This window comes from Marmota monax, unplaced genomic scaffold (assembly GCF_021218885.2).
Source record: "Marmota monax isolate L192 unplaced genomic scaffold, Marmota_monax_Labrador192_F-V1.1 WCK01_AAM20220418_F8-fsc00407, whole genome shotgun sequence".
Lineage (NCBI taxonomy): Eukaryota > Metazoa > Chordata > Mammalia > Rodentia > Sciuridae > Marmota > Marmota monax.
This window is the reverse complement of record NW_026692328.1, coordinates 340,141-484,319: the sequence shown is the minus strand read 5'-3', so window position 1 is coordinate 484,319 and position 144,179 is coordinate 340,141. Positions and strand designations below refer to the sequence as shown.

At 32.4% G+C, this 144,179-nt stretch overlaps 1 protein-coding gene across 6 annotated transcripts; it reads right to left on the bottom strand.

Moving 5' to 3' along the window:
• Positions 1-59,143: 59,143 nt before the first annotated feature.
• Bche (butyrylcholinesterase) lies at positions 59,144-124,999 on the bottom strand. Of its 6 annotated transcripts, XM_046441721.2 has the most exons (5): positions 124,847-124,979; positions 120,687-120,852; positions 117,795-119,319; positions 68,491-68,657; positions 59,144-59,654 (listed from the first exon to the last, which is right to left on the bottom strand). In XM_046441721.2, the coding sequence occupies exons 3-5, from the start codon at positions 119,309-119,311 to the stop codon at positions 59,530-59,532; spliced, it is 1,809 nt and encodes a 602-aa protein (XP_046297677.1). In that variant the 5' UTR covers positions 119,312-119,319; positions 120,687-120,852; positions 124,847-124,979; the 3' UTR covers positions 59,144-59,529. The 6 variants fall into 6 exon arrangements, with proteins under 6 accessions (XP_046297677.1, XP_046297676.1, XP_058434462.1 ...); XM_046441720.2 differs by lacking the exon at positions 120,687-120,852 and having other exon boundaries at positions 124,847-124,999; XM_058578479.1 differs by lacking the exons at positions 59,144-59,654; positions 120,687-120,852 and adding an exon at positions 73,213-73,327 and having other exon boundaries at positions 68,497-68,657; positions 124,847-124,999.
• Between the last annotated feature and the right edge of the window lie 19,180 nt (positions 125,000-144,179).

Sequence of the window (144,179 nt, the reverse complement as noted above, 5' to 3'; positions counted from 1 at the left end):
GAAAGCTACAATTTTTATATTTATTTCTTTATTAAAATATTTTTTTAGTTGTAGATCAACACAATACCTTTATTTTATTTATTTATTTTATTAGGTGCTGAGGATAGAACCCAGTGCCTGAAACAGGTAAGACAAACACTCTATCACTCAGTCCCAGCCCCAGCCCCAGCCCCAGCCCCAGCCCGGGGAGCCATGATTTAATCAGCCTCTTTAGGTTGAAATTACTTTGTCTTATTTCAATTTTTCAATGTTCTCATTTTCATATATGGTGTGAAAAGTTTTCCATTCCTTGTGAATACCATTCAGTCCAGGTCCATGTGAGGTTTGACTAATGCATGTACTGAACAAAAAGGAAATAATTCTCCTAATGCTGTTATGTAGCCTTGATTTTATAAGTAAATGAAAACAGAGTTATTAAACTATTCCTTAAATGATTTCAAGTGTCTATATCTACTTCAATATGAGAATACTTTGGATTTTCCAAATTGTATTTCCAATATAAGGTAAAAATATGTTTTTGTTTCTGTTTCATTTTGGTCCCTTAGACATCTCTTAATCTTAAATCACCTGTGTACCACAAAATACGACTGCTTGACTGAGAGTTTCCAGATCCTGAGCAAGAGAGAAATGTGTGTCAAACATGGGCTTTCACTTAGAGAATTCCCTCTCTAGAATGGGAGATATGGAGCATATGGGTACTAATGATGAGCTTCATGAGGCATATAAATTCCACAAAGGAACAGAGGTGATCTATTTTCACACCACACTCTCCCTGAGGAATCCCTAACCTCCTTCAGATTCTCTTGGTCATCATGTTCACCAGGAAACCCCAGAGTTTCCATCTGGGATAGAGACAGGTTTTTGATGTTTCTGTTAGCCTCTGCATGTCTCTATCTTAATAATTAACTGTAATTTTTTTTTCTTTCATGACTCTTCTTTCCTGTTCTAGAAGGAAAATGAGAACAGGTAGACTGATACTCATTTTTACATCCTGGAGAAATAGTTGTTGGCACAAAAATCATTTAATGAAGTTTATTGGAATTTATGAGACTGAGAGATGGAAGGAGTTTCAGAAGGGATATGAAAATAATTTTTATTTAGTATTAATAGCTGCTTCCTCAAGAAGACAAGATTTAGGAAGTAATTACAAAGGTGAAGTGAAAGTGAGGAGAGGGTCAAGGGCTCTGAAAGGGGAGCAGAGGGCATCCCCCTCCCCTGCAAGTGGCCTGCCGCAGCAGACAATCATGCTTGGATGGTTAAGAGCTAATAGATTTACTTAATTTTTTAGAAGTTGTGACATAAAATTCAAAGAAAATTAATATTAAACAAATTACCCTTTATTTACATAAGAACAATGCTGTAGAAATATTTTCCCCTTAAAACAAAGTGATTTTCTAAATAATAATTTTCAACTGTCTTACCCAGCCTCTTTCTTGTCTCCCACATTACCTGCCTTCACTAGACGGGCTGAAGCCTTCAGGTTCATGCCATGTGAGCCTCTCTGCAGGTTTCTATAATGTGCACATATGAGGGTAGATGGATTTCTCCAGAGAAGGACATCCTAAAGAGGAAAACCCAAGCAGAAGCTGGAGTCTTTTAATAACTTAAACATAGAAGTGATATACTATCATTTATGTTGCTTCATATTGGTAATGATTTACTATGTATGGTGTTTAATTAATGCAAAAAGTGATAGGATGTAGTTTAATTAGGGAGAACACTATACAAGGGTGTGTATAACAAGAGACCACCATCATTGGATGTGGTCCTACTGACTAACACATCCCCAAGTCCAACTCTCCCTTTTCTAATAAATTACTATCTTCTCACAATCTGTATATACACTGGTTTGTTTCTTTATTGTTCTCCCTTCCTTAGTGACATGCAGGTAGGAGCTTTGTCTCTTTTGTCATTAATCCCTAAAAAAAATACTTGCCTTTCAGTAGATACTCAATAAGCATCTTTTGGATTATGGAAATAAATGAAGGGTAAGTTCCACTTACACAGAATATTTTTGAGAGTTGATTAGTAGGGGAAATTTGTAAATTTTTATGTAGTTGAGTTCTCATTTTATCATTTTATTCAACTACTTATTATTTAATTCAAAAGCTTACTTTTTGGTGAATATTTGTATCTCTGGCATAGGTCACTGAGTTCAGAAGCCTTTGTTCTCTTAAGAACAGAAGCACAGAAGAAAAAAATGGAAAAAAAATTATATAATACATGTCTGCAAATACAAAACTAGGACAGAGTGCATGTCATCCTGGGAAGATGTCAAAAGATAGGTACAAATACACAGCCACCCACACACATAATTTCATTACATATAAAATATTTTTAAAAAATCTATACTATATTTGTGAACTTCAGTTCAAAAGCTTTTTTCAAGAGGGCAAAAGAAAACCATCTTCATATTTATTGGACCATGCACTTTCAGCCACAGAGCAATTATACTTCTTAATATCACTAAGCACATTACAATGCTGAAAAGATATATTGGTGAAAATTGTAATTTAAATTACAGTTAAAACTCTGAAAAGTCAGCATTATTAAAAACTGCTGAAAATTCAAAATCTGAGTAAGTGACTAAACAGCTGACTTAGGGGAAGAATACAATAATGGGCTAAATAAAGGAGATACTGAGTGCTGAGAATTTAATTCTTCAAAGGACAGACTGAATTTATTCCAAATATTTATGTAGAAGTGAACATAACTTGGCATCTATTGGAAAGATTGTGGTCACACACAGGTCAGATAAAGAGTGCATATGCTTCAAATGGATAGATGGGCCTGTGTCTCATCTTTTTGTTCACTGTTCATTTTGCTTGACTTTTAAAATATTTTAAATATCATTGCTAATAGTTCCTATTAATTTATGTTTAATTGAAGGAAGTTAATTTGAGTGTTTTGTTTTTCTCTTACATGTTTGAACTTTTTCTTGTACATTTTATCAGACTTTGTCATTAAAATCTCAAGCAAAAATTTCAGTTCCTTTAGTTCCTTAATTAGGGCTCTCCTTATTTTTAAATAAAACAAGGCTTTATGTAAGACTTGTAAAAGTTGGCTCTTAATCAACACTTGCTAAATGCAGGAAAAATATGGCCTGTCTGGTTCCATCACTTCACTGATTTTTACTCTTACCTCCCATGACTCTGGACAGCTTTCAGGATGGCTTTTCTTGAACTGTTTCAACTCACGCCTGACAATGTGGTACAAATGACAGGGTGGTATAAGTGAAGTCTTTACATTGACTCTTGTTTTGGTTTAAAACATTTTTTAAAAATCCATCCCACTGCATAAAATTGTAATTCTTCCTACTAAAACACTATTGCAAGATTTTCATTTGTAGCTTGAAAGAAATATAGAGCTCATACTCTTGAGGGGAAAAATATTTATGTACCATCACTATTCACCTACACAATTACTTGTGTTTTTGGTTAAAATTCAACATAGGCTCTTCCCAGTAAATTAATTTGTTAAACTGATTTACATAGAGAATTTGAAAGAAAAAAAAATGAAACCAAAACAAAATTGGTAAAGAAATAATGCTATAGATTCTAGAGAGAAGACATTTAACTTTGTGTGGGATAAAGGACTTCTCTTGATAATGGTATCAACCAATCCATCATTCAACTAATATTTAGTAAGGGGTTTTTATTCTCAAGACTCAATATTTGACAGCATCTCTGTTTTTCTGGAACTTATGGTTCTTTGATAGATGAGGCAGATGTGACCATTTTGGTCACATACATGTAATAGTACAACTAAAAGTAATCTCTGTGAGGATAGAGAACACCATGTCGTAAGAGTAGAAAAAGACCTGTTATTGGTGATAAGGAAAGTTTCCTCTGAGAAAAGTAAATTGTGATATGAAGGAACAAAAAAATCTAAGGATTTAAGAGGAAGAAATGTGTAAACAGACCAGCAGTAAAGGCTGAGGTTTATGTGTGCTTTTGAAAGGAGGCCAGTGGGGTAGAACATGTAAAGTTATATGATGTAAGACAATATCAGCATTTTTAAGCATGTTGATCTAATTCAACTGGCTTTGTGATCTAATTCATTGCTTTGGTAGAGATAAACTGCATTGAATGCAGAGGGACAAGTTCACAGACTTGCATTTCAAGTGCCCAGAAAGGATATTATGGTAGCTAGTTCTAGTAAAACAGAATGTAAAAGGAAAATATATTTTTTTTAAATAAAAGCAGAAATATTCCAAAGATTCATGAGAGGTAAGATAACAAGATTTGATGATAGGTCTGAAAGATGAGAGATAAAAAGTATCAACAGTGATTTTTTTTTTTATTCTCTCTGAAGAGAGTGAATATATAACTACTCAGAGTTAAAATCAGATTTGCTAGGCAAGAATATGCGTCTCATTATGGATGTGTAAGTTAAAAATATAGATACATCTTTTTTTCTGAATTATGAAACATTTCTTTCTACTGTGGTGAACAGGGTGGTGACACTCAAGTAGGAAGCAACAGAAGATTGGTGATGCTTGAAGTAGTGTGTGAACTGCCCGTTCTTCACTACTAAATGGAGTCTTACTAGGGATGAGCCGAGAATTAATGGGAATCACTCGAATCACAATGGTAGCATCGAATCCTGGATTTATATATCAAGGAATAAAAATATTGGAGGTTTTTTGTATTCTGGTCCAACAACACTGATTTGGGAACGTAAAAGGAACGGAAATAGTTGAGGCAGCTAAAAAATTGGGAAAGTTTAATCTAAAAGTGGGATACCATATTTAAGTCTGAACAGTGGGGGATATTGCTAGAGCAACGTGAAGGTCTAGGATTTAACTATGGATATAAAGAGACTGCTACTATATTTTGACATTTACTCTGTTTTGTTCCAGCTGCATGGCTTCAGTTCAGTGACATAAATTCTTGGCACTTATGTTTTCTACCTGTAAAATGGGGATAATCACAGTCACTTTCTCACAGGTTTGGAGTATGTTTTAAATTAAGGTTCGGTGTGTATATTGAACTGCTAGAACACTGTGCATTGTTCATAAATGCTATTTTTATTAGGTCTAATACACTTTTTATTATATATAAAACACTTTACCACTAGCACTTAGCAGAATAAAATACTAAAACTGTTTTAATAGATATTTCCTTTGTAAATCTTTCTTTGAGGCATAAGAAAATAGTAATGCAATATTACTAACAATAGTAGTTTCTCAATTGGATATGAGTTCTAATGGATATAAACAGAAAAAATGATCTTCTACCTGTTAGAATAATTTACTTAGTGTATTTCCATATGTACACATAATAGTCTCATAACTCTAATATCTTCTCCTTGTTTTTATTATAATTATCATTACACGTTAGAGGTCACTTGACATTTTCAGTGCTAAAAGTGTATTTTGTAAGAGCTTAAGTAAGCTAACATTAAGTAGCCTCTCAAGAAATAAACAGGGCTCTTTGTAAATAGAATACAAACAATATATACCTAGTTGAGGAACTCATCAAATCTAAACTATCTGCCACATGCATTTTCTCATTTAGTCATTATAAGGAACCTGCAAGTTTGGCATTAAGTTGAGGAAATAAATGGCTACAGAAAAAAATCACCTGGCTAATGAGTAGAGGGCAAAATATTCAAATCCAGCTATCTAATCTGCTTTCAGAATTCAAATTGTCAATAGATTGATTTTCATTTCAAGAATAATTTAAGCTATCTTTAGTTAAGGTTAAGTGTAATTTAGACAAGAGGATATTTATCTTACACAAGATTTTCAAAAAACATTCAGGTATCATCTTGTTTCTCTGGGGATATAAATGCTCACTGTTGGAAACACATGGCACATGCATTCTTAGACCTCATAGTGAGTGCAATAAAAATTAGGGAAGTTGTAAATGATATTTGAGAAGTGCACATGTGACAGATCAGATTCCTGAAGACTAGAAAGAGGTTGTCATAATACACTTATTGGAAAGATATTAAGTGATAACAAGAATAGGAACAGAAAATTGGTGATGTTAACATAAATTATGGCGGAAAATCTATTAGAAACCCAAGTATAGAGCACAAATGCTTATATAGACATGCCACAACCAAAATGAAAAAATCAGATTGCTTCAACAACTTATTTTGGATACTACTTTCAGTCACCTGTGGGATATACACTGGCATTTATATTCATACTAGTTTCCCAACTAAAAAGTGCCTTTTTAGTTTCCTATACAGCACATGTAGTAATGACTCAAATTAAAGAGCATATTTAGATGTCAGCATTGATCTTTAAATTAGACTCATTAATGTGACTTTGTTCAGTTATCTCATAATATATTTGGCCATTCAGTTAAGACAAAATGTAAATGCTAGAGAGACTATGTTTGCAGGAACAAACACCCCCAATTCAAAAACTTAATGCAAAAATTGTTTATTTTCCTGTACTTGTACATTCTGTGTTTGGTAATATAGACTTATCTTGCATGCATAGCTCTAGGTCAAACTATGGAACTGGCTTAGCTGAATTGGTATGGTTTTAATTTAGTTCATTCAGGAACTAGGCTGTGGAGCAGGCTGTGAGACAGGTATGATGGTTAATTTTAGTTGTCAAATTGAATTGGCCTTAGGATCCCAGATATTTGGTTAAATATTATTTTTTGTTGGTCTGTTCAGGGTGATTTTGTATGTGATAAACATTCAAGTGGGTAGACAAATTAAATATTTCCTTCCTAATGTGAGTGGGTCTCATCCAATCAGTTGAACTTCCAATTAAATCAAAAAGTCTAACCCCATCTCAAGTTAAGAGGCAACTTTTCTAGACTGAATGCCTTGATGTAGGAAATGCTAATTTCCTGATTTTGAACTCAAACTGAAACACTGACTCTTCAGTTCTGGCTTTTGGCCTGGAATTTACACCATTAGATCTCTTGGATCTCCAGCTTGCCTCATGCAAATCTTGGAACATGTTAGTCTTGAAAATCATTGGTGTCAATTTCTTAAAATTACCACATTCCCCCAGCCCCCCTCCCGACTCTCTCTGTTTCTTTCTCTCTCTGTGTGTGTGTGTGTCTCTCTCTCTCCCACCATATGTATACATGCATATATGTATGTGTGTTTTCATGAATATATAAAGAGACATGACTATGGAGGCAGACACACATATACATATATTCAATATATTTGAATGTATAAATACGTGTATACACAAACACACTTTTTTGTTTCTATTTCCTGGCGAAAACAGGCAAATCTCTTCCATGGGTGATAACAAGAAGACAAGAAAAAAAAAAAACATAAAAAAAGAAAATCATGAGTTGTCTTAAGCCCTAAGTGCACTGACACTTTGATCTATATTCTATTAGCCAGAATGACTACTTGTTGAAGCTCAAAGTCAAGTACCTGGAGGACAAAATGCACATTTTTGTGAAAAGGCCAGGATAAATTCTTGAAGCCAGCCTCAAGAATCACAATTATATCATTAGATTACAATAGAACCAAAATTTTATTATGAAGATCCATAAGAGTTTTGGCTTAATGTTGCTTTCTTAGTTTCTTTGCTATCAAAATGATAAATTTAATTTTTCTAATGGAACATGCTTTCTTTACAAAAGACACACAATTTAGAAAATCACATTGTAAATCCTGTCATTCCAGGATTTAGATGTTGCTCTGAAAATTGAAAGTATAAACAGCTAAAATAAAGAGATATTAGTTGCTTAAAGTATTTAATTATAAGTAATATTATTTCATTATTTAGTAAATATGAATGATATTTTATTTGACTATGGCTATAGTAATATATTTTTAGATTCCAGTTAAACTTGAAAATGAAATTTTGTGTGGACCCTTACTTACTCCTAAAACTTCAAAATACACATAAAGGTAATACTCAAAAGAGAAAATGAGAAAGAAATAATAAAAGTTTTCAAAAGTTACAGTTTATCTTTTTAAAAAGAGAAAATGTATTCCGAAACAGAATGACAAAAAAAATTGGAATAGCACGAAAATTTAGAAAAAAAATCTTAAATGTTTAAGATATTATGGGCAAAAAAAAATTGATATGGAACTTGGAAGACAATTTTAGCAAAGTTTCTGAAAAAACAGGCAAAGAGTGGTTAGAAAACAGGAAGTTAGGAGATTTAATGCCTTGACCCAGGAAATACAATATTCAACTATTAAGATGTCCAAAAGGGTGTGACATAGAAAGCAGGAAGGAAGTCATTGTTACATAATAACACAGTGGTAATATTGCCTCCCTCCCCAAATACCCAGAGCTCAAGAATGAGATAAGAACATTATAATGCTATTTAAACTGTCTTGCAATGTAGGAAAATAAAGGAGAACAAAAATCTGAAAAAAATTTAATAAAAAGCAGATATATATCAAATCATGATATTTTTTAAAAAGGAAACATTATTTTCAAATGACATAATTAATGTGAATTAATTGAGCTAAAGTTTATGTGAAGGAATAGAATGTTAAAAGACCCCGAAATGAAAGGAGATATATCTTGTAGCATATATTTTTCAAAAGTGACATTTTTAATATAACATTTACAGCAAAGGTGGGTAGCTGATATGGAATAGGTGGGAGAAGGGAAAAGGGAATAGAAAATGCAAAGCATTTTGTCTGAGCTTCTGTGGAGGCCGTCATTAACTTAAATGCAGTAGGATGGCACTGTGGAGAGCTTTGAATAGTGGAGAGAGGTGAGCAGGTGTGTTCACTTGTAAAATATGTTTGATTATGATAATTTCACCAATTTTGCAATCTTAAAGAGTGTTCTTGGTGTCTAATCATGGGTCACAGAGAAAATGTGCACTTGCTCATGATGATGAATCTGCTAATGGATCATGAAATTTAATTTACACATAGAACAGGTGAGAGAGTCTGCAGTATATAATTTCAAAAATAATTATAGAAAGTGCATTACTTCATTTATTTGTTTATGCATAAAACATTTTATAGGGAAGACATATTAGTAATGTCTCTGATTCTTCCAGTCTGTCCTCCCCACCCCTAATATGGCTTAGAAGAAGCAATGTATTTATTAAAAGTTTGTATTCAAGTGCAAAAAAATGTAAAAATCCTTTAAATTATTCATATTAAAGTAATTTTTTCCAGTGAGTTTTCCAAACTCTCTTTTAATAATATAGTTCTTTCTTACTTTCCCTTTGCCAATTAGGTGCCGTGGACTAAATCTACAGGAAAACAAAACAAAACCTGCTTTTTCTCTTTAGCTGAATTTAAATGCCAATTAATTTTCATATATCATTAGTGGATTGGGGTTAAAAATTACAATGATTTTTATCCTGTAATTATGAAATGTGGGTCTAACATTTTTTTCAGATACTAAGCTATATACCAAGGACTAAAAGTTATTAATATGTATTCTTGTCTTGACTTGTTTTGATTCTAATAGTATTGATCTATAGCAATTGCTAAATATGAAAATATGACTGGCTACTATTGGGCACCAAATAAATACATTTTGAATGAATTTTAATCACAATTCACTTTTTACATAATGAGTCTGCTAGTGGATTTTTAAAAATTAATTTTGAGCAGGTCGAAGTTTATTTTCAAACAAATTTGAAATGACTTTGTTAACTCAAAATATTTTATTATTTCTCTATGGTAGGAATAATTTTTTCACATGGCCTTTTTCCCTAGTGTCACAACAGTGAATGCTGTATTATACAATAAAGAAAATTTGCAGGTAAGATGAAAATTACAAAATCAGTTGACTTTAAAGTTAAAAATTTGTCTTTGATTATAGATGTTTCTAGACTTATAATAGGGCCCTGTCCAGATAAAATTATATTAAGTCAAAGATGGTACCTAACCCTACTACACAATAGAAGTTAACAAATGTCATATAGAAGAGTATTAGCTGTTTCTCCTTTGTGATTACATGGATGACTGGAATATACTGCTTAGTGGTACTGCTCAGCATCAGGATATTAGTATATTGCAAGCCCAGGAAGATATCAACGTATGGCTATTACTGAATGCATATCAGTTTTGCACTGTCATACATTTTAAAGTAAGTCAAACCATCACAATTTAGAGATCATCTGTAGGCCCAGTGCAATCACATGAGGTTTTGAAAGCTGAAGAAGAAGAAGTCAGAGAGTTGTGTCAAAAAAAAAAAAAAAACGCAAATCAGAGATTTGAAGCCTCAGAAGGACTACACCTAATATTGCTGGCTTAGGAAAGTGTGTGGAAAGAAGAAGGAAATGAATTATTCTAATAACTAATGGTCTTAGAAAAAGATTTTCAACCCTAGATTGAGTTGCAGCTCCCTTGGCACTCTGATTTTGGCTTTGTGAAATAATGAACAATCTGCTCATGCCACACCAGACTTCTGACCTGCCAAATCTGTGAGATAAGTAATTGCCAGTATTTTAATCTACTAAGTTAGTGTTAATTTGTTCACAGAAATAGAAAACTAACAAACTGTCCAAATCACTGCTCACTATTATTATGATTTTAGTTCTGAGAAAACGCCTAAATGTTAAGAACTCTTAATCACATAGAAAATATTAATTAATTAAATTACATACTTAATTAAGGAGTTAAAATAATGACAATGCATTTATTGTTAAGTAAAAGTATAATCAATACAGGAACAAAGCAAATTTGCCTCAATTTCCAAAGAGATTTTGTGCTATAATAGAAACAGCACCGGGAAAGCAATCAAGACAGCTTTTTCTCTTTAGCTGAATTTAAATGCCAATTAAACAGGTGATGGCCCCACACCTGTAATCTCAGAGACTGGGGAGGCTGAGGCGGGAGGATCATAAGTTTGAAGTGATCCTGACCAACTTACAGAGATTCTATTTCAAAATAAAATTGAAAAGAGGCTGGGGATGTCGATCAGAGGTATAGCCCTTCTGGGTTCAATTCCCAGTGCTGAAAAGACAAAACGAAATAACAATAAAAAATAAAACTGACTTCAACTGAAGTGCTAGCTAAATGATACTGAACAAATCTCACTTTCTTTATATCTTCTTGTCTCTCTATTTAAAATGGGAGTCATTCTACCTGTTTATCAACTTTTCATTGCTGTGACAAATACTTGAGAAAATCAACTTGAAGGAGGAAAATTTTAATTTGGCTTATGGTTTCAGTCCACAGTCAACTGGCACTAAGGCAGAAATATCATGGAGGTAGAGCGTGGTGGAAGAAAACTGCTTGCCTCACCTGTGCAAGCCAGGAATCGAGGGTTGGGTGCGGTAGCAGGCCCTAAGTACAAGATAGAGTCTCCAAAGGGCACATTCTCAAGGACCCCCTTCTTCTTCCAAGGTCCCACCTCCTCCAGTTTTTACCACTTCATAATTGTGACTCCATCACAATTGGACTGATCTATATGATCCAATCATCACCTCGAAGGCCCCACCCGTGCATTGAGAAACAAGTCTTGGGGGGATAATTTGTATCCAAACCACAACATTAGCTTTCTTTCACTCTCATAGGATTGTGAAATTCTAATGTGATAAAATATAAATACACTTTGTAAACCATGAAAAAATAATGTTAATGGGATTTAATATAATTATTAGACTGCTGCTAAGATAAATATTAGTGGTTATATTTTTTTAGTTAACTAGAATAGTTTCCATAAATCCTTAGTAACTAGGTTTTATAATCATATAGAGCTTTCTGTAAAAAAACAAATGTTTTAATGGATAGGAAAATAAATAGATAGTTAAAGATATATGGATTTATAGTTTTATAAAAATAATCGTAAGGAAGTTTTAAAATATATCTAGAATTCCTCTTTCTGCATAAATGTTATTATAGAGTTAATATCAGCGAAAATGTCTCAACTCATTAAAAACCACTGGGTAATTTATATACTTTTTAAAGCAAAGTTGCTCAAGCAGCAAATTCAAACTGACAAGCCTCTTTATATCATATATGTGACATTATTAATTTTTTAGCATCTCTAGGATTTGCTAAAAATAGTATGTCATTAAGTCATAGTCATACACAGTTTGCTGAGGTATAAGTACTCACAAATCTAATCTCATAAGGAAAAGATGGAGGCATTAAAAAGCTTATTAATAAAAAGAATGGACTGAGAAAAACAGATATTGCCTTAGGCAATACAATTATTGGTCAGTAAATCCTTATTAGCTATATATTACCATAACTTTAGGTAATATTTAAAAATTTTACATTCTGAAATCTTTTGTTATATTCGGCAATAAAACTGCAATTCAGTAATGATTCAACCTATTCAATCTACATTTAAGGATATTCCCTAGGTATTTTGTATTAATAGCAACATCCCTTATTTTAATATTAATAGCAACAACAATGATGGCTAACACTCATGAAATGCTTAGTCCTTAAGGTACATATTATAAACTTTGAAATATGTTAATAGATTTAGTCATTTTATAATGATGTCAAAAGGTTCATGCAAGTTATCAGCCTCAAATTAAGATAAAATATAGGTGCAGAGAGTTAGATGATACGCAGTAGAATTAAAGAGGTAGTATGATTGGAAGGTCAGTTGAACCCAATTGGTCAATTAGACTCAAAATGCTTCTAACAATTCTCACACATTCTGTACTTGTGTGTGTGTGTGTGTGTGTGTGTGTGTGTGTGTGATAATGTTTTATTCAGAAAATGTTGAACATATGTTGCATGCAATACGCTATGCTGATGGTAAGTATGGAAAGAATCACAATCATGTCCTTGATGGCTCAACTCTGAAACAAAACATTGCAATAGAAAGAGCAGAAAATAGCCTAAGGAAGGGAAAGAATATTTGAAAGAGATGGTATTACTTAATCATATTTCAAAATCACTATCCTGAAATTAATAAATTAATTCACTATCCTGAATTAATAAATTATATGTTATAAAATGTTTTTCATGTTCTCGAAATAAGGAATATTGGTTTTTTTCCATGGGATGTCAAGTGGGCCATGTTAATTTAAAGTGCTATTCAAGTCTTCTACATCATTATTTTCTATTCAGTAAATTCTATCAATTACTAAGAGTTTTAAAATCTTCAATTTTAATCATGCATTCTTTAATCTAATTTTCTTAATGTTGAAGCTTGCTTTCTCTATATACTTAAAATTGTCATATCCTGTTGGAGTCAGTTTTTTATCATCATAAAATATCACTCTGCCTTTGTAGAATTCTTTCTTTATTCTAAAATCCCCCTTTTCTGATTATAATACCTACAATCCAACTTTCTTTTATTAATGCTCATGTGGTATTCCTTTTTTTAATTGGTGCCTGTGTGATAGAGAATAGTTGGTTTCCTTGTGGCACATTCATATAAGCATCTAACACATTTTATCAAGTTTACTCCCCAATACTTTCTGTTTTCAATAATTTTTTATGTCACTGTGACTCAAAGACAAAAGCAATATAGAGGAAGAAAAGTTTGATTTGGCTCACAATTTCATAGGTTCAGTCTCTGATTGGCTGACCCCATAGTGTTGGAGAATTAGGGCAGAGGACCAGAGTGACAGAGGGCCGTGACTGAGGACAGCAGATCAGGACATGGCAATGAGGAAGCAGAGAGAGCTCTGCTCACCAGGGACAAAACATAAACGTCAAAGGCCTGCTCCTGGTAACCTATTTCCTCCAACCATACCTTTTTAGAGTCACAGTTAATATTTATCAGTGAATTAATCCACCATTTTGGTTACATATCTGTAAACTAATCATCTCACCTCTGAGCATTCTTGTGCTATCTCACACATGAGTTTTGGGGGAAATCTCATATATAAAACATTATACTTTCACTTATACTTCTCTACCAACTTCTCTCTGATTGCCTTCCTCATACTAATGGACTCCTTTATGCGTTCATGATGTCCTTTTAAATATTTTTCTGTCTGGCTTCCACATAATACATAAAACATGATACTTGTCTTTGAATCCAGCTTATTTCACTTAACATGATGATCTCAATTTCCATCCATTTTCCTGCAAATTATATAATTTCATTCTTCTTTTTGGCTGAATAATATTCCTATATATATATATATATATATATATATATATATATATATATATATATATACATATACACACATATATAAAATTCTTCATTCATTTATCATTTGACAGACACCTAAGCTGATTCCATAGGTTGTCTATTGTGAATTGTGCTGTGGTATGCATCTCCATCTTGTATTCTTGCATCTCTAAAGTATGCTAACTTATTTATTTTGGATAAATACCCAGGAGAAGTAAGCTGAATCATACCTTATTTCTCTTTTTATTTTTGAGAGAAACGTCCATACTGAAAGCTATAATCCCTGTACTAATTGAGGTTCCCATCAACAGTGTATTAGTATTCTATTTTTCACCATATCCTCACTGGCATTTACTGTTGTTTGTATTAAAGATTTCTATTCTGACTGGAGTGATATGTAATATCATATAATTTTGATTTTCATTTTCCTGATGGCTGAATATGATAATTAAAAAAAATGGTGGTCATTTTTAGTTCTTCTTTGGATAAATTTCTATTCAATTTATTTGTGAAAAAAAAATCCATCCTGCAGGCAGTCTTTTAACACTGTTGTTTTCCTTGTGTGTAGAAGTTATTTAATTTGATACTATACCATTTGTTGATTATTGCTACTGTTTTTGTTTTTCGTATCCTTTTTTTAAATTTGTTCTAATTAGTTATACATGGCAGTAGAATGCATTTTGACACATCATACATAAATGGAGTATAACTTCTCATTCTTCTGATTTTATATGATGTAGAGTTAAACAGGTAATGTAATCACATATACACATGAGGTAATAATTTCTGATGCATTCTATTATGATTCCTTCCCTCATACCCCCTCACCTTCCTTCACTCTCCTTTGTTTAATCCGAAGTACTTCTATTCTTCCCTGGCCCTGCCCACCCCCATTGTGAGTTATTATCCACACATCAGAGAAAACATTTGGCCTTTGGTTCTTTGGGATTGGCTTATTTTGCTTATTGCTACTGTTTTCTTAGCTATAGAAATCTTATTCAGGAAATAGTTCCCTGTACCTATATTTTGAATTAATTATCTTAGTTTTCTTCTGGCAGTTGCAAAGTTTCTGGCCTTATATTTTAATTTATGTTGAATTGCCCTTCATACAGGATAAGAGGTATCTAATTTCATTCATCTGCATATGGATATCCAGTTTTCCAAGCACCCTTTGTTAAAGACTTGTCTTTTCTCCAACATATCTTTTTTGTGCCTTTGTCAAAAATCAGACGAATGTGACTGTATGGAAATATTTCTGTGTCTTATATTTTATTCATCTACATGTCTGCTTTTTTTCCTCATTACCATGTTTTTTTAGTTTCTATGGTGTTGAAGGTTCCTTAGAAACCTGGTATTGTGATCCTTCCAGTATGGCTCACTTTTGCAGTGAATTACTTTGACTACTATGTGTCATTTTTTCTCTTTCATTTGAACTTTAGGACTTTGAAGAATGTAATTGGTGTTTTAATGGGAACTACATTGAACTTAAAGATTGCTTTTGATAATAAGGCAATTGTATTAATTTTGCCTAAACATGAGCTTGGGATATCTATGCATCCTCTAATGCCTTCTTCAGCATCTTTATGCTATAACTAAAATTTTAACTACTATTTTGAATAGGAATGGAGAGTGTGGACACTCTTGTCTTGTGTCTGATTTTAGTGAAAATGTTTTAGATTTTCTCCATTCAGTATGATACTGGCTTTGGATTAGTCATACGCAGTATTCTTTATGTTGAAACAAATTATTTCCCTCCCTACATTCTTCAGATTTTTTTAGCATGAAGCAGTGCTGAATTTTATTGAATATTTTTTCTGTATCTACTGAGATGATCATGTTCGGTTTTGTTCTTGATTTTATTTATGAGGTATTATTCATATATTGATTTATACTGAACCATCCTTGAAACTATGAAATGAAAACAATATCATAATAGTGTATAGTCTTGTTAATGCGTTGTTGAATTTAATTTTCAAGTATTTTATTAAGAATTTTTTTGGGGATCCAACATGGCGGCGAGAGGGGAGGCAGCGCTTTCAGTACCTCCGCAACAACGGGGTCAGAGAGACCCATGGATACGCTTAGATTCGACCTGCTGAGAAACTCCTAGCAAAATTCCACTAAAGAGAGACCGGCGGGGAATCGGTAGGATTTTTGGAGGTGACAGTTTGCGCTAGACGAGTGAATCTCCGCCACGCAGCGCAGAGGTCCAGACCCGCCAGCCGCTGCCGGCTGTCGGCTGCCTGCGGCCCCCGTGTCAGGGCGGATAGCCTCCAAGGCGCAGCGCAGCAGGAGCGGTGCAGGGACTCAAGGAAGAGGTCTCTTGCCAAGCCTTCATGAAATAGTGAACCGGGAGCTGAAACCAACCAGAGACAGACCAGTCCCACCCCTCCCTTCGGACACTCCGGCAAGGAGCCTGGGGCCCGCCATAGCAGAGAGGTGACATCACCAGAGTTCCGCCGACAGAATCCCTTCCCAGCGGAATCCACGTTAGCAGGTTTGTGACTCCCAACCCCTCCAGATACAAGCAGCCAGGAAACCTCGGGAATCTCTCCGGGGGTGTGTCTGTAGGGAAGCAGAGGGGATTCCAGATCCCCACCTCCCCTTAACACCAGCCACAATACCCAAGATCTTAGCCGCCAGTTTCTGGGGGCGTGCCCACCAAAGGGGTCCGGAAAAATTAAACTGTTGGTTCCCAGATCACCCCACCACAGCACTGGGGCTGAGATGAATGACAGAGAGGGTGTTCATCGTTCAGGATATAGGACACGCGGTGGGGCTGCAAGTGTAATCAGATCCTTGGGGAACCGCCTCCGGTGAACAGGACCTGGCTGGCTGGCTGGGAGGAGGAACAGTGAAAGGGCTCTGGACTAACAGGATTCAGAGACTCCCAGGAGCCACCTTACAGGGATTTCTGTCAGCACATAGAGGGCAGAAGCTCGGCTCAGAGGGCACAGCTCCGCCTATTGGAAGAGAAGAAAATGGGATTCAGCCATAGAACAGGAGCCTGCTCTTACCAGAGCATACACCGAGAACCGAGCGGCTGAGCTCCGGCTCCTGGAACTGCACTTTCCCAGGGCTGAGGAGCCCGAGGAGTCTGCTTCTCAGTCCGGGTCCTGCTGAGTACTGTGGAGGTGGATGCCAACCGAGCCTTCGTGGGCAGTGGCAGCAGGACTGAGACGGGGCCTGCTGGGACCGGTCGGGACTCACCCGTTGCTTTGGTCGCCCGGCGGAGGGAACGAGATGCCGCTGTTCGCAGGGGATGCCAGCATGGCAGAGATCTGATGTCATCGGAGAGCGGCCGAGGAGAGAACTTCATTGGTGCCAGCGGCAACGGAAACAGTTGGTCTCCTGGTAGGGAGGGTAAGTCACAGATACCCGAGTTTCTCTCACTTTGTCATCGAGCCAGAGGGGAGGAGCGGGGCCGCCGCCCGTGCCCGCAAGGTAGTCAGACCTGTGACAAACCTGCAGATCAGGCCCAGTGGTCTGCAGGCGTGGTAGGAGGGGCAGGGCAGAGCCGCCGCCCACGCCGGCAAGGTAAGCAGACCTGCAGCAGACCGGCGGATCAGGCCCAGTGGCCTGACAGCGTGGTACACACTTCACCCCAACTGGAGTAGGGGCAGAGCAGAGCCTTCGCCCGCGCCCAGATCAGGCCCAGCGGTCTGCCTGTGTGGTGGTCAAGTGACCCCATTTGGAGTGGGGGCAGAGCGGAATTGACACCCGTGCCCGCAAGGTGGGCAGACCGGCGACCAACCTGCAGATCAGGCCTAGCGGTCCCCGGGCGTGGTAGGAGGGGCAGGGCAGAGCCTTCGCCCCCACCTGCAAGGTAGGCAGACCTGCGACAGAACGGTGGATCAGGCCAAGGGGTCCGCGGGCGTGGTAGACACCTCACACCAATTGGAGGAGGGGCAGAGCAGAGCCCCCGCCCACACCTGCAAGGGAGACTTTTCAACTATACAAGAAGAATATAAATATATGGGGGGGGGGGAATTTCAAAAACACAACAGTTTCATCAAGAATAAAGAAACGCAAGCAGTATGAAAAGACAAGGAAAGAAAGGACCACAAGCAATGCAGGTCAACGCAAATTTAGAAGAGGTAACAGCTGCAGCAGATGGAATGTCAGATAAAGAATTCAGGATATACATGCTTCAGATAATCTGGAGTATCAAGGAAGACATTAGACAGCAAAATCAGACAATGAAAGATCACTTCGACAAGGAATTACACAAACAAATCCAGGAAGCAAAGGATCAACTTTACAGGGAGATAGAGGTTATAAAAAACAAACAAACAGAAATCCTAGAAATGCAGGAAGCAATAAACCAACTTAAAAACTCAATTGAGAATACTACCAGCAGAGTAGAACACTTAGAAGATAGAACATCAGACAATGAAGACAAAGTATTTCAACTTGAAAAGAACATAGACAGCTCAGCAAGACTGTTAAGAAACCATGAGCAGAACATCCAAGAAATATGGGATAACATTAAGAGACCAAACTTAAGAGTCATTGGGATACAGGAAGGTATAGAACTCCATACCAAAGGAATGAGCAATTTATTCCATGAAATAATACGAGAAAACTTCCCAGACTTGAAGAATGAGACAGAATCCCCAATTCTAGAAGCTTACAGGACACCGAATGTGCAAAATCATAAGAGATCCACACCTAGACACATTATAATGAAGATGCCCAACATACAGAATAAGGAGAGAATTTTAAAAGCTACAAGAGAAAGGAAGCAGATTACATTTAGGGGCAAGCCAATCAGGATAACAGCTGATCTTTCAACACAGACTCTGAAAGCTAGAAGATCCTGGAATAACATATTTCAAACACTGAAAGAAAATGGGTTCCAACCAAGAATTGTGTATCCAGTGAAATTAAGCTTCAGGATGGAAGATGAAATTAAAATCTTCTATGACAAACAAAAGTTAAAAGAATATGCAGCTAGAAAACCGTCTCTTCAAAACATCCTCGGCAAAACATTACAGGAAGAGGAAATGGAAAATAACAATGAAAACCAACAGTGGGAGGTAGGACAGTAAAAGGGGGGGGATAATCAAAGAGGAAAACAAACCATGTTTAGTAACATAAATAAACAAATATGGCTGGAAGAACAACCCATATCTCAATAATAACCCTAAATGTTAATGGCTTAAACTCACCAATTAAGAGACACAGGCTAGTAGAATGGATCACAAAACAAGACCCAACAATATGCTGCCTACAGGAGATGCATTTGATAGGAAAAGAAATACATAGGCTGAAGGTGAAAGGTTGGGAAAAATCATATCACTCATATGGACTTCAGAAACAAGCAGGAGTGTCCATACTCATATCAAATAAAATAGATTTCAAGCCCAAGTTAATCAAAAGGGATAAAGAGGGACACTACATACTGCTTAAGGGAGCCATACACCAACAAGACATAACAATCATAAATATATATGCCCCAAACAATGGTGCAGCTATGTTCATCAAACAAACTCTTCTCAAGTTCAAGAGTCTAATAGACCACCATACAATAATCATGGGAGACTTCAACACACCTTTCTCACCACTGGACAGATCTTCCAAACAAAAGTTGAATAAGGAAACTATAGAACTCAATAACACAATTAATAACCTAGACTTAATTGAAATATATAGAATATACCACCCAACATCAAGCAGTTACACTTTTTTCTCAGCAGCACATGGATCCTTCTCAAAAACAGATCATATATTATGTCACAGGGCAACTCTTAGACAATATAAAGGAGTAGAGATAATACCATGCATCCTATCTGATCATAATGGAATGAAACTGAAAATCAACGATAAAAGAAGGAAGGAAAAAGCATACATCACTTGGAGAATGAACAATAGGTTACTGAATGATCAATGGGTTATAGAAGACATCAAGGAGGAAATTAAAAAATTCTTAGAGATAAATGAAAACACAGACACAACATATTGGAATCTATGGGACACATTGAAAGCAGTTCTAAGAGGAAAATTCATTGCTTGGGGTTCATTCCTTAAAAAAAGAAAAAAACAACAAATAAATGATCTCATACTTCATCTCAAAATCCTAGAAAAAGAAGAGCAAAACAAAAGCAAAAGAAGTAGAAGGCAAGAAATAATTAAAATCAGAGCTGAAATTAATGAAATCAAAACAAAAGAAACAATTGAAAAAATTGACAAAACTAAAAGTTGGTTCTTTGAAAAAATAAACAAAATCGACAGACCCTTAGCCATGCTAGTGAAGAGAAGAAGAGAGAGAACTCAAATTACTAGCATACGGGATGAAAAAGGCAATATCACAACAGACACTTCAGAAATACAGAAGATAATCAAAAACTATTTTGAATCCTTATACTCCAATAAATTAGAAGATAGTGAAGGCATAGATAAATTTCTTAAGTCATATGATCTGCCCAGATTGAGTCAGGAGGATATAGACAACATAAACAGACCAATATCAATTGAGGAAATAGAAGAAACCATCAAAAGAATACCAACTAAGAAAAGCCCAGGACCGGATGGGTATACAGCAGAGTTTTACAAAACCTTTAAAGAAGAACTAATACCAATACTTTTCAAGGTACTTCAGGAAATAGAAAAAGAGGGAGAACTTCCAAATTCATTCCATGAGGCCAACATCACCCTGATATCTAAACCAGACAAAGACACTTCAAAGAAAGAAAACTACAGACCAATATCTCTAATGAACCTAGATGCAAAAATCCTCAATAAAATTCTGGCGAAACGGATACAAAAACAAATCAAAAAAATTGTGCACCATGATCAAGTAGGATTCATCCCTGGGATGCAAGGCTGGTTCAATATAGGGAAATCAATAAATGTTATTCACCACATCAATAGACTTAAAAATAAGAACCATATGATCATCTCAATAGATGCGGAGAAAGCATTCGACAAAGTACAGAATCTCTTTATGTTCAAAACTCTAGAAAAACTAGGGATAACAGGAACATACCTCAATACTGTAAAAGCAATCTATGCTAAGCCTCAGGCTAGCATCATTCTGAATGGAGAAAAACTGAAGGCATTCCCTCTAAAATCTGGAACAAGACAGGGATGCCCTCTCTCTCCACTCCTGTTCAACATAGTTCTCGAAACACTGGCCAGAGCAATTAGACAGATGAAAGAAATTAAAGGCATAAAAATAGGAAAAGAAGAACTTAAATTATCACTATTTGCAGATGATATGATTCTATACATAGCAGATCCAAAAGGCTCTAAATAGAAACTATTAGAGCTAATAAATTAATTCAGCAAAGTGGCAGGATATAAAATCAACACGCATAAATCAAAGGCATTCCTGTATATCAGCAACAAATCCTCTGAAATGGAAATGAGGACAACCACTCCATTCACAATATCTTCAAAAAATAAAATAAAATACTTGGGAATCAACCTAACAAAAGAGGTGAAAGACTTATACAATGAAAACTACAGAACCCTAAAGAGAGAAATAGAAGAAGATCTTAGAAGATGGAAAATATACCCTGTTCATGGATAGGCAGAACTAACATCATCAAAATGGCGATATTACCAAAAGTTCTCTATAGGTTTAATGCAATGCCAATCAAAATCCCAACGGCATTTCTTGTAGAAATAGAGAAATCAATCATGAAATTCATATGGAAAAATAAAAGACCCAGAATAGCAAAAACAATGCTAAGCAGGAAGTGTGAATCAGGCGGTATAGCGATACCAGACTTCAAACTATACTACAGAGCAATAGTAACAAAAACAGCATGGTACTGGTACCAAAACAGGCGGGTGGACCAATGGTACAGAATAGAGGACACAGAAACCAATCCACAAAACTACAACTATTTTATATTTGATAAAGGCGCTAAAAGCATGCAATGGAGGAAGGATAGCATCTTCAACAAATGGTGCTGGGAAAACTGGAAATCCATATGAAACAAAATGAAACTGAATCCCTTTCTCTCGCCACGCACAAAAGTGAATTCAAAATGGATCAAGGAGCTTGATATCAAATCAGAGACACGCCGTCTGATAGAAGAAAAAGTTGGCTACGATCTACATACTGTGGGGTCGGGCTCCAAATTCCTCAATAGAACACCCATAGCACAAAAGTTAATAACTAGAATCAACGAATGGGACTTACTCAAACTAAAAAGTTTTTTCTCAGCTAAAGAAACAATAAGAGAGGTAAATAGAGAGCCTACATCCTGGGAACAAATCTTTACTCCTCACACTTCAGATAGAGCCCTAATATCCAGAGTATACAAAGAACTCAAAAAATTAGACAATAAGATAACAAACAACCCAATCAACAAATGGTCCAAGGACCTGAACAGACACTTCTCAGAGGAGGACATACAATCAATCAACAAGTACATGAAAAAATGCTCACCATCTCTAGCAGTCAGAGAAATGCAAATCAAAACCACCCTAAGATACCATCTCACTCCAGTAAGATTGGCAGCCATCATGAAGTCAAACAACAACAAGTGCTGGCGAGGATGTGGGGAAAAGGGTACACTTGTACATTGCTGGTGGGACTGCAAATTGGTGCAGCCAATTTGAAAGAAGTATGGAGATTTCTTGGAAAGCTGGGAATGGAGCCACCATTTGACTCAGCTATTCCCCTTCTTGGTCTATTCCCTAAAGACCTAAAAAGAGCATGCTACAGGGACACTGCTACATCGATGTTCATAGCAGCACAATTCACAATAGCAAGACTGTGGAACCAACCCAGATGCCCTTCAATAGACGAATGGATTAAAAAAATGTGGCATTTATACACAATGGAGTATTACTCTGCATTAAAAAATGACAAAATCATAGAATTTGCAGGGAAATGGATGGCACTAGAGCAGATTATGCTAAGTGAAGCTAGCCAATCCCTAAAAAACAAATGCCAAATGTCTTCTTTGATATAAGGAGAGTAACTAAGAACAGAGTAGGGATGAAGAGCAGGAGAAGAAGATTAACATTAAACAGAGATGAGAGGTGGGAGGGAAAGGGAGAGAAAAGGGAAATTGCATGAAAATGGAAGGAGACCCTCAGGGTTATACAAAAGAACATACAAGAGGAAATGAGGGGAAAGGGGAAAATAATACAATGGGGAGAAATGAAGGTCAATAGAGGGGGTAGAGAGAGAAGAGGGGAGGGGAGGGGAGGGGAGGGGGGATAGTAGAGGATAGGAAAGGTAGCAGAACACGACAGTCACTAGTATGGCAATATGTAAATCAATGGATGTGTAATTGATGTGATTCTGCAATATGTATATGGGCTAAAAATGGGAGTTCATAACCCACTTGAAGCAAAGTGTGAAAGATGATATATCAAGAACTATGTAATGTTTTGAACAACCAACAATAAACCAAAAAAAAAATTTAAAAAAAAAAAGAATTTTTGCATCTATGTTCACCAGAGAGGGAAACGATGGTTTGCATTTTCTTTCTTTGATAGTCCCTTATGAGGGTAATATTGACTGTGTAGAATTTGGAAGAAATTTTTTTCTTTATATTTCATGGGATAATTTGAGAAGCATTGGTGTTAGTTATTTAAAAGACTGGTAAATTTCAGCCATGATTCTATGCAGTCTAGGGTGTTTCTTTGTTGGAATACTACACCAATGCTTCAGTCTTGTTGCTTGTTATTGGTGTGTTTAGATTTTATTTACACCCTTGGTTCAGTTTTGGTAAGTAGTAACTGTCTAGAATGTGTTTCAACCTAGTCACTAATGATTTCAGTGACTAGTGAGATTTTATAGTTGGGAAATCTGCTGTTATTTTGGTGTGTTGGATAAAATTCCTCTGAAATTCAGTGATGTCTGTTATAATATCCTCGTTTTCATTTTTAATTTTATTAATTTGGGGTCTTTTATTTCTTTTGGTTAATTTGTTTAAGGGTTTATGAACCTTGTTTATATTTTCAAAGAACAAAATCTTTGTTTTATATCTTCTTTTTGGATTTTTCTCTTACCGATATAATAATGACCTTATATTTTTCTCCTACCTAATTTTGGCTTGAAGACTGCTTTGTCAGATATAAGAAAAGCTACTCCAGTTTGCTTTTGAGTTGCATTTGATGGAATGACATCTTTCATTCTTATAATTTTCAGTCCTTGAGTATCTTTGCTGGTGAGGTATGTTTCTTGAGAACAATACAGTTGGTTCCTTTCTGCCAGTCTATGTCTTTTAATTAGATAATTACAGCCATAAACTATAAAGAGGTATATATTACCTCTGTTATTCTGTTTTGTTTCTGATTCTCATTTGTGTATCTACTTTTCTAATGAGATTTGGTCCTTCCAATGCTCTCATGGTCATTTTTATTTTCTTCCTCTGTGTTGAATTTCTTTAAGTATCTTCTTCAGTGCTAGTTTAATGGTCACAAATATCTTTCATTTATAATTATTTTGAAAGATTTTTAATTATCTTTCAATTCTGAAGGATAACTTTGATAGATACAGTAATCTAGGCTGGCAGTTATTTTTCTCAGCATTTGAAATACAACATTGTATGCCTTGTTACCCTTTAGAGTTGCTGTTAAGAAATCTATCATTCTGATGGGTTTGCCTCTATAAGTGACTAGGCACTTATTTCTTACCACTTGTAAATCTTTTCTTTTTTTTTCTGAAATTTGAGCATTTAATTATGAATGTCACGGAGAAGTTCCTTTATAGTCATCTATATTTGGCGTTTTGAATACTCCAGTATCTATCTGCATTTCCTTCTCATTCTCATGATTAGGAAACTTTTTTGCTATTATTTCACTAAACAAATTTTCTGCGCTATTACCTTGTATCTCTTATCCTTCCTCAAAACCTATAAGTCTTAAATGTTCTTTGGATATTATCCCAGAGTTCTTGTATATTTTCTTCATAATTCCTCATGTTTCCTTTGTCGTTGACTGAAACTTCTTGTTCATTCAACTTGTCTTTGAGACCTGACATGCTTTTTTCTGCTTGTTATATTGAGAAGTTCCAATGAATAGTTTGACTTACTGAGTTTTTTATTTTCAAGATTTATTTCTCTATCACTATCTTTTTATTGAAAAGTCCTTTCTTATCCTAATGGTTTCCTTAATTCATTCCTTAGCTCTTTTAATTCATTAATATTCCAAAAATCAAACTTTTTAATGGATGAATATTTTTTTTTACTATTAAATTGAGCCTTTTAACTTAGCTGATTGTACTTTATTATGAACTCATGGCTGGTGAGCATATCCCAGCATCAAACAACCCACATGACATGTTCAAAGTGCTATATTCAGCTGGGCACAGTGGTGCACAACTGTAATCACAGATTCTTGGGAGGCTGAGGCAGGAGGATCATGAGTTCAAAGCCAGCCTCAGCAACTTAGTAAGTCCCTAAGCAACTCAGAGAGAACTTTTTTTCTAAATAAAATGCAAAAAAAGGGCTGTGGAGGTAGCTCAGTGGTGAAATGCCCCTAAATCCAATCTGCAGTACCAAATAGTATTATGTTTAATCCCTATTACCAATTGAAATGAGAAAAGAACCCCAGTTACAGAAAAGCTTGAAAGTAAACCATACATTAAAATGCAATAAAAACTTACTGAAAATATTGTCTACAACTGTACTCATCTAAGAGAAGAAAAGGGGTATAATAATATAAAAGAAGCTAAAAAGTTAGGCAATGTAGAACGTCAAATTAATATTAAATTTCTCCAGCTGTATTTAGTCTAAATTGTATAGGAGCTGGAATGTGTAGCCTACTTCAAATTTTATCATCTTGATCTTTCACCAGAACCTCATGTGATAGATCTTTTTCCAGCCTTCTTTTTTAAACAGTATATGTATTTTTACATTAAAAGAGTGATTTTATGGGTTATGTGTTTATTTATTTATCTTCTATTTGATGATATATAACTTTTACTTAAAGTTCATATATTACAATAATTATTGAAATGTTTGGATTCAAATGTTTTATTTTGCTTTATGTTTTTATGACAATTTCTTTGTTCCTTTTCCCTCTGTGCCTGCCTATTTTTTTAAGTAATCAATTTTTAATAATTCAAATCAACTTCTGTTAAGGTCTGTAAACAAGTCTGGATGGCGCCTGGCATTTTGCCAGAGGGAGTGGTTAATGTTAAAGTCTGTAAACAAGTCTGGATGGCGCCTGGCAAATGCCAGAGGGAGTGGTTTGTGAAGTAACGCCAGCGAGCCATTAAGTGTGGAGATTCCTTATTGGTTGACTGCTGTATCTAGTTTATGTTAATTAGATAAGCTGTGTGGAATGTATAAATACTGCTCCTGTTCTACAATAAACGGCTTCCACTCCTGCTGTATCAATCTACACAAGTTCCTCGTCACCCCCCGGCTAGTTTGCTGCAGCCAGACTGCGGCAAACTTCATTATTAATATTCTAACTATACATTCTTTCATGTATTCTAGTGGTTTCCTACAATATCTTAAATTATAAGACATCAACTATACAGTTAGAATGCTACAGAATGTATTTTTTTTTGTTCTGTTTATATATACATGACAGTAGTGTGTATTTTGACATATTATTCATACATGGAGTAAAATTTATTCTCATTAGGATCCCATTCTTGTGGTCAAACATGATGTGGAGTTATACTAGTCATTTATTTACATATGAGCATAGGAAAGTTATGTCCAATTCATTCTACTGTCTTTCCTATTCCTGTTCTCCCACCCTTCCCTTTATTTCCCTTTGTCTAATCCAATGAACTTTTATTCTGTTCCCATATTATGTTAGGATCTGCATATCAGAGAAACATTATGCCTTTGGTTTTTTGGGACTGGCTTATTTCTCTTAGCATGACAGTGTCTAGTTCCATCCATTTACTGGCAAATGTCATAATTTCGTTCTTGCTTATGGCTAAGTAATATTCCATTGTGCATATATACCACATTTTCTTTATCCGTTTATCTGTTGAAGGGTACCAGATTGGTTTCATAGCTTAACAATTGTAAATTAACCTATTACAAACATTGATGTGGCCACATCACTGTAGTGTGCTGATTTTAAGTCCCCTTGGGTATATGCCAGAGTGGGATAACTGGATTGAATGGTGGTTCCATTCCAACTCTTCTGAGGAATCTCCATACTGCTTTCCAGAGTGAGGGCAAAGGTACACTCATACGTTGCTGGTGGGACTGCAAATTGGTACAACCACTGTATTAGCTTTTGACTTTAATGTTTTTCTTACTGATTTGTGTGCCTACTAGAAATTCATTGAATTCTAGATATTTTAAATTTTATACTTTTTGGTGTTAGAGCTTTTTATTTGATTGAAGAGTTTTCAACTTTAATCTGGCATGTAAGTGAATCACTTGCATTAAATTTTATCCTTTTAGTATTATTATTAAGCTTTGTGAGGGTTGGTTCAAAGAAGGCTTTAGTCTATAGCTAATTTGACCAACTTCTAATGTATAATCATAAGAGGACTCTTTTTGTTGCCCTATCATTTTTTGAGCTTTAGGATTTGTTCATATTGATATGATTCTTGACACCTCATAGATTTCACCTGTTTTAATTTACTGTAATAAGGTCAAAAATACAAAGAAAACTGCATTTTTTCTGGAGCTCTCTCCATCTCTCTGTATTGTTGATTTCACTTCAGTACTCCTCCTAAAAAAATTTGAGGCTTCTTTACCATCTTCACCTCTGAACTCTGGTGGTTCAACTCATTGAAACTTCTTGGCTTTGTTTGATTACTTTTGCTGTTACTACAACTGGAAACAGCCTTCTGAAAATAACCTATGTCAATCAAAACTCACTGTCAGTCCCTCTTCTTTTGCTAATGTATAGTACCCTAAACTGGGTATTTTTTTTTTAAAGAAAAAGGTTTATCCCAGCATCCAAGGAGGCTGAGACAGGAAGATAGTGAGTTCAAAGCCAGCCTCAGCAAATTAGCACGGCCCTAAGCAACTCAATGAGACTCTTTCTCTAAATATATAAAAAAAAAAGGGTTGGGGATGTGGCTCAGTGTTAAGTGCTCCTGAGTTCAATCCTTGGTACTAAAAAAAGAAAGAAAGAAAAAGTTTTATTTTGGCTCACATTTCTGAAGGTCCACAGTTGAGTGTCCAAATCTCCCTTCTTGTGGCAGTGTCCTGAAGCAGTTCAGGACCCTTGGATGACACCAGATTCAGACCACAGCAAATACTTTGATTCCCTTCTATGCAGGCCTTGGTGAGCACCTTATGTGCTTTCATTCTCTCAGGGATCCTAGTCCTGCATTGGATATTGCCCAATATTTAAAACCTATTTTTCCATTTTAAATTTGTTTTCTAGTTGTTTCTAGCAGCAGGATCATTTTCATGTGCTATTTGCATATATATGAAATACTCTGATAATTATTTAAAAAGTAACAAATTATTTTCACTTACCACTGAACGGGTACACAATAGTAATACATCATAGACATAATGATATCTCATACCAGATCTTGGCATATAAATAAATACTATTAAACATTAAAATACCCCAAACTTCTTTAGAGTAAAGACTGCTTTCTGAAATAGGACACAGAAAGTAAAAGATGGTCCCTGAAATTCTTGTTACAGCAGAAAGTAAAAACATGCTAAAATATTGATGAAAGTACATCAAAGTGCTACAGGTGCCTACACAGCTCTCATACAAACAATATTTAAACAATTTGAATATGTATAAAAATTACAGTTAAATATTGTGTTTAAAATAATCTTTGATACCATAAAATTTATAAAGTTGTGGGTAAATGGCAAGGCTCTTTTCTATAGGAAAAAGTCTAGATAAATTATACACAGATTCAAATTATTAGAATCTTGCTAATTTGCAATAGCTTTTATACTAATTGTAACTCTCTAGGTAAAATTATCAGTGGATACTAAAAATCATTGATTGCAAATCTGGGGCAGAAGAACTGAATACACAGATAATTAATTAATTAGAAAGGAAAATAAAATATTTTTGGGGTAAGTTGTGATGAACAATGTATTGTAGTCAAACTTATACCTCCAAAACTTCATGGGATCAGTTGAAAAGCAGCATCAGGATGTAGAATAACTTCCTCATTTTAACTTAAATTTAAATTTAAGTTCTTTGCATACAGCACATTTTGGCAAGCACTTCAGGATTTCCAATGAAAAGGAAACAGGTCAGAAGCAATTGCTTATATCATGATATAGAATTGCAATGTAGAATTAATAAAACCACTATTGATTTACACTAAAAAAAGCCTAAAACAGAAGCCTTCACCACATAAAGAAAATCTGTTAATAACTTAATTTTCAGGTAGAAAAATTCCACACATTTAAGATAGAAAAAAATAAAGATTTCTTGTAACCCATCTGCTATCAATTTTGCATGTAATTAAATTGCACTACTCCTGAGAAAGCAGGAAAAATAATGTATATCACAGGAGAAAACAATGAACAGAAAAAGTATTTGAGTGGCACATTTGTTAAATTAGCAGACAAGGACTTCAAAATAACCATAATAAAAATGCTAAATGATTTACCAGAAATACTGAATACAATGGTGAAGAGAGAGGACAGTTCAGGAGACATGAAATCTCTTTAAAAAATAACAGAAATTTTTAGAAGAGAATGTGTGTAGTATTTGAAATGAAATTATTGGATGAGATTGAGAATGGATAGATCAATAGAGAAAAGAATCAGTATACTAAATATCAACTAATAGAAACTATCTAATTTGAAACTATCTAATTTGAAGCCTAACATGATGGTCAATTTTAGGAATAGATTGACCGGATTAGGGATACCTAAACAGCAGTCAGACATTATTTCTAGGTTTTCTGAGGATGTATCCAGGAGAGACTGACACACACCATAGTTAACCAAATGGGGAAGATCTACCTACCATGTGAGAGGACACCATCCTATCTGCTGAGAATCTGGACCTACAAAAAGTTAGAAGAAATGAAAATTAACTCATGCTCTCCCGGGACAGTCTTCTTTCCCCTATCCATGGATACCAGAACTTCAGATTCTTTGGCCTTAGGACACTTAGAGTTATACCAATGGCAATTTGGGTTCTCAGGCTTTGGGTTTTGGATTAAGAATTATCCTATCAGCATTTTTTTTTTGCTCTGAAGCCCCTAAATATAGACTGAGCCACTATCAGTCTCCAAGGTTCTCTAGCCTGCAAACGACCTGGTATGGGAATACTCAGCCTTCTTCATCACAAAAGTCAATTATTCTTATCTATTTATCTATCTATCTAGTCATCCATCCATCTTAGTGGATCCGTCACTAGAGAACCTGATTATTATATACAAATAGAAAAATATTGAAATAAATGAATAAAACCACTATGACTTAAAGAGATAATAACAAACCTAAAATTCATGGTGTCACAATCACAGGAAGAGGATAGAAAATGGAGACAAATAGTAATACAAGCTAAAAATTTCAAAATTAAAAAAAATCCTTAACCTTCACATTCAAGAAGAAAGTCCCAAATTTAAAAAATATATATATGTGTGTATATATATATATATATATATATATATATATATATATAATGGAAATCAACCAGATGATAGCATTGTCAAACTATTAAAAATCTGATATAAAGAGAACATCCTGAAAGAAGTCAATAAAAAATAAACAGGAGTGAAGAAACAAATAAAACAGCAACAACAGCAACAACAAAAAGCCACGTAATTTTTCAGCACAATAGATGGAAAGCAGAATGCAATGGAATGGCATCAGCAAAAACTTATCATAAAACCATTATTTTTCTAGAATTTTATAGAGAGTGAAAATATTCTTTATATGTGAAGAAAAATAAACTTTCAGTTAAACAAAAACCAAAAAAATGAGTCACTGGCTGACCAATGATGTAACAGCTCCTATACAAAGTGAATCATATTGAAGAAAAGAAGACTGAAAGAAATTATGATTGATAAAAAATTTGCATTTTATATGAAATAGTGTGATATTAATTTAAAATAGAAGAAAAGTTAAGAAAGCATTTTGTAATCCCTGAAATAAGTACAACAAAATTTGTTTAAAGTTAATAAAATTTCATATGGCAGATAAAGTGAAATGCAAAAAAATAGTCTATTATTTCTTTAAAAGAGAGGGGAGGAGGAAGATTGAAACAAAAAAATAGTATTGACAGCTTTTAATGATATGAACCAAACAATGGGATCTAAAAGATGAACTTGCATATACCTAAAAGCTTGTATATTCACTGAAATATGAACTAATAACTAGCAGAACTGAAGAAAGAAGTATAGAAATCCACAATTATTGTTGAAGGTGCCTACTATACAATTTTATTTGCATTAATTTTTAGAAAATCAAGTGCCAATTCCATCAGAGGGAAATCTATTTTTAATTTAAATGCATCTTTGACATATAAAAATATAGAAATTGTATATGCTTGTGAAGTACCATGTGATGTTAGGATGTAAGGGTACATTAGGTTCATATCAGGGTAAATTAATTACCTCCTCAAATATTTCTGAGTTTTTGTGATAAAAACATTCAAAATCTTTTGTTTTATCTTTTTGAAATATTCTGTATAATTATCTGTAACTACACTGCTTTGCAATAGTACCCTAGAACATCTTACTCCTTTATGATCAACATGATCAACATGAGGAAAGTCTTGGTACTTGCACTTTGTAGAGATGTGACTGCAAACAAAAAAAACCAACATATTCTCAGGGTGATGAAAATATTACTTTTATCTTGATTAGGACAGGGATTTCACAAGTGTATTGATTTGACAAACTCCTAAACTCCTTGTGCTATATACTAAAATCTGTGCATTTTATTGCATGTAAATTCTATCTTTTTAATATATATATATATATATATATATATATATATATATATATATATATATATTGCAGTTGGACACAATATCTCTCTTTAATTTTGTGTGTTGCTAAGGATCTAACCCAGTGTCTCATGCGTGAGAGACTGGCACTCTACCAATGAGCTACAGCCCCGGCCCACATGTAAATTCTATCTTGACAACACTTCAAGAGTGCCTTTTCATTACTCATCATATTAATATTGGATTATCTATATATTTGTATGTATTATTTTCCCTGCTGGAATTTTAGTGTTCTGCTAAACTTATTTGCCTTTGCAATTATGCAGTAACTTACCCAAATTTAACAAGCAATAAATATCACTTGAGCAACTAAATCATAATGTAAATATTGAATCCAACATCTGAAATCTGATTAATTTTATTTTATGTTCTAGAGCAAGGGTTGCCAGACTATAGCCCATGGGCTAAATTTGGCTGAAATATGTTTTCATATGGCTCACAAGCTAAGAATGTTTTGATTTTCTTTCATTTTAAATAATTATGCAAAAATCCAAAAATGAAAATAATGTATGGCATAAAGATACATAAAATTTCAACTTAAGATTTCATAAAAAATGTTTTATTAAAATTCAAGATAGTTTAAATAAAAAATGTGAATAAATATACAATGCCAGCAGTGAACATGATAAAGCAAAGATGGTTAAGTACATATAAGATAAATAAGGAGAACTGATAAAGGTTAAAGTTGAAAGTGCTTCTGTCAGTGGAAAGATAGAGCCCAGAAGAATGGATGGTAAAATGTGTTCAAGCCCTTTGTAACAAAATGTGTTATAAATTAATTAAAATAGCAAAAAATATTTGTAATCATAAGCCATGCAAATAATCAACTAATTTATATTATGCAAATTAGTAGATGGGAGTCACACTACAGTATAAGTGATTGTCTAGGTAACTAAAATGGATGTAATTTGGAAGTCTGCGAGATAAGGAGATAACTGGTTTCTGCCTACACAGTTTCAGCAGCTTTGCAAAGATGAGATTTATAAATACTTTATAGATTAAAGAAATTAACCAGAGCATCACTAAACTGAAAGTACCACCTACACTTCTTGCACAGTTTTCTATTAATAGTACTTGAAGCATTAGCTGCCAAGGCCCTGGAATAAATTATTACGGAATTAGAGTTTGCAGAGATGAATTATTGCCTCTCGTGTGCACATTACTTGTAGCAAGAAAATGCCATATTTGGAGTCAATTTCTTGTACAGTCCAAAAGCTATGAGCAGTTATGATGACATAAGAGCTTAGACTTACAGCCTTATTAATGTTTTATAGAAACAGGGTGGAGAAGATAAAATGGATAATAATTTAAATGAAGGCTAGATGGTCTTCAATAGCTCTTGATCCCTTTTTGGTCTCAACTGTACTTTTAAGAGTGCAAACTGACATTCATTCTTTGCTTTAAGAGAAACCTTTATTCTATGGTGCTATTTATTAAGGAGGAAGATTATCATTATAAAATGTTGAGATTCACAATAAGTTTTAATATATTGCTTCAAAGTAGGGTGAAAATACACTTAAGATCAAAATCTAATTGATATAATGATTTTAACTTTTACTGGTAGATGTACCCATTGGGAATTATTTAATCAAAAAGGAAAATTTATTACTGGAATAGTATATGAGGTAATTCACCATTCCCAAGGGCTTCTTGTGGCCTTTTCTCCGAAATAATAAGGACCAATAACTTGTGTCCTTCCAGGGCTTGCTCTTCAGTCATCACCTTAGCCTGCTTCCTTGTTCACTTGTAATTCTGACTTATTTGCTTTCACAGCTGAAAAAGGCTACCTTTGGCATTCAGGATTAGGCTACTCTGCTTTAGAGGGCACTATAATATGGACTAAACCTCCAGAATCTTTCTAAAGAAATATGTTGGGGTCATTTGTGTCAGTTGGGTACCTTTCCTAGTCTAACTAAAAGGGTCCAAGTAGTAACCTACCTAATGTATCCAGGGGGAAAGTATCATTATTCTACTCTGATAGGATCTTACTTTTCAAACCATAAAGTATGATGAAGGACAAGCTGACAAGTATTAGATGTCTAAAAAAAAAAGTTGTCATCTATTAAACAAGAATGCTTTATCAACCCTGAGTGAAGTAATAGGAAAAAAATCTGCTTTATCTCAGTTTTTTTGTGTGTAGCTATAACAAAATATTTGAGTCTGGGTTCTTTTATAAAAAAAGAGTTTTTTTTTTTTTTTTTTTTTTTGTTCACAGTTTTAAAGGTCTAAGAGCACAGTTCTAATATCAGCTTCTGGTGCAGGCCTCATGGTAGATAGCATCTCATGGTAGGAACATATATAAGAGAAGTTGAATGTTGAGAAAAGAAGCAGAGAGACAGAGACAGAGGTGGAGAAAGAGAGATAGACCCAGAACACATCACTTGTTTTATAATAGTCCATGCATTCAATAAAAAAACATTAATTCCTTCTAGTGACCCAATCATCTTTTCATTTAGTTTAGTTTTAACTGATAACAGAAAAACTTAAAAAATTTACGTATTAGTGGGGTACTATGTGATACTTTTGACACATGTGTATATTGCATGTTATTTAAATTGGATTAAAAATAAATATCTGCTCAAGTATTTTTGCTTATTTATGTTAAAAATTTTCAAAATCTTTCTTCTAGCTTTCTGAAGTATGCAGTAGTTTATTATCTGTATTTAGCCTACAAAATAGAAACATACCATTTCCTAGCTATACCTTGGTACCTGCTGATAAATCTACTCTCTTCAGCCTCTGGTCAATCTGCTTTTGGTAACTGTACTTTTATGAGATCAACATTTTTAGCCTCTCACCTCATATTAAAGGCACTACTTCCCAACACAACCATATGGGTATCAAACTTCAACATGAAATTTACTGGGTATACACCACTTCAACTCAGAGTATACTCTACCCCAGGACTTGGCACAGAGCTTAAAATACAAAATGAAACAAAACAAAAACCTAGTAATTTCCTGAGTGATGGGATGCTAATATTTGATCTTTCCTGCTCCTGAGGTATGTCTCATAATACCCTTGTAGATAGGCATGCTGAGAGAAACTTGTTTTCTAATATTTGGTCTTTGACCAGAGAGCTACAACATTGCTTGGAATTTTCTGGATGTTAAGAGTCTCTTTTGTTGTAAAGTGGCGACTCTTGTTGGGCTCTGGAATGGAGGCTGTTTACCAGAAAGTTTGACATGATTTAAAGGTTGGATTTCCCCTATTCTCCAGAGAGAGAAGAGGGGCTGGGAATGGATTTAATAATTGATTGTGCATACATGTGGAAGCCTCCATAAAAATACCTGAATTGTAGGTTTTGGAATGCTTCTGGGAGGCAAATACATTCACATTGCAGGAGGGTGGTGCATTTCAACTCTATGGGGACAGAAGCTCCTGCATTTGGGACCTTTGTCCTGTGTATTTCTGCTTGGCAGTTCATCTGCATTCTTTATTAGTCGACTATTAGCATAAACATTTCCTGACTTCTTTGAGCCATCTTATCAAAATAATAAAGCAGAGGTAGTGTTCTGATTACTTTCATGATAGTATTTCACATTGCTTTGAACTCATGTACTTTGGAGTGTCTAGTTCAATATGTACTTTGCTCACTGTTTATACAGTCATCATCCCTTCCTGCTTTCAGTTCAGAATGGATATACATTTTAAAAATACAGAAAAACAAAATTCTGAACTATAAATTATCTGTACACTCAGTAGAACAAGATATTTGATGTACTTTCTTCTACACATCTTTCTGATTTAATTAATGTTCTTTTAAAGGTTTAAGAGACAAAAGCAAATAAATAAAACATCTATTATCTTCATCATTTAATTGATCTGGCCAGAAACTCTGCCTCTTGAAATCCAAATTTGTCATTTCCCACCTGAGCTTTATCATGATAAATATTTGTTTTTAAATTCTTTAGGTTTTTCATTGACCTATTCCATGGGTACTTTGTGTTCTATTGATTTTCTCAGCTAGTTCAGTATTGTACATGTGCTTCATAATACAATATTATTGGATTGTACTATCTCAATAGCTTGGGGACTGAGATGTTTATCAGGTACTGCTTAATAGGAATCACCATGAATAGTGCCACAAAAAATAATACGAGGAAAATAAAACTTCTCTTAAGAAATTTTAAATAGGCTTTCTCCCCTTTCTACCTCATAGTCTGTACTTTTAAAAGCTCTGATGATTTCATCTCCAAAGCATATTCCATTTTCTAACCGGAACTTTTATTTTTTCCATCTGTTTGTTTTTGCAGTAGTAGGCATTGAACCTAAGGCCTGCACTGCTCTAGCACTAATCGATGTCCCCAGATCTTTTTTATTTTATTTTGAGACATGGTTTCACTAAGTTGATCAGACTGGCCTTGAACTTGTAATCCTTCCACCTCAACCTCTCAAGTTGCTGGAATTATAGGCCTTCACCACCACATCTGGCTTTTATCTGAATTTTTAATGTTATCTTTTAATATTTTAACTTTCAATATTTAACTTTAATATTTAATGATTATTTTTCAGGCCACAGTCATTCAAGTCAAAATCATAGGTCACTTACCTGAGCCTCAGCTTTCTTACCTTAACAACTTTAAAAGGATTAAAATAAAATGCTTCTAACACCTCATCAACACGTGGCACACACTCAATAAATCTAACTGATAATTTTTACGATATATTATTTTTGACTTGCACATTTTCAGAAGAGCAAAAGGACCATTATGTGCAGAAAATATTTTTAGTCAAAAATGTTCAACATTTTTCCATAAATATTTTTTATATTACAGATATTTTTTTAAGGTCTGTCTTGTTGATAATGTAGTTATATCTTCAGCTAACTTCTCATCATGGAGGAATTTTTCCGAGTTTCACTTAATGATATTTTGTTACTTAAGTATCTAAGACAACAAACCTCACCTAATGTTTTGTATTTTTTGGTAAAACAATACTCTCCTACCTCTTTACTAGATATTATGGTTTAGGTCTTAATTGTTCCCCGGAAGTTCACATGCTTAGTCCTCAGTGCAGCATCATTCAGCCTTCAGCAGCCTTGGGGAGGGGAGTGGATCATGCAGGCTTTGATTTAATGAATGGAGTAGTCCATTTATGGTTTCATAGCTTAATGTGCCAGGAGGAAGAGGCTTTGTTGTAGAAGCTCTCTCTTTCTCTTCAGTAGTTACTTTTCTGCCTGTCATGAGGTGAACTGCCTCTTCTACTACACTCCACCACAATGATGCTCTGCCTCATCATAAACCCTAAAGTAATAGAGTCAACCATGGACTGAAATCTATGAAATTGTTAGCCAAAATAAACCTTCCCTTCTTTTAAGCTGTTGATCTCAGGTATTTTGCCACAGCAACTGAAAGCTAATGTACTGTACTAGAGACTCTCGTACTCTACCTGAGTATAAAAGGTCATTAAAGAAAGTAAGGACTTTGTTCTTCAATTAGACAATATCATTTAGTTTTTTTTTTCTTTTTGAATTAAAGGTTTCTTTTTATCATATAGCAGTTATTAATCTGTTTTTATTCATTTGTGAACATCTTGCTTTCCACCAATGCTTGCTACACTATTATGCCATTAAAAAAATTATACATTAATTTTCTGTCCTCTTTTTCTAATGGAATTTTCCTTTCAATTTACTTTAGAGTCCATTGATGTGGGAAAGTATCAGCCTCACAGATGGATCAATAATGGCAATCACACAGTTGCTGTTTTGCAACATAGGTGCTTGGACTGGCTGTGCTTCCTGCCAACAATAAGCAGAATTTTGGCAGACCCCATGGTTGTGAAAAGAAGCAGAGAGAGCATGTACTCTTTCAGGAGTACATTGCAGATACTTATCTTTGTTTTGATGGCCTATAGAGTTGAGCCACACCCACTACCATTATTACTTTTTAGTCCCTGAATAACTATCAGACACTTGACCCATGCCTGCAATTTGAGAGGAAGCCATTTAGTTTAATTACAAATGTGTAAATTTAACATGAAAATAATGCATCCCTTTCTATAGTGTCTTCTACCAACAAAAGAAGGGAAACTGAGAAAACTTGAAGACAGTACTTTTTTCATAAAAAAATCAGCCACATTTAAAAAGATAAATAGCCACATCTTGTTATTAGTTAAATTGTACCTTTGGTCTTTCAACTACACATTTTTCCTTCCTTGAAGATACATCTAGAGAGAATGAATACTACTTTTAAACGGGAGTGAATCTTGTTATGACTGAAATATGAAGTGTCCCTCCAAAGTTCCTATATCAATGCAGAAATGTTCATAGATAAATTTGGATTGTGAGAAGTGTAACCTAATCAGTAGATCCAACTTTGAATGACTCAGTGGTGACTATACCTAGGTGGAGTGTGGCTGGAGTAGGTAATTCACTGGGATTGTGGCCCTTCTCTCCTCCTTTCTTTGCTCCTTTTTTTTGACCCTGCCATTGAGCTGAGCAAATTTCCTCCATTGGGTCCTTTCCCCTTGATGTACAGTCTCATCTTGAGTCCAAAACAGTGGAGTCTTCACGGACTGAATTCTGTAAAACCTGTGAGTTCCTAAATAAACTTCCTCCTCTAAGTTGTTCTTTTGGGTGTTTTGGTCACAGAAACACAAAAGCTGACTAAAACATTTCTGCAAATACTACTGTGGGCTGGGTTTCAGTATTAGTGTATATGAGCTTCTCTTTAGTGAGAAGACTTTCATAGAGCTAGTTTCCAGAAACTCTAATGTGAATTAATGTACACTCTTCCTTGAAGAACTGATGATAGAGACAGCAAGAATGTCAATATGATGACTTCTATTTAAAAATAAGAATTAGTAAAATAATACTGCAGAGGGAAAATAATTGCTTGATGGGGGTTAGGATAGCTATAAAAAGAAACTGACATAGTCTATAACTTCATAGGGTGAGTGATATTTCATTAAAGTATGCAGGTAGAAGTTGGGGATGTAGTTTAGTAATAGAGAGCTTGTCTCATGTGAAAGTCTCTGCATTTAATCACTAGCATGGAGTTGTGTTAGAGAAAAAAGAGAAAGGAAGAAAGGAAAAAAGAAAGGGAAGGAAAGAAAAATAAAGAAAGAAGGAAAAGGGGAAGGAAGAAAAGAAAACAAGGAAGAAAGAAAAGCATAGAGATTAAGTATTTGGACAGATAAAAATAGAATAGCAGCTTTTTTCCCCCTAGGAAGGGATTCAGATGTTTGGATTTTAATTCACATATTTTCATTTGGTTGATTATGTGGATTAACCAATGAGAGGTTCTTGGAGTCACAGTCTTAGGCCAGAATTAAACATGTAAAAAACTTTTTTAAGTAGTATGGAGTCTAGAGAGAATGAAGATGGTGGATCAGAGGGAGGCAGCATTGTGTGTCGATCCATGATCCAGATCTCACCTAGCCAGAATACTGCATCTCTGAGAGTGTTAGAGGACCCCTATACCGCTGCTTTCCGTAGAAATCACCAGCAATGTGACCCCACGCAGGGCTCTGAACCTCAGCATTTGAGCAGGACTCTGGACTCCTGACTCCCAACACCCAAAGCCCGAAGTTGTAACATACATAAGGCTTGCCTTAGCAGAATCAAACACAGATTCTTGCCTTAGCAGAATCACCTATCAGCACCTCTGCAGAAATCCCAGACTCTGCTCCCACCCACGTCACTCAGCTGCTACCTACCCTTGGCAAAACACCATCGCCCAGCTTCCCCTACCTCACCAGACACCCCAACTCTGGAAGCAGACTGCCTCCATCTTGGCTCAAATTTCTCACCATATTTGGTAGGGGCAGTTATCAGATTGGATCTCCAGCTGACAAGGTACCAGATTTCCAACTCCTCCCTCTCCCCAGTGGTGGTAACCCAACACAGTAACTGCCCAACACAAAACAGCATTCAGCTGGGCAGGTGTGCAGTGCAACCAGGGTGCCACCCATGGGAGTCCTGGTGTGAGAGGTCCCTCAATTGGAACTGCTAAGGGAGAGGGAGACGGGGCTAAAGTTTGGAGCCTAACAGTGAGACCAAGAACTGGGAAATCTCCAGGCAAGACAGGGAGATAGTACAAGGTGCTCAAGTCATACGAGGGGTCCCAAAAAGAGATCCATGAGGTACAATCTCCCTGCAGGGACTGGCAGGTGACACTCCCCACTTTCAGGCAACCTGCACCAGGACCAGCCTTCCCACCCTGGTTAGTTCCACCATCCTGAGGGCAGAGACACCAGCTTGCAACAGACAACCCCACCTATTGGATGAGAAGAGAAGCAGGAATGAACTAGCAAGAATCATGATTTCTTCCTTCTAGTATTTTTGTTTTCTTTTCCTTTTACCCCTCTATCCTCCAGCCCTCATATCCCCAACATATGTGAAACCAAGAACTTTGCACGAAATAGGTATTGAGGACTGAGTCATCTGAATAGTATAATATAGAGGTGTTGTATATGCCCTTTTTTTCTTTTTTCACTTTTCTTTTCCATTCCAAACTATTTTAACATCCAGTATTTTTCTAAACACACATGTGCATTTGTTTAATGTACTCTACTATCTTCCCATGTACTGCCTACCCTAAATGACTTCCTGTCTATTCTCTTGCTACTAACACTCTTCATTAGATTTCTCTTTCCTAAGATATATAAACTCTATATCCTCACATCCTACCTCCTCAACATATCATTCTACACTCCACCTCCAGTTCAATGTTTACCATCAGAAACTGTAAACCCTTTCACAAAAATACTGATTATATTATAGATAATAATTAAATCCAACATTTCTGTACATTGAGATTAAACTGTAAACATCTTAATAACAACAATTGTTCATAGGTGTTATATTGTTGATATTGGTATCTGTTAACATTGCCCTTCCCAACAAAAGAGAGGTCTTGGAATCCTACAAGAGCACTGCAAACCTGTACAGTAAAAACAATAACACCCCAGACCACAGAGCTGGAAAGGAAGACATACAAGCAACACGAAAGGACCAGGGAAGAAAATTCCCCAAACAAATCAAGACACCACATTATTAGAATCATTGGTAGCCACAGCAGAAGAAATGACACAGAAGATATTTAGGATGTGCATGGTTAAAAAGTTCTGTGAACTCAAGGATGATAAAAGAGAGCAAATTCAGGCAGTGAAATATCACTTCAACAAGGAGTTACATAAACAAATACAGGAAGAAAAGATCACCTCAACAAGGAGATAGAAGTTCTAAAAAAACAACCAACCAACAAAACAACAACAACAACAACAAAAACAAAAACAAAACAGAAATCCTTGAAATGAAAAAAAAAAACCAATAAACTAAATTAAAAGCTCAAATGAAGACATCACCAACAGAGTAGACCACTTGGAAGATAGGACATCAGACAATGAACACAGAATATATAATCTTGAAAAGAATGTAGACCACACAGTGATAATGGTAAGAAACCACAAGCAGAACATTCAAGAAATATAAAAAGACCAAATTTAAGAGTTATTGGGATGGAGGAAGGCATAGAGGTTCAAACCAAAGAAATGAACAATGTATTCAATGAAATAATATCAGAAAACTTTTGAAACATGAAGAATGAATTGGAAATCCAAATTCAAGAAGCCTACAGGATGCTGAATATACAAAAATCACAACAGATCCACACCTAGGAACATTATAATAAAAATGCCCAACATATAGAATAAGGAGAGAATTTCAAAAGCCACGAAAGGAAGGAATCAGATTACATATAGGGGAAAACCTATATGTAATAAAAGCAGATTTTTAGAATAAAAGCAGATTTTTCAATACAGGCCCTAAAAGATAGAAAACCCTGGAACAACATATATCAAGCTCTGAAAGAAAATGGAATATTGTATCCAGCAAAATTAAGCTTTAGGTTTGAAGATGAAGTAAAAAATTTCCATGAAAAACAAAAGTTAAAAGAATTTATAGCTAGAAAACCAGCACTACAAAATATCCTTGGAAAAATATTCCATGAAGCAGAGACAAAAGAAAAACAACAATGAAAATCAGCAGAGAGACGTAGTACACTAAAGGAAAAAAGAATCAAAGAAGAAAATAAGCCAAGTTAAATAACAAAAATAAACAAATATGGCTGGGATACAAATCACGTCTCAATAATATCCCTGAATGTCAGTAGCTTAAACTCACCAATCAAAGACATAGGTTAGCAGATTGGATTAAAAAAAGGACCCAACAATATGCTGCTTCCAGGAGACTTATCTGATAAGAAAAGACATCCACAGACTGAAGGTGAAAGGTTGGTAAAAATCATGCAATTCACATGGACTGTGGAAGCAAGCAGGGGTTTTCATCATCATATTAAATGAAATAGACTTCAAGCCAAAATTAACCAAAAGTGATAAAGATGGATATTACATACTGCTCAAGGGATGAATAAAACAAGAAGACATAACAATAAAAAATATTTATGCCTCAAACAATGGTGCATATGTTCATCAAGAAAATTCTTCTCAAGTTCAAGAGTCAAATTGACCACAATACAATAATCTTGGGTCAACTTAATACACCTCTCTCACTACTGGATAGATCTTCCAAACAAAAGTTGAATAAAGAGACTATAAATCTCAATAATACAATTAATAACTTTGACAACTGACATATGTAGAATATTTCACCTTGCATCAAGCAGATCATTTTCTTCTCAGCAGCACCTAGATCCTTCTCTAAAATAGACCATATAGTATGCCACAAAGCAACTCTTAGCAAATACAAAAAAGTAGAGATATTACCATGTATTTTATCAGATCATAATGGAATGAAATTGGAAATCAATGCCAAAATAAAAAACAAAAATTACTCCAAGACCTGGAGACTAAACAATATGCTACTGAATAAACTATAGGTTGCAGAAAACATCAAGGAAAAGAGTAAAAAATTCTTAGAGTTAAATGAGAACATATACACAATATATCAAAATCTCTGGGAAACTATGAAAACAATACTAAGAAGAAAGTTCATTACCTGGAGTTCATTCCTTAAAAGAAGAAAAAGTCAACAAAATGACCTAACATTACAATCTCAAAGCTCTAGAAAAAGAAGAACAAATCAACAGCAAAGTCAGGAGAAGGCAAGAAATAATTAAAATTAGAACTAAAATCAATGAAATTGAAACAAAAGAAACAATTGAAAAAATTGACAAAAAAGTTGACTCTTTGAAAAAAGTAAATAAAATTGACAGACCCTTACCTACACTAACAAAGAAAACTCAAATTACTAGCATATGTGATGAAAATAGTAATATCATAACAGACACAACAGAAATACATAGGATAATTAGAAATTATTTTGAAAACTTATAATCCAACAAAATAGAAGATATTAAAGGCATTGACAAATTTTTTAAGTCATACAATTTGCCCAGATTGAATCAAGGTGATAAACACAATTTAAACAGACCAATATCAAGTGATGAAATAGAAGGCACCATCAGAAGCCTACAAACCAAGAAAAGCCCAGGACTGGATGGATACACAGTTGAGTTCTACAAGCCCTTTAAAAAAGAACTAAAACTAATACTATTTGATTTATTTCAGGAAATAGAGGCCAATATCACCCTGATTCCAAAAGCAGGCAAAGACACACCAAAAAAAGAAAACTTCAGACTAATATCTCCAATTAACATAGATGCAAAAATTCTCAATAAAATTCTGGCAAATAAAATACAAAAACATATCAAAAAGATTGTGCACCCTGATCAAGTAGGATTCATCCCAGGGATGCAAGGTTGGTTTAACATATGGAAATCAAAAAATGTAATTCATCACATCAATAGACTTAAAGATAAGAATCATGTGTTCATCTCAGTAGACACATAAAAAGCATTTGACATAATATAGCACCACTTTATGTTCAAAACACTAGAAGAACTAGAGATAACAGGAACATATATCAACATAATAAAGGCTATTTTGCTAAGCCCCAGGCCAACATCATTCTAAATGGAGAAAAATTGAAGGCATTCCCTCTAAAAACAGGAAGAAGACAGGGATGCCCTCTTTCACCACTCTATTTAACATAGTTCTTGAAACACTGGCCAGAACAATTAGACAGACAAAGGAATTAAAGGGAAATATAGGAAAAGAAGAATTTAAATTAGCAATCTTTGCTGACAATATGATTCTATACCTAGAAGACCCCAAAACTCCACCAGAAAACTTATAGAACTAGTAAATGAATTCAGCAAAGTAGCAGGATATAAAATCAACACAACAACAGGATATAAAATCAACATAAATAAAAGGCATTTCTGTATATCAGTGACAAATCCCCTGAGAGGGAAATAAGAAAAACTACCCCATTTACAATAGCCTCAAAAAGAAATAAAATACTTGGAAATCAACTTAATGAAAGTGGTAAAAAAATCTATACAATAAAAACTACAACCCTAAAGAAAGAAATCAAAGAAGATCTTAAAATATGGAAAGATCTACCTTGCTCTTGGATAGGCAGAATTAATATTATCAAAATGACCATAGTACCCAAAGCACTACACAGATTTAATGAAATTCCAATCAAAATCCCAATGCCATTCCTCATAGAAATAGAAAAAGTGATCATGAAATTCATCTGAAAAAATGAAAGACCCAGAATAGCTAAAGCAATCCTTATCAGGAAGAGTGAAGCAGGTAACATCACTATACCAGACCTTAAACTATACTACAGAGCAATAGTAACAAAAACAGCATGGTATTGGCACCAAAATAGACTGGTATACCAATCGTACAGAATAGAGGACACAGAGAGTAACCCACAAAATTACAATTATCTTATATTAGACAAAGTTGCTAAAAATGAATTGGAGAAAAGAATAGCCTCTTCAACAAATGGTGCTGGGAAAACTGGAAATCCATATGCAACAAAAGGAAATTAAACCCCTATCTCTCACCATGCACACAACTCAACTCAAAGTGGATCAAGGACCTAGGAATTAAACTAGAGATTCTGCATCTAATAGTTGAAAAAGAAGGTCCTAATCTTCATCTTGTGGGATTAGGCCTTGACTTCCTTAATAAAACTCCTATAGTGCAAGAATTAAAACCAAGAATCAATAAACAGGATGAAATCAAACTAAAACCTTTCTTCTCAGCAAAATAAACCATCTGTGAAGTGAATAGAGAGCCTACATCTTGGGAGCAAATCTTTACCCCTCACACATCAAATAGAGCACTAATCTCTAGAGTATATAAAAAACTCAAAAAGCTAAGCACCAAAAAAACAAATAACCCAATCAATAAATGAGCCAAGGACTTGAACAGACACTTCTCAGAAGAGGATATACAATCAGTGAATAAATATATGAAAAAGTGTTCATCATCACTAGCAATTAGAGAAATGGAAATCAAAACTACTCTAAGATTTCATCTCACTCTAGTCAGAATGGCAGCTATTATCCAAACAAACAACAATAAGTGTTGTTGAGGCCACGGGGAAAAAGATTCACTCATACATTGCTGGAGGGACTTCAAATTGGTCCAGCCAATTTGGAAATCAGTATGGAGATTCCTTGGAAACCTGGGAATGGAACCACATTTTACTGAGCTATCCCTCTCCTTGGACTATACCCAAAGGACTTAAAACATCATATTACCCGGACACAGCCACATCAATGTTTATAGCAGCACAATTCACAATAGTTAAATTGTAGAAATAACCTAGATGCCCTTCAGTAGATGAATGAATAAAAAATGTAACATATTTACACAATGTAATTTTACTCAGCAATAAAAGATAACAAAATCATGGCATTTGCAGGTAAATGGATGGCATTGGAGAAGATAATGCTAAGAGAAGTTATCCAATCCCCATAAAACAAATGCCAAATGTTTTCTCTGATATAAAGTAACTGACTCATAGTGAGGTAGAGAGGGGGAGTATGGGAGGAATAGAAGAATTCTAGATAGGGCAGAGGGGTGGGAGGTGACAGGGATTCAGCAAGGATGGTGGCATGTGATAGACATCATTATCCAAAGTACATGTATGCAGACGTGAATTGGTGTGAACATATTTTATATATAACCAAAGATATGAAAAACTGTGCTCTATATGTATAATAAGGATTGTAGTGCATTCTTTTGTCATTTATTTTTTTTAAAATCAATAATAAAAAAGTATAGAGTCTGAATTAATATAACTAATGTAAACTATAAGCGTGTTGAGAATAGAATACTTGAATTATGACCTCAGGTATCAAATTTAGTTTATATCCTGAGCTACTGCATCTCACCTAGCTCATCTCAGTGTACCACAATATGTTGAGTTATCAAGCAAAAAATTTTAGTCATTTTCAGATACATATTTTATTCATAAATCATAGTCAAGATATTAAAAGTATCTGCTGATTTTAACTCCAAAGCATATTCCACATTCCTATCTGTACTTTTAATATTACTATTTTCTTTGAAGTCACAATCATTATAGCCAACATTATGTTCAGTCTTGACTATTTCAATGACCTCCTTATTGGTATCTCTGCTTCTGCTAGGACTAACTTTCCCAGGAATCTATTTGCCACATAGCAGTCACTGTGCTCTTTTACAATCTAATTATACCATTTCCCATTTGTGTTATTCTCTCAACAGTTCTCCATTGAGCTTAGAGCAAAATACAAAGAACTTACGTTCTTATGAAACCCTATATCATTCAACTTTATCCATCGTGACTCTTTCCATCTTTTCTAAACTATATTTATTTTCTCAAATATTATATGTTTATATTTGCCTTAGAGTTTTTACACTAGCCTAGAATATTCTTTAGATTTTTGCATGGCCATCTTATTATTGCATTTTCATCTCAGATTTAATTATCACTAACTTGAGAGGCAACTAAAATCACCCTAAACCCCTACCATCACTTGCTAGAAATATACTCTCATAAGTGTTTTCTAAGTTCTCTCTGAGTATTTGGAAATGGAAATAAGGAATGTTAGCCAGAACGTAAAATAAGGTACTGCTGTCTTTAACAAGAACATCTTGCTGTGTAACAAAAAACATCAGTTGTAATATCTTATATCTTAGAGTTTATTGGTTTATTCAGAAACTACAGAAGCCAGTTATGGTGAAAATTCTCCAGAGAGATAAGTCTATCATTTGGAAAGCAGATCTGATAACTTGATGAATAATCTATTTTGGCATGCTATTTAAATTTTCCCCCTATTTTGTTTCTTTTTCTTCCATCTTTTAGCAGGGAAAAGGGGGAGTATGAACAGGTTAAATGAAGTTTAAAGGCATTCTGTCTGAAAATGTCAATGATTCTAAAATTCTGGTTCTTCTCTTTATCTTATGAGAAGAAAAAAATATCATGAGTTTTAGGAAGGTCCTCACATCCATTAGGGTATAAAAACATTCAGTTACTGACTGAAGCAAACTATAAGTGGATATTTTAATAAATATTTATAAAAGTAAGATAAAATTAATTGAATTATCATTAAAGGAGTCCTATTGTCTATTTTTCTTTCCAATAACAGGCTATTTTTTTTGGTTGAAATCTCAGAGACCTGCCTCCAGGTTTAGTTAGCAGCAAAAGGCTTCTCTGAGTTCTTGGAGATGGTAACATACTGGATGGTATTATTTAGCATTATCTATTATAATGTTGAAAAATCTCTGCCCCAAACAACATTGGTATTAAATTGTTGATACATTTTTTTCTTATCCTGAGAAGAATGAAATAACAAGTTTGGCTGCTATTATATAATTTAATTTTATTATTTATTTGAATAGTTAATACATGCATATGCTACAAAGTATAAAAGGAACTGAAAACTAGAATAAAAGCTTTGATTTTCAGTTCTATATCTGTATCACAGTTATCCAGTTTTCTCCCCAGAGGTGTTCACTGTTATGATTTTAAATATGTCTCTACATAGATAATAAATGCATATTCAATCATATAAAACTTATCAGCACATAGAATTACTTCATCTAACTACTGCATGATATTCTATTTTAAATTACCCAGGTTAATCTCAAATTTTTTTCCTATTGTAGATATTTAGGTTATTATCTACTCTTTCTAATAAAGAAAAAATTTGTAAGGTTTGGTAACATCCTAGAATATACTTTAATAGTATTTTTTTTCCTCTGAGAAATATGGTTCTTTTACATTTTCAGACAAGAGAACAATATATTTTTCTTGAATTACATCTTTAATTCTTTCTTTTGTCCTCCTTTTTGTAATTTTCAGGTTTTAATAAAATGATTGGGTTTGATTTCCTTTTAAATATTTCTCTACTTATTATATCATTTTAAAATATTTCTTTGATTTCACTTTATTCATTTATTTTTAATCTTGTCATATTTTCATTGTTTTAATTCTTGATTGTTCTCATTCATGTTGATCCAAATGTGGAATTCATACCTGATTTAATTTTTTTGCCTTCTACTTTTTTGGGCTCTACTAACTCTTTTCTCTATAGCATCTTTTCTAAATTTTCATATTTATGCTATAAGCCTCTGACATGTAATTTCTTGCTTTATTATTAAGAATTCCATATTTAAAAAAATATTTTTTAATTGAGGTGGACACAATACCTTTATTTTGTTTTTAGGTAGTGCTGAGGATCAAACCCAGTGCCTCACGCATGCTAGGCAAGCGTTCTACCACTGAGCCACAACCCCAGCCCAAGAATTCCATATTTAATGGCAATATAATTGTTCACAATTTTTATCTGTTCGATGGAATCATTTTTTGTTTCTAGTAAGTATTTTGTCTTCCTCCTTTATTATCCAGTTTTCTTCCTTTATACACTCACAATTTCCTGTAAACCAGTGCTGGTTTCCTGACTTGAATTGAGTCTAGAATGAATAGCTGTCAGAAATACTGTGCTTGAGGGATTTTTCTAAGAACATTGTTAAATTAAAACATTCTACCCTTATTCTTGAAATACATTAAATTATTTGAATTTTTTAAAGATTTGCACTGCAATTACACATAATCCAAATCTACAACTTTTCATGATTTTAAGTTTTAAAATTCTGTACCACTGTAAGATAGTGCATGACTGCATGACTCTACCATTTGGACTAACCATATCCCTAATACTGAAAATTGATACAGGAAAAAGCAAACAGACCTCTGAAGGTGCATACAATGACCAGGATCCTGCAGGCTGATATAAAATGGAATGGAATAAACAGCCCAATGAAAACCATATTGAAATGGGCTGTTATTTAGGCAAATTTCTGTGATAGATTTCTATTACATCTATCTTGGAAAATAAATTTCTGCACCTCAGATAAACACCCCTTCTGTGGCAAAGCCATCCACTATAAGTTCCTCTCAATCCCTACAAAATGTTAGATTTCCACACTGATAATAAAATTTATATTTAAATAAATAAATAGATATACATATACATGTATATCTACATATATATCTTTATATGTATCTTTATATACGAATATATACATATATACATAGGTCAATGTCTGAGGGATTCATCCAGAAATTTTCACCAAGTTTTACTATAATTTACATATTCATATCACATAAGTTAGGATTATGAAATAAAAATTATAAAATTAAAAAAAATAATAATTGTAATAATCATGATGATAATGATAGTTCTGATATAAAAGACAAATCTGAGAGAAAGAGCAAACTATAGAGAGAAATGTTCCCAAAGTATATTTATAAGGAAAGGAATAAATGAAAAATAAAGTATGGCTAAGTTGGATCAGATTTGGGGAATATTATCATTTAAAATAGGATGGAGACGAGAAGACAGAGCAAAAGTAACAAAGACATATATCTGAAAATTTTCACCAGAGGGAGATATATTCAAACATACAGTTTGAAAACCCTTTGAAAATATAGGCAAAATTATGCTAGATAAATGACAAATAATATTTAGAAATCTTTATTTAGATATATCTTGATGAAATTATACACACACACACACACACACATATACACACACAATTGAAACAAAGGTACTAGCAAGGCTATTCTCTCTCCATAGAATCTCAAAAGAAAAATCAGTTCCTAGTCTTGTGCATCCTCTGGTGGCTACTAGAATTCCTTAGTTTGTGACAGTATCCCTTTAATCTCTGCCTATAGCACATTGCCTTCTCCTCCTCTTTTGGTCAAGCCTCCCTTTTCCTGTGATGACATTTGGTATCCAAGTGAGTAACTCAGAATAGGACTCTCACTATTATTTTTAACTTGTAATATTCTTTTTACAATAGACAATTCAAAAGTTCCACTGTTTAAGAAGTGGATCCCTTTTTGCAACCTATTCAACCTGCACATATCTATATATGTATGCATGAATAATGCAAGTATCTGAGCAGAAGTTAAAGAGTATATGAAAAAGAAAAAAAAATCTAGTTGCTCTTGCATTTCTAAAATTCTGTAGAGAATTCTATAGGATTTATGAAAGTGTATTTTAATAGTGATTATAAATTCAACCAAGTATATTCATGTATTTGTGATAGCAATCAAAATATTTTTTCAACTATAAAAAGACTTTGTTTACCATTAGTTTAAAAAACAGTTCTTAAATTGATAATGAATTGGAGATGTGTCAAGGTTAAAAACTTGCTTTATAAAGGTCTGACAATAAACACAAAAGGCTTAACAGAGACTTAAACAGCAAATTGAGTCTCAGTCCTGGAGTGCTGGCTTTGCATGATTCAGATTTACACTAAATCTCTAGCTAATCTCCTTCATTTCTACAGCTGTATATATCATCTTATGCTGGACACTCCTATCTCTGATTTAGAAGTCATTCCTTAACTCCACTCTCATCTAACATAATGTTTTTCTCTCTTCCTTAGTTAATATTCTCTAAACAAAATGCTTGTTTCTCTATTTACACCTGCTGAACCAAAACATTTCTGTTTCAGAAAATAACTCAGTTCAACTAGGATTTAGGCAGAAAGTCTTGCATGATTTTTTTTTACTCCTATCTTGGCAAAATCCTGTCAGCTGTTGCTTAGAAATATACCTTCCACAGTCACCACTTAGCTCAAGCCATCATCCTTTCTTGTCTGAAAGAGTTAAAGTGCTTCTTCAATATCTATAACTAGCTTCAAAAAGCCAACATGATTCTTCCAAAATAAATTATGGGCATGGTGATATTACTTGCCTGCTCAAACCATTACCAGGGCTTCCAGTCTACTCTTCCCTGACTTCCTGAGCACCTCAACTCCTACCGGTCTCCCTTTCTTCATTCAGCAGAATTCCCCACAGCCTGCTCTTTCCTTCCTTCTGCTGGACCTGACCTTCCTCTGAAAACTTGCATGACATGCTGCCTCACTTTCCTCAGGTATGACATGTCATCTGTCATCTCCTCAGATTTGCCCTACCCCATTGTAAATCTCCACTTGTTTGTTTTACAATGTTTTATTCATGACTTTGACATTATGCAATTTTATAGCTGTTTATTGTTTCTTTGTGCATACCATACCACTGGAATATGATACCTATAAAAGCAGTAAATTTTCTGTTTTGAACACTGCTATATGCCCAGAATCTAAAAGTATACATGAAAATTAATAATAGCTGCTAAATGGCAAAAAAATGTGTCTTGGTATGTCCTGTGTTACAATTTAATAATTTGAACTATATATTTTATAAAGTTCAATTTTATATGATTATATGTTTTTTATATATGTGTGTGTGAACTTCTCAGCTCATGGTGGGGTCAGGAAGCTGAAAGAGGGAGGAGCGAAAGGGCAACAGAGAAGATGCACCCTTCTATTGAATGCCCCAATGGCCCACCTCCAGTCGTGCCCCATCTTCCTACAGTTACTATCCAGTCCATTCAAAGTAGGATGGAATAGTTAGGTTACAGCTCTCAAAATGAAGTCATTTTACTTCTGAATATTCCTGTATTAATATGGGAGCTTTTGGAGAATGCCTTATATACAAATCATAATTTTATATACATACATACATATTCCATATATAAAATATAAAATATGACCCCAAAATAGGGGTCAGTATAATTACAGTTTTTTTTTCATATTTGTACTATTTTTATGTTTAATATTTAGTGTTTTTAATAATTAATGAAGACCTATATTATTGATACCAGTCTTGGAGAACAGGAATAGGACCTTGTTCCCAGGTGTTGAAGATTAAATACCTGAGAAATTCCACCAGGGAACAAGGACCTGTTACCAATCTCCAAGACCAGTACCACTATTAACACTTTTTCCCCCCAGATAAGCAGAAAAAGATATTAATTATTTGGGCTATAGTTAAACAGCTATCAAATTGTTTTGAAGATAGATGGTCTCATATCCTTGTTTTCTTATATAGTGTAAGACTTGTCCTCTGAGGCAGCTTTTAAAATCTGTTTAGTAAGAGTACATAAAGTGGGAAAAATATACCAAAAGACTCTACCACTGAATTTATTTAGAGGGCAGGTGTACCAAGTTCACTTCACTAGAATTAGAACCCTCTGCATTGGAATGATAATAGTAATGTGATAAATCAAATGCTGCTCCTTAGGACCTTAGCTGCTTCTCCTAAGGGATAGTGACAGTTAAAAATGGATTGGGAAAAAAATAGCTAAAAGAGGTTCTAGACAAAGTTTTCCAGACATTGAAAACTTCATGTGAATTCCATACACCTGTGTCATCAGTGATCAAGAACCTTAGGTACTTTGGAACTTGAGACTTTCCTTCTTAGCTTCCATTCAGTCCACAGTAAGATAAGTAAATGGACCCTCCCTAACTGGCTGTTATACCAGATAAACTGAGAGGGAGGGCATTGTATTCACTTACTATCTCTGAAAGTTCTTAAAACCTTTAAAAGGAAGGAGAGAAGGAATAGTGTTCTGTTGGAATTCTCACTTAATATTTTGCATATGACTTCAAAGAGACAACTCCAAGGGAGACTATTTAAATTTTATCTTTCAACGAAAGGTTTTAAGAACTTTCAGAGATAGTAAGTCAACAAATGGGACTTACTTAAACTGAAAAGTTTTCTCTCAGCAAGAGAAACAATAAAAGAGGTAAATAGGGAGCCTACACCATGGGAACAAATTTTTACTCCTCACACTTCAGATAGAGCCCTAATATCCAGAGTATACAAAGAACTCAAAAAATTAAACAATAAGTAAACAAATAACCCAATCAAAAAATGGGCCAAAGACCTGAACAGACACTTCAAAGAGGAGGACATACAATCAATCAACAAGTACATGAAAAAATGCTCACCATCTCTAGCAGTCAGAGAAATGCAAATCAAAACCACCCTAAGATACCATCTCACTCCAGTAAGATTGGCAGCCATTATGAAGTCAAACAACAACAAGTGCTGGAGAGGATGTGGGGAAAAGGGTACTCTTGTACATTGCTGGTGGGACTGCAAACTGGTGCGGCCAATCTGGAAAGCAGTATGGAGATTCCTGGGAAAGCTGGGAATGGAACCACCATTTGACCCAGCTATTGCCCTTCTTGGACTTTTCCCTGAAGACCTTAAAAGAGCGTACTACAGGGATACTGCTACATCGATGTTCATAGCAGCACAATTCACAATTGCTAGACTGTGGAACCAACCCAGATGCCCTTCAATAGATGAATGGATAAAAAAAAATGTGGCATTTATACACCATGGAGTATTACGCAGCACTAAAAATGACAAAATCATAGAATTTGCAGGGAAATGGATGGCACTAGAGCAGATTATGCTTAGTGAAGCTAGCCAATCCCTAAAAAACAAATACCAAATGTCTTCTTTGATATAATGAGAGCAACTAAGAACAGAGCAGGGAGGAAGAGCAGGAAGAAAAGATTAACATTAAACAGATACATGAGGTGGGATGGAAAGGGAGAAAAAAGGGAAATTGCATGGTAATGGAGGGAGACCCTCATTGTTATACAAAATTACATATAAGAGGTTGTGAGGGGAATGGGAAAATAAACAAGGAGAGATATGAATTACAGTGGATGGGGTAGAGAGAGAAGATGGGAGGGGAGGGAGGGGGGATGGTAGAGGATAGGAAAGGTAGCAGAGTACAACAGTTACTAATAGGGCATTATGTAAAAATGTGGATGTGTAACCGATGTGATTCTGCAATCTGTATTTGGGGTAAAATTGGGAGTTCATAACCAACTTGAATCTAATGTATGAAATATGATATGTCAAGAGCTTTATAATGTTTTGAACAACCAATAAAAAAATTTACAAAAAAATAAATAAATAAATTTTATCTTTCATGATTATGTGAAAAATGATAATTCTCTTAACCAAAGAGAATGTTATGCACAAATCTGATTTAAAATCAAAATGCCATTGTGGATATTAGCATGTGAGTTTTCATTCACTTGTTTTCTTATGCAAAGATACTAACTTCCAAATTATACTACAATGATGTAAACCAAAAAACATATTTCAAATAAAGAAAATTAGGAAATTGTCTTTAAGAAAAGAGGGAGAGGAATTATCCTTTTAAACAAAAAAAAATATTATTTTGTGCCTGGGGCTAAAGACTAATGGCAGATTCACACATATGTGGTGAAAAACAGCTAAATAAACTATGAATTGTACATCTTGAAACATATCCTTTGAGAAATCTCTTTAAGGTAAATAATGTAAAATTATAAAAACAAAATTATATGCAGTGTCTTTAAAATGGTCCTTGTAAATGAGTATGCTTCAGGTTAAGTTATCCTAGCTTCCTGTTATATCTTTCTTTGGGATGATCATATTTCCTAGGATCTGTTCCCAAATGCCTAACAGTATATTAAAAATTTGCCTTCATATGTAAATTTAAATCAACAGTGGTTTCTAGACTACCACCCAAAGATCTATAGCAATTCTGTCATTAAGGGGGAAAAAGAAGAGACAAAAGACATGACAGGAGAGAAAACAAAACAAAACAAAAACACAACTGTATGTACAAAATAAAACAATCAAATTGTTTGGAGACATTCTAATAGAAAAAAAATACTTATTCATGAAAATTTCATTTTGTGTAGAAAAGAAGAAGGAAAAAAATTCTGAAAATATAAAGAAATACTTAATTGAAAAATGGCAACAACATGAGATTAATAGAGGTATGCAAATTATCTATCTGAAGTCTAAAGATCATTAAAATATTAAATATTCAACACTTCTTACAATTCAAGTTCTGCTACATCTTCAGATTTTCAAGAGAATTTCTATTTCTTCTTTTATGCAGAATAGTTGAGCTCATTTTGATAATATCATACACACATGGAATTTGATTTATACCATTTCAGACCCTATTGGTCCCTTTGCCTTCCCTCCTCCCTCCCTTTATTCTTCTTCCTTTACTGATCTTCCTTTCTATCATTTATTTATTTATTTTAATTAGGGCTTTCTCCTTATACATAAAGGTGGAATTTCCTGAGGTATATTTATATGTTCACATAGGATGATTTTGTTAAGTTCAATTCCTTATTTTCTCCTTTAAATTTCTGTTCCAGATTGGGTTAGGTCAATCAGTATATTCCTCTATTTTTCACACCTTTGGCATAAATTGGGAGTGGCTATCCTGAATAGTTGATTAATTGGTCAATGGATAGAGAGATGGATAGATGATATATGGGTAGAGTTTCTTTGCATGTACTTTAAAAATTGTTTTAGAATGCTTGACATTCTTAAATGTATCTTTAGCCTTACTATATTTCTTTGATACCTTTTTTACCCCCTGGTATTCTTGATGTGTTGAAAGATACCAAAACAACTGAAGGAGAATGGAAGGTCTCTTTTCAAGAAAACAAGATAACACAATAATTGCCTCAGGAAAAAAAAAAAAAAAAACTTGGTCCAGTACTTCATAATGAAAAACAATTCTTAGCATTCACCTACTTATTTCAACAATCATTAGGTAATTAATATAAAGAACATCTTTTTATGATACTGGAAAGAAGGTTTACCTATAATTGTGAGCGTTCATAGGATAGTTAACACTTTTTACATTAGAAATACACTGGAACATAGTATAAAAATTATAATTATTTATCTTAAATCTGAATTAATGTCATTGATTATAATCAAGTGAGCAAATTCCAGATTAGCTCAAAGTAAATCATGATCTTTTACAATGATTGTTATTATATAAACCACCATAAAATATTGTATATGCACATAAAATTTAATATTTCTTAATTTTTAAATACACCTTTCTCCAAAGCATATAATTATTGGGAAAAAAATGATATCCTGAAAAGATAACTTACTAGTGTCTAGGTCTTAGGACAAGAGTGTGCACTTTCAGCAATTGCTGTTATAATTAATTACTTGTAATAAGTGCATTTCTTTCTCACCTAAAATTGCAGATTTTACAATCTTGTGAGTACTATAATATGAAAATTCCTCCAGAACTTTAAATTAACCATCTAGGATGGGCATGGGTTTCCAAACTTTGTCACACATTTAAACTATTCAGGGATCTCTAAAAAATTCAGATACTTGTCACCCCCTTTCCCATTGTAATTTAATTAGTATGGGGAGTGGCATGTCTCTTGGAATTTTTAATTTCCTCTCAGCTAATTCAAATATATAACAAAGTTTTGAAACTATTCATCTAGGACTTCTTTCTTAGAAAAAACACTGACCTCAAATATGTCAAGATAAATAGTGCTATCATAGAGAAATAAGTCAGAACCACCAGGGAAACTTTTGAAAGTACTAATTTCTAGGCTTCATTCTCAGAGATTCTAATTCAATTGGCCTAGTGTGTTTTAGACCAAAGTTATACAAAGGATTCTAATGCATGGTTAAGGTTGAAGTTTGGGAATCATTGAGCTAAATTCTCCACGTGTCTATGTGAAATTCTGATTCATTGAATATATCTACAATTCCCTAACTAATCTATTCTTTTACATTGAGATCCTCAAGTCTGAATGGCACATTTTGATAAATTCGGTTTGAGGTGGCTACAATGTTGTGTCTTCCCCTGTCCCCTCCTAGTCCTTTGTTTTTCATGTTTCCTTCTGGTTCCCCAAAGATTCACAGTGCTATTGACTTCTCATATAGTAGAATTCAACTCTGTTGCCTCTTATCCTGAATCATTTACTCAATCAATAAGCATGGAGCACACTGTGGAAGCATTGTACAAGCAATCATTAAGTGAGCATCCAGAAATGACTCTCATGATAGCAGAGCATTGACAGCTAATTGCCTTGAAAATTCAGTTTTGTTCACCAGTAGGGTAATCATAAGAAATTAAATTAACCTAAGAAAATGGGCAATGTTTAGAGGAAAAATCAGCCTTCTTTTGATTACGTATGAGTTTCTGTGTTGTCTATGCATAGCTATTTTTATTAGGGTCAGCTGGTAAAACTATTATACCAGTTCTCTTGCCTTTACATCTCACCTTTCATTCATGGTGAAATTTCAACTAAAGATAAGAAAGAACAAGGTAAGCTAATTTAGAGAAGCTGCGGCTTATTGTAACAGGAGATTTCTCTCTTTATTTCCAAAAAATATGATTTGTAGATGATCACATTTAGATGTTAGTGGTAGATTTGAGGCATGGCAGTATAGAGCTTTTATCATTCTTTGCCCTAAAAACTTCTAATGCCTCTCCATATTTGCTTAACAGTATTTTTCACTCAATTACTAACAATATGATTGATTTAATGTCTCCATCTTTCAATTTGTAAAAAAAGAAATTTCCAATTATAGCATTACTTGGAAATAGAAAAAAATTCTTGTGTTTTATCACAACCACCTCTAATATGTTATATATGTTAACTATTTTTATTATTACATATGCATAAATGATACATATTATATTTGTAAAATATATTTTACATTTTATTTGATGCTTAATTAGATAACTATCATATGACCATCATACACTCTGTCTCATATTCTGATTGTGTCCTGCATGAGATCACTTAGTGAATTTCTTTAATATCATCATGTGCTGAATACCAATAAACTCCTGTTTGTAGAAATGTGTGTGTGTGTGTGTGGTTAAATCTGACGTTTTTGCTTTACTTTTCCATAGTCAGAGGGTTGATAGTGCTTCCAGTTTGTTTTACATTAGGAAGATCCAACAAAAGCTGTTTATTTTTTTTTCCTGCACATCTTCATTTTAAACCAAACTCCCTATGAAAGAGAAATTTCACTCACTGTTGAGTTTATTACCCTATTCAGCAATATGCAGAAGGTTACATTTATTAGAATACTTGGCAAAACATGTCACAGCTGAAATTATGTTAAGATTTATTCATGAAATTTATTTTCAAATTGGCCAGAAATTAGTTTACTTTTACAATTATACTCTTTTTTCAGAAAATATTCCATAACCAATTTTTAGAAAATGAAAACTAGTTATAATTTTGTTTCTTTTAAGGTATAAGACTTGTTACCTTAGTCCTTATAAGTATTTTGAATACTAAAGCATAAAATATGTTTTCCATTATGTAAATAATTGATCAAGCTAATGTCCTGACACTAATTGGATTTACTATATTTGCTCTGTTACAGATTTATGTATAATTATCAGTTTTTAAGACATGTACCAAGATTAAGTGATAGTTCCCATGAGTCTGTGTATATGCTAGAAAAAGGACTTTACAAAATGTTGATATTTCAACTTACCAAAATTTTTCATCATGAGCCAGTTGAAATATAAACCTCCAAGGAGAAATCAGAGACAAGAATTTCTGTATCTTCATGCACCACTATATCTTTGGAGTTCCTGATTTAGAATCTGCATCTAAATTGCCCTTTTAATGGCCATCACCCAAAGAGTCACTCAGAGTTCATGTTACATTAAAGATAGTTGTGACAAAACCCAGGTTGGATTTGATATCATATATGTTATACAGTAAGTGGACATTTTTGTTTTATATTTCCTTCCTGATTCTCATAAGGAACAATCACACAAAAGGTAGTTGAATTATCAGGCTTTCTCTTATACACCAAAATCATGGTTTTGGAGGCCATTTTTCCAGGATTCTAGTATTTTTTTTAATCACTTAAGTCTTTTGATGTAAAATCCTCTGATTGATGAAACAGGATTATGTTTGATCATCACCATTAAAGGCACTTTAAGAGCACATCTGTGAGATGGGTAATTAGGGACCCATCATTAATATGTGCAGGACAAGTCCTAAACACATGGAATGATCCCATGAACCAATCCTCCTCCCATCTTGGACATAAGTTAGTTTGTTCTTGCTTTATAAAGAGACTCCTTGATTTTGTCTCTTGATGGCAACATTTTGATTTTATGATCGTTACTTCCAATATGCTCAGCCTCTCATTTTAGGATTCTCTCTTGCCTTTGTAAAACAAAAAAGAGGGGAATTATTGTCTGTGCTTGTTTTAATATCTCACATTGGCATTAATCTTGCCAACTGATTAGAAGAAATAACACTGTAAATTATAGCATCCAGTGTTTCAAGATTTTATTCATTTTAAAAAGATTGTTTTTTTAAGAATAATAATGAAAATATATATGCCACTAAAAACAAAATACATTTTGGGGAAAAACACTTAGTTATTCAGAAAATAAAGATTAAAGCAGCACATCATTTTAATATGCATATAATTAATTGTCAAACTTCATATTGTGAAATTTAATTAAACGTGGTCTAACCATTTGGGTTTTGAAATGCTAGGTAAAATACTAAGTGAAAGATGTGAGGGATCAATATTACCCTTCTGGCAGTTTTGTTTCAGCTATATAATAGCTTTCTTCGAAGATGTGTAGAGAGCTACTGATATTTTACCTTCATCTAGAGGAAAATGCACATTCTCTAAAGGGTAAATCTATTAATTAGAGACCCATACAGCTCTCTTTCTTGCTGGTGTAATCATTAAATTGATTTTTCCAGTCCATCATGTAATTGTTCCAGCGATGGAATCCTGCTTTCCACTCTTGTTCTGCTTCATCAATATTTCCTGTAGAACATGGAATAAGTTGCATTAATCTAAATTTTAATCTGCTTACATTAATTGAAAAATAATTTTGATTATAGATGCCATTTTCTCCAAGTACACCACATAGCAATTCTTTATTCATTATTTAATATCAGCTTCTATCTCTACCTGATAAATTTTTAATACAATTTTAATGCATATGTGAAAATATAAATAACACATGTGTAAAATTTCTATAAAATGTAAAAATAAATAAAATGAAGAAATGGGTTCATATATAATACTATGTCAAATTACCTAACATGTTTCTTTAGCCTCCGAGAAGATATGTAGATTCGCTTTCATTAATCCTTTTCAAAATAACAAAAATATCATGTGAAGCATTTTTAAAATATGTAATTATATAGCAGAACATTATTGTTGGTAAAATGCTTACACATGAGTGTTTATCAATGCATAAAGAGAACTCTGAGGTTATCATTACACATATTACATTTTATTTAAATTCCAAACAATGTTTAGCTGTTGTTCTAGCTGCCTACTGTGTGAAAGCAGTTTATTAATTTCTTTGTAAAATAGAAAGATAACACAAATCTCTTTTCAAGCAGTTCACAAAGTATTCATATGTGTCTGGAGAAAGGAGTGTTTGGCCAGAAATAAAATGAGGCAATAAACCAAAAAAAGTTTTATGAATATCAAGAAACTCAAAATCCTGATTTATTTGAAAGTATATTAATATACGTGAAAATTAAAAACTCAAAATGTTTCTGATATAAGTAGACAGAACTGTAATGTGGTTTAAGTTATATAAGCATTTTATACATTTGTGATTATCTTCATTCTTAAATGTTTAAGATGCTGCGTCATAGTCATTAAACTGAAAAGAAAATTTTAAGTAATTTCAAGAATGCTGAAAATAGGAACTGACAATTTATTTTAATATATACTTTTCAGTTTAAAAACTTTGAAATTAATGGTAATTTTGTAAGAAATTAATTTGGAGAAAACAATTCAATGATCCATTTTCAGTCTGCATGAAAATCAAAATGTATAAAACATTTGAATATCCATTAAATTTCCTTTGTATTTTAAGATATATTTAGGTTTGGAGTATTTATAATGCTTGGACATTGGACAAATATTTGAAAATTTATATAAAATGTCCCACTGTTATATAAAAATAGCCTTTCAAAGATCAAACACTATATATATATATATATATTTAATAATAGAACTTTCCTAAAGGGTCAAAAACACATTAAATATGAAAAAAAGGATTTTAAATATCATACCAAATAATCCCCTTTTATTCTCCTTTAATGATAATTACATGCTATTTTAAATGTTACTGACAAAATGAGGACTCTATAAAGTTAAAAACTAATAAAAATTTTATATAAAAAAAGTTATTGGTAATTTAGCATTAGGACATGAATTTTAATAATTACAGAAAAGATTCTGGATCTGACTTCCTTTTCTTATTTGTGGAATGGTCCCAAATCTAGTGATTCATGTAAATGTAAATGTAAAGTTGTTTCATAATCATTATGTTTCATAATTAAATATCTATACATTTTAGTGTTTTGAAAAACTTTTTAGTGCACAAATGCTGTGTAAACCTGAGGAATTTTTGTTTTGACTTTAAAAATAGTGTTGACTGAAACAATAAAATATGAAACATTTAATTATTTTCCAGCAAAATCCAAAAGAAGTTAATGATAAGAAAATGAAGGTTTTGAGGACTGTATCCCAAACCAAAATTAAAGTTTTTTCTCCTTTCCCATCTTCCCTTCCTTTTGTTCTTTTATCTTATTTCTTCTCAATTTATACTAGCTTGTTTATTCCTAAGAACATAAAAATCTAGTCATGGGACAATGTCTCCATTATTTTCAATATCAGTGATAACCAGTGACAAAACCACTTAACTGGAGTACGGAGAAATGTCACAGTTAAGGATTACAATTTTTTTCAAAATTATTCATTTATTTAAAATTTGAGAGAGGAAAGACCATTACAGTAAATCATATTTGATCTAAAGTTAATCTCAATACAATTATATCTTAGAACAGAGTGACACTGCTTAAAAAAATGGGTTTCCTATATTGATCAAAATACAGGGTTTAAACTAGAAGTATAACTGAAAGCCATCAAAATAAATTTTGTCTGAATATAGTAATCGTAGAAAATTAATCTTGTTTTATAATATTTCTCATCATAACCAGTCATAACTGAAAGTCCATAAGTATGCTAATTATAGTAATATGTTGTATGTGTACAAATATTCTTTGTAGAAAGAAAAAAGTTAATAAAATTTGAATGACTAAGAAATGAAAGGAAATATAGAACATGGAAAACAAGTGAATGGTTAGCAATCAAATTAAAAGTAAAATATTGATTAACACCATATTAATATTGATTAACATCCCTACACCTGTTTAATTGTTTAGAAATTATTTTCTATTTTTAATGTCAATTACAAAAGTAATATTGTCTACTCACCAGTCACCATGAAACCCCCAAAAAAACTTATGTTGTCTTAACAAAATGCTAATTTAGTAATATTTTGAGGGGGCTATATAAGCATTACTCATATCATTTAATATTGAAGTGAAATTGTCTTCAAATAAGTTAATTCTTGGAATCCTCTTTCAACTTCTTTAGAAAGAAAGAATTCTAACTTGAAGAGTATTATTATTATTATTATTATTATTATTATTTTGTCTCTCTAGTGGTAATACTTTATATTTTTGGGCACTAGAAACAATGGAATGATCACCAAAATATATTAAACTTAATTAACTTTTATGAAGAAGTACAGATCAGTTGATAGGACTTCCCCAGTTTTTATGCAGAATGTGATGTCCTCTTTATTCATTCCATACAATTTTGATATAATGTAAGTATGGACAAATATCTTCTCATTTGTAATATAAAAAATAGAGCAATACTATTTACTAATTATCTTCAACTTATGTCATTTAAATGACATGCAAAATAAAGTAACATAGAAAAGTAAAAAGTAAAAGATCAAGAACAAATATATGGCAGAAATATAAATAAAAGAAAAAATAAGGGCAATATGAATAACACAAGAAATTAATCAAGGTCAAAATCTTAAATAAGTAAATGATTATTCAGAAATAAGATTAAAAATCTTCACTACTAATGAAAGTAAAAATTCCAATGATTGTTAAACAAAGGAGTATCACAGTGAAACATAGGAACTAAAAGCACTATGGAAATATTAAATACATGTTAAGAACAATAAATTGTAGAATTAAATTGTAGAATTTAACTCATCTCCATTGTTCCTTGAATACAAATTTCCATTTAGAGGTAAATTTAATTTGTCATACTAAAACAGGAAAAAGCACTTTCATGGTAAGTTTTAAAGAATAAAACAAATATAAATAAAATATAAAGTATAAATGAATATAAGAGAAGCTAATATATTCTTGATGCAATCAAGCAAATAAAAGCAGCTATTTGGATATACAGTATTGCCTCAGAAGTGAAATTATTATGTCGATGCCATATAATACTTCCAGAAACTCTAAGTAGACTAGGTAGAAAAACTTGCATGCCATGAAATCTAACACTTTCAGGAATTAATAACCAGAACATGTCAGAATTCCATTTAAAATTACTAAATGGCTTTACTTAAGATAGAATTTAAATTCCTTTGCATGACACACGAGACACTTCATCTCTGGTCCCTGCTTATCTGGCTTCTCTCCACTTATCCTTGGGATTAAGATTCAGTGCAGGTATCTTCTCTTAAAAGCTTTCCATGATCATGCACCCTGACTCTACCACTTCACTGTGAGTGAGCAAACTCTATCATTTTTATTTGTGTAGCTCTAACTGATAGTGCAATTCCTAGGACACAGAAGCAGACAATAAGCTCTGTAAAAATTTATCAAATTAACTGATGAAAAAATAGAAAAAAAGAGAAATCATATTTCTACCAGATATTTTGTTATACATGTCATAACATGCTCTAGAAAATGCTCAGTAATTAGTGAAGTGTTAACTACCTAGGAAAGATAGTCCAATCAAACTCCGTACACCTGTTTAATTGTTTAGAAATTATTTTCTATTTTTTAATGTCAATTTCAAAAGTAATATTGTCCACTCACCAGTGCACCTACCACCCCCCAAAAAACATCTATCTTAACAAAAATGCCAATTTAGTAATATTTTGAGGAGGGGACTATATAAGCATTACTCATACCAATGTGTAATTTGACAACACATTGATCTCCTAATATAGATAGAAGTACATTTTATACTCTGAAGGCAAAGCTCCTCTTCAAAAATCCAGAGAAGAGTGAATGGGCTGGGCGCGGTGGCACATGCCTGTATTCCCAGCAGCTCAAGAGGCTGAGACAGGAGGATCCCAAGTTCAAAGCCAGCCTCAGTGATGCTGAGGCACTAAGCAACTCAGTGAGACCCTGTCTGTAAATAAAAATAAAAAAATAGGGCTGGGGATATGGCTCAGTGGTCAAGCGCTCCTGAGTTCAATCCCTAGTACCAAAAAAAAAAAAAAAAAGAGTCAATGACTAGGCTTACATTAATAAAACTAAATTCTGTGAGATTATGGATTGTTTTTATGTACTATAAAAATAATAGATAATGCAGTTTTTGTTTCCTGAAATATAACTGTTTAATGATAAAGTGAAAAATAAACACAGAGAATCTGAATATTTATGACAATAAGTGCATAAATAAATTTATGATTTTACCTGAAGATTTCTTAGAAAAAGAGTGATCCTTTATATTTATGATAGCAATTTTAGTATGAATATCTAAGGCATAATAATACATTACAAGTGTAATGAGTTCATATACATAAATATAAATGTATTTTAAAAGTTTTTTTTATATATTCATGTATATGTCTTGATAAATACGTTCTATTAATTTGTTATTATTTTTAACTTTCTTATTATGCCTAGAATTAAATGAGATTGTTTCATTTTTTTACAATTTCATTTAGATGAGTAATTTAACTAAAATTATTTAAAATGGCACAAAATATTTTCTAAAATATAAAACAGAGACAACCTGCTCTATGTGTGTGGGTTTTGGGGAGTATAAGAGGATCAATTTTTTTTGTTTGACAAAATAGAAGATAAAGAGAAAGGAATAGCAATGGGAGAATAATAATAAGAAAAAGTAATTTCATATACATATGAACATAATTTGTTTAATTCACATTTTTGTAACCTTTGTTTTGCCCATATTTTGTATTATTTGAGAAAAATGTTATTTTTCCCTTATGAGAAGAATAATAATGATAAGGGTTTTTGTTTTGTTTTGTTTTGTTAATAAAAGTGATTAAGCAACTTGTCAGCAGAACTTAGTCAATTTATTTAAATCAGAGACATTAGAAGTTGTTTTAGCTCATTTGTTCTTCTATTATGAAATGACACACATTGGGCGGCCTGTGCACAACAGAAAGATACTTTTCACAGTTCTAAGAACATGATTAAGGCACCCACAGATTTGAAGTCTGGTGTAGTCGTGTTTCGTCTTTCATAGATGGCTGTCTTATCATGTGTCCCTCCTGTGTAGCAACAGAGAAGTTCTCTCAGACCTTTCTTATAAGGGCATTAATCCCATGATGAAATCTGGACTCTCATAACCTCATCACCTACCAAAGGTTGAACCTTGTAATACCACCACATGGTGCGGTCAGATTTCAGCATATGATTTTTAGAAGGACACAGACATTCAGATCACAGAAGGAGAGAATTAAAATACAGTTTGATCAATTGATCTAAATTTTTACTGGAGGTAAGTTAGAAGAAGACACGAAATTGACATTGAATTGTGCCAAGTATGATAATTAAAACACCATAATTTATGTATTCGAGAGTTCATTAAAATTTATTTCATCCCCCATCTTATATTTATTTCCCTATCATGGACTAGTTATAAAAATTATCAGGGAATTCATATTTTTATGTAGTAGCTCAAAAATGTATTAGATTTCCTATTTTAGTTTTAATGTGGGATGAGATGATAGAATGAACTACTTTAAATTCAGGTTCGGCATTGTGAAAACTTCTTGAACAATTAAGTTGATTTCATTATAAGTTACTCAACACCTTTGTCTTTGTTTTGATTTACTGTTAATGATGAGTAGAGAATTCAGACATATTAATACAATAAAATCAGTTTGATTTTTTATCTCCAAATCACCTGTCTGCTCTCATTTTTGGTTGTCAGTCTTGCTTATTGATTTGCAAATAGAAGTAAATAACTACAAAGTAACCAATCCAAAATATATATGACCTCTTCAATTTTTTATTTGGTGTTCTTTAATTTTAGCAAGCAACAATACCACATGATTTATTCAAAGGCCAATGGAAAAACCATTATATCTAATATTTTTCTTTATTGGGATGATATAATGGTCAAATAACTTCTTACTTTAAATAAATTTACCCTTTCATTTTTAATGGAAAAGACAATATCATTGAGAACAAATAATGGGTAATTTCTCCACTTAACTTTCTTTATTCAGATAAGCATGAGATATAGTGAAAAGCAGAATTTGATAGAATTGGAAACAAATACTGTAACTTTATTTTTTACAGGTGCATGCAATAGCTCCAAGGCATGGACTGAAGTATAGCCTGGAAGTGAATTGCTAGAATTCATGTGTTTAAACAAGTTCTAAGAATCAGTCTATTTGAGAACATTTATTGCTCAAATGTAAACTATCACCGAAATAGTACTTATAAAGTTTAGTGAGCTTCTGGTATTACGTGAAGTAAACATTTCTGCTTTTAAGAAAACCAGTCAGTAGTTATCTTCTGAAATTTTCATTTATTTGTAGAGCTACCTTAAAAAATAGCTAAGTCCTTCAGTTATCTTATTGACACTAATTTTCAAAAAAATTAAATATGAAAATATTTGAAGTTTTGTGGCTGGAAAAAATAAGAGATGGCAAGAACATGTGTTCTTAAACTTTTTAATCTCCATACATTGTTTATTTATGAAACCTAAAGCATGTAACTTCAAATTGGTTTTGTTTGTTTAAATGTAATGATTTTTAATTAATGAGTCTATTGTTGATGTTACTATAATCATGACATATATTTAGTTTACAACTTACAAATTCATATATTTAATATGAAAAGTGTTTTGGGGGAGGAATTTTTAGAAGAAAAATGGTGCTTAAATACAAAATTATTTTTTAAGCCACCTTGGATCTAACCTTAGTGTGGTACTAGCCCAGAGCAAGTCAGGTATTTCTATAGAGCTCAGTGGGGCTCAAGCTCTGACATTGTCCAGCATTATTGCAAGCAGCAGCAGCTGGTCCAAAATATTGGAATGTGTTTATTCAACCTGTTTTGTAGCAGATTAGTATGTTGACAGAGAGATATTTGAAGCCTGTTTTCAATGTTTTCTAGTATTTAAGTTTTATTTCATCAACAAATAAATTACCATAGACAACTTGTGATGAAAAGGATTCAGTTTTTCATATAATAAATGAGTCATTTAAAATCACCATTGCCCTCTCCCCTCACTTATTTTCCTTCAAATTAGGATGCACTCAATCAAAATATTTTAAATAAAGATGAATATGTAGTCTGTGATATGTTAAATAGTATCTGTTTGGGCTCTTGGCAGATTAAATGGGTTACCTCATTGTTATTCACATGTGGAGGACACAAGGACTGCACTGTTGCTTTGCCAAGGGAGGCAGAGACCCATCTCTGGGTATATATTATGTCACACAACATTGGGCGATACACAGAGCACTGGTATGTAAGAAACATATCCTAAACAGATGGAGTACACAATCATAATGTTGATGAGTAATGTCTGATAATCAAAAGGCATATTAAACAATCCAGTGCATCTCTAAGATGTTCATATTTGTCTGAAACTAACCCCTAAAATCTCTAAACAAGAAAATAAAAACATACTGTGTTGCGACATCCTATTTGTATAGTCTGAAAATTACAGACAACCATGACAATCAGAATGATGGAACTCAGCAGCAATAGGTCAGCTGATTGAAAGTCAATTGCCTTTATTTGAAAACTAAAATTTAAAAATGGACTTGAGGAACAACATGAATTATTAATGACTGGGTATTTTAAAACTTGGCAATGAATTGAATATGAATTTCATTCTTCTCAGAGACATCAAAGTAGGATGATATACGTCTGATCACTCAAGCTAATTAAAATATTTTCTCAGTAATGAATATTGAATTAATGATAATCAGAACTGATTTTTATAGTATTTCCTTATATAGTTTTGATCAATTACACCCTGAAGATTAGTTAACCACATTTGTTTATAATATTATGTAATTTACACATGTGTGTATGTTCTTAAATACTTTCAATCTTAGATTCCTTAAAACATTTTGATTATGTTTTTAAATATGTAAATTTTGGAGCTCTTTCATCCCACAGATTCTATTTAACAAATTAATTTTACCTATTTTTAGTACATACTTTTTAATTCTATACGTTGTTTATTTTACGTATTTATTCATATATTCATTAATTCATTCCATGAAGATGGCTGAGTAAGTAGGGCCCAATTTAAATTTTATACTTCTCCAGGACGAAAGTTATTTTTGATTTATTTATTTAACAACTAAAATACTACTAAAGTACTACTCCTATAGTTAGTGCTCAAAACATATGTCTAAAGTTGCTGGAAAAAATGTTATTAAAATTATGGACTCATTGGAATCAAGTAGCTATAAAGTCATAATATTGAATATTAACATTATTAAATGAACAATGCCTCAAATAGTAGACCTCTTCTCATTTATACAGTTGCAAGCTATTATTTAACCAAATGATAACAAACACACAAATACCTGTCATTTCCAAGACTTTGGGAAAAAACAGTGTCCAGAATCGGCATTGTTGAGCACGTAGTTTAGTGTGCACACTTGGAGATCCTGTGTTCAAGCTTAGGTACTTTTGTTCAGTGCTTTTGAAGACTGGCCATCTTGTGCTATTGTTCTGGGTCCCATTTGGATGCCTAAATATAGACATTTTATTTCTTTTAAAATAATTTTTAAATAAAATAAAAATATTCTTCTGTAAAACAGTCAACAAGCATTTTGAATCAGTCAAAAATGGTGATATATCTTGGTGATCTCAAACATAAATGAACTGGGTTGATCATTTTTAGTATCTTGAAGCAGTGTATTAGTAAAAATTACATAAATTAAAATGTAAAGATGAGTTTACTGCATGCATTTATATGTAATATACCAGGGAAAAATGTTTTCAATTTCAATAAAGTATTTATTGATTTATACTTAAACATGCTCAAAAGAACATGTTATTTTTGTTCCATTCTCTTCCCAGGCCCAAAATTTTCACCATGAATATGAATACCATCTACTCATTGTTTGAGACACATCTCCTCATTATGTAGTGACCTCATTAATCTACGAAACTGCTTCATCTTACTTTTAAGATCTTCTTATGTTCTCATAGATCTAATTGATTAAAAAAACTTCAATTATTCCCTCTTGGGTTCAGATAAAGGCTAAAAATATGGTGTAAGCCACATTGCTGAACTTATTTTCACATATTTTTTTTTCATAAAGTAGCCAATAGGAACTGGGGACAATTCTCTGTAACTCTCAGCTCTATTTTACTTCTTTGCCTTTATTCCAGCTTCTAATTCTATTTGGAATTTCTTTATTTACCAATCTCATGGGTATACATTTGTTAAAAAACTTCATAATATATTTTTGTTTATATTTCCAAATCTGTAATTGTGATTTCAATAAAAAGTTGACTCCATTTTTATTTTTAGGTTCATTTATACCTTTCTAGCACTCCATAAACATGATTACCAAGATATCATAAAAATGGCTCTAAGTGGTTAGTGGCTAGTTTATAGGTTTCTCATTAATGCATCTTTATGTTTTTAATATTAGTTAGATACTAATCTAGGTTATAAAGATACAAATAAATATGGGACATATAGTTTTCCTCAGGGAATTCATAAGCAAAGACATTAATGGATGCAAAGAACCAACAGTACAAAGTATCCTGAACCATGTCTAAACAAAGGACACTATTTGTCAGAAGAAGGAGCATTCACTACATGCTTGAAAGGAAATTACCTGGAAGAAAGGGATTCTGGTTGAAGTAAGAAGAGAAAATAAGAAACTGAATCAGAAAGGTAAGTGGGGAAGACTAGGGAAAAGGAAAAGAATAGAGAGAGACATAAGTAAAAAATTTGCTTCTTGGTTCAAATAATGATAAAAATATTATTTCAAATTCTAAGGTAGAAGAAGCTACCCTTAGAACTAAAAATTTAGGATACTTTTGTTATCAAATTAATATCTGGTAGCCTAGGTAAATAGTTTAGACTTTAGCTTATAGGGATTTACTACTCTTTAGGGATTTTTGATGAAAAGTCTGTCACAAATGCACTATTTTATAAATATTAATCTGAAGGTGATCTTCACAGTAATTTTTAAAAAGCCTATGAAGTAGTTATAGTTCCTTCTACCAGACACAGAACACTAAATTAATAAAGATAATCAATGAATGCAATCCTTTCTCTTAGGTTTATTTTTACCTTAAGCAAAAATATATACAAACTCCATTTGAAATTTTCTAAGTTTAGTACCTCAAATTCTTCATCATTCAAATAGATCTGTAGATCATTAATAGAAATTTGGAAGTGTTAATAGATCCATGATTTTGGGGGACTTGAGGAAAGGTGTTAAGCAAAAGCCTCTGAACTCAGCAGAGTTATGGAAAGAGAAGCATTCATCCAGCATAGTTCTCAAGTGGCAGGTTTTGCCATCAAGAACTTGTATTGAATAAGCACCATAAATTCATATTTTATCATAGAAGCAGGCATACTCAACCGTGAATTCAGGAGCTTTAGAGATAAATAGCTTCCTGATGGACTAGTTGATTTTATGTAGCAATTGGATGATTTAATAAGGATTATTAATAACCATAGCTATTCAAGCTAAACCAAAATCATAGTAGGATTGAAACCTCCTGCTTTAGGGTGTTATTTGAGAGAGGTCAAGAAGAAAATTTCTCCATATCACAGATGGCACACTTGTCTAGGAGAATTATGTAGTCTTTTTCTTTTCTTTTAAAGCTGAAGAAACTAACAAGTACAGCTGCTTGAGGCAGGATATTAAACCAGGAGAACCATTGGTCTGATTCGGTACAGCAATTCTAATGTTCCTAAATTGCCCACTTTCCTTCTAATTCCACTCTAATTAACTTATGGCACCGTTTTAACTGCACATTCATTTTTGGCTTCTACAAATGTGACTTAAACGGAGCTGACTTGTACTTGAGTTCAAGAGCAAAGCACTAATGGCACTGCCAGTGTTCATTTAACAAACTTTGTCCTATGATATAACTCATGACATTCCAAATTGTAATTCAAAGATAATAAAATCCCTTTTTCTATGGATGCAGATATAGTTTTCAAAAAAATGAATGAAGTAGCTATTGAATCGATAGAGCATTTTACTCTATAATTTGAAGAAAATCTCCTAAGAATTGAAAACTGAACAAGAGATACATCTCTCTTCCTGTCTGTATCAATTAAAATGTTGTAAAATATAGCATTTTTCCCAGGTAAACAATTCTGAAACAATATATAATTTTGATTTCAAAACTATATGAAAATTTTAAAACATCTTGGATCGGCTATTTCTCAAATGTATTTTCTGCTTTTGCCACAAAATAAGATGTCAAAGTGATTATACCTGAAAATTTTGAAGAATACTGAAGATCATACTGTATTTTTACTCTCAAGTTCTTTTTCTACTTTTTGCTATACCAAAATGATGGAAAGATGCTCTATTACAATTTGCCTCTTATGCAGGTTTAAAAGTTTGTAAGACACAACCTAAGACTGGAAAATAGTCAGACATTATCATCCAATATCTGTGCTCTAGAAAATTACATGCATGTCTTTGATATTTGAGCACACATTTAAAAAAGACATAGAAATGAATTTAAAAAAATGAATTGATATAGGATGACCCTATGAAGATGTATGAACTTAGTTTTATGTATAAATTTTCTTGGGATGATAGTTATCTGAATCTTTCTACCCAATTCTAACACAGGAATTAAGATTTTCCTTGATGAAGAATTTAAAGGCTTATCATTTATAACTTGCTTAACATACTTAATTCTAATTACACACAGCAATTTTGAAATGCATATATTTCAATATGATTTAAAATCTAGTACAATGAATCCAGGTTTTGTAGTTTAAAATTGAAAAAAAACACTTGAAATATTTTTCTTTCATAAGAGGGTTGACTGGAGACAGTTTACAATGAATAATAGCTTGAAAATGCAAATATTCTTGTATTCATATGAAATATGACAACATGTTTAAATAAAAATATACCTTAAGGAATAGAATGGCTGTAAGAGAATTGGAATTTAGAAAATAAATTCATTAATTAATTTAACCAATATTTATGGAGTATATATGACATAAAATAATTTGAATAACAGGAGATTTAACAGATAAAATAAAACGACTACATATTTCAGTTTTGATTCTGTGAGAAAGAAAACAAGCAAGAATGTATATATATATATATGTGTGTGTGTATATATATATATATATATATATATATATATATATATATATATATATATAAGATAGTAATAGGATGTAGAGATGATAAAAATGGGGAATGGGTATAATAGGAAATGGCAAATAAGTTCAGTTGGAAGAAGTTGGTGGTGGAGTATATAATATAGACATTGGAGCCAGTTGCAATGGTACACAACTTTAATCCCAGCTGCTCATGAGGTACAAAGGTCACAGGTTCAAGGACAACCTTGCAACTGGTAACTTAGCAAAAACTTGTCTTGGAAAAAAAAAAGTCTGGGATGTAAGTTCATATTGAAATATATGCATTTCGAATGTTGATGGAACATTTGCCTAACATACTTTAGGGCTGGGGTTCAATCATAAGTACAACAAAATAAATTTTAAATACTGGCCTTTTTAGTTTTTTGAAGCTGATACTTAAATAATTGTTATACATATTAATGAGTTATCATTTGATATTTTGATACATGTGTACATTATATAATGTTTAAATTAAACATCTTCTGAAACATCTATTATTGCTTCATGTTTTTTGTTTGTTTCTGTTTTTGTACTGGGGATTGAACTCAGGGGCACTCAACCACTGAGTCATATCCCCAGCCCTATTTTGTATTTTATTTACAGACAGGGTCTCACTGAGTTGCTTAGCACCTTGCTCTTGCTGAGACTTGTTTTGAACTCATGATCCTTCTTCCTCAACCTCCAGAGGTGCTGAGATTATAGGTGTGTGCCAAGGATTCTGGCTTGCTTCATGGTTTTTATGATATAGATCTCTAACATCCCCCAAAGGCTCATGTGTTGAAGGGTTGGCCCCCAATGCAGCAATACCCAATAGTGGAACTTTTGGGAGGTGATTGGATCATGAGAGCTCTAATATCATGATTGAATTAATCCAATGATGAATTCATAGCTGTCTGTTCTACAGGGAGGTGAGGGAACTGTAGAATGTGAGACTTACTTGAAAGAAGTGGGTCCTTAAAGCATGCTCTTGAGGATTATATCTTGCTACCCTGTCCCCTCTCTCTGCTTCCTGGATGCCAGGAGGTGAGCAGTTTTGTTCTGCCATCCACTCCCTGAAATGATATTTATTCTGCTTCACCACAAGACCAGAAAAAACAGAGCCAAGTGGGCATCTACTGATATCTCTGAAACCATGAACCAAAATAAATATTTCCACTTTTAAGTTGTTTTTCTCAGGTATTTCATCATAGAAGTGAAAAACTGACTAACAATGGTGAAAAATCTTTTTTTTCTAGCTTTTTGATGTACACAGCATATTATTATTATCTATTTTCACCTTATTGCAAAATATCACATCAGAACTTCTTACTTCTTTAGTAACTTAGTACACATTGATCAACTCTTCTCCATCCCTGGCTTTCCCCTTCTCACCCCCATTTTTTGTTAATCACCATACCATATACTATGAGATCACCTTTGTTATATTTTGCATGTTTGTTTTTTTCCAGGTTTCTTTGATATAACCTCTAAATCTTTGAAGTCTCACATCAATCTGATAGGTTATACTAACAAAGAGCCTCCTGGTGAGTACCTAATAGTTTGGCTAATAAGATAACTGAGGATGGAGCTGGTTACACTGATAATCTTAGGGCAGGAACTGACCCTGTCAGAAAGTTCAATATGTGACTAGAGAGTTGAGACTTCTAGCCATGTAATCTTACTATGATGTAGAAGGAAGGAAGGGGGGTGAAGATCAAGATCAACAATGTGACCAATAATACAATCAATCATGACTTTATAATAATATGCCAATAAATATTATACACACAAATCTCTGATCAGCTTCCTGGAATGGTGTGACAGGTGGGTAATGAATCTCCAAGAACAGAGAAACTGTGCATTTCAAGCCTTCTATGCAAGATTGTGCTTTATTTGTTTCTTTCCTTGCCTATTCTGATTTGTATTCTCAAGCTATAATGTAACTGCAATTATAATTAATGAGCTTTTCAGAGTTCTGTGAGTAGTTTAGGGGATTATCAAATCTGAGGGAGTCCATGTGATTCCAGATTTGTAGCAGGCTAGTCTGAAGTGAGAGAAGCTGTAGGGATCCTGAGCTTGTGAATGATGTCAAAAATCTTGGGTTGGATTGACTTGGCAGTATGGCTAACTATGCTCCTGACAGTATGGATAATTAAGCTTTGACTAACTTTAGTTTGAGAAGATTTGCAACATTTAATAGCAAAAGAACTTTTAAATAGGAACTGGAAGAAGGAGTAGGAAATACAGTTATTCTGGGGGAAAGTATTTCAGGAGGAAATACTGGGAGATAAGTGAAAGGAAAGCTATTACATTTTTTTCATACCCTATAGTTCTTTGTGCCTAGTCTTAGAGGAGAAAGAATGAGAGGGTTTGAACAAAGAAAGTATAAGATCACACTTGCATTATTTATAAGATCATTTGGCTGCAGTGTTCGTAAAAAAAATTATAGATGGCTCAAGGCTAGAAACAGAAACACCATTAAGAGATTACTGAAATAATTTAGGTGAGAGATGATGATTGTTTGGAAGAGGGAGGTAGTAGTATAAATCAAGGGAAATAACAAGGCCTTGAATATATTTTAAAGGTAGAGTATTTATGATAGACCAATAGGTAGATATTGTGGTAAAGAGAGGTGTCAATTTTAATGATTCCAAGCATCCTTGCCTGAGAAACTGGAAGAATGAGTGGAGCTACTATACTATAAGAAGTAAGACTACAAGAAGAACATGTCTGGAGGACAATACCAATAGCTCACATGTGGTGGATCTATTTTATGTTTCATTTTTAAAGTTATTTTTAACTGAGACCAAAACGTAAACATTGTATTATTAACCAGGTAATGGGATATTCTGATATATGAGAACATTGTGTAATTTTAAATCAGGTTGAAAAATATATATTTTCTTTAACATTTATTATTTTTTTATGATGAAACATTAAAAATACCTTCTATCATTTTTTTAACTGTACAGTACATTATTACCTATAATCACCCTACTATGAAATAGCTCAACAGGAATTCTAGCTCCTATCTATAATTTAGTACTTGTTAATCAACCTTTCCCCATTCCACTATGCTCCCCACATTTCCTGGTCTCTGTGAACCACCAACCTATCCTTAACTGCTATAAGATCAAATTTCTCGCTTTCCATACATGAGTAAAATTGTTTAGCACTATGCCTAGCTTATTTTACTTAACAGAATGGTCTTCATTTCCATCTATGTTGCCACAAATAAAAATATTTCATTCCTTTTTACAGTTGAATAGAATTACCTTATGCATGTGTGTCACATTTTCTTTATCAATTCATCAGTGCATGGACAGTTAGGTTATTTTTGTTTCTTACCTATTGTTAATAGGGATACAATAAACATGGAAGTGCTAAATATCTGACCTTTATTGAGCAATAGGAATATAGCCTTTTGTGAGAGAGAAATGAGAAGAGAAGGGAAAGAATGAGGAAGAGAAAAATAATTTGTATTATTGATCCTATTAACAAATGTAATCAAAAGGCAACACATGGCAATGTACTAAACTTTCCAAGAAAAAAAAATCTATTTTTTAAGCTCTATTAAAAAAGAACAAATTACATTTCAGTTAAATGAACATTAGAAAGATGAGATATATTTAGCTGCATATCATCTTCTAACTTAAGAATAATAATAGCCACAGGAACAAGAAGCATGCAGAACACGAGGTGAAGTTTTAGCACTACCAATAAGAAAAGCCCAATTATGATATAATATAGCTAGATGTATGCTATGAAAATGTTGAGTCTGAAGGATGAAAAGATATCCATGATGTTGAACCCTATATATAAGGTGAGAGTTCTTGAGTGATCTCTGGTGTGAGGCATCTTATCTTAACATAATCTTTTTCTTTTTCTTTTTTTTAAAACCAGAAAATCTTACCAAGTAGCTTGCACAGGTTATTAATCAGCGTTGTGTAACTCAATTAGATTTAAGAAAATAATGAAATAAAAAAAATGACTTCAGTAGACACAACCATACTTCTCTTTTTAATCTAAAAATGTTTCAACACTTTCTACCCTTTTGAAAAAAATTAATTTTAATTTTAAACTATATAAATAAATTTAATTCTAAGTTTATACCTGAAAATCAATTTCTCATTTTAAAGCATGTGTCTATATCTTATGAAAACATTTAAATCTTAATTCATATTTGAAGAGGGTGGTGTACTTAATACACTGTCCTAAATACCTCACTAAAGTAGCTGGAGAGCATCATGAAAACAAATTCATTCCTGATGCTGCTCAGTTCTCAGTAATTAGGTTGCATTGCACATCTTCACTTGTTCATCAGCTGAAAGGGCAAAGGGTTGTAGTATACTGTTGGTGTGATGGATGAACAAAGCTTTCATAGTCTGGAAGATCATTCTTTCTTCTTTCCTATGCATTGTTTGTGTAATTTGTTGGAGAGTTAAAGAGAAATACCAGGCGATGTTTATTCTCCTCCAGCTCTCCAGAAAATGAACTAGGCTGAATACTAGATCAATTTAAAGAGAAGCAGAAAACCTTCCTCCCTCCCTCCCTTTTTTCTTTCTTTCCTGACTCCTGTGTTATCTTCCTCCCTCCCTCCCTCTCTCCCTTCCTTCTTTCCTTCTTCAATTCTTCTTTCCTTTCTTTGCATCAGTTTGGCAAGTATATCCAGTTGTCGTGCCTAATTTTTAAATGTGAAAATACACACTATTTGTACCTATTTTTGTGTTCTAGTGAGAGCAAAACAAATACTGCCATTTGGAAGCAGTCATAAATCCCAGAGGAGCTATAGCCCAATGATCTGCAGAAACTTGAAATGTACTTTCATACAATGGCATTAGAGCATTTATTTTAATAAGGGAATAAGCTTTGCATTAAATATGATTAAATGTAGATAAGAAAATAATTCCAAACTTGAAACAAATTGACTTTTTTTTTTTGGCCTTCCAAGTTCTATCAGTTTTGCTCAGTTCATGTCTGTTTGCTCTAGTCTGTGCCATACAGTTGATGGCAGCAAGCCCACAGTTTCAGGAATGGGCTGAGAAAATGCCAAGAAAAAGTCCTTAGTTCTGGAGTAGCATTTACAAATCTTAAAATAGATTGATTTTAAAGAAATACTTGAACATTAGAAGGACTTGGGATTAAAGATGCTCCTGAAAATTATTATTAGGGCAAAGCCTTGATTATTATGTTTTTAATGTGTATTTTAAGCATATCAAATAATTCTTGAATTCACAGTTATATTCATTATATCATGATTCATGGGTGGTACTCATATTTCAGTAATCATCTCCATTAGATTGTAAAGGTCCATGGGAACAGATAATGTCTGTTTTGTTCACTCCCACAGCTTAGGATGGTCAATGCTCCAAGAAAAATCAGTTTCATAAAGATTTTACCTACCTTAGCACTTGTTTCATTGTGAAAGCCATTGACCGATTGTTTTTGAATGAAACTTTAAAGTGTTCAGAATGATACTGCATGAAATAATAAATTATATTCTGCCTGTCTAAATGAAACAACCAAGTTGTTTTTTTTCTTCTCATAAAAAATACTAGTGTGCATGGTAAGATATTTTGACATTATGTGAGACCTATTTCAGAGGTGTGTAAATAAATAAGAATGATATACTTCAGCAAACCTATTTTGAAACTCTTTTTTATTATCTTTTAGACATTGCTGTATGCATTTTTTATACAATAACTCAATCCTCACAACTGTTCTTTGAAGGAGGTAACATTATTATTCAGATTTCATAGAAAAGGAAGCTGAGGTACATAAAGAAACTTTTCCCAGTTCACACAACTGTAATGGCTAAGACTTCAAACTCAGAAGGTTATATTCCATGATCCCAAAGTCCACAGTTACAAAAGGATAAATCTGATGTTTCATGGTTCACCTAAATGCCTCAAATGAACATTAGAATTTTTATATTGCTGTTTTCTAATGAAATGTAGTTTTATGCAGTTTTCAAAAGCAAGATATGAAAGCATTCAATTTTCAATGACAGAACCTGAAATATTAAAATGTTTACTATAATAGTCATGGCTGTAGGTGACTATTTCATCTTCTTATTTCTTTATTACATATTCAGAAGGCATACCCATAATATCTCAGAGAATGTTGGGTACAATTTGATAAATGAAACATTTTAAGCTTTCAAGTTGAAATATCATATTTCTTTTTGCTTTTTTTTTTGTTCTTTATAAAAATTCAACCCACTTTCCAAAATTTGTTCACTATTTAGTGTTGTATCTTCCAAGTGGCACAAATCTCACCTTGGACTCATGAGAATATTATTACCCTACATTTCTTCATGCTTTTGGAAAAGATATTACTATTTCAGTCAAATTTTCAATCTGAACTTTCTTAAACCTAATCTTCTGATACAAGTGGTACATTGTGAAGGAATTTAGGGAAAACATTAAAATGTTAAACCCAGTGTTACTTTATGTGTAAATATGCACAATATCTAATGTGCAAAGAAAACTTTTAGGTAACATAATGAATATAGTGCAAACTAAAATTTTAAATACATTATGCATATTTGATTTTGTCCGTATATCTCCATATAAGACATTGTTTCTAGGAAAAGAAATGTGACACAATCAAATGTGCTATGTTAAGGTGCACAGATAGCAATGGCACTATTTTGGGGGAGGAAACTTTCAGCATAGAAAGTGCTTGAAGTTTCAATGCCATACATCTGTGAACAGAATGGAAGCCAAGTCCTTCATAGTTTAAAGATGAGCATCTAAGCAAATAGAATTTCTAATCCTTAAGATGGTGCTGCTTATGAAATAGCCTTATTTTCTTTTAATGATTAATTTAAGATACTTTACTAACTGGTGAAAACCTTTGATGAAAATAACATTAAATCAATATTAATAATATAAAATATAAAATCTCATTTTTTTCCAATAATTCTCATATTAATTAATTGACAAATAATTAGCCAACTAAAAATTATCTACATTTTCCATAATTTAAACTTTTATGGTGTCCCATTTTAGCATTCAGTTTTTTATGACTAAAGAATCCTAATCTTAGCTGGGTGCCTTGGCATACGCCTGTAAACCCAGTGGCTGGGGAGGCTGAGGCATGAGGATCGCAAGTTCAAAGCCAGCCTCAGCAAAAAGCGAGGTGCTAAGAAACTCAGTGAGACCCTGTCTCTAATAAAAATACAAAATAGGGCTGGAAATGTGGCTCAGTGGTTGAGTATCCCTGAGTTCAATCCACAGTACAAAAAAAAAAAATCCTATCTTGTCACCAGGTAATCTAAAACTATGTTAAGATAAAAGATTTTTTTATTTTCAAGTCATTTCAGTTAACTGTTTCATAGTATGTCTACTACTTAAATAACTTTACTTTTTGGTCAAAAATAAATATTATGCCTTTTGAATTAAAAAGTAGTGGCTTCCTTGAAGTAATACAGCCTAATCTCCCACTTAGCTTTTGTTTTCTCTACAATAGTAGTATAAAACTAGTCTAACTTCAGTTTACTTTCTACAATGGGATGTGTGCCACTTGTTAGACAAGGAGATTCCAATCCCTGAAAAATGAATTCATTACTAAATGTAGTTGGAAAAATAGATCTATATTAAAGACTTAAAATAATTACTAGATTTTTTAAAATTGGTGGTTTACAGATATACATAAAGGTGGAATTCACTGGGTATATATGTAGTAGAATTTTGTTAATTTCCTTCTGCTGTTTCTTTTGATGTGTGAGAAAATGAGGTTACTCTTACCTGGCATTGTATCATATGCTTGTCAGAAATTGTTGCTTTTTTTTTTTTAATAATCCAAAATAAAATGCTGAGGTTTTTTTTTTTTTTTTTTTTTTTTTTAAGAAAGCTCTTTTTATTTATTGGATACTATTGTCTACACTGTACCAGGAACTTGTCTGTAGGTAATGAATATAATAGTGGACAAAACAGAGTATCTGACACTAGAGATTTACCTATTGAATCAGTGGAGATAGAGAATAAACACACAAGTTAATATATATTATAAATATGGGCAGCAAAGAAAGCAGGATAACCAAGTAACTAACTTGAAAGATCATACAGTAATTTGGAACTGGTTTCTGAGTCATACGAGCTATGAGCTCAACTAAGGAAGGGTATTGGAAGCAAAGCTTCCTTCCTTCACTTCTTGGCTACAGTCATGTGGCTTTTACTTGAAAACCGAAACATGAGAAGGATGAACAGCCTGGACTTTGCAGTATTCACTGATGCTAAATTCAGCTCAGGCAATTCCTCCCAGACTCTTTTTTACTGACAGTGATGAATGTGATTTCTGAATGACTTGCTAATTACAGCTAAAGCCCTCAGGGAATTTTATTTCTTATGTCTAAAGCAGATGAGTCATACTAAGAACTGCAAAGGCAATTATTTATTTATTTTTATAATTAAAACAATTACAAATCTAAAGGAAATGTACCTTGGAAATTGTCTCATGAATATTATGTAAAATCTTATATGAGGAAATGATTAAGAAGCAAAAGGATGTTTTATGTTTAGCTCTATAGAAATATTGTTATGATCAGGTATTAACATTTTATATGAACAGGTAAGAATCAAATAAATTGTACATTAACATGGCATAAATAATGAAACAATACATAAAAATTAGTAAATATAAAGACTTTTTGAAATTGAAAATCATAAAATATCTTCAATCTAAGGGATGGAATAAGAGTTCATGTACAGCATTGAGGTTGGAAGCCTTGTAAAGAAAATAATAAATATTCCTATCAGAAAATATTTACCTTAAGTTTTTAAGTTTATTAGTAATATAAAGAGTTCTGAACTGTTATTTTGGACTCCATAGTTTAAAAGCAATTATAAAACTAATAAAAAGGTAGAACATTTTTTAGTTATGTCAGCTTTGGGAAATTTACTTAATTCTCTAATCAGTGATTTTATTTACAAAATAGAGATATTAATGATCATACAGACGGATTATAAAGAATATGTATAATTTTTATGTAAAATGTTTAAAACTTGTTCTGGATCTTAATAATAAACTCAATAAATGGATGAATGGATAGAAGGAGAGACAATGGCAATAATGATGACAGTAAAAACGTTCCTTTGACCACCAGAGCCAATCCAGAGGTTGCTTGCAGACTTCCCCGTACTATATACATAATGTTATGTATCCATAGTGGGTATATATATTACCCACTGGACAAATTTTTGCAATAAACTTGTCAGATGGCTTTTTATTAGGAAAATAGACACACAGAGGGATTAATTAGCTTGACAACTCTGTGGTAAACATGAACTCCAAAATCAAGTGTGTCTCCCTCTAATATTGCATTATAATATTCTGGAAGTTCAATTTGAAAAAAAATTTTTTTTCCTGTGGATTTGAGAAATAAAAATAAAAAATCCTACTCCAGTGTATGTTTAGATTTTCAGCTTCTAACATGAATTATTGAAATATTTTTAGTGTTCAAAAGTAATAAAAATGCAATTATTGCATCTGCTAAGAATGTTTATAATTTAAAAACATCATCATCCCAATAATATTTTAGGAAGTACCTTCCTTCACATGTATCTACCAGTAACTCATATTATTATTCAAATGGCTTGTACAGTGATGAAAGTGTTCTCCGCAAGGTAGATTTTAATTAAAATATTTATTTATTTTTATACTGGATCATTTTTTACTACTACCATTATTTTACCTTATACTGTAACTTTCTCTTTTAAGTGTATAGTTGAAAATATATTTTAGGTAAGTGTCAGCTTCTTATACTATTGTTAAATTAAATGAACAGAGGGACATTAGCCTGAGGTTATGTCTGTACTTTGTATTGCTAGGGAACAAAACATGATCTACTTTATTTAGCATGTAAAAACATCAAACATGAAATATATATATATATATATACACACACACACACAGCTATGCTTCAGAGAAGCACAGGTAACCAACTGATCAGACTATGCTCAAATAAGACAAATGCTTCATCATATCATGTTTTAATAAGACAGATATCTAGCTATAGAGAATCAAGTGTTTTCTCTGATTTGTTTCCATGTTTAGCTTATAAAAACTTGGTGTTTGCAATGCTTTTTGATCTTACTGGACCTCCTTCTAGTTCTGATTGTTGCCCAATTCATGAACTATTCTCTCTTCAAATAAACTCTTAAATTCTCTTTGTTCTCTCAGTGATTCTCAATGGGAAGGTAAATAAGAATGAGAACAAAGGAGTAGTAGAAGGAAGAAGCTGTTTTAATCCTCAACACCACACAGTCCTCTCAAAAGCACACTACCTATCTCTTTCAGTTTAGCTAAGGTTCCTGACTTGTTCTTGTTACCGTATTAAACCCTAAAGTGGGGAACTACATGATACATGGTTTAAAATCACAGGCTTTGCATCTAGAGACTGCTACTTAAAAGTAATTGCTCCTACATGAAGTTATTCACCTTAACTTCATGTTATTCACCTTAACTTCATTCACCTTTTAGAGCCATTTATTCCTTAATTTTTAACAAGTGATATCAAAAAGCCAAGTGGGCAGAAATGTACTCAAACATGGAGAGAATCTCAACAGAGGTTGACAAAGAATATGTCTTATAGGCCCTGTAGAAAATAATTTAAAAAATTGAATTTTATTGTATATCAAAATAGATGTTATGTAGGCAGAGGTAAGATAAGGTTTATATTTTGAAAACATCACTCTAACGACAATGAGGGGAATGAACTAGAGAGAGGAAGAGAGGGACCAGGGAGAATGGCTATTGCAGCAAAACAGAAAAGACTCCTTGGTGGCTTAGATTACCCTTGCACATGAAGATGGTGCGATCTAAATTTTTTTCATATGTGTTTTGAGGCTGCACTGATTGAACTTGCTGGTGTGAGGTGGAGAAAGGATTAAAAAATTGCAAAGAATTTGGCTTTTTGATAACTAAATCAAAGAGTCGTTTATGGAGCTACAAACAGAATTCACAAGTGTACATATGATATTTAATGCCATGGCAATAGATGAGCTGACTTAGGAACAAATATAGAAAAAGAGATCTAAGAATGAAGCTCTGGGGGAGATTTAGAGGTAGGAAAGAGGAGAAGGATATTTTCAATGTTTTTTTTTTTTTTACACATTTATTCAACAATTATTTTTGAATACTGATTATATACCACATAATGTTTAGGTACTGAGAATAAAATTTGGATAAAAGCAACAAACAAAATATATCTTTCTGGAGCTGATATTTTGGAGAAAAACAGACTTGATGACAAAGAAGATCAATCAGACAAATAATAAAAGCTAAGGGGACCAAAAGCAGTAGAAGAGGGAAATGTTACATGTGTGAGAATCTGTAGGAAGCTTTTAACTCTTTGCATTTATTTGTTTTATTCTGCAGTACAAAATCAAAACATTGTAATAGTAAGCAATCAGCATGCACTTCCAAGAACAGAGAATATGCTTCTACTTAGCTACAACATTGTCACATCTAATATATTTAATATTAATATTTTTATGTTACCTAATGCCCAGGTTATCATTAAAAATATGTAATGCACATAATGATTATAAGCAAGATATATTTTCTTGAAGAGAATTATGGCTTGGTTATTTTTGAAAGGTCAAAGTGACAGAATTTATTGATAAACTGGCTGTGGAGAATGATAAAAATAGAAGCAGCAATGTTAATCCTGAATCTTTCCGCATAACAAGTGGAAGAGTGAAATTTTTTTTAATATTTATTTTTTAGTTGGACACAATACCCTCATTTTACTTATTTATTTTTATGTGGTGCTGAGGATCAAACCCAGGGTCCTGAACGTACAAGGCGAGTGCTCTACTGTTAAGCCACAACCCCAGCCCTGAGTATGGGATTGTTTTTATCTGAGATAGGAAAGCCTGTAAGGAGAATATTAAACTTAAATCACAGATATATAAAAATTGATATATTCATTAAATATGTAAGCGAATATGTACGTAAGGCCCAGGGCTTCATGGAGAAATTGTATCTGTATATAACTTTGGAAGGCATCAGTAGTTAGATGGTAGTTAAAGCAGTGTTACTGCATTATATTTCCTATGAAAGAAATACATAAAAGTGATGTCTGAGCAATGAACATGGGCATTGCAATATTCAGTGATGTGAAAAGAAAAAAACAGCAAAAAAAAACAAACTAAAGAGCAAGGCTAGAAAAGTTAGAGTAAAGCTGGTGAGTTCAGGTTTTCCATGACTCATTTGAAAAAGAGGTTTCAAGGAGGAGAAAAGTAGAGATATCAAACACCAATATAGGTTAACAGAGATGCTTGAGACATGATCTTTTGATTGGCATCATGGAAGTAGTTTATAGGAGGTGATTGGGATAATAAAATAGTTAAAACATAGAATCAGAGGAGAAAAGTAGATAACTGAAAGAGGTATTTTATTTAGCAATTTTTCCTCTCAAGTAAAATTTTAAAAACTAGGAAAACAGCTATAGAACAATGTGAAACTATTCTTTTTCAGAATGAATAAGAAATATAATTTTCATTAGCAAACATACAAGAATGAATCAGTAGAGATTTAAAAACATTTAAAAAGAGATTTCAAAATGAAGAAGAAAAGAAAAATAATTTCAGCAAAGAGCTTACTGTTGTGAATTCATGGACTCTCCAGGATGAAAATGGGTAACAAGGATAGCACAGACATTACAAGAGGTGGGTAGAGAGGGGGTTGTATATGGATTTGATAACTTTGTTGATGTGGTAGACTCATTGATCCTAAATTTTTTTGTTGTTTGTATCGTTGTTTCAGTGTAGGAAGCAAGTTTATAAACGAAAGTGTGATGGAAGAAGAAATTTCTGAGCTGTAAGAACAGAAAAGATATTCTTTAGAAAAGATGTGAAGAATGAACTAGCTAAGAACCTATAATACTTGGCACATTAAACACTCTTAAATTTAAGGTCTTGAATTTATTAGCACATTGTGTGTGTTGTGTATGTTTCCATGTAAATTAAGCTGTCTGGTAGTAAACACATATTTAGATTTAAGTAAGGTTGTGATTTTCACTGGTGAGAAATATTGAAAGAGGCTAAAGCATTGAACAAAATTTTGGCATGAACACTGAAATGATATTAAATGTTACAGGATTTATAGCAGAGAGAAGGAAAGTAAGCAGGATACTAAAAATCATCAATGAATGAAAAGGATTCAGCAGGATTTAAGCAGAGGACAGCAGGAAGAAAGGGGTATGATGGGTATCATCTGATAGAATCTGCTCCAACAGAGTTTCTTTTGAGAAGGAAGGAGTAATGCTTTGGAAATGCTAAACAGCACTCAGGCGACATATATGACTCAGTGGTATATGAGAAGTAGAATAAAAACAGCTGGCACTTGTGAAGGTTGATAGTTAAATGGAACCTTTAGGATTAGCCAGACATTACTTAAAGCCAAGCAGTTAGGAAATGTTTAGAAGTTCAAACTGAAAAGATTTTTTTCAACCCCCCCAAGGCTGGGAGTATCAGAAGCACTCATGTTTTGGAAGTTTGGAAAATGTGGAAATTTGATTAATGCAGATTTCAGTTTATGTTATTAAAGGAACACAAATGCATTTCCAAAATAATCTTTTAATATATCTTAATGGCATAATCTGTTTTATTACATAGTTTGCATATGGCACATGATGTTTGTGCACTCATATGTGTGTAGACAGATGGAGAGAGATTTCTTCTGCCATAGTGCTGTAAGATTTGAGATATAGCAGGGTGGATGACAGCAATGACCTCAATCATTACTCATAAAGGTCATACTTTCAGTCCTTGCTTTGCCAAGTTATTCTATTTCTTTTTGAGAAACTTACTTTCATTGCCTTCAGAAATCACACATATTCTAATTTCACTTATGGTGACTTTCAGTCCTCCATGTACTCTAAACTCAGTAAAGGCCCTAATTCTTACTGAGGCAAAAAAAAAAACAACAACAAAAAAACTGTTAACATTCATTGTCCTTCTTTTTTACACTGTCCATATCCATCCAAGCAATCACCAAAGCCCATGGGTTATCTGCTAATCTGCTCAAATACATCCTTTGTCTATTTTTCTTTATTAAGTTCTGAACATTATCCCCTAATATAGACCATTATTATTGCTTTCCTGGGCCATTTGACCTGTTTCCATATGGTTCTTCCTCTCACCTTTCTTGCTCCCTTATAGGGCATTTTCTCTTTATACAGAATTATCTTTGTAAAAGCAAAATATGATAGCATGCTCCCTTGAAATTAATAATAATAAGGGTTTCACCAGGCATCATTGGCATGTAATCCCAAACTAGCATGGTTTATAAATTTGTAACTTGATGTTTTCACAGCTCTCTAGATTCATGTCTCCCCACACAAGCCTTATTATTTTTCTTGCTTGTTTTAACACCTCTAGGTCTTTGAATATACTTTTAATCTTCCCAAAGAAATTTTTATCTGCCTGAGAAAAGTTTTTTTTTTTTTTTTTTTTTATGATTCTAGGACTGAATTGAGGTTGTGCAAGCTTGTGTTCCCCAGTCTGTTATTAACCATGATATGATCCTCATTGTAGTGGCAAGTTATTTATTTGCTGCTACCTTCAGCAGTAAATGGTAGGCTCTGTGATATAGGGCTTTCCTTCATTCTGCAATATATTTATGCTGACTGCAACAACATTTAGCCCAGTACCTGGCTTATTATGGGTGGTAATCTATGAACATTGGTTAAATTAATGAAGTTTTTAATATACTATACAGATATGAGGTAAATTTAATATAAAACTCAATTTTTTAAATCATCATTTAAGTTCATAATGTTGAATAAAACAAAAAGGGACTAGAACCAGATGCAGACATAATGGTATAATTATATCTTTATGATCATAATTATGTAGTTTATTTTAATCTGCTTGAATAATGGACAAAATAGATGAAATACTGTTCTTATTATTTTAATTATCAGATTGGGTATTTTTGTGGCAGTATTGATTGTGTACAACTCAGTGTTAGTTTAGAGAGAAAAAAATAACATGGCAGAACATTTGATTTTATACAATTATAAATAATGTTGGTCTCTCTTTGTGAGTTTATGTTAAATAAATAGAATCAAAATGTCTTTTTTTGCAGTCTAGGGATGGAACCCAGGGAATCACACATGGTAGGCAAGCATGCCATTGCTGAGTTAATTTCTAAACCTTAAAACCTCTCCTTTAAATAGCTATACATGGGGCTGGGGTTGTCACTCAGCAGTAGAGCACTTGCCTTGCAAGTGCGGGACCCTAGGTTCGATCCTCAGCACCACATAAAAATAAAAAAGTGAAATAAAGATATTGTGTCCAATTACAACTAAAAAGTAAATATTAAAAAAATTGCTGAATGAATTTCCTCCTACACCAATTATTAAAAATAAATAAATAAATAATAACTATACAGATTTTGTTTCAGAGATTATTCCTTTGTTTTATTTCTTTGGTGAAGAATAACATTTACATACTTAATAATTTTCATTTCTTTCTTAATTAAGCTAAAAGTTTACAGAACCAAATGAAAATGTTTAAATGTGTTCCTCACATTAATTAGAAATTTCCAACATTTGCCATTTTTCATAAGTTAAAAAGAAACACCCTGAATATTGAGTAAATTATATTTGAACTACAATGTTTGTCTAACTTTTGTGTATTGTACAAGATGCAATTTTTATGAAATCTTTCACTAGAAGACATTTTCTTTTTAAAATAAAAGTAATATTTTCCCAAATTCTAGTGTCCAATAAATTTCCATAAGAAATATAGCTAAAGTTTTCTCTCTCTGGAACACAATAATATTTTAATACATTTAAAACACTTATAGCTGTTTTAAAAACAGTTATCATCAGTTCAGTAAGTATAATGAAATATTCATTTAAAAATAATTGAGATCAAATAATAAAATTATTAATTTTTTAATATAACTCATAGTGAACGTTAAATGCTTCATATTTTGTTGAGTTGAATTTCTTTAAGTAAAACTAATAACCTAATATAATCTTGCCCACTTTAAAAAATGGTAAATATTTCAGCTGAAACTATTGAAAAAGGAGTGGTATATATGACAGATGCCATTTATGAATTCATATATGACTATGAGAAACAGATTTCAAAATTTCTTTTAACTCATCAAATACATACCTCAAGGGGTTGGGGCTGTGGCTCAGTAGTAAAGTACTGGCCTGGCATGTGTGAGGCACTGGGTTTGATCCTCAGCATCACATAAAAGTAAATAAATAAAATAAATGTATTGTGTCCATCTACAAGTAAAAAAGAAATATATGCCTCAACTTTGGGTAAGAATTACATATACAACAAGAAAAGTTGTATATTACCTTTAAATGTTTAGGAACGAATGCTATCTAATTCAATATGTAATAATATTGTCCTCAGAAAATATCTTTGATTTAAATTAATATAAATCTAGTCTTCTTTCATGAAATATTAAATATTTGATCTTAATAACTATGAATATACTGTAGTAACTTTCTTTTATAACTCAAAAGATTAATATTTGAATAGCATTTAGACTGCAACATACATACTACTAAAATGCCTTTCATATCACCAAAATAGAGACCTAAAGTACAGAATAAAATCTTATTTCTGAATTAATTTCAAAAGGAACATATAATTAAAAAGTTCTAAAAAAATTATGTGTGAGATAATAAAAAGTTATCACTAATATATGGTGATATATTTACAGTTATTTGTTCCTTTTGATTTTATATGTTATATTGTGTAAATATTTAAAAATACAAAGACTATTTTATATATTTAAAAAGCAAATAATACATATAATTTTAATATTTATTAGAAATGGTTATGATTTATTTTAATGAGTGCTCTAAATATTTTTGGCATTCATTTCATGAAAGAATTTTTATGAACTTTCATAATTCTATATTTTAAAAATGTTTAGCCTTGATTTTTTTGCACTTTTTGGAGGATTGGAAGGATAATATTAAGCCAATATAACAAAAATATTGTAATTTACACAAAAATGATAGACAAACCCAATTTTAATCCTAAAAACTAATAAGTTTCTTGATTTTATGTCATGACATCACACTATTCCAAATTTGAGTGTTCCTGGGTTTATTTCATGGCATCCCAAATAAAACTTAAATACAAGATAAATTTTATTGTCTCATTTTTGGATAAATAAATAGATTTTATTGATGTTTTTACACCTAAGATACTCTAAAATAAATTATTTTCCATTTTGTGTGTCTGAATAATATCATCTGCAAAACTGTTCCACTTAGCAAAAGTCTATCAAAACAAGCTAAGGCGGATGTTTGTTAGATATATTCCCCTCACCCATATGACTATGTACTTTTGTAATACAAAAGTAACATGCTTTTTCATAATAGTAGTTTCTAAAGAAAAGTGCATGATATGATAACGTAGCCACGTTTCTTAAGAGAAATGTCATGGTTTTTATGATAATAGAACTTGTAGCCATTTAAGAAGCTGAGGAGAAGTATTTCCAGAACACTATTGTTTTTAGTTTTTAACTGTCAAACTTTAAAATAAGGTATTATCAAACTAAATTATTTTGTTATGATTTAATTGAAAATGCCCCAATTTTTTTGGTATTTTACAGCAATCACAAGAATTTACATAATCTTAAGATTTTTTTATTTTTATGACTATAACAATAGGTTATCATTTAAAAAATATCATTCATACTTACCATGCTCATTGTGATACCATGGTATTTAAATTGCAATTAAACACTTTCTCTATTTCTAAATTGGTCTAAGAAGTTGAAGTTTATTTTAAAGACAAAAAAAGCAAGTTTCAAGTAGGATGCATTTTTGCTCATGAATGCTTAAAAATATATAACTGACCACTGAGTTAGTTGTGTTATGTATAGTTGTAATTAGTGTGTGCTAAATTATATTTATGTTCATAATGTGATTCTCCAGCAGCAGACTCCAAGGCAGAGAAAACATCTATGAAAGTTATCTATATTGTCTCTACTGCAAAGACTGTACTCACTCAAAATATTTCAACGGATTATATGTGTGTGTGTGTGTGTGTGTGTATTCAACAAGAAAGCAAATTCTCAGAATGAGCATTTCATTCATTTATGAACTGATAGCTATCTTTTATATTCAGTGAATACTTTGTATAGCTTTATTACTTTATAATTTTGCCCCTTGTTATTGGAGTGTTATATTGTTGCCAGCCTTCCATCTGAAATTAGGCTAAGATATTGAGTCATTCAGATCATCTACTAAAAGCATAGTGGACAATGCAGGGAACAGGGAAATTAGAAAAGCAAATAGTACTAGTTAGATTATCACCAGGAGTAAGGGAGTAACTTGCTCATTAGCTTTGCTTTGGTGGCCATCTATAGAATCAAGTTCCCCACCTGAATAAATGCTATGTTGTTAGACTCAATTTTTTTTACCAGTATTTGAAATGAATAAATAAGTGTAACTTTTTTTAGTCTACCTGTAAATGAAGAACTTGTATGATGCTTTCACCTCCAAGGGTACACTGAGTAAGAACAGCAGATTAGATGGAAGAGAAACTTGAAAGAACAGAAGATTTTAGCTGAAGATTAATACATTAAAACTTTGACTAAAACATGTTGAATGACATGTTCTCATTGGAATTTTATTTATATGAAAATGAATAAAATTTATTAAAAGCGATGATGAGATAGTAGTTTAATTTTATTTTGTTGCATATAGATTTTCAGTTTTCCCAGCACCATTAGTTGAAGAGGCTATCTTTTCTCCAATGCATGTTTTTGGTGCCTTTGTCTAATAAAGGATAATTGTAATTTAGTGGGTTATTCTTTGTGTCCTCTATTCTGTACCATTAGTCTAAACCGAACTGTTTTGGTGCCAATACCATGCTGCTTTTGTTACAATTGCTCTGTAATATAGTTTAAGGTCTGGTATAGTGATGTTACCTGCTTCACTCTTCCTGCTAAGGATTGCTTCAGCTATTCTGGGTCTCTTATTTATCCAGATGAATTTCAGGATTGCTTTTTCTATTTCTATGAGGAATGCCATTGGGATTTTGATCAGAATTTCATTAAATCTGTATAGTGCTTTTGGTAGTATGGTCATTTTGATAATATTAATTCTGTCTATCCAAGAGCAAGGTAGTTCTTTCCATCTTCTAAGGTCTTCTTTGATTTTCTTTAGGGTTCTGTAATTTTCATTATATAGAGCTTTCACTTCTTTCATTAAGTTGTTTCCCAAGGTTTTGTTTTTTTTGTTTTTTTTTTGAGGCTATTGTAAATGGGGTAGTTTTCCTTGTTTCCCTTCCTGAGGATTTGTCACTGATATACAGAAATGCATCTGATTTATGGGTGTTGATTTTATATCCTGCTACATTGCTGAATTCATTTACCTGTTATAGAAGTTTTCTGGTGGAACTTTTAGGGTCTTCTAGGTATAGAATCATGGTATTAATCCAAAAAAAGTAAAATCAGTATACTATAGTGACACAGCCACCTAAGTGTTTAAATCAGCACAATTCACAATAGTCAAATTATAGATTTATCCCAGATGCTCATCAATATATGAATGGATCAAGAAAATGTGGTATGAGCCAGGTATGGTGGTGCATGCCTATAATCCCAGGGACTAGGGAAGCTGAAGCAGGAGGATTGCAATTTCAAAGCCAGCCTCAGCAATTTAGTGAGACCCTAAGCAACTTAGCAAGACCTTGTCTCAAAATAAAAAATAAAAAGGGCTGAGGATATGGCTTACTAGTTAAGTGCATCTGGGTTCAACCATCAGTACCAATTAAAAAAAATGATGACAAAAATGAAACTGCAAGTACTATTTGGGATTTGAAATACAATAAATCTTTTATTTTTAAATTTAGCTATGAAAATAGAATCAATTTAAATTTTAGACTATAACAGCCCAAGAATTGAACAGTGTTTCTCAAAAGTGAAAATGTAAATTGCAAGTAAGTCTGAAATTAAGGTATTTAGACCTTATAATTAATAAGCAATCATAACCCAACAGAAGGGACAAAACTGGAAGTGATTCTGCACATACAGGTGAAAGTTGAAAGGCTTCTTCAAATTAAACTTCCATTTAATTCTAAAGTATGCAAATCGGAGGTACAAGTAAAAACATGCATACATATATATTCATTAATTTATATATATTAATATTTATATCTAATAGAGGAGTATAAGTGTGTATATAAACTACCAGAAAGTGGGACAGGAGAAAAATAATAAAATAATTAAAAATTTAAACACATGGGAGGGTGTGTGTCAATAGATGCTAGCAATGTCATAGGAGTAAGGGAACTACCCACATCTGCAAAGGAACACAAAGCTCATTTGACAAAAAGAATATTAGCTTCGTTTGCATTTGAAAATTCTACTTTGGGATGTTGGTTTTCAGCTTTAAAATATTAAATGTATTTGGGATAAAGTGAAGTCAATATGATAATTTAACTTGATATTTACACTGCAAGGTGGTAAGTTACATGAATAACCATTGTTTTAACATTCTATTGAGTGGAGTTCCAACCTCGCCAAGAAAAATTGAATAAATGCTAAACACAATAGTGGTTAAAAATTGTAAAAGTATTAGAATTGAGTATATCAACGTGCCTCAGTGCTCTTAGGGAAATAGTTAGATCAGAAGCCTCTTTCAAGCTGTGTCTAGCAATTTGAACTTGCTCAATTTAACTGATTCTCTTCACCTAACAGATATTTTCTTAGGAATTCCTTCTCAAATTTGAATGAGTTATATTATCCAATGTTAAAACGTCAGTAAATTTATATTGCCTCATTTTCCCCTTTCTTTCCTTTCTGTTTTTCTCATCATTAAACTTCTAGAGATTTATTTTACTGTAGATCATTCCAAATTTTCAGAATATTTGCAAGCTGGACCCTAAATACTGTGAATACTGACTTTAAAGAATCAAGAACTACCTCAATTCTATTAAGAACAAATATAAATTTGTTAATAGAATTTGTTTGGTGTCTTTTTTCCAGTCTCAACATTTTGGTATCAAGTATGAGATATACAATTTTATCAATAGTTGAAAAGTGTTGAAAAACAAATAAATACTATAATATTCTTACACAATGATTTCTTAGAAATGAATCCATAATTGGATACAAACTGGGATTCAAATAATTTTTTTCTGAAATTTCATGTTCCACTCTTATAAGACAGAAAAGATAAAAAATATTTAATACTATTAAAATTCTGTGTTAAAGTTTAAGAAATTATCTCATTTTGTATAACAATCTATTTATTTCATGTGTTAGGCATAAGGAAACCATACAAAAATTATATTGTACTTTCAAGTAAATGTACAATCCAAGTCTTACGGGGGTTTTAGATTGATATTTTTGACTGCATGGACTAAAATATTTTATTTTAAAATCATCTCTTGTTTGGATTTAGAACTCAACTCATTCAGAATATCAGAAAATTAAAATAAATTAAATATTTTGCCTAAAAACTTTCCACATTTTTGCCAGTTTCTAACATTTATACTTCTTATGTATTTGTTATATTTTCTAAAGTGTTATTTACCGTTTAGTGAAAAAATGTTCAACCATAAATGCAGAAGAAAGCATAATGTTGTGAGTGGTCACAAACTCTAATAGTATGTGAGTGTTAGGTACTTTCTGAAATACTACTTCTTGGTCCATAAATCCAAACTAGTCATTCAGGGACTGTGCTCCAGTACCCTTTTCATTGGCTTTAGTTCTTCCAGATCTTTTTGAGACTCTTTTCTCTGTTGTCTATTATTTCAAGCTACTAGAAATGTTGATGACACCCTTTATAAGGTAATAGGAGTTCCATAATTCTCTAACTGCTTGATCTTTCATTCTCAGATATTCTATGAATATTTACAATCATATCTTTTTCCATTAATAAATAAATAACTTCTAATTTTAAATAAAGAATGAAGACAAATTGCGATTTTTCCTCATTTTTTTATCTTTCATTTTTACATATATACATATTATCTGGTTACATATTATATCTATAGCATATATTTGTATATATATATATATATATATGGTACGTATTATATACATTATATGAAAACTTTTTAATTTTTTAATTCTAATTTGTTATATATGACAGCAGAATGCATTATAATTCATATTACACATATAGAGCACATTTTATATAGGAAAGCTTTTATGTGGCATACCAATGTTTTATAAAGTACTACTTTAACAAATAGTAATCATTGAGACTCTTATTTAGTCACATTGAAAAGTTGATTGGGAGCATATTGTTTGTACTGTAATTCCTTCTACATCTGAACTCTCTTATTTATACCAAAATCCTTCCTAGTTCAAAGTGAAAGAAATAAATATAATTAAAAGAAATTTATGAGTTTAAATCAAATATCTACAAATGTTGACAGCATAAGAAAAGGGGATATAAAAGATGAAATTTAATTTCATATTTAAAAGTTAATAATTGTCTTACTTTAATACTACATATTCATTTTACATAAATGATTTTCACTATGTGAAAAGTAAAAAATGACTGTGATTAAATAGAGAAGAAAAACAATTGATGGGGCTCTTTGCTAAAATTTAAGGCTGAGGAAAAAAAAAACTGTTTTAGTTTACACATAGTCTATTATAGGCCTATGTAACTAATATCTGAATCCAAATTTGACAGATCAGATAGATGAATTAAAACATGAATATACTGGAATTTTAGACATTTTTAAGAATGTTAAGTTTCTTTTACTTTCACAATGGTTTGTTTGTAATAAATGTAGGTGGTTTCCTTATAGTACCAGGTCTGAATAATTTGTTTTCTAAGAATTCATATTTGATAAGTACAGAGTAATTATAAGGAAATAATTTAGTAATAGATCATTTAAATTAAATCCAAGGATGCAAAGAGTAATGCAGAGTTAGTTTCAAGAGTCTACAAATAACACACTTTCTGATTTATTTTTCATTTTTATTATTTTTGGATTTCACTAAAATAATTCAATGCATATTTAGTACAGGTTAAAAAACACTCATATCCAGAGGTTATCATTTCTGAATAAAAAAAAAAAAAACCAAACAAATAATGAGATCTATGTAAACATATATTTAGAGTTTTGTAGACTCAGGCTAAGGGGAAGAAAACTCTACTGCTCTCATAAAATGTTAACAGCTTTTACTAACCTTCACCTCTGTGATGTTTATTCTTATGTTCCTCAACTCATTGACCATTAAGGGAAACCAGGAACCTACAAGCTGAACATAGCCTAGCCCTGAGGCAGTGTTCTGGAATAAAGTCAGTAACACTAAAATTCAGTGTGTCCCTTGAGAACTTCCATCCTTGCTTACCTGAGCGGGTTGTCAAAACAACTAATTTTGATGTTCTGATCCTTATTTCTTTTCTTCCTACCAACCTGCATACCCTTTGTTGATCTTCCCACAGACATCTTTCTTGGCTTTCATCAAACCCCTCATGCTAGGGCTAGATTTTTTTTTCTCCCAAGGCCATTAACTTGCAGTTAGAATTATTACACCCAGCAAAAACAAAACAAAACAGCTCAGATAAATTTGAAGGTCAAATTTGGGAATGTAGCTCAGTGGTTGTGTGCTTCGTAAGTGTGTACAAGGCACTGGATACAATCCTAGCACTATGGAAAAAAAATAGAAAAAAAAAAGAAAGAAAAGAAAAAGAAAGAAAAAAACTTAGGTCAGCTCAATAAATATATTTAATTATAAAGATGCACTGTGAAGATTTATTGGAAACATTGTACTAAACAATTATTCCTTTTCAGGCTGACCTTCACATTGAACCTGATATTCTAATTTTATCTGGCAATTTCACTTACAGTTCTGTCTTTGCTTCTCTCTCTCTCTCTCTCTCTCTCTCTCTCTCTCTCTCACACACACACACACACACACACACACACAACTATATATCGTTTCTCAAATTTACATCTCTCAAGATATAGGTAATTAAATCACCCATTTCAGAGAAAAGGAAACTAAGGGAAAGAGGTATGCAATAATTTATTCTTTCCTTTTGCTACTAGTACACAAAAATTCTAAAGGAGAGCATTATGATTTGTCCATGGAATGTCCCCCAAAATCTCATGTGCTTTAAGCACAGTCCCCAGGGCAGCAAGGTTGAGAGGTGGGTAATCATTGTATTATGAGGTCTGTGATTATGAGGAATCTGATTACATCAGTGGATTAATAGCTAAATATACTACTGGGAGGTGGCACCAATTTGGAGAAAGTAAATCACTGGGACATGTCCTAAAAGGGTCTATATTCTTATCAGAACCCCCTCCCCTCTCCTCCTCTCTCCTCCCCTCTCCTCCCCTTCCATTTCTTCCCTTCCCCCCTCTCTGCTTCCCAGCCATAAACTGCAGAGCTTTCCTCTGCTATTTTTCTCCTCTAAATTGTTCTTGTCAGGTATTTTGGTCACAGAGATGCAAAGTCAATCAACACGGAAAGAGTAAAATTTAATAACCATGTACCTGAGCTCCTCCAGTGCAGTTTGGAACTCTGCTTTATAAAATTAGCTGTGGAATTTTGAGCCAATGTAACACTCACTATCTCCTTCCACCTGTGGATGTTGATTATACTTTCTTAAAGTGCTGCTGTGATAATGAAAATGAACTCCTGAGCAGGGAGCTAGCATGTTAACTGTTCAAAAATTCTAATTATTGTTATTAATACCAACAAGACCATAGGTTTAAAATTACTAAAGGCTACTTAGTATCTGAGTACATTTTACCATGCAATAAGCTAAATTATTTTTTTGTATTTTACATGAAAAGTATATTCTTTCAGAGCTGTGTTACTTTTATTATAACCACATTCATTTTAAAAATTGGATTTTTTCATATATCATATAATGCTTCGATGAATATTCAAGAAAACAAAGAAAATATTACATATTTTGTGTTCTCAGGTCAATATTCTGTCACTGCTTATACCAGCATACCTAAGAGAGGTCATTTCTTTTTTTTTAATTGATTTTATTTTTTTAAATACATGACAGCAGAATGCATTACAATTCTTATTCACATATAGAGCACAGTTTTTCATCTTTGTATATAAAGTATCTTCACACCAATTCATGTCTTTATACATGTATTTTCTTTTTTGCATTATAATTCTTATTATATATATATATATATATATATCACAATTTTTCATATCTCTGCATATAAAGTAGGTTGAAACCCAATTCATGTCTTCATACATGTACTTTGGATAATGATGTCCATCTCATTCCACCATCCTTGCTAATCCCCTGTCTCCTCATTTTCCCTCCCACCCCTCTTCCCTATATAGAATTCATCTTTTCCTCCCATGCTCCCCCTCCTTATCCCAATATGAGTCAGCTTCCTTATATCAGAGAAAATATGCAGCATTTATTTTTTTTTGGATTGACTAACTTCACTTAGCTTTATCTTCTCCAACGCAATCCATATACCTGCAACTGCCATGATTTTCTTTTCTTTTATTGTTGAGTAAAATTCCATTGTGTATATATGCCACATGATTTTTATCCATTCATCCACTAAAGGGCATCTAGGTTGGCTCCATAGTTTAGCTATTGTGAATTGTGCTGCTATAAACATTGATGTGGCTGTGTCCCTGTAGTATGCTGTTTTTAAGTCCTTTGGGTATAGTCCAAGGAGAGGGAAGAGAGTTCATTTATAAACCTTTCCCCAGTTTCTTATCTTCCAGTTAGTTTGAGTCCTTACAGTTCTGTTCTAAAGTTTCTTGTCTCCTGTATAAAACCTTCTTACAAAGCTATTATTTATTTTTCGTGCATCTTAAAAAGTAAAGGAATATCGGGTTATAGTGGTATGTGCCTGGAGTCTCAACAATTTGGGTGGCTGAGGCAGGAGGATCACTTGAGATCATTAGCTAGATATAAGCCTGAGCAACATAAGAAATCCCATCTCAAAAGAAAGTTCATAAATAAAAGATTAATTATTCTGGAATATAGGGCACATATTTTAAGCCAATAGTTTCCAATACAACTTTCTTTGTGGAATAAATATCAATGAGCTCTTTCTGGGATAACTCTTTCTGATGTTCAGAATGTGTAGGTAGCTGTTTATTTGTTTTTTGCTTCTTGTGATAGTTAATCTGATTGTCAACCTGAAGAGATGCCTAAGATTAAGAGACTTCTGTGTCATTTAGGGTGTTTCCAGAGATGATAGGTAGGTGGGATAGCAAATTGAGGAGCTGACTGTCCTGAATGTGGATGACACAGTCCAATAGGCTGTGGATTCTTTTGCAATAAAGGTGGGAAATAAAGAGGAAAACAACACAATGCAAAGTCCACTTTTCTTGAATGAGAGCTTCCTTTGCTTCTGTGATTGCCAGAAGACATCACACACCAGCTTCTTCACTAATCCAAATTGCATCCAACTCTGACCACTGATTCTGTTGAGAGCTTCCTGGACTTCAGTCTCAGACAGGGGCTTCTTCATTGGCCCTTTAGAACTTCATTGGTCCTGTTTCTTCTGAGGTTGAGTCTTCTTCACGAGAGCAGCTATGATTCTTACAGTTCTCCAGCCTGCAAACAACCATGTGGGACTATCCATTATTTGATCTATAAATACTAGATCAATAAATATTCAAACACTCAAATTTATATATATATATATATATATATATATATATATATATATATATATTTCCTCTTTTGGTTCTGTTCCTCTACAGAGCTCTATATTTCTTATCTCCTGATTTCTCTTATTTGTGTTTCACACAGTCCTGACTGCCTAAGTTACTGACAACCTAATACTTTGCATTTTTTTTTACAAGCATTAATTTCTAAAATAAATAAATAAATAAATGGATAAGGAGGATAGTTATGGTGCTGGCTCTAAACCAAATTACTCACAATCAGCACTGTGCAATTTCCGTCAGCACATAAAATTGTTTCAATATCTCTCATAAACAATATCTCTCAAAAACAATCAAAAGCCTCCCACTTGCTGGTGTCCACATCTTCTGAATGAATTCCCTTCTTAAGTCAGAATAAAAGTCTTTGAAAGAGTTACTAAAAATTGTGATTTATGATTCTTCTCCTCTTATTCTTTTTTGAATCTCCCTTAAGGTTTTAGGTTCTATCATGCCATCCAAACTTCACAGGCCTTTGCTACCAATAATCACATTTCTAAATTCACAAGCACATATTTTCATATAGTTTTCATTATGATCCTTCTGTTTTTGATGCAGAAATTACTTCTTTCTTGAAAAACTTTCTTCATTTGTTCTTGAGGGATTTTTAAGTCCATTTTTAATACTATAACAAAATACTGGAAACCAGTTGAGCAATATAAGAAGTTTATTTTGCTCATAGTTCTGGAGGTTCAAAGGGATGGAGCTTGCATCAATTTGGGTTTGATGAGAATATCATAGATGGCTGAAGTATGACCAAGAGGATATACCAGGTAGACAGAGAGTGATTCAGTAGTCAGTCTTTCTCATTTAACAATTTGATTTCAAGAGAAATGTTTTAATTTCTTCTGAAGGCAGGAAAGTGACACAACAACTTCCTACTAGGCTCTACCTATTAAAGATTCCATTTCCCTCACATTGCCTTAGTGAGGCTCAAGCAATCACATGGCAACCATATGAAACCATGTCAAGAATACACCTTGTTCTCCTAGTTTGCCTTCTAACTTAGTCAATTGATTTTCCATGCTGGGTTTCTTCCTGTGCTCATGTCCTCTACCTTTGGAGTGCTCACACAATTGTTCTTTCTACCACTTTCTCAAGTGATACAATCCTGTGTCATGGCTTTAAAGGTCATCTTCATGGACAAGTTTTTATCTCTAGCCCATACTTTACTTTGGAATTCCAGACTTCTTTGTCGTAATAGTGATTTTTAATGTTTGATGTGTCTGCAAAAGAGGCATCTTAAAATGTCTAAAATAGCTCTTCTAATTACAGTGTCTCAACCATATCCTCCCATAATGGTCTTTATCTAATAAAGGGACACCTCTGCTCCTACAGTGGTTCAGGTCAAAAACCTTTCTGCTCTTCATTTGTTTTCTTGTATTCTATATCCAGTCTACCAGAAAATCATGTTAGATCTTCCTTAGAAATATATCCTGAATGCGACCATCTCATTCCAGTTATCCCATACATCATCATTTATCAGCTAAAATGTTGAACAGCCTTATAGCTCTTCTGTCCATTTCATTACTGTGCACTTACCAGTCAGAGGACTACTTTTAAAGTTTAAGTAAAATTATGCCACTCTATGGACCAGGATTAACATTTCACTCAGACTGGGTTACAATGATTTGCCTAAGTTTGAAATCCTATATAACTTGGCCCTCTATACATCTCTGACTTTACTATGTATCACTTTTCTTTCACATATTTATTCCAATCACATCATAACATTGTTCCTCAAACATTTAAATACCTCAGAGGTCTGCTCCTTACTAAGTAAAGTTTCCCCCCAGATGTCCACATAATTTAATCTCTCTTCACTCTATATAACTTTGTCATAGGCTCCTTGTGACTCTTTTCAAAATATTAGATATTTAATTCCCATCATAGTCTATGACCCTGCTTATGTTTAATATATTTTTTCACAGATTTCATCATGTTAGTACATATTTCAGTATTTTCCTCTTTTTTTTCTGGGGAATATATTCTAACACCCTCAGTTGAGGTCTGGAATTAAAGATAACACTGAACCCTATTTGTTGTCTCCTTTCTTACAATTGAATCCCTATAATAAAGTTTAATTTATAAATTAGGCACAACAGGCCTGGGCATATAACTTCTTATTAGAGTGCTTACCTAGAATTTATGAGGCCCTTACTTCACTCCCCAACACCACAATAAATAAAAAATAAACAAATAAATCACTGTTACAGAGTAATAACAACTAATAATAAATAGCATTGGTAAAATGATATAAAAAGTAATGTGTATATGATCTCTCTCTCTCTCTCTCTCTCTCTCTCTCTCTCTCTGAAAGAATGTTTTTATGCTCTACTCACTCTTCCTCTCATGATAAATGAGATGATATAGTGCTTACAAGATAGGAAGAAGGGACAAAATCAGCATCAGCATTTTGATATTGAGTTAGGCTACTAATTAAGGGAGACTTGAACACAAGGAGTGTGCTATTGTTATAGTGGATCTGACAACCAATAGGGCTAGTAAGGGGGTAGTATATAGAGTATGGAAACAGTGGACAATGATATGATAGACATCATGGAGGGACAGAGTTGGATAGCACCGGGGATTTCATCATGCTACTCAGAATGGTACACAATTTGAAACTAAGACATTTTTTTAATGAAATTTTTCACCTAATATTTTTGCAAGGCAGGTGATTTGGTAATTGAATTACAGAAAGTGTAACCACAGATGAGGGGGAACTACATTGTATGAATTTTTTTTCTTCTTCTACTAGATTCTAATTTCCTTCAAGGTGAATATTTCCTATTCCCTCTCATCTACTGTGAAAAACTTTTTCCTCTTTCCCTGTTTATGTTTTGTTTATTTATATAACACTATCACCTTAGTAATATTTGATACATATAGGCTTACAAAAATAGTTGTTGGAGTAATAAATGAAAAATTAAAAATAAAATTATGATAATATGGGACCTAATCATGTAAACAACTTTAACTTGTGATTAAGTAGCACTCTAAAATAAGGCATGCTTTTATTTAAAAGAGTTTTATAAAATTCGCAGCTTTTGTGCTTTCAAAAAAATTATCAAATCAAAAATTGTGACTGATGTTATAGCTTTTAAGTAAACCCTGAAATTCTAATATTTGTGGCAACGATTAATTATTACCATGATTTTTGAAAGGTTAATTAAAAAATAGTTTCCAAATGAATATTTTAACTCTATTCATAAAACATAGAAATCTTTTATCAGTTCTTAGAGACTGATAGAAATAATTGAGCTTAATTTGTATGAAGACTCTGTTGTTTTCACCTAATCAAGGTCTGCAGATAATAGTTAATATTAATAATTCATTTGTAATAAACCAATTGATAACCCTACTGGTTAATAGTAACTTTACTGTTGTTGTAAAGGAGTAGAAGCAAAATATTAACATAAAAGGGATGCTATGCTTTTTGTCTATGATCCTGAATGCTATCAACTAGGGAAGCATTGGAGAAAGAATAATTTCTTGGAACTCATCAATTTGACCACATTTTAGTGATATCTGACTGTAAAATTCAGAAAAACTTATGCAGTAAAATATTTAAAGTCATATTTGATTACTGTATTTTGTTACTTTGTAATATTTGAAAATATTACTTTGTACCTGACAGGTATTTGGAAACATATTTCTAAGACTATTACTTTGATTTATATAAAAAGATTGATTCTAATATTAGACTGAAAAGATGTCCAAGTGGTTTGAATGTTATAATTTTTCCAAATACAGAAAACATTTGGGGAAACATAAGAAACAAATCACATTAAATGATTTCCAAGTAAATGGATGCAATATATATATATATATATATATATATATATATATATATATATATATATATATATAATATATATATATATTATGCTTTAATACACCCTCTTATGCTAAGAAAGCATTAGTTTTCCCCTACTATGCCATGAAAGAGTATTCTGAATTATTTGGTCGAACATACTTTATTTTATAAGTTGTCCCTTTGGGGGCATCTGATTTTTCCATCTCATTCCCCTGTCATTGATGGTAAAATACTGCTGTGTTCTAAAGTAGTTTTTCAAGTGATCTTATTAAGTGTGCTTTAAATTGTCTTATAATGTAATTCTTCCTTTTCAAATAAGTTGTACTAATGCATCAGGTTTTTTCACCTACATTTATATTCTATCTGTTGAAGCAAGTTACAGGAATGCTGCAGTTAGCATTTATTGTTTTATTCATTTTGGAGTAATTACTCATCTAATCCCTAAGGGGAGGAAAGGCATTTGAAGTGATAGAACTTTGATGCTGTCATGATAGCAATAAAATAAATCCATGAAGATTTAAGTCTTGATCATTCTGCAAAATCATCAAAATGTTCCAGTTGGTTTAATTACAGTAATGTACCACAAATAATTATAGAATAAGAGGATAAGAATTTTTTCTTCATCACTCTGGAAATCACATGAACCATTATCTGTCAAAAAATCTAATTATAAGTCTGCTAATAATTGAGTAGATGGTCAGATGACAGTTTTTCGCATACTTAAACTTGTCTCTGTAGTTCATGTTGTCTGATTTTTAGTCTGCTCTCATCCCTTATCTATGAAGCATTAACCAGACAGATATCAGCATGCTAACATATTAATATTACAAGTTTTCAAATAAATAAATTATCAAAGCACACTTAATAACAGGTTATAATAATTCATAATGAAGATAGGCTTGTGAATGTATAACATAAGAAAATAGAAGTTAATAGTTATAAGTCATAGTTGATCTTTGTTCTGTCACTGATTGGCTGCAATTCACTTTTCTTCTATGGCTCATAATTTTCTAATCTGAAAAGCTGTGAGATAGTTTCATCATTTTTTATTTTAATAATAGAATCCATATGTTTAATACCTTTTTAGTGTGATGGTATTATTCATGTTAAAAGTAACTTTAACTGATATTCCTCTAGTATATTTAAAATACCTCCTATTAAAAGGTGTGCTGTAGTGAAGTAACAGAATATTTATTTTTAATTGAAAAATATAATAGAAAGTACATTCATGTGTAATTTTAAAATGTACTTATTGATGAAGTAATTTATATAAATGCTATGTTAACATAGATACATGCTAAATTACTACATGGTGATTTATAATGAAGAAGCACTGGCTCTCCATTCATAATTTTATTGACTGTCCCATTTTTTTCTGTTGCTTGTTGAAAATACAAAATGATTCCAAGAGAAAAACTAAAGGGCATGCCAAGAAAATTATTCATTTAGAAAATAAGTGGAATTCAGATATTTTAATTATTTAACTTCCTGTGACATACAAGTAAATAAAACAGAAATATTTCAATTTAATGGCAAATATTATTAAACTAATTTTACATTATAAGTATTAGGAAATTCATTGTTATTGAGTGTATTCCTAAAAATACAATGAATTTGTGATCATCAATGTGAAGCATTCTTCTTATTTGTGTGTGTGTGTGTGTGTGTGTGTGTGTCTGCATTATAAACCAGAGACAATGCTTATTGCTTTAGAAATCTGTTAAGTATGTAATTTATTATGAATTTTTCAGTTTAGTACATAGAATTATGCCTATTTTTCAATTGTCCTAATTATTTTTTAAAGTGCTTTAACAAATTATGGTTTAGAATTTAATTTAATCTCACCTACTCCACATTGCAAAAGTTAACATTACTTCTTATATTCTTTACTAGGTCAGTTAATCATGGCATCAAAAATTTAATAATTCATTTTATTTATATTTACTAAATTGTTCCTCTGTGATAAATTCCTTAAAATGCAAGGTGATACACAATAAATAAGAAAATGCTCTTCTGTGGGAACAGCAGTAGGATGCTTGAATGTTACTTCCAAATCCCTCTGCTAAATAAATTTTGGTTTCAAGTTATGAAAATAAGAAAAAAACAAAGATTATGTGTCATAACATTTATCAGACAAAAAGCATTAGAAAACACTAACAATTATAGAGGGGCTCTGAATAAATGGTTTATTACTAAAATATAGAAGGAGATGATGGCCTTAATTTTGATGTTCACTGTTATTTGTTTGAAAACTTAATTGTTTAGTTAAATAGTTCTAAACTAGGAAAGTAAACATTTGTACATTTTGAGAGGAAAACCGTGTTCAATCTTAAATACGACTAAGCATTTTATGCCTGGTAAGGGGGAAATTGTTTTCTAAATAGAGAGGATGAATGCAATTCCCTGCCAATGATAAAGTATATTTCAATATGTCAATGGTACAGGTATATTTATATTCACAGTTAACAGATAAGAAAAATATCAGGGAATTTTAAGTAACTCGCCAAAGGTTTTATATGCAAAGGATCTATAGAAAGATTAACATTGGGCACAGCAAGGTAGTCAACACATCAATCTGGAAGACTCTGTAAAGGCATTGTAAATGGCTTCCTCAAAGGTTATACACTGAAGAAGCTCTGGATATAACTCAGTGAGGACATAGGAAACAAAAAAAATTCTCTGCAAGAGTAGGAAGGAACTAGAGGCCTACTGGAATAAGAATTTTCTCTATTTTATGGTACTAATTATATTTTGGCTTATTTTTCTTATTTAGCCTTCTGTTCTCTGTAACAAACCAAATTTGATTTTACCAATTTCTTTTATCACTTGGATAGTGTTCATAGTATATCACAAAGTGCAGCTAACAAATTTTATTTTATTTTTGTGGCCACCAAGTCATTGCTTTGATAATTTGTTGGTGGAAAAAATATGTTGTCTTGCTATTATAACATATATTATTATAAGCTGTTCTCTGTAATACACATATGGAACATGTGCTATTTGGGTAAGGTTTTAAGTTCATTTTTACAGATGGGATTAGAAGAAGAACAGGAGCAAGCAAAATACAAATAGGTAGCAATCACATTCAGGAAAGGCCGAAATTATGTTCTATCTTCTAAATTATGTTCTATCTTCTATTTGTAAGAAATCTAAAACATTGTAACTAAAGATGCAAACTTTGAATACTATTTAATATTATCACAGAATAATTTAATAATTTCTGCCAATAAATCAAATTTAAACATTTTCATATTTTTTGGTGTTTTTGATGCTAGAAGTTGAACTAAGGTCCTCATGTGTACTAAGCATATAGTCTACCACTTAGCTTCACTTCCAGCCCTCATGAAATCTTTTAATGTAATAGAAAATGAGTTTTCAAAAACTAACTGAAATATATAAGGGTTAAAATTATCTGAAATTACAAATGGAGACATAGAATGTTGGGTTTTCATTAATATGGAATGTTTAAAACTGCAGTAGCATTTGACTTTTATTATTGTAAATGTTTATGCCAAGAACATTAACTCATGGAACTTCACCAAACAAATGTTACTCAATATACAAGGATTGAAAGACCCAGTATGTATTGAAGCAGGGGACTTCAATACATACTCCCAGTGACAGGATATCCAAACAGAAAATCAGCAAAGAAACACCTGATTTGAACTATATTATAGACAAATGCTCTCAACAGACACCTACACACTACCTACAATAGCTGAATATACTTTCTTTTCAGAGACTCATGAAACTTTCTCCAAAATTGATCACATATTAGGCCATAAAGCGAGCCTTAGCAAACAAAAAAAAAATTCTTAAATAATTCCTTGCATTTTTTCAGACAATGAAATAAATTTATAAATCTACAGCAAGAAAATCTACAGAAATTATACAAATATATGGAAATGGAACAATGTACATTTGAATTATGAGTGGATCATTAAAGAAGTTAAGGGGAAATTTTAAAATTCTTAGAATCAAACAAAATACAAGCACAAGCTACAGGATACAGAGAGAAGTTTACTACTGTGAACACCCCCATTAACAGTGAGAGAGAGAGAGAGAAAGAGAGAGAGAGAGAGAGGAGAGAGAGGAGAGAGAGAGAGAGAGAGAGAGAATATCTCAAAAAACCTAATGGTGTATCTCAAGGTCTTAGAGAAATAATAAATATCAGAGCTGAAATTAATGAAGTATAAACTAAAAAAAAGCAGTATGAGAAGTAAATGAAACATAGAGTTGGTTCAAAAAAAAAAAACAAGTTTGATAAGCTCACAATCAAACTAAGAAAAAAAATCCAAATTAATAAAATTGAAGGCAAACAGGAATATTACAATGGACACAATTAAATCAGGAGGATCTTTATGAACTATTTTGAAAACTCATATTCCAGTAAATTAGAAAATCTAGAAGAAGTGGATGAATTTCTAGACACATATGACGTACCAAAACTGAACCCACGGGATATAGAAAGCCTAAACAGATCAATGATGTGCATTGTAAAGGAATAAGGAACAAATAGCCTGTCAACAAAGAAAAATCTCAGGATCATGTGGATTCACAGGTGAATTTTATCAGATCTTTAATGAAGAACCAATACCAAAGTTCCTCAAATTATTGCCTGACATGGACATGGAAGGAATATGTTGAAATCCATTTTATGTAGCCAGTACCACCCTGATATCAACTGGATAAGGACATTTCAAGAAAACAAAAGTATAGACTAGTACCATTGATGAATATAGATGTAAAAATTCTTCAAAAATAAGGAAATAAGATTCAACAACACTTGAAAAAGACAGTATAGCATGATCAAATTGGTTTCATTCCAAAGATGCAAAAATGACTCAACATGTTCACATCAGTAGACACAATGTGCCATAGAGCAGAACCAACAGCAAAAGTGATCATCTCAACAGATGCAGAAATGTCATTCAAGAAAATTCAAGACTGCTTCATGTTAGAAACCTGGAAGGACATAGGAAGAGAAGCTACTTAGGACATCATAAAGCTATTGAGGACAAACCCAAAGTCAATACCATATTGAATGGAGAAAAAAAACAAAAGCATTTCCTCTAAAATCAGGAAAACGTTAAGGATGTTCACTCTCAGCACTCTTATTAAATGCAGTACTTGAAATTTTAGCCAGAGAAATTGGGCAAGAAAGATACATAAGAGGTTTACAAATAAGAAAATAAGAAATAAAATATACATAGATGATATGATCCTATATTGATGGACCATAAATGTTCCACCAGAAAACTTCTAGATCTAAGGATAAATAAATTCAGCAAAATGGCATGATGAGAAATCCACACACAAAAATCAATTACTTTATAAAAATACCAACAATTAATCCACTGAGAAAGAAATCAGCAAAATAAATCCAGTCATAATAGGTTTAAAAAATTAACTACATAGGCATAAATCTATTCAAGGAGGTGAAAAAATCTCTAAAAGTAAAATTATAAAATGCTGAAGAGAGAAATTGTAGAAAACACTATTAGAGGAAACACCTTACAAACTCATGGATTGGCAAAATTAATATTACCAAATGGTCTTGAGAAGATAATTCTAAGTGAAATTAGCCAATCCACAAAAAAAACAAATGTCAAATGTTTTCTCTGATATAAGGAGGCTGATTCATAGTGGGGTAGGGAGGGTGAACATGGGAGAAATAGGCACTCTAGATAGGGAAGAGGGGTGGGAGGAGAAAGGAGGAGGCATGAGGTTAGAAATGATGGTGGAATGTCATGGACATTATTATCCAAAGTACATCTATAAAGACACAAATTGGTGTGAATATACTTTGTATACAACCAGAGATATGAAAAATTGTGCTCTTTATGTGTAATATGAATTGTAATGCATCCTGTTGTCATACATAAAATAAAAAATTAATAAAAAGATTCTAAAAAATATTATCAAATGGCCATATTACTCAAAGGGATCTATATAGATCAATATAATCCTCATCAAAATAGCCATGACATTATTCACAGAACAAGAACAAACAGTTAAAAGATCCATATGGAAAGGCAAAAGATGCAGAATTGAAAAAGTTTAATCTTGAGGTAAAAGAGCATTGCTGCTGGGTGCAGTGGTGCATGCCTGTAATCCCAGTGGCTTGGGAGGCTGAGGTAGGAGGATTGTGAATTCAAATCCAGCCTCAGCAAAGGCAAGGCAATAATCAACTCAATGAGACCCTGTCTCTAAATAAAATACAAAATAGGGCTGGGGATGTGGCTTAATGGTAGAATGCCCCTGAGTTCAATCCCCAACCCCCACAAAAGAGGCATTCATTGGTGGAAGCATCTTCACATCTAATTTTAAACTATACTGCAAAGCCTTAGTAACAAAACCAGAATGTTCCTTTCATAAGTACAGACACATTAGACAAATAGAACAGAATTGAAGACACAGAGGCAAACCCACACGGTATAGTTATCTTGTTTTTGACAAAATTGCCAAAAAGATATGCTAGAGAAAAGACAATCTGTTTTTTGGGAAAACTGGATATCCAGGTATAGGAGAATAAAAGTATGTCCATATTTTTCAATCTGTACAAAAGTAAACTCAAAATCCAGAAACTTTTCAACTGCTTAGAAGAAAATACAGAGGCAACTCTTTTAACACAGAGGCACAAGCAGGAATTTCCTGAATACAAATTCTACAGCTCAGGAAATAATTAGCAAGGATCAATAAATGGGATAAGGACAAACTAAAAACTTTTTGTCAGCAAAGGAAGCAACAGCATGAAGAGACTGCCTACAAAATTCTTTGCCAGTCACTCTTCTGAGGATTAGTTTCCCCAATATAAAAAAAAATTCAAATATTTGATATCAAAAAATACCCCAAATAATACATTCAACTGAGTTGACCATACACTTCTCAAAAGAAGACATACAAAAGGGCAACAATTACATGAAAAAATTTTCAACATCTTTAGCTATCATGGAAATACAAATCAATACTACAATGAGATTACATTTCATTCCATTCAAAATGGCTATTATCAAATTATAATAAATGCTGGTGAGGATGTAGAGAAAAAGAAACCCTTATATACTGCTAATTGGAATGTAAATTAGTGAAGACACTAAGGAAATTACTTTGGAGCTTCCTCAAAACTAAAAGTAGAACTACTATATTTTGCAGCTAGCCCACTCCTGGGTATTTAGCCAAAAGAGTTAAAGTCTTCATACTTTAGAAATAGATGTGTAACTATGTTCATTATGACACAGTTCACAGTCAAGTTATAGAACCAGCCTAGGTGTCTGTGAACAAGTGAATTATAAAGACAATGTGGTGTATTTACACATTGGCATTTTATTCACTAATAAATAACAATGAAAATTATGTCATTTGCAGAAAAATGGATGGAACTGGAGAGCATCCTGCTAAGTGAATAAGCCAGACACAGAAAGAAAAGTATCATATATGTTCTCTCATATGCATAAATGTTTAGGGAAATAAAAGAAAAGAAAGAAAGGAGGTAGAAGAGAGACCAAGGGTAGAAAAAGGGGGTTGGAGGAGGAAGAAGGAGAGGCCAAGTGGAGATACTGGGAATAAAATTGATCAAATTATAGTATATGTATGTATTAATAAGCCACAGTGAAATTAACCGTAGTATAATTCCTAAAACCCACAACACTAGAAACTGTAGGAAAAAGTAAAGAACTTTGGAAATAGCAAATATATGTAGAAATATAAAATATTTTTTTGTGTTTACCAATTTACTTAGATATAACTGATTAATGAATTTATATTATAAATATAGGCTTACTTTACATATTGTTATAAAAACAGAGAAAGAATAAGGAAAACATGGAAGAGAATACATTAAATGATATTGCAAATTTCTTACATATGTACAGTGGTGAGACAGAAAAAGAATAAAAGGAAGAATGATTTAAAAAATAGAAAACAGGTAGTGAAAAAGTGGGATGTGTTGGGGTCAAGTTGTAAGGCGTCCAAAGTTAACTCTTAACAGTTGTTAGCTCTAAACTCATCATGAAGAAATGTTAAAAGTAAAATTAAAAAGTCTATATAAAATAAATTCAATATTAAAAATGCTCACTAAATTTTAAAAACCTGCAAAGAAAGAATAGAAAAGATGAATTTAATAAGAGCACAATGATAGACTTTAACCAACTATATCGATAATTACATTAGATATAAAAAACATTAAAAAATATAAATTTTTTTTTAGAATATATAGATAAGTTTAACATAAAAGGAAGTAACAACATGTGTTATGCAAACATAAACATGGAAAATGTGGCATATCTCTTTATATTAGAATTAGCTAGACAAAGGGGGATATTATACATTGATGAAGCAGTCAATTAATCATGAATCCATAATAATAAAATGTTCACACACAAAATAACCTAGATTTAAAACACTAAAAGAAAAATTTTAGGCAAATAAATAAAACCACAATTATAACTGGGGATCTTATCACTTTTCTCAGAGTATTTGAAACACACAGAAAACACATATTAGTACACATATTAGAAGATCTGAACAATCATGATATATTTAAATTTCAGGATTAATCATAAGAAACAATGAAAGTATAAATAATTTTCAAAAGGGAGAAATTTTATAGAATATATTATCTTGTAAGAATTGATTTAAATTAGAAGACCATAACAATAAGGGTCCCACAAATTCCCCAAATTTGTATAATTGGAAATTAATTATCAGACTACTGATGAACCCATAGGTAAAACAAATACTAAAGGAACATTCAAAATTATATTAAAGTTAATCATAATGAAAAATATAACGTATCATAATTGCTGGAAGAAACTGAAGTAATGCTTAGAAGGAAGCATAATTTAAACGTCTGTATTACAAAAGAAAAAAGTGCCTAAAAATTTACCTACTTATGAAGAAGCTAAAATAGAGGATTAAAATTAACCCTAGTAGACATAAAGAAGGAAATTATTCAACAAAAGGCAATGAAATTGAAAAGGATACAATTAGCCTAAAATAATTCTTTGAAAAGACTAAAAATATTTAAGCAAGAATAATCAAGGGATTGAAAATAAAAAATTAACAATTTCAAGGAAAACACAATATTCAATAAAATACTACCATAAGGGAATATTATGCACAATTTAATGCCAAGAGATTTGATAACTTTGATTAATTGCAAAAATATCATAAAAATGTAAACTACCAAAAATGAATCGAGAAGAGCTGGAATATCTAGATAGCACTGTCTCAATCAAAGTGCTTGATTTATAGTACAAAAATTTAATTACAAAAAAGGCACCAGATTCAAATGGCTTCACTATTTAAGCATATTAAATATCAAAGGAATAATGCCTATGGTGTGCAATGTCCAAACTTTGAAGCAGAAGGAAGAGTATTCTGATACTTCACTCTTAATAATTAAAGAAAATAAAATGTATATTGATCATCCTCATGAATAAGAGGAAAACTTCTCAACAAATTATATTTATTATTGTCAAAACAATCCAGAAATACATTAAGAAGACAGAATATTGTGAGAAAGTTGTTTGTATCCTTGGAATGCAAGACTGTTTCAGTATTCAAAAGTTGGATCAATGTAACTCACCACCTTAACAGAATTAGTAAGAAAAACAAAATAACAAACAAAAATGTGTAGCCTTCTAAATAGAAGCAGACAGAGCATTCATTATCATTTAACATCCTTAAAGTCTTTTAAGAAACTGTAACTATAGGGGAATATCTTCAATTTGATGAAAAGAAAAACTTGTTATTACTGAAAATGGAGTCAGACCATGTTATCCACTGAGGATACATTCCAAGAATGCCAATGGATGTCTGAATGGCAACTCCTAAATTTTAAATTTTTATTCTGAGCATTATGATGAAATCTCACTTTTTTCTCCTCTGTCCCACCTGGGACATAATATAATATATTATAATATATTTATATTAATATGTTATAATATATTATATTTATATATAATATATAATATTTTTCCTATGTACACATTTCTATGATAAACTATAATTTATTAATTATACATGGAGATTAATAATAACTAATAATAAAATAGAACAATTATAACAATGTACTATATAAATGTTATGAGGATGTGGTCTCCCACTTTCTCAACTGCCACAGGATGGAAAACATACCATGTGGTTACAAAGGAATGATTCATGTTCCAGGTTGGGCATGTAAGAACAGAGTGAGATTTCATCATGTTAGTCAGAAGAATAATTTAAAGCTTAGGAGTTGCTATTTCTGAACTTTCTAATAATATTTTAATTATATGGGGTATTGCAGATAAATGAAACCTTTGAAAGTAAAACTGTATAAAGTTGTACCACTGTAGGGAAACAATAAACACACATCTTCTAAGATTTAAAGAAATATTATATACTGCACCTCTATTATTACTATTGCTTTAAAATCATAATGAAATAACAAATCAGCAACAAGGAAAATAAAAACATAAATATTGATAAAAAAAGGCAAACTGTCTACCAAAATTTTAAAAAAATGTTTTTTATCACCAATGAAGTGATCCTTAATAACTCTATAAAATGACTGAAATTGCTAGACTTGGAGGCATATGCCTATAATCTAAGTTAACTTTTTATTTCCACTAGAGTTCACTTATTATTATCATTTTGCTTTCCATAAAGCCAACTCTCAACACATATTACAAATTATCATTTTCTCTATTCAATTATGCAAATATAAACCAGAGGGCTAAAGAAGCAGAATCACAAGTTCTAGGATAGCTGATGTCCCTCAGTGAGATCCTGTCTCAAAATAAATTGAAAAGGACTGGAAGCAGAGCTCAGTCCTCACTTAACAATGTTAAGTGTAGATCCACAGTTCAATCCCATTTCCAAAACAATAACAATAATAACCACAACAGCAGCAGCAGCAGCAAAAACAACTAAAATTAGAATTGGCATTGTGAGGTTCATTCTGTAATGTCAATATAAAAATTAATTATAATTTCAAGGTATCAGCAAAACCTAAATTGAAAAATAAAATTTAAAAATATGTGTAATCTTTGTTGATAAATTGAAACATATACAAGACTTTTATACAGAAATCTTTTAAATTCTATTTTGAAGCTAAAGAACAAAATAACATTACAAACATCATGTTCATGGATTTGGAAAGCCATAATGTTAAGATCACCATTCTCTTCAATTTCATCAATAACTAACATTCTATCTAAATTTTTATTAAGAATGTGAAGCTAATTAAGAAATTCAAACCTAGTTCTGACATGCTTTTCAAATTAAAATTTTATTTTTAAATTAAATTGTATGTTTTTAAATGATTCAATTTAAAACCATACTATATAGACATATTACTGAAGACATACTGGCATAAAAATAGATATTGGTTATCTATTAGAACAGAACAAATTGTCCTCAGTTATATCCACACACATATGGTCAACTGATTTTGAAAAAAATTTCCAACATAATTAAATAGCTAAAGAAGTATCTTTTCCAATAAATAATAATGAAATATGTAAGTATTTCTATGAAAAATAATTAAATTAAAAATTCTGCTCTTTATATTATTAAGAAAGTCATTTAAAAATTCATAGTCATGATGCTGACTAGGAGAAAGTGTTCAAAATCAATAGAATTTTTATACTAAATATATAAGACCCTTAAAATTCACTGATAAGTAAAACCTAATTAAAAATAGGAAATACATTGAGTTCAAAATATTTATATTTTTTATAAAATACAAGTGACCAGTAAACATGTGAAAAAGGGTTCTATTTCATTAGTTATCAGTAAATAGTAAAACCACTGTGGTATCACAGTACAAAGCCAGCAGAAGAGCTAACATGAAAGACTGATAATTGCAAATGTTGCTAAGGTTGTAAACCTATTGGAGCTCTGGCACATTTTTTTCTGGAAATATGATATTCTCAACTAAAGAAAACTAAATAAAGACAATTTCTAGAATAGATAAGTATGTACTTATTGACTTCCCAGAAATACCTTTCCTAGTTCTTCACCACTCAAAAAGAGAAAAGAATATGTATCTACAAACATCTTATGCAAAATATTTATGGATACTTTATTCATAATATTCCCAAGCAGAAAACAAATTGCAGATGAATGATCATACTATGGCAAAATCTTCCATGGGGAATAGCAATCACTATGAGAGTAAGAAATAAACTTCTGATTTATAAGACAGAGATGAGTTGCAAATATATCATGCTAACAAAAGATGTCAGGAACAAGATTACACCTTGCTAGTATTACCTCACCCCCAAGTGAAATATTCAAAATGAGATCCAGACATGGGATGGATGGGTGATAATTTCCCCTCTTGAGAGCTAAAGAGTTGGAACATCATGACTGTGATCAGATTTTCAAACTTTATTTCCATTGAAGTCCATTTATTATTATCATTTTGCTTGCCATAAAGTCAACTCTCAACATATATGACAAATCATCATTTTCTCGGTTCAATCATGCAAATATAAACCAGAAAGGAACTTCCTTTTCTACAGTAACATCTTGTTATGGTTATAATAATATACTATGTTGACTTTAAACTTCAGTATTTTATAATACCTGTTTTATGAATTTATCATTGTAATTAAAAAGTAAACCTTTTATTTCCAATTAAAATATTAATCATACCTGCCTTTCAGGAGGGTTAAATTTTGTTTCTATTATGCCAAAGATTCTCTTATTCATTTGCTGTTATGTTTATATAAAAATGTGTTTAACATATCTCATTCTTACTGTTCTCCACTATGACAAAAGATAGATTCCTTCATAATTTCAACAAGTAAAATATTAAATCCTTTACAAATTATGAACATGCATGTTCAAAAAATATTTTTATTTAAATAATTTGCAAATTGTATTGTAATAAAAATTCAAAACACTGAAATGATCCCATGTGGATGTAAGCTTTAGGCAGAGAACAGAATGAGACATAAGTAATTCTAATGTAGCTCAAAAATAATATGATGCTTCTTGTCTTGAGTAGGCATTCAGACAAATGTTGAGAAGACATAAAATATTTCACAGTTACAGAAAATATAATAACCCACATATCCTGAAAGAATTTTTAAAAAATTAAAACTAGTTTTCACTATCATTCAATCATTAACCAAATCTTTAAATATGATATACCCATCTCAGTTCTTTAATGAGTCTTCATCAAAATCATACTTTCTATTTCAAGAAGTTGTAATTTAATATAGTTTAGAAGAATTGGCTTATATTGAAGGCAAGGATATAGACAATTTATAATTAATCTCCATGAAAAAAAAAGATTTTAAAAGAAATTGTTCTAGGTAGTAAAGAAACAATGGATGACATGTGTAGTTGATCAGCATCTTACAAAGAGGAGGACTTAGTCATTGAAAGTGAAAAGTGTAGGTGTTTTAATGGAGACACACAGCAAGAGCACAGCTGCAGGGTACAGTTCTGCTTGGAGTCTGCATTCCTGAGAAAACTGGTCTACCACATATCCAGATGTTGTTAGATAATGTGTGTTGCAGAGAGATTATAGAAGCCCTTAAAAACTACATGGAAAATTTATAACTTTACACACAGTGAATACATAACATGAAGTTTTGAGAATAATATGATGTAACTAATAGTGCAGAATGATCCATATAGTAACATTGAAATGAAGAATTCCAAATGGAAGGTAAACTAAGAACACCAGAAAGCAATTATATAATTATCAACATTATGTTTAATTATTAAAGAAACTGTCACAGATTAATTAAAGAAGCAATCAACTTATGATTGATACATGGACATACACTCCCTTTAAAGCAGGTTCTGTAAATTTCTATTTTTTATTATTCACAATGATATAAACTACTTTAATGTCTAAAATTCTTTTGAGAATATACATGTAGTGAAAAAGAAAAGATTCTATTTTTATATGAATGCACCCCCATTCAAAAATATATTCCTACCGATTACAGTTGCTCCTTGATTTATGAATGGGTTATGTCCTCTTAGCACCTTGATTTATGATGGGGTTATATCCTGATAAAGCCATTGTAAATTGAAAATATCATAAATAAAAGAACACATTGAATACACCTAAGCTACTGAGCAAGCTATGGGTTAGCAACACAGTAGCCTACAGTTTATCCCCTGTTTACTCTTGCTTTCTTTTTTTTTTCTGCCTGGGAGCTGACACTTGCTGCCGCTGTCCAGCATCCTGAAGAGTATCCTGCCTAATACTGCTGGCCCAAGAAGACATCAAAATTCAAAATTCAAAGTACCGTTTCTATTGAATGGTATCACATTTGCATTACTGTAACGTTAAAAAAATAGACAAAGCATAATTGGAACCATCTATAATTCACTAAGTACATGTATTTTCTTCTGACTCTTGAAGACATAATATTGCAATATTTATAATACATAAGAAAAATATCTTCTAGGGCAAAGTCTCTGATTATCTAACATCAACCATAAGACCTCTTTGGAGAACAGCTTAGCTAAACATGAAGATTCTCATAGGTCCTGTCAAACACAGACTATCTGAGAGCTCTAACAAATCTGTTAGGGAAAATGAATTTATAGAATGAACAATACTGTGTATTTCAGATAATCTGAGTGCAAATTCCATCACCACCTTGTCCCTTCATTTTCCTGAGCAAAGATTATCACTTCATGTAGCAGAAACCACTCTACAAGGCTTAGAAACATAAAAAAGATATATTTTTCTACTCTTGCCTAAATCTGTGAACATCATAAACTTGAGGCTTAGAAAGCACTGTAACAAAAATTTCAATTGTTCAGGCAAGCAGCTATTTCCACACGAATTTTGACTAGCATTGTTAAAGTACTTTGCAATAGTTTGGAAATGAAATCAAGAAATACTTTCATGAAAATTCTATGATGATTTCTGCAAAGCACTCTGAGACAAAGAATTGCAATTTACTACATGATAAAAAAATTTATTATCTTTGATACAAAGAGAATAAATCATCAAAACTTTTCTATGCCTTTAAGAAAGTCTACACAAAAGATCAAGAGATCAAGCAAAACAAAACCAACTAAAGCACAGAGCAACAAAAATCATCACTTACCCATACTTTGCAAAATTTGCCCAACATTTCATTATGAATCTACTCAAAATTTCCTCAGCTCTTGTGTAGTTAACTCTTCTTTCCAGAGGTAAACCAAAGACAAATTCAATTTCATAGCCATGCATCACTCCCATCCATTCTGGCCAAGGAAGTTTGGAAGATCGGTGTTCAAAATAGTAGAAAAAGGCATTGTTTCCCAAATCTGAGAACTTCTTGGTAAACTCCAAAGCAGGACGTATGATATTATAATCGCCAACAACATCATCCAAGGCCTCACGGTAGTTTTCAGGTCTCTGATCATCTAACCAATCAGCATAATGGAAAAGAATTGATTCCTTCCCAAATTCACTCACTCCTTCGAAAAACATTTTTAGACCTTCTTGAAACTCCCTCCTTGTTATGATACTATTGTTATCTTTGCTGAAACCAGGAACACCATATACTAGAAAAGCTGTCCCTTCATCTTTATTAACACCCACCAATATCTGAGTCTTTTTGAATTGTCCAAGTTGGAGTAGTGTGTCTGGCATGTCAGCGAGGAAATCACCATCCACAGTGGGACCAAATTTTACTGACAAGAGAGTGTCATAAGGGAGAACAAACACTTCATTCAGAAGAATTTCCTGGGGATCTTTATTTTGAAGGCATCTTATTATCTCTGTCTCATTCTCACTGGAGCAACCAATAAATTTTGCTAAGGTCAAGGTTCTATTCCTGGCTTCATAAGGAGAAATTACTGCCCAAGGGGCATTAGAGGATCCACTTTGAAGAATGGCTCTGGTGAACAAAGGGTGGCTTCTAGGAGAAAGCAAATGAAAGCTCACTGAAGCTGCTCCTGCACTTTCTCCAAAGAGAGTAACGCTTTTAGGATTTCCGCCAAAGGCTGCTATATTTTTATGGACCCACTGAAGAGCCAGTTGTTGATCAAATAAGCCCATGTTCCCTGGAGCCTCTTGGTTTCCTGGTAAGGCTAAGAATCCCAGGGCACCCACCCTATAGTTCATTGAAACTACAATAACTCTTTCAACCCGAGCCAGGAACTTGCCATCATAGACATGTAAAGAGGATGTCCCAGTCTGAAAGCCACCACCATAGATCCATATCATTACAGTAGCATTCTTTGGTTTAGGTGCCGGAACCCACACATTCAGATATAAGCAGTCCTCACTGAGGTCGGTGTTTGGATTCCACATCTTTGATCCTGGAAAGCCTGGGAAGCTTTCATCAATGTTCTGATAGCAAGAATTTGCATATTTTGTGGCATTCCAAATGTCAGACCACTTATTCAGGGGTTGTGGCTTTTTGAATCGAAGCATACCAAGGGGTGGCTGTGCATAAGGAATTCCAAGAAAGGCAGTGACAGTGCCACCAAGTACTGATAAGCTCATCCCTCTCACTTTCCCGATCTTGGTTGTAATTATCATATCTTCTTCAGTGTGTGACTTCCTAATAAGCATGCAGAGCAGAAGAAACCACAAGAGAAACTGAACACCTATAAATGAGTGCTTGCTCTGCATGTTGATTTCTGAAAGAGAGGTAAGCAGAGATTTTGATCACTCTATGTATAAAGTGTTATACTTTATTGATGATAATTTACTAAAACATATTGCTTCTTTTTATCCTAAAAAATATGAACACTACAAAGTCTGCTATCACTACAAAGGCATAAATTTGGGGGGCGGGAACAAGAAAATTAGGCTATTTTAGTTTTCAATTTAGAAGAAAAATAAGTAGAATGGAAAGTAGAAGTAACTTTGTTTTTGAAATATTCATGATCTGTAAAGATTTTATATTTTAAAGAGGAAGTTTGTCCCAAGCATATATAATATCAATTCTGCACTATGTACAGCCACATTAAATATGGCATTAAGGGGTATGTCAGGTATAATTTCTGCCTTAGAGGACAAAATACAAGCTCATGTATTTTTTGAAATATTGGCTTGTTGGCTCATGACAAAACTGTGAAGTACATAAAGAACTTTTTAGGATCCATAGACTTCTACTATTGCCCTTTTTTGCAACATGGTCCCTTTTATGGTCCTTTCACTTACTAATTTCTCTTTCTATACAATCTTAGTCTATTGTCAAGAAATGACTTAGACAACGTATTCATAGAATGTTAAGTAACAAAAATAAAACAGTTGAAGATTATTTTATAAATCATAAAAAATAACAAATCTGCTCCATTATTAAAGCAAAAAAAAAAAAAATGAGGAGGGCCAGGGATGCATCCCAGGGAAATTTTTCTGAAATTTAATAAGGATGAGGAGCTTCTGTCTGAATTACAATTCTGGTGGTGAGAACAATGACTGATATTATAATTGTATGGAAGAAGATACTGGCTTAGAAGTGATTGTACACAATGCACATCTGCTAAATTGTTAATTTCTTGAAGAATATGTAACTGGTTAAATGTGTTAGCACAGTCAGAGTTATTTCTGTTTTGATGGTGGACAAAATGACTGAAATCAGAGGACCATAGCTGAGAAGTTAAGGGGATAACTGAAACAAGCAAAATGATTTTTGCGAAGTACAAAATAATAAATATTTAACATTTTGTTAAATTCTATTTTTGATGATATAAAGATGTCATTTGGATAGATATACGTTTTATCAAAAAATTTTAATGGATATCTAAGTTTCTTTTACATAAAAATATTAAAAAACACATCAAAAACTATGTTCTAAAGAGGGATTGAAAAACGTACCACAAATATTTTTTAAAAGAACTAACATCTTTATATAACTGCAAGAAATACAATTAGAATATTCATTTATAAGTAGTGGTTTTCATCTATATTATTATATAAAATATATAAAATATATATAAAATCTTTATTTTTTTTCTGATGCTGTAATTATAAATCCAACTTGCATGACCAAGAAACTAACCCTGTCAGACTTGAACATCTGTATTAGTTTTTACTTTGTTAATTTAGATTGTTTCAGAAGGCAAAGAATAAGGAGCTCTCCTGGTATGTAGAATAACTCTCAATTCTTCCAGACGTTGAGTACTCATGTTTAAAATCAGCTTATTTCACCACTGTTCATAGGATAGCTAAGAAAAACAAAGAAACAAACAAAAAACAACTTTTGATTCAAACATATATCTGAATAAATTAAACCATGGTTTATATCACTTAGTTTAGAGCTTACTAGTTATGACCTTATCCACATCAAAATATAATACTATCAATATTCATATGTAAGTACAAAAATATCTCTATATAAAATAAGTTATACTAGTATGGCAACATGCAAATCAATGGATGTGTAACTGATATGATTCTGCAATCTGTATACGGGGTAAAAATGGGAGTTCATAACCCACTTGAATCAAAGTGTGAAATATGATATGTCAAGAACTATGTAATGTTTTGAACAACCAACAATAAAAAATTTAAAAAAAAAGAAAAAACAATAAGTTATAAAAAGTTCTGTCTTTAAATCATCACAGATTATTTTTATGTCCTTTGCTTTAATACTATTGAATGTGTACTAACATCAATAAAATATATTAATGAAGCAGAAACATTTTAACATTTTCTGTGCTCATGATATTTAAAACTTATTATTATTATAGTAAATGTAACTTGGTGCATTATAATAACAATAGGCAAGTAATATGTAATAATAATGTACAGTTTCTGGTAGCCTAACATTTACTATGGGAGTTACAGACTTTTAACAGGAGTTTTAGAGGCACTGCTATTATAGTCCTTTTTATTCTTTTTTCCTAATAATTAGTAAGTCCTTTTACATAAATAAATGGATGAGATTAAGTACTGTGCAGGATGGTTCCCTCTTTAAAAACCTTCATTGTCAAGGCAAAAGAAATAAAATACAAAGCAGGTTTAGTCTATACACCCTTTCAACAAATTAATTACAGGTTCTTGATTATCACTTGTCCTTCTTAGCTTGCTCAGTCAGTGTCCCCCTGACCAATGAAAAGATTCTCTATTGTTTCCTTGATCTTACTTAAATATTGGTTTATCTTTAAGAATCAAACAAAATGTTAACTCTTTTTTGGCCTCTGATTGTTTAAAAACTTTTTTCTACAAATATTTTACTGCAATGCAGATACAATTACTAACAAGTGCATTATTTCATATATAATTAATAAATATGGTAACTTTATTACATTTACAATAGGTGTTATTTCATCTAAAAGGTTGCAATATTATTTTCATGTCACTTACATTAATTTACATAAGTATTTTTATTTACATTTCAAGTATATCTCAATTTTATGCAATACTATTCATATAAATTAGAGAATTTTTTCAATAATTATGAGTTTTTACCTCATAAATAATGTAATTTTATCATTAAAAACAAGTGTTTTAAGCATACAATTATTGCAAAGATAACTATGTAGTTTTGACACAAATGCTACTTGTTGAAGATTGTTATATACCATAAAAGTAAACCTATACCTTCATAAGAAAATTTGCAAATGTTCACATACTTCGTGTAGTTTGAGATTTTTATATTCACCTTCATTGTTTTGTTTAAATAAACATCAGTTTGTTGTTATAATCTGATATTCTGTATTTTAACACATTGGTTTTACAGTCTTCCAATTTGTTTTTAAAATAGAAATAAATAAAAGAAGACTAACAAAATGTTACCAGTCTACATGTCTAAATTGTTAAAAATGATTAAAATATTCAAGAAAAATTCATTGTTTCTCTTTTCATAGATTCTGTGGCAACTGCCACTGAATACACATATTCATACCAAGTTTATCATAAAAAATGGGGCAAATTTCCACAACAAGTACAACAATAAAAGGAATTTAGATCAATTAACCTATTGAAGTAGTAGATAATATTTGAAAGAAAGATGAGGCAAAAGTAAATTAATAAACTCCAATTTTATCAAATGCTCCAGGACATACAAATTAAAGTGGTGATTTTTTTGAAATTCTGAACTTTCAAAAATATAATTTAAAAAATAAAACTCAATAACTTTCTTCTTTTTGCATTTTATTTTAAAAATTATCAAAATTCTCCAGTCAGTTATAAGAGTAAATATGCTGTGTTATAGTATACTGGATGTGATTAACTGACTTAAATAAAGAATTATATATTTACCACTTATTTGTCATAATTGGATATCAACTAAGTATTTAAAATAATAGGCCAGCCAGTGCCTACATAAAGAAATGTCAAAAATATTTCTAATAGTCTTCTCTGCATATTAGTTTTCCAATGTTGAAAAAGTCACAATAAAATGTATCTTTTTATTTGAAAACAAATCCTATTAAAATGTTGAAGAAAGAGCAATCTAGATAATATTGATATGATCTAGAACACTAACCACTAAAATGATTTGGTCATTTTAAAACAAATAAGTTCTTATATCAAATCCCCAAACCTTGTTTCATATCATGTTAAGAAAGGTGGGAAATTGAGAAAGACTATTTTGCACTATGCCACTCTCAGGGATCTTTCAGTTATCCGGTAGGCACTGAGAGGCAGTATACAGATAGAAGACAATATTTTAGGTATGAGAAGCACAAGATCTGTGTCTGTCCTCAATCAAGAAAAGTGCTCACACACTTTCACTGTAGAAATAATTTGAACCCTTTATATTTAGATCTCTAGGTCTTCTCCAGAAGTTGAATTTTCTCTGAGGTTGTCATCTATTCTATTTCTCTTTGGCAGTCCAGTTTTCGTAAGAGTGAGCAAATTTTAACAAAAGCATCAAAACAAACATGCTGTATAATTTAAATATGTATTATTATTGTCTATAAATAAATCAAAGAAGGTACTACATTTTTACAGAAGATATGACTTGTTAAACTAATACTTGCTTATACTTTATAAAAATATAATATGGAATAGGTCTTGGATGCTTTTTACAATTAAAAAAGTGGGACATTGCAAATAAACAAAAATAACACAGCTAGGAAAATAAAGTATAACTTTGAAAATCCAGTTAGAAATTATTTTTTGGATCCAAAGACCACGTTATTTTACACCTACAGAGAACTCTAAGGAATACCCTTCCAAGCAATATGCCACACTTCAAATGCTCAATCTTATCCTCAAATAAAGAATTTATAAATGAGAAAGTTTCATTTATCACTAGTAATAGTTTATATTAGGGATACATTTCACATAACATTCTTAACTGACATATATTAATAAAAAAGTAGAAGACCTACTCCAAAAATAAAAATGTATATAAAAAACAGAAATTTAAAAAATGAAACAATTGTGTTCACATTTCAGTCTTTTTTCAATTTAACACATTTTATACTTTTAAAGCTTAATGCCCTGGTGATTATTGATGGTTACTGATGTCAAAAAATAACATTAAGTTTAGAAGATTAAAACATCAGCAGGTAGTCTATATTTGCTTAATATTTCTAAATAATAAAATAACAGTAAATATAAGATATTTTGCTACTATTTAAAAATGCCTGTAAAAAAAAAAGTCTAACCAGGCAAAGGGAAAACATTTGTAAATCAACTTAGGAAACAGATTTTTGTTTTACATAAAAGAAAAGTTGAGCTTTTGTCTGTTGATAATGTGAAAGTTTCAGACGACAAGATATTGATTGAGAAATTACTTTGCTAAGTAAACAGTAAGAGAACTATTAATGTTATGCCACTTCAAAAAGGGGAGAAAATAGATCAAACCTGGCCAAAGATCACTTTTATTACTCTTTCAAGGCAAGAGTCATTAATCAGTGCATTTAAGAATAAAGTAGTGTAAAATATATTTCCTTAAGGAGCTCAGAAAGAACAAATATCACAGTGATATTTGATTCCACAAGTGATATGGCCCTTTATGTGGAGAATAAACTCCTATTCCCTCAACAGTTATGGGGACTAGATCTGCATTCCCAGGAAAATAGAAAGATCTGATGCATGTGCCGGCTCACTTGCTTCATCTGTCCTATTTGCAAGCTTCAGTGACTATTCCCCACAGAGCACCAAAGGGCAAACAAACATGTGAAGAAACCACACTCCTCCCACAGAATGAGCCTCACAGTAACTTACATCTCTGAAAAAAAAAAGTGTAAATTCAGATTAACTTACCCGACTTTCTGCAAAAATAAAGATGATAAAGTTTGCAAGGAGTAGAAATCATGCAATTCTTCAGGGAAATGCAGGATGCAGCTGCTGCTCCAGCCTGTAAATTGGACTGCACTGACATTACAATCAACTGTTACTGACAAAGCTCGCGAGAATTGGCAGCAGCAACTTGATCTAGAGGCAGCCAATCTTTACTTTCTGACATCTGTTCAGAGACTAATGGTATGAATGCAGTAGTGATTCATTTACAAAAGTATTACTGGATCATGCTTTATAATCACAGGCAGTCTTCTAAGACTGAAAAAAAAAAAGATATGGAAGCTTTTTAAAACACAAAATGCACGATTTCTTAACACTATCAGAACTTTTTTTCTTTTATAGCTTTTTCCTATGCTTAAGATTTAAAGATGCACACTTTGTTGTAAATAAATGATGTTATTGAAATTTGCTATTCAATCTGCTAAAATTATGTAGTTTTAAAGTATCATAAAAAAGAAAGTGAGAGACAATCACTCTGTAGATATAAAGCTATTCAAATCAAATGCCTAGTTTTATTAACTAAATGAACATCTCTGATATGTGTCCCTTTTCATTCCCCACGTCTCAACACTTATTTAAGTCATACAAATTTCACTGTTCATAGTAATTTACTTTTCAGGGAGCCCTGCATGCAGGTGTATGCAATGAAAAGCTGCAATTTTCTGGCCAAGTCAAGGAAATACCATGAAAGATTTTCAACAAACTCTGTAAAAAAGGCTTTTTGTAGCTGGTAGCTGGCAGTGCATATGCAGGGGAGGATGTATTTTTATCTTTCATGCTCATCTTCCCTGAAAGACATATTAGGTAAAAATTTTAAAAGAAATACTTCTAATGAACTCTTTAATACCTGAATTCTCAGTGCTGTTTCATTTTTCATCTTTTGTAAATGAGTTCTTTCACTTTTAAATATCTTATCTTTGGTCTCACTGAGGACTAATCAGAAGGCATGTATTTGTAGAAAGGCTGATTTTTGGTATTCAATATTTTAAATATTAAAAAGCAAATATAAAACCTGGCAATTTCTGTTGTTATTCTATCGTGTACCAAGCATTAAAACTAACAATTTACATAAAATCTATTTTTAAAAATTTAGTTAACATTCTTAAATAAGCTTTCAGATGATGAAGCTAAGGCTTGGAAAAAATCAGAAATTTGCTATATGTCCTACCATAAGTAGCTGTGGGAATCAGAATTTTAACATGGATTTGTCTGATATCATTTCAAGTCAACTGATTCCCAGGTGGTAGTCATTTTGTTTTCAGCTTGTCTTTTTTTGTATGAAAATTACTACTTAGGCAGTATGGACTAGCTAATAAACTTCACAATAATGATTTATAATGTATTTAGAATATAGTTTTTCTACTAACCTAGTTTAAGAAAAGTTACAGAATACATGGTGCATCTAAATGTAGAAAAAGTCTTTTTAAGAGGAAGTATGCTGACAGTTTTGCTATGGGTTTCAAAGTAATGGCATTTTGCTTTAAAATGCATTAATTCTGATGGCTTACAAGGAGGCCATTAGTTCAATGTAATGATTTACTTATTCAAATGTCAAAATTCTTCTTCCCACACAACTCCATTTCATTGTTTTCTAAGCTAGTATATAGTTAATCTTATTTTCAAACCCTGCAATTATTGAGGATTTTTAATTTTAGTGAATTCAGCAGAGTATTTTGCATGCTCCTAATACCCACTCAATGCTATACAAAACTTATCACATTTTTACACATAATTTAATTTTTGTTATGAAAAAAAAGATGCTAAAAACAAAATCAGTTACAAGCAGATGTTTAAACTGATTACAAAACCTGACATTTTTTTTCCTGCTTACTGTTTTTACTCAAGTGAATCATCTTTAGCTCTTGCCCATTTAGTTCACCACTCTCATGGTTTCTAAGCTATGCCCTGCTGTCAGATGCATTACTTTACTTCGTCCTTAAAGCATCTCTTCTTCCTGTCATACTTGAGTGGTTTCCTCTGTGGCTCAACATAGAACAGCTGATCTGCTTTGGTGGCATCATTCTTTTCTGACACTACTAGCAGGAGGATGTAGGTCACACACAGTGAGTGTGTTTCAGGGTTAGTAGGCAAGGGTTATTCACATCCTTGATGGTTAGCGATCCTGCTATTAAATGTTAAGTATGCTGAAAAATGACACTGATGAAATGCCACAGACTCTTGACATAGCATTAATACGGCTCAGGTTTTGTAGCTACATAAGCTAAAACTTGGTCTTGGCAACCATTATGGTCTTGTCTTTACAGTGGCTTCCAGTTACCCAGCCGCGATGCCTTGAGTTTTTAAGGTTTAATTGTGACTCAGTTATCAGGGGCTAGATGTTTTCTTGATTCAAGAAAGATTTTAAACTGTGAGTCTAACATTACTCCTAGGAGAGGCCGGGTGCTGTGGTGCACGCCTGTGATCCCAGTAGCTTGGGAGGCTGAGACAGGAGAATCATGAGTTCAAAGCCAGCCTCAGCAAAAGTGCCTATTCTTAGGTCTGATGATGCCATAAAAGTGTTCTAATATTTTCTTTATTAATACTTTCTTTAACAAGATAAATGCATTTTCTGAAAAAAGTGTGGTTTGCAAATTAAAGTACATTTCTGGGCTGGGGCTGTAGTTCAGTATCAAAGCGCTTGCCTGGCATGAGTGAGAACTTATGTTCGATCCTTAGCACCACATAAAAATGAGACAAATAAAATAAAGGCATGCTATACATCTACAACTACAAAAAATAATTTAACAGTTATAAAAATATATATATTTCTACATTTTATATGTCACAAAGCAGGAAAATCACTTTGGGGTATTTTGTTTAATTTTGAAAAATCTTGTAGTGGTTATGGTTACGTGGCTATATATAGCATTGGTTGCATGATTTGATATAATTTTTCCTTTATTTCATGGTACTAATTACCTATTAAATCATTGTATGATGGTATATTATCATACAAGTATAATTATTTTACCTTTTGTTATATTATGATAATAATCTTAGATAATAATAATCTTATGATAATAATCTTAAATAATAAATATTATTTACAAACACTGTTATATACAGTTTGAATATATTAATTATTTTAAAAATTATAATCACCTTAAAAGTAAGTAGTCTTTTATTCTTATTTTTGATTGAATAAATTCATCCACAAAGGGTTTTAACTAATTATTCCTCATATCATGAAGGCATTGAACTTTTTTTCTAATATTCATGAGATCAGTGACTATAACAGGCATTTCATATATGGATATTTGAGTATCTTTTTCCTATTTTCTTTATTTATCCAGAAATGTAATAAATGACTATCACTACAACAAAGTAGATTTTCATCTTCTGAGATTCTCCACAGACTATTTAATAGGAATGTATCCAACAGTCTTGGCAAGGGAAATGTTCTTAATCAGAATAAATCTCAACAAGTCTTTGGAGCCAAAGAATTAGACATTCATTCCCAGATGTGACAGGTGTTTGAAGATGGCTTTCTCAGCAGACAAAGTGGACCCAATTATGCAAATAATAAAACACTTTGAGAATAAGATAGCAACTAATATGGAAATGCCTGTGGGCAGGGCATCAGTAAAGCAAGTTGTCCTTTTGGAATTAAGGGAGAGTGAGTAACAGGAAGTTATGATGCTTTTTATACAAGGATGCTTGTAATTTACAGGAAGTTTTTGAAAGAAGTTTAGAGTCACAAAAAATTAGAGAGAATCTGGAGGACTAAACTCTAAAAGCATAATCAAAAATCAAGAAAACCCCACATCTTCTAAGGAAATAGGATACCAAAAAGTTTTTCATGGAAGTACAAAGGCAGGAAAAATGAAAATTAGCACAGGGCTTGAGAAAAGAAAGAGAAACTTTTTTTAAACACACATGAAAAAAAAAGTGGAGAGAGATAGAAACAGCAAGTTTATTTATTTATGATTTATTTACTTGGCTTGAATATACTTTGGCCAAACACTTGATTAGTCTTGGAGTTCTACTCTCAGAAAAAAAGTGTACATTAACAAGTCAGCAAATCAGAGCGCTTTTTAGAAATTTAGATTCTCAAGCCACATTCCAGGAATTTGGCTTTAGTGTATCTGGAGAGGGATCTTTTAAACTCTTCTCCTAATTGAAATTGTTTGGAGAAGTTCTATACCAGAAAGAGGCAAATCCTTGACCCTATATCTTGAGGAAATTGTCCTACAAAATTTATTCTTTATCTTTTTTCTTTATTTTGCTCATGCATAATTAAGCAATTTTCCATAATTTGGAGATATGTCACATATATTTTTTGTGCTATATTCATATAACCTATTTTCAGTTACTTCAAAATAATGCTATCAATTTTTTTAAACTTTGTTTTATTGTCTATATTAACACCTTTAATGGATGTAGCATAACAAATTATCTATTCTATTTTCATTGGAAAGGTAAATTGAATTTTCCTGGAAAAGATAATATGAAAATGAATATGATTAAATATTTTGAACACTTCTTCTTTTTCATGGAATAATCATTTAAACCAGAATGTTCAAAAGTTTTTTTTTTACTATTATAAACAAGACCTATGTGACCAACTACATCCATGAAATATTAGCAACTTATATGCATATCAGCTGTCTAGGAAAATATGTCTTTTGCTCAAAAGACAATGCATTACACATTTTTTTTCATTATTTTTACATTTAAATTTGTAAATATATGACAATTTATGATGAATTATTTTATTGTTAAATATATTTTCATGTGTTTGGGGTTTCTGAAATTTAAGCTTTATTCAGATATAATTTCAGATCAGTATAAAGAACTCACATACAATTTTTACCCATATTACTACCCATTAATATTTTGATCTATTTTCAATATTATTCTCTTCAACCATATATGTGAAGAATACATCTACAAAGAATATACACACACACACACATATATATGTGTATATATATATATGTATGTATATATGTATATGTATATATATATATATATATATATACACACACACATTATATATCTATGTATACATACCCACACATTGTTGTCATTTAGTATTAACAGGTGATTGGTTCCAGGTAGGTTCCCTGAGGACACCAAAATCTGCAGATGTTCTAGTCTTATATGTAAAATGGCAAAGTATTTACATATATCTTAGGTATAACCTCCTATAGACTTTAATCAGTCTTAAGTTATGTATGTTATAGAAAATAATTGTTAAACTATTGTTAAAGGGATCATAACAATGAAAAACTGTAAATATTCAGGAAAAATGCAGTTTTTTAAAAAGAGTGTTTTATCTGCTGTTGGCTGAATCAGCAGATGAAGAACCTGCAAATGGAATCTATCTCTATATCTGTGTAGTGTGTGTGTGTCTGTATGCATGTGCATATTATTTTTTTCTGAAATATTTCAGTTATTTGTAATACTGTGCTCCTTTAACTCTAGATGCTCCAAAAGATCTATGGAATTCCATCTGTTTATAAATAATAAATAAAAATAATAGTTCTCTTCGAGAGACAATTCTAACGTTAAACAGACAAAAACTAATGTTTGTAGATGGGACAATATGTTAGGAACAAGATTTCACAAATCTTGATGAAAATATTATGTCAGAGAAGAACTAACCATTGTTGTTAAAGTCACTATGTGTATGACTGATGATGAACAAGATTTGTGAAATTCATATGAAACCACACAGATTACATTTGGAATTTCATAACATAAGTAAAGGTCAATTTTAGTATGATGAATGGTAGAATCTATAGGATATTAAACATATACATCATCTAGTTTATTGTTTTTATTTGAATTTTTATTATTTTTTAAAGGTATGACTTGCATTTTACATGAAACAAAGAAAATAATGAAAGAACCAAACTAAAGCACAATGAAGCAAATAGAGAAATTCTGGACGTGGGGCTTCCTGAAATTTGTCAACAAAACAATGACAAATTTGTGTACAAAGTGCTGGGGAGTGATATAAGAAAAATTATATTGTTATATTGTGTGCATGTACAAATATCTAACAAAAATCTCACCATTATGTACAAGTGCAATGCACGAATAAAAATGTAGAAAGATAAAAAAATACAGAGAAATGAAATTTAAAAAAAAGAAACGTGTGTAGGTTGAACAAAATGTCAGAAGTAGCACATTGGCTCATAAAGAAAATGCATTTGGTTATCAGAAAGAGTATTTTGGGCCAATTTTGGAAAATTGAATAATTTCTGAATATTAGCTCTGAAAAGAATAACTGAGTTGAAAATTCTTGGTTACTACATATATATTACAGAACATTATGAAAAATATGACCCCGTATTTATATGTGTAAATATGCTCAGAGAAATATTTGGAAATATATACATTCAGATGTCAATAGTGGTTATTGCTGTATAGTGAGTATATACAACAACCATTTCTAAGTATTTGTTTCTATTTAACAATGGTCTATAATTCGAATGAAGTGTTTATATAACTATTGTTTATATAAATATATGTGTAAATAGCAAATCACATTTTAAAAAAAATAAGAGTTAAATTCCTGTCCTGAACTTCATGTTCAGATGATCCAGCTTAAGATTTTCACCTAAAATTATGAAAAATAAATTAACTTTTAACAGTTCAGAGACTTGAGAGAAGGCAAAGTTGCCCAATTCATGTCATTGGAATGATATAAACTCCATGGGAAAACACGTTAAGGTTAAGGACAGTTTAGAAAGAAAGACAGAAAGAAAGAAACATTTTCAGTTGAAGAAAGTGGTGCAAAATTTTTTTAAGGTATGAGAGATAAATAAAGTGAGAGGCAGATGAAAGTTGAAGAGAAGATGGTTTGGAAGGAGTGATCTAAAGAGAATATATGATAGGGAGACAGATGCATAATAAAGATTTCTAAGAATGAATTTGTGTTGAGGTGTAAATTCCTCCTCAGATTATGCAAATTTGTCAGTAGGGACTAAGACTGCTTTTCATTAGGTCATGACAAATGCTCATGGGTGCACATGTGAGTGCCTGTTTATATCTATGAGTCTATGTGTCCAAATTCTGGAAAAACACTGGCTGGAAAACTACAAAGAACTGACCCTAACACAGGGGAGATGGCAGAATTTTGCTTAGTATTAAAAGGAATGTTATGCTGCTATATTTGTGAGGTGAGAAATTGTAAATATTTTATGATATTTTTCCACTTTTAATTTGAAAATATTCCCAATTTTCATAAAATATTCTCAAATCAAACATCAGCTTCTCACTAAGTACACTTGATCACCATAAGAGCAAATTTGCAGTAACTTTTGAGATAAGTTTTTAAGTAGGGCAACCAATGTTGCCTTCCACAGCAGGATCTAAACCTTCAAAACCACAGTAACGTGACCCTGTCTTCTTGGATTTGTTCTTTTCCTCTAACAATCTTTCTCTCTTCTGTATCTTATTTCTTTTTTATCCTCTTGCAATATTTCCCAATCTATGCCATTCTTTTGCTTCTCTAAAATTTATTTTAACACCTCAGAATGGCATTGTAAATGCCAAAATTCAAATCTTATTTTCTGTAGGAATAGGGAGTAAAAGAGTCAAAAGTCACAATGAAAAAAAAAGTGAATTGCTGAGATCTACCTCTGTTTTGGAACTGGATTACTAAGTTAATGCCAAGTAGTCTGACATTTAGATGAGCTCTGGATTGCTAGTGTATTACTTCAGTTACTAAATATAATCAGGCAAATAATAATTAATCTTGCTCTATCTTAGCACAATCTGTGACTTAACATTGTTTTTCAGTCTGTTCACATTGTGTAATTAGATTCACAGGACAATTTTATCATTCAAAGCAGATTTAACTAGAGCATATTCCTAAATTCATAGAAGCTTATTTCCCCAAACATGAGAAAATGACATGACATCTTGCTTCCTCATAATAAAGGTTTTAACTCTGATCTCTTCCTTAAACACATCACATGGCACTTCAGCACTTAATCTGCATGGTTATTCTTCTAAAGTCTGATTTTTTGAGATGCTTAAATGATCAACATGACATAAAATAGAGATTAGATTTACAAGTCTCAAGAAACACAACTTGAAGAGTGAACCTATTTGTAGACTTTACAAAGCATTTCTCTACAAATTACTATATATATATATATATATATATATATATATATATATAACATTTCTCTACAAATTACTATATATCTATATAGTAACTTTTGTAGAGAAATGTATATATACACACATGCACACTGATACACACACACACACTGATTTTCATGTATAAGTTGTTAAAATTATGGTTGTATCAGCATTTTTAAATCTACATTAGTGGACATAGAAAAAAACATGACCAGTTAATTTTTTGAATCATCCTGACTATGCTATAGTATGCCCTAAATGCTGATAATATATTATTCTAGCTATGTCTGTGAGGAAGTTTCCAGAAAAAAAATTAGGATATGAAGCAGTAGGTTGATTAAGGAAGATCTGGTTATACTAATGTGGGCAAGTGTTTTCTATACTTTGAAAACATGTTCAAATAGAACAAAAAGGCCAGGGGAAGAACACATTCACTTTCTTTTTGAGGTAGGACTTTATCATCCTCTGCCCTGGGGCACAAAAGCTCCTGATTCTTGATCCTAAGACTTATATCATCCTCCATCTGATTCTTAGGCCTTTGACCTTGGACTGGAAATTACACCATTGTTCAGGTCACCTGGATCTGAGCATTCAGACTCAGTGTGAATTACAGCCCCATCTCTCCTTGCTCTTCAGCTTGCAGATGGCATACAGCAGGAGTTCTTTGCTTTCATACCCATATGAGCCTATTTCCATAATTAATTTATTCTTACATATCTATATATACTCTACTCTGTTTCTCTGGAGAACCCTAATACAAAACCCAAAGAGATAATATGAATTTCTGTCTTGCCAATTTTATTTCATACTTGGAAAAGTCATATGAAGTAATGCAAGGAAAAGCTGTTATCAATTATGATATTGTCATATTTTCTCAGTTAAATATGTATCACTATTCATATATATATACTAGCTTTGTTTCTTGTAAATACTCTTATATTGTCAGGAAACTGTTATAACTCGCATATGAATGGTAAAATTAGGACTTAAAAATCTAGTCTTTTGAGGCATATCCACCCTGGTATTCATGCATTAATACACTGGGCTTCTTAAGGTTTTTTCCTGCAATGCTTTATATGAATTGGACGATTGAATAATGTTAATTTGAGATCATTACAGTGGAGTCCTGATACTTTAAACACTATGCTCTAGAATAATATTTATATTTATAATATTTGGTTCACATGCCTTCAGAAGCTAAAAGTGAGAGTCTAAAGTGAAGCTGAAAAGTGAAATGAATTTGCCTTCAGTAGAGAATTGCCACCAGCATAAAATAGTCACACTGAAAAAGCAGTGAGTAGGCGTATTTGAACAATAACAAATAGAGTAATATATTTATCATAAAACACAAGGCAAGCTTGTGCTACAAGTGCATAAGAAATTTGAATTTATATATATATATATAAATTTATATATATATATATATAAATTTATATATATATATATATATTTTATTTGATGGTGGAATCTAAAAACTAAGAAACATAAGAATTAGTTCCTAACCAATGAAATTCTGGAGAGTCCCAAAAGAAATAAATGAAAAGCTCAACATGTCTCTGAAGAGACAATCACCTCATCCAGAGCACTAAGGAATTATACATGAAGGAAAATACCAACAACAGAAACAAGAGTTGTTAAAAATGCAGAAGCACATTTGTTACAAAAACACTATAATGGAGACTCAGCAAACCCAGGCGATCAGGACTAAAATTCTAAGGAACCGATAGAGATAATAAAAGATAATAAAAGGGAATACAAAATAAATAATCCTAAATGAATGAGAGAAATTTGTAAGGCGATACATCATTACAGAAACAGAAAATAAAGCTGTGGATAGTTAAGATTCAAGAAAGTCAGAATGGCAATTATGAAGAATACAAGCAACCATAAATGATGGTGAGGATGTGGGGAAAAAGGTACACTCATACATTGCTGGTGGGACTGCAAGTTGGTGAAACTTGGAAAGCAGTATGGATATTCCTCAAAAAACTTGGAATGGAACCACCATTTGACCAAGTTATACCACTCCTCAGTTATACCCAAAGGACTTAAAATCAGCGTCATACAGTGATGCAGCAATAACAATGTTTAAAGCAGCTCAACGCACAATAACTAAACTATGGAACCACCCTAGGTGCCCATTAACAGATAAATGGATAAAGAAAATGTGGTATATACACACAATAGAATACTACTCAGCCATGAAGAATGAAATTATGGCATTCACAGGTAAATGGATGGAGATGGAGAATCATGCTTAATGAAATAAGCCAACTCCAAGGGACCAAAGCTGAACATTTTCCTTGATATGAGGATGCTAATTCATAATAAAGGGGTTGTGCTATGGAAAAAATAGAGGTACTTTGGATTAGACAAAGGGGAGTAATGGGAGGGAAGGTGGTGTGGGGGTAGGAAGGATATTAGAATAAATTGAACATTATTTCATTATGTGCATATATGATCACATGACCAGTGTAATTCTACGTCATGTACACCAGAAGAATGAGAAGTTATACTCCATTTATGTTTGCTGTGTCAAAATGCATTCTATTGTCATGTAAAACTAATTAGAACAAAGAAAAAAAAGAGAAGGTATCCATAAAAAAAGAAAATTTATATTAGTAAAATAAAGACACTAAATGAAAAGGAAAACAGCAAATCAGATATCAAGAGAGACTTGGTTAAAAGAAAGATGGGAATAAGCAATAAAAATAAAAACAAAAGATAGATATAAACACATTAAGCAAGGGGAAGTTTTGGTATTGAACATGATTGAACATATTGAATAGTAGATCAAATTTATGACATAAATCCCAGATGAATATCAGAAAGAAACAACTGAAGAGAAAAATAATAATTCCAAGTGAATTTTCCACAATTGATGAATAAAATGAAATGACTCTGATTTGGAGGAAAAATGATTGTAAGTCCAGAATGAAAATACAAATGCAATTATTAACAATCACAAAATAATTAGACAGTGTACTTCACAGAAAAAAAAAGACAAAACAATCCTATATACCTATCATTGAGAATGACAGTATAGATTTGTATGCCCATTTAAAGTTGTATTTAAGAAAGTGATCTTGGACTAATGTTAGGTAAAAATTCCCCATTGTATCTTCAGTCCAAATAACTTTATTTTTTTCAAGGTTATAAGCAATTGCTCAAAGAGACTGAAAATGAAAATTAGCCATTGTAAACACTGAGTTTCTGTGAAATATTTATATTGTTAGAGAACAATGTGATTAGATCTGCTACTCATAAAATAATTAAGACATCAATCATTTCTTACTGATTTGTTTTTAGTTTATTGTATGTTTAGTTTTAATTATATTTGAAATTTTAAGTAGTATCTATTACTTATTCCTCTCTCTTGTCCTACATATATTTTACAATTTTCACAACTTGCTAAAACACATTTGACTACCAGACAGACTTCTGTACAGAACAATTTGATACCAAAACCTACACAGGAATACACAAAAACAGAAGAATATAGCCTCCAAATTCAAACATTATAGAAAAAAATAGCACGCAATTTAAAGGATAACTGTAGGATTTAAAAAGTTAAAATGCATGAAGTTTCTAGGTACATCAATTATTTAATTGTTATCTTAATTTTATATGTTGGACTATACATTTAAGTTGGTCCAAAGTGATATATATAGTCAATATGAGAGAGAAAAGATAAACCCAATGATCTGGATTAAAAGTAGGGGATAGGAAAGGTAGCAGAATACAACAGTCACTAATATGCCATTATGTAAAAATGTGAGTGTGTAACTGATGTGATTCTGCAATTTTTATTTGGGGTAAAAATGGGAGTTCATAACCCAATTGAGTGAAATGTATGAAAGATGATATATCATGAGCTTTGTAATGTTTTGAACAACCAATAAAAATAATAATAATAAATAAATAAAATAAAATAAAATTTTAAAAAAGTCCACATTTCTTTTTACTTACAATTTTTAGTATATATAGTTAAAACTGGCATTCAAGAAAATTTGACATGGTGGTACCAGGATACTAGCTATGTCCCACTTTTTCCTCCAGGGAGAAGTCTATGTTACCCCATTTTAAATAAACCCTGCTTCATAAGCTAAAAATATATTAAAAATAAAAAAAATAACACATTTATTTTTTTTAATTTTTTTTATTTGTTGTTCAAAACATTATAAAGCTCTTGACATATCATATTTCATACTTTAGATTCAAGTTGGTTATGAACTCCCAATTTTACCCCAAATACAGATTGCAGAATCACATCGGTTACACATCCACATTTTTACATAATGCCCTATTAGTAACTGTTGTATTCTGCTACCTTTCCTATCCTCTACCATCCCCCCTCCCTCCCCTCCCATCTTCTCTCTCTACCCCATCCACTGTAATTCATATCTCTCCTTGTTTATTTTCCCATTCCCCTCACAACCTCTTATATGTAATTTTGTATAACAATGAGGGTCTCCCTCCATTACCATGCAATTTCCCTTTTCTCTCCCTTTCATCCCACCTCATGTATCTGTTTAATGTTAATCTTTTCTTCCTGCTCTTCCTCCCTGCTCTGTTCTTAGTTGCTCTCATTATATCAAAGAAGACATTTGGTATTTGTTTTTTTAGGGATTGGCTAGCTTCACTAAGCATAATCTGCTCTAGTGCCATCCATTTCCCTGCAAATTCTATGATTTTGTCATTTTTTAGTGCTGCGTAATACTCCATGGTGTATAAATGCCACATTTTTTTTATCCATTCATCTATTGAAGGGCATCTGGGTTGGTTCCACAGTCTAGCAATTGTGAATTGTGCTGCTATGAACATCGATGTAGCAGTATCCCTGTAGTACGCTCTTTTAAGGTCTTCAGGGAAAAGTCCAAGAAGGGCAATAGCTGGGTCAAATGGTGGTTCCATTCCCAGCTTTCCCAGGAGTCTCCATACTGTTTTCCAGATTGGCCGCACCAGTTTGCAGTCCCACCAGCAATGTACAAGAGTACCCTTTTCCCCACATCCTCTCCAGCACTTGTTGTTGTTTGACTTCATAATGGCTGCCAATCTTACTGGAGTGAGATGGTATCTTAGGGTGGTTTTGATTTGCATTTCTCTGACTGCTAGAGATGGTGAGCATTTTTTCATGTACTTGTTGATTGACTGTATGTCCTCCTCTGAGAAGTGTCTGTTCAGGTCTTTGGCCCATTTGTTGATTGGGTTATTTGTTTTCTTATTGTTTAATTTTTTGAGTTCTTTGTATACTCTGGATATTAGGGCTCTATCTGAAGTGTGAGGAGTAAAAATGTGTTCCCATGATGTAGCCTCCCTATTTACCTCTTTTATTGTTTCTCTTGCTGAGATAAAACTTTTCAGTTTAAGTAAGTCCCAATTGTTGATTTTTGTTATCAACTTTTGTGCTATGGGTGTCCTATTAAGGAATTTCGATATTACCAAAAGTTCTCTATAGGTTTAATGCAATGCCAATCAAAATCCCAAAAGCATTTCTTGTAGAAATGGATAAAGCAATCATGAAATTCATATGGAAAAATAAAAGACCCAGAATAGCAAAAGCAATTCTAAGCAGGAAGTGCGAATCAGGCGGTATAGCGATACCAGACTTAAAACTATACTACAGAGCAATAGTAACAAAAACACCATGGTACTGGTACCAAAACAGGAGGGTGGACCAATGGTACAGAATAGAGGACACAGAGACTAATCCACAAAGCTACAACTATCTTATATTTGATAAAGGAGCTAAAAGCATGCAATGGAGGGAGGATAGCATCTTCAACAAATGGTGCTGGGAAAACTGGAAATCCATATGCAACAAAATGAAACTGAATCCCCTCCTCTCGCCATGCACAAAAGTTAACTCAAAGTGGATCAAGGAGCTAGATATCAAATCAGAGACTCTGCGTCTGATAGAAGAAAAAGTTGGCTCCGATCTACATATTGTAGGGTCGGGCTCCAAAAAATAACACATTTAATATTTTTAATACATATTTTTTAGTTGTAGGTTAACACATAATATCTTTATTTCATTTTTATGTTTTGCTGAGGATTGAACCCAATGCCTCACATGTGCTAGGCGAGCACTCTACTGTTGAGCCACAACCGCATCGCAACACATTTCATTTTAATGTGTTCAGATGTAATGCATTCACCTGTGAAACTATCACCATAAGCAAAGTACTGAATATATCCATCACCTCTCCAAACTTTCCTGGTGTTCTTTTGGGTGTTGTTCCTTTGTTCACAAATATCTGACAGGAGATTCAGTCTTGAAACACATGGTAAAGTTTACAAGGCTGTATTACGTATAGACAATATGTTGCACAGTAGATCTATGAAAACTTTTCCTCTTGCATAACAGAGACTTAAGAAATAATTGAGAAATAATTGCCATGTACCCCTACACCAGCCCCAGCCAACCACCTTCAATTCTGTGTTTGTATGAGTTTGACAGTTTTATAGAGCTCATATGCTATGATCTGAAAGTGTCCTCAAAATTTGAATGTTGGAAACGGAATCACTAATGCCAAAGCAGTGGGAGGTGTTCTGATCATGATGGTTTTGCTCTCGTGAATGATGGATCCATGCCTTTATAAAAGAACTTACCAGTGGAAGATTTTCCCTTCTGGTTCATTGTCACTGACCTGTGAAGACGCAGGATTCCTCACACCTGGAGCACACAATATTTAAGATAGTATCATGGAAGCACAGAGCACCACTTATCAGATGGCACTCCCTTGATATTGGACTTCTCACCCTCCAGAACTGTGAAATATAAATTTCTTTTCTTTATAAATAGTGAGGGGAAAGGGAAAAATAATACAAGGGGGAGAAATGAATGACAGTAGAGGGGATAGAGAGAGAAGAGGGGGAGGGGAGTGGAGGGGAGGGGGGATGGTAGAGGATAGGAAAGGCAGCAGAATACAACAGACACTAGTATGGCAATATGTAAATCAATGGATGTGTAACTGATGTGATTCTGCAATCTGTATATGGGGTAAAAATGGGAGTTCATAACCCACTTGAATCAAAGTGTGAAATATGATATATCAAGAACTATGTAATGTTTTGAACAACCAACAATAAAAATTAAAAAAAAAATAAATAGTCTTTGGTTTTTTGAGTCCACTTTTATATTGCTGTGACTAAGAAACTGACTAGAACAATTTTAGAGGAGGAAAAGTTTATCTGAGGGCTCACAGTTTCTAAGGTCTCAGTCCTTAGATAGTCACCTCCATTCCTTGGGACTCAAGGTGAGGCAGAACATCATGAATGTCATGGTGGAAGAGGGTGGCAGAGGAAAGTGGCTCACATGATCAGAAAGCAGAGTGATTCCACTAGCCAGATTCAAAATATATACCCCAAAGGCATGGCTCCAGGGACCTTCGTACTTTAGACCTTTACTCTCCTTCATTTAGCACCCAGTTAATCCCATCAGTTGGCTAATTCACTGATTAATTTAAAACTCTCATAGCCCAATGATTTCTCCTCTAAATCTTCCTACATTGTCTTACACATGAGTTTTTGCAGAACACCACACATCCTAACTATATCAGTGATATTCTATTATAGCAGCACAAATAGAGTAAGACATCAAGTAAATTAAATCATGTAGTCTTTGTTTTTGTTTCATTTATACTAATCTATGCTTATTTCATTTATGATTATCTATAATCATATTTTTATAAATGACAAGATTTATTTTTAAGGTTAAACAATAATCAGTTGTATGTCTACACCACATTTCCTTTAACTATTCATATGTAAGTGAACATTTCATTTGGTTACTTAGGTATGATGAATAGTAGAAAAATGAACATGGAAATGCAAATATCTCTTTGAGATCAGCTTTCAATTTGTTAAATACAAAGATTTGGAATCGATATATCATGTGGCATTTCTACTTTTAAATTTGTGAATAACCTACAAACTTTTCCATAGTGAAAACATTGTGTGAAGGTTCAAATTTCTCTACATCTTCTCCAACTCTTGTTGTCACATGTGTGTGCATGAATTTAAATGTATATAGACATTGTATACATGCATGATGCATGCTTCAATGTATATATACATTGAATAGAAATATTAGGATAGATATTTTATATAGATATATAGGATATAACCTCTTATGGGTTTTATCTATATTTTCTTGATAATCAATGATTACCATTTTATATAACTGGTGGCCATTTTTATGTCTTTCTTTGAAAGAAAAATTAAAACTCAGCTAATGTCACAGATTCATATTTTTCCAAAATGTCTCTTATTTAAGATGTAAAGCCAATTTCCTTTCTAAAATGAAACTATTATTGTTATAATTAGAACTTCCTTTTCCAAAGAAGAGGCTTATATGATTTTAGTACCATAAAATGATATAAAGACCTTTACAGAGTTAAACTGTTTTACATCTCACAGACCCCTGATGAAAGAGTTATTAAATATACACTATGAAAATGGGATTAGGATTCCAAAACAAATAGGAAGATACAGAAAAACTCAAGTGAGTGAGTAAAGGAAATTTTGGTGTCTAAAGCAACTTGCATATTAGAAGATTAATGGACTATAAAACATCATACATGAATATTAACTTAGACTAAATTTATGAGATTAAAACAATATAGAGTTTAATGTCTAGACAGAAATTAACAAATTCAAAATATTGATCAAATTAAAGTAATGCAAATTCTATATATTATTCTGGAAAACAGTAGAGATATCAATTTACTGGTTTCAGAAAAATAAAAATGCAGAACTATAAATTAATAAGATAGAAAACATACAGGCAGGAAACTTTTAAAAACTAGAGAAATTCAATAATACATATTAAAAGTTGGAAAAAACAAAAGGCAGGGAAGTGTAGTAAAAATTACACAAAATTTGTTTTCAAAATAGATCCAACCTAATTGAAACCTAAGAAAAAATCAAACTAGATATTTAAAAAACTGAATCAAATAAGATTAAAATTAAAGATATATAAATTGAAGTTTTATTTATTCTATTTTACACTTATTCATTTATTTTTGCACAACTGAAAATTGAATACAGGTACTCTACAACTGAGTTATGTCTCCAATCTTTTTTGTTATTATTATTATTATTATTATGATGATGATTATTTTAATTTTGAGAAAGTATCCCACTAAGTTGCCTAGGTTGGGTTTGAACATGGTATTCTCATGCCTCTACTTTCTTACTAACTGGTATTCGAGGCATGTGTCACTGTGCCTGGCTATAAATTGGATTTTTAAGAAGAAAGTTGTATTCTATTACAAGAAACATGCCTAAATATATTTAAAACTTTTGGAAGTATGGAATGGAAAAATTTATACTAAACAAATACTAATTATGGTACAGCTATAGAACACTAAATACAAGGGATAAAATTAAAACTATAGATACAGAGGATTATTATATAATAATAGAATCATTAAATTCATCATAATACATAATAATTTGGAAAACAGGTTTGACAAATGTATGTTCTAAAAATAAAAAGCATATACTGATACAAGATGGAATAGTAGACAAATAATTTTACACATTTATCTGAGAAATCATTCCATTAAGCAGATTAAAATAGAGGAATCTAGAATATTAGAAACATTGTAATAAAAAAGATAATCTAAGCTAAGTGCAGTGGCATATGCCTGTAATCCCAGGGACTCAGGAGGCTGAGGAAGGAATATTGTAATTTCAAGGCCAACTTCAGCAATTTTGCAAGGCCCTAAGCAACTTAGTGAGACCCCATCTCAGAATAAAAAATAAAAATAAAAATAAATAAGGGTTGGGGATGTGTATCAGGTGTTAAGTACCTCTGGGTTCAATCTCTGGTTAAAAAAAAAGCTAATCTAATAGAAACACACACACACACACACACACACACACACACAGTATATGTTTCCAAAACAGCGAAATGCTGGGATCTCTTCCATAATTCAGTTACTACTACATCACAAAATTACACATCAAATACCAAATAATTTCTACTACAGACCAAGTTTTCTAATGGCAGTTCAATATAATTAGAAATTGACACCATTTTGGTCTTTATTACCTCATAGGAAGGGGATTTAAAACGACCGGTAAACAATTACTGGATTAAAAAAAAAAGTCAAATTAACATTTAGTGTGTAATAATAAAACCACAGATTCATCCATGGCAAGTGGATTGATATTAAAAGGAAATTCAGGGAGGTAGCAAAAGATGAAGGCTGAGTAAGAGACTCCTGTGATAGTCTCTCAGTAGACATATCAAATTAAACATCTATTAATGCACCACATGACCTCCACAAGAGCTAAGGAAATCAACTGAGAGAACATAATGTCTGCTTTTAGTATTTAAAAAAGAGAATAGTCCAAAGATATAATGAAGAATGCAGGAAGAAAAAATATGCCCACATGACTCGCCTACCAATTCCAAGCAACCCAGATGAGTGATACAATATCCTGCTTGGGGGAGGAAGAGAGAATAAAGTTCAGACCTTGGATTTGAAACACAGAGCCAGGGCCACCACAGTGAAATCCAAGGCTGGGCAAAGATTTATGGACCCTACTCTCAAGATAATGCTTACAGACTGAGTTCATGAAATTCCTTTTGGCCAGGTGACTGACTCACTCCATCACTTTTCTAACCATGGGCATTACAATGAGGAACAAGACTTTACCTTTTCAGGAATAGGGCAAAAAAGCTATTATAGGGTGTTACCTTGAGGCTCACCAGGCCTTCCATAGTGAGATCAAGCACCCTGTAGAAAATGAAGGTCCTATAGCCTGGCCAAATCTCTCAGACAGAGCTTCTAGACTGGTTCAACATTAGGCAGAGACATATGTACAAGGGGACAGACTCACAAATGGGTCTTTGTCATTTCCAGCCCTAGAATAGGACTGGGACACACCTGCTATATTCCCATGACCATGATTATGCTATAATTGTGAGACTGAAGTTCAAAGCATCTTAGCATCAGACTTGGTGGCTAAGAGATTGCTTCTACTACCCTCCCACAGTCTCAGGCAGTAGAGCTATAATCAGAGCAGTTCTCAGAAATGAGCTTGAGAAATGGCCTGGCACCAGACAGAGACATGTGCCATGACAGGATGGAATCATATTTTTACCTACTTCACCCCCAGCTATATTCTGGGTCTGAGTACACCACTGAGACTATGCAGGTCCTTGCAGCTATGAGACTGTCAC

Bases quoted from the DNA above. Each gene is read 5' to 3' on its own strand.
- Bche (XM_046441720.2), bottom strand. From the start codon at position 124,964: ATGTCAGTGCAGTCCAATTTACAGGCTGGAGCAGCAGCTGCATCCTGC. The intron at 68,658-117,794 runs GTAAGTGATGAT...GTCTATATTTAG, and splicing joins GCAAATTTTGCAAAGTATGG to GCATCCAAATGGGACCCAGA. The intron at 59,655-68,490 runs GTATTTGTGTGT...CATGTTCTACAG, and splicing joins CAAAGTCTTGGAAATGACAG to GAAATATTGATGAAGCAGAA.